This window comes from Thrips palmi, unplaced genomic scaffold (assembly GCF_012932325.1).
Source record: "Thrips palmi isolate BJ-2018 unplaced genomic scaffold, TpBJ-2018v1 HiC_scaffold_1, whole genome shotgun sequence".
Lineage (NCBI taxonomy): Eukaryota > Metazoa > Arthropoda > Insecta > Thysanoptera > Thripidae > Thrips > Thrips palmi.
This window is the reverse complement of record NW_023144620.1, coordinates 1557112-1698715: the sequence shown is the minus strand read 5'-3', so window position 1 is coordinate 1698715 and position 141604 is coordinate 1557112. Positions and strand designations below refer to the sequence as shown.

At 46.1% G+C, this 141604-nt stretch overlaps 8 protein-coding genes across 41 annotated transcripts; 4 read left to right on the top strand and 4 right to left on the bottom strand.

Moving 5' to 3' along the window:
- Positions 1 to 33183: 33183 nt before the first annotated feature.
- Positions 33184 to 37983, bottom strand: LOC117643060 (CLIP domain-containing serine protease 14D-like; the record flags this gene model as incomplete). The annotated part of the gene is made up of 7 exons (XM_034381713.1): positions 33184 to 33792; positions 33863 to 33964; positions 34051 to 34253; positions 34433 to 34529; positions 34663 to 34912; positions 35576 to 35733; positions 37938 to 37983. Coding segments are annotated over 7 exons (1179 nt in total), but the record flags the coding sequence as incomplete, so codon positions are not given.
- Positions 37984 to 44739: 6756 nt separating this feature from the next.
- Positions 44740 to 51871, top strand: LOC117641836 (zinc finger protein 84-like). 13 transcript variants are annotated; one of them, XM_034379574.1, is made up of 5 exons: positions 44753 to 44770; positions 45972 to 46118; positions 48711 to 48804; positions 49738 to 49822; positions 49908 to 51871. In XM_034379574.1, the coding sequence occupies exon 5, from the start codon at positions 49917 to 49919 to the stop codon at positions 51207 to 51209; it is 1293 nt and encodes a 430-aa protein (XP_034235465.1). In that variant the 5' UTR covers positions 44753 to 44770; positions 45972 to 46118; positions 48711 to 48804; positions 49738 to 49822; positions 49908 to 49916; the 3' UTR covers positions 51210 to 51871. The 13 variants fall into 13 exon arrangements, with proteins under 13 accessions (XP_034235506.1, XP_034235465.1, XP_034235448.1 ...); XM_034379557.1 differs by lacking the exon at positions 44753 to 44770 and adding an exon at positions 44808 to 44824; XM_034379540.1 differs by lacking the exon at positions 44753 to 44770 and adding an exon at positions 45299 to 45445.
- A 585-nt stretch (positions 51872 to 52456) lies between these two features.
- Positions 52457 to 64477, bottom strand: LOC117641137. Of its 9 annotated transcripts, XM_034378258.1 has the most exons (6): positions 64219 to 64477; positions 63939 to 64128; positions 60068 to 60191; positions 56020 to 56233; positions 55167 to 55418; positions 52457 to 54310 (listed from the first exon to the last, which is right to left on the bottom strand). In XM_034378258.1, exons 3-6 carry the CDS (start codon positions 60151 to 60153, stop codon positions 52988 to 52990), a joined length of 1875 nt encoding a protein of 624 aa, XP_034234149.1. In that variant the 5' UTR covers positions 60154 to 60191; positions 63939 to 64128; positions 64219 to 64477; the 3' UTR covers positions 52457 to 52987. The 9 variants fall into 9 exon arrangements, with proteins under 9 accessions (XP_034234149.1, XP_034234158.1, XP_034234169.1 ...); XM_034378267.1 differs by lacking the exon at positions 63939 to 64128; XM_034378278.1 differs by lacking the exon at positions 63939 to 64128 and having other exon boundaries at positions 64225 to 64477.
- An 8940-nt stretch (positions 64478 to 73417) lies between these two features.
- Positions 73418 to 92705, bottom strand: LOC117645168. The gene is made up of 10 exons (XM_034385156.1): positions 92687 to 92705; positions 91903 to 92025; positions 84012 to 84167; positions 82628 to 82783; positions 81332 to 81487; positions 80764 to 80868; positions 80159 to 80341; positions 79491 to 79711; positions 75262 to 75424; positions 73418 to 74174 (listed from the first exon to the last, which is right to left on the bottom strand). The coding sequence occupies exons 3-10, from the start codon at positions 84159 to 84161 to the stop codon at positions 73671 to 73673; spliced, it is 1638 nt and encodes a 545-aa protein (XP_034241047.1). The 5' UTR covers positions 84162 to 84167; positions 91903 to 92025; positions 92687 to 92705; the 3' UTR covers positions 73418 to 73670.
- Positions 91395 to 98673, top strand: LOC117645121 (ribosomal oxygenase 1-like). Of its 11 annotated transcripts, none has more exons than XM_034385058.1 (11): positions 91395 to 91539; positions 95488 to 95743; positions 95815 to 95863; positions 95935 to 96264; positions 96369 to 96543; positions 96624 to 96880; positions 96954 to 97167; positions 97263 to 97509; positions 97604 to 97724; positions 97789 to 97981; positions 98086 to 98673. In XM_034385058.1, exons 1-11 carry the CDS (start codon positions 91516 to 91518, stop codon positions 98191 to 98193), a joined length of 1974 nt encoding a protein of 657 aa, XP_034240949.1. In that variant the 5' UTR covers positions 91395 to 91515; the 3' UTR covers positions 98194 to 98673. The 11 variants fall into 11 exon arrangements, with proteins under 11 accessions (XP_034240949.1, XP_034241035.1, XP_034240960.1 ...); XM_034385144.1 differs by having other exon boundaries at positions 91513 to 91534; XM_034385069.1 differs by lacking the exon at positions 91395 to 91539 and adding an exon at positions 94326 to 94367.
- Positions 98674 to 99067: 394 nt separating this feature from the next.
- On the top strand, positions 99068 to 106892 carry LOC117645117 (E3 ubiquitin-protein ligase MARCHF6). The gene is made up of 12 exons (XM_034385043.1): positions 99068 to 99383; positions 99826 to 100097; positions 100181 to 100408; positions 100492 to 100728; positions 100822 to 101037; positions 101126 to 101395; positions 101487 to 101762; positions 101848 to 102048; positions 102261 to 102918; positions 103561 to 103946; positions 104036 to 104143; positions 104226 to 106892. The coding sequence occupies exons 2-12, from the start codon at positions 99927 to 99929 to the stop codon at positions 104337 to 104339; spliced, it is 2865 nt and encodes a 954-aa protein (XP_034240934.1). The 5' UTR covers positions 99068 to 99383; positions 99826 to 99926; the 3' UTR covers positions 104340 to 106892.
- A 3066-nt stretch (positions 106893 to 109958) lies between these two features.
- LOC117645176 (zinc finger protein 239-like) lies at positions 109959 to 117727 on the top strand. Of its 4 annotated transcripts, none has more exons than XM_034385169.1 (3): positions 109959 to 110645; positions 113101 to 113156; positions 115886 to 117727. In XM_034385169.1, exon 3 carries the CDS (start codon positions 115977 to 115979, stop codon positions 117075 to 117077), a length of 1101 nt encoding a protein of 366 aa, XP_034241060.1. In that variant the 5' UTR covers positions 109959 to 110645; positions 113101 to 113156; positions 115886 to 115976; the 3' UTR covers positions 117078 to 117727. The 4 variants fall into 4 exon arrangements, with proteins under 4 accessions (XP_034241060.1, XP_034241090.1, XP_034241080.1 ...); XM_034385199.1 differs by lacking the exon at positions 109959 to 110645 and adding an exon at positions 112373 to 112391; XM_034385189.1 differs by lacking the exon at positions 109959 to 110645 and adding an exon at positions 112552 to 112572.
- A 1748-nt stretch (positions 117728 to 119475) lies between these two features.
- On the bottom strand, positions 119476 to 120443 carry LOC117643053. Its single transcript, XM_034381702.1, has 2 exons — positions 120278 to 120443; positions 119476 to 120209 (listed from the first exon to the last, which is right to left on the bottom strand). Exons 1-2 carry the CDS (start codon positions 120441 to 120443, stop codon positions 119476 to 119478), a joined length of 900 nt encoding a protein of 299 aa, XP_034237593.1.
- Positions 120444 to 141604: the final 21161 nt, after the last annotated feature.

Here is a 141604-nt window from a genome sequence, read left to right as displayed (position 1 = left end):
GAGATGAGACAAAAGATCCATCCCAGCCGAGCGCTGAGGGTTCGTGCCTAAATTGCGTTCTACCGGAACCATCGGCTGCAGCACAATAGACTTGAGGTAGGTCGGTGAAGGGATGGTCCCTGCTGCTGCAGGACGATTTGGTGTGTCGAATTGACGCGGGATTGTAAACAAAAAATGATAGGGTCATTGACGCAAGAAAGTTAAAAGGAACGAAAACAATTGATGTCCCATTCGTGATGTGTGATTGATTTTTGACGTGTTGTGCCCGAATAAGTCCACGTATTGAAGCACTGAAAAATACCTAAAAAGTACCTAGGTACTTTTGAGAGTACCGGTAAAGTACCTAGGTACTGGACTTGCTCGAGTACCGAATACAGTACCTAGGTACTAACTTTTCAATTTTACCGGTAGAGTACCTAGGTACAGAACCGACAGTACCTTGCCCACCCCTGCAGTGCGGCCGTCGGTCTGTCTCCCTCGCACCGGTATGGAGCGTCCCATGAGTGCGAGAGAGAGAGAGAGAGAGAGAGAGACGCCATCCTGCGGCGGGCAGTCGGGGGAAGGATTGGCTTCGTGATTCATGGCGAATGAATGCTCCCAATCATTTCCACCCAAAACTGGGGAGCTCGCCTCGCCAGGGCAATCCTAGTTGGACTGCAGAGGGACAGATACACTCTGAAAAGAAAAGGAGAACAATGACTCCTTACTTGAAACTTGACCAGACCGCACTGGTGGCTGGTTATCAAAGGCCTGGCTTCATACTTCGTTACAGAGCAATTGCTCATATTTCGCACATCTTTGTTGTGTGGCTGCGTCGTCCTTCTCTCTCTCCCTCTCCCTCTCCCCCCGCTCTCTCTCTCTCTCTCTCTCTCTCTTCCTCTCTCTCTCTCCCTCTCTCCCTCTCTCCCTCTCTCTCCCTATCTCCCTCTCTCATGAGGAGAGTCCTGTTTTGGAGCCGTTTTTGCCGTGCACTCAGGAGAGAGACAGCGTCGTTAGACTGGGCGTGCGTCCTATCAGAGCCCCTGCGAGACGCAGGGTAGGCTGTCCCGTTACGCTGCCGTGTTCGACGGGCTTGTCTACCTGCAAGGCGCTCTGGTCGCCGAGTCCGACCCGTTTTGGGATTGTGGCCGTCCCCAGAACGTCTGCATACTGAAGATGCTACTCCGGTCCGGTACCCCATCACCCCTTACCTTCCCCTCCTCCCTCTTCCCCCCCCCCCCACTCCCCTTCTTCTTCCCCTCCCCCTCCTCCCTCTTCCCCCCCCCCACTCCTCTTCATCTCCCCCTCTTCCCCTCCCCCTCCTCCCTCTTACCCTCCCCCGTCTACTCCTCCCTCTCACCGCTCACCCCCCTGCAGTGCAGACTGATTCCGAGAGTCGATTTCGTCGCGCTGTCCGTCTCTCGCACTCATGGGACGCCCCTTCTGGGTGCGAGAGAGACAGGGCGTCGAAAACGACGCTCGGATTCGGTCGGCAGGCTCGCTATTCAAATGCGTGCCATCGTTGCATTCCGTCGTACAAATAAGGGCGACTTTGCATTGCAAACGGCGAATCGAATAGCGTGCTGCTCCGGAGAACTGCTTGCTGCCCTGTGCCTTCGCCTCCGGCCCACGCAGTCACTCTCTCTCTCCTCTCTCTCTCTCTCTCCTCTCTCTCTCTCTCTCTCTCTCTCTCTCTCTCTCTCTCTCTCGGACAGGCGAATGAGGAATGGCGTCCTGATTGAATGCACTCGGTGGCGCGGCGGCGCTCTGAACCCGCGAACAGTTCGCCTGAATCGTCACTCCGTCTCTCTGTCTGTCTGTCTCTCTCTCTCTCTCTCTCTCTCTCTCTCTCTCTCTCTCTCTCTCTCTCTCTCTCTCTCTCTCTCGCACCCCAACGGCACCCCCCATGAGTGCGAGAGAGACGGAGCGACGAAAGCGCTGCTCGGCCTGCCGCGCGGCGTCACGACCGCTCCACTTTGAAGTTGGCCGCGCTAAGTGCTGCCAGTGCCGCCACGGCACTATTCGCAGGTCGGTCGGCCCTGTCTCTCACACTCGCAGCGCGCCCCGCGGAGGTGCGACAGAGACAGAGAGGCGAGCGGGAATCAGTCAGGTGCAGGCTGAGGTCCTGCTGCGGCCGGGCCAATCCTGTCACGAGCCCGTCCAGTGACACCCCGCTGCTGCTGCTGCCGTTGTTATTGTTGTTGTTGCTGCCAATAGTCGAGGGCCTGTCTCGCACTGCCCTGCGGATAGTGCGGCGCGTGCACTTATGCGTCGCACGGGCCGCCTCGTGACCCGAAAGGCTTCCTGGATGCAATTTTTAATGCAGCAGTGGTTGAACGAAAGCCGTCATTAGTGGGGTGCAGTGAGGTGGACGGACCCCTATGCGCCGGACCGTTGCGTCACTCTGTGTGTGTGTGTGTGTGTGTGTGTGTGTGTGAAAGAGAGCGATAGGGCTGCAGCATGGGGCGATCGCTTTTCAGGGAAGGCGCGCGCTTTAAGGCGCAAGTCATCAGCCGTAGTTGTTGTCGTCGCGTGCCTTCCCTTCTCTCTCTCTCTCTCTCTCTCTCTCTCTCTCTCTCTCTCTCTCTCTCTCTCTCTCTCTCTCTCTCTCGCTGGCGGCCGCGGCGATGCAGCGATACAGCGGCGGCAGTTGGTCGGGTTCGGCGAATGGATGGCACGGCATTGGGTTACTAGTATTACTATTGGGTGCTGTTGGGCCAAGCCGGCCGGGCCGGAGAAGGTTCCGACAAGGGCTCGGCCGTGTGTTTGTGTGTGTATGCGCGCATTTGCTTTCACTCGTTGTGGTTTTCGTGTGTGTGTGTGTGTGTGTGTGTGTGTGTGTGCGCGCGCGCGCGTCGTGTAGCGCGTGGATTTGGACGGCTTTTATGCACGGGCAGTGCGCACTGCGGATACGTCCTACAGTGCCGGTGCGGCGTGCCAAACGGGATCGCATTGTGTCTACCTCTCTACAGGCTTCGATGAAACTACAAGTCCGGGTGTGGGTCCCGACGACAGGGTCCGTTCGAAAGCGGAAGACAAACAATGCACACTCCGCACTCGGTAATAACTCCGGTAGATACAACATGGCTGTACTGTTTCGGTTCCAACAGCGCTCGTGTAAATTTTGTCAGTATGTCAGAAACATGTTTGGAATGACTAAAAAAAACGCGTAACCTTTTGAGAGTTGATACTCTAAAAACTTCTTCTGATATTGACAGCGTAAGCTTTTACTGCTCAAAATATACTTTGTTTTAACAATCTTCTTTTGTGAGTAAAGCCCAAACTAGTTTGCAAGGTTTTCACAGTTTACACCAAGCGAGTATATTGGGCGTACTTCTGCAGAGGACGTTGAAAGTCGTGTTTTCAATAATCGCATCGCCACCTGGGTCATTCCCTTTGGACCTTTCGTGGAAACGCTAAGTCCTCTTGGTTTATGAGTAGGTTGCAGCAGTCCTGCTTTACACAGGCGATGAGGGGTTTTGAAGTTTATCGGCGGCTCAAGCGTCCTTTTCCCGAGAAAAAAAAATATACTTGAATGTCCTCAACGCAAGACTGGAGTCCAGCTGATCGACGCAGCGCAAGGAAACTTTATCTTTCCATGAATATGACTCGCGTACACTTGCTATGCACCTTGCAAAACAGGAGAGCGAAAAAAGGCCCTTTGTTGTTGTTTGTTATGTGTGTGTCGTGGCGCACGATGGTGGTGCTTGTTGTTTTTTTCCTTTCCTGAATGGAAGTTGGCCGCTTTTTATCGGCGTCTCGATGATGGACGTTGCACACGTGTCGCGCACGGGCCTTATTCGGACGGCAATGCCACCTGAATCCATTGTCTCGAGGGCCCCGCCTCGCCCGCCTCGCCACGCCCCGCCTCGCCCCGCCCGCCTCGCCACGCCCCGCCCCGCCTCGCCACGCCCTCGGCCCGCCCTGGCCCCGCCGCCGTACAGGTGGCCGCGCGCCCGCGTCACTTTGAAAGAAACAGATTAAATAAATCGGCACTGTATTATATTGGCGTTGAGCGGGCGGACACAGGCAAACTGGCGCTGTGAAGTAGAAATTTGTTTTCGTTGTGTTCAAATCAAAGCGGGAGGGAGACTTCCCGAATCCCACTTTACTTTAAAAAAAGATGATTATTTATTTTTGGAATGATTGTCCGCACAGTTCTCTTAAACCACCTTAGCAAATTTTGCATAGTGAACGTAGAACAATTTTTTTAGTTTTCCAACTTACATTTTCGAACGCAGCGCACAACTCAAATGAGCGTGCACTTAAAATTTCCTACAGTGCATTTGGCAGTAGACTATAGTGTACGAAAAATTTGTTCATGCATAATGTGAATTGTTAATATTACGAATCTTTTTCGGCCTTTCTTTGCAAGGCACGAAGAAAACGCTTCATATTACGAAGGGAAATAATGTGTTTGCCCAAAATTCTTCGTATTCTTGTTCGTTTTCTTCGTAAGACTTCTTCGTAAGAGTGTGTTTCCATAAACTTCTTAAGGGGAGGTTCTACTGAAAATCTTACTTTCTTCAAATTGAGTCCCATTATCAATATTCATTGTAAATTTAAAGTATTTCATAGTAAATAGTTAAATTTGAAGTTTGGAGAGCAATACCTAGCCCCCAACCCAGTCGAAGAGGAATTTTCTGCTATTTCCAGTCGTAACTTGAAAAATTCTCCTACGCAAAGTATTTCAACGTAAACTGATGTTCTGGGCATTTTTCACTTCTTTGGTTCATAATTGATAAACCGTGGCATTAGTAAGATACTGGGACCATTACAAAACCATAAGCTGTGTTTTTAAGACAGCATGTCAATAAAATTTCAAGAAAATGTTAAAATTTCTAATATTTGAGTGACTTTTTTTTCTGAAAAGCAACGACAAAATAAATTTGTTGGGTCCCATGTCTTGGTGATGCCACGCTTTATTGCATATGAGCCAAAGAAGTGAAAAATGTCCAGAACATCAGTTTACGTTGAAATGCTTTGCGTAGGAGAATTTTTTAAGATATTGCTACAATAGGCTGAAAAAACCTCTTCGACTGGACTTGGAGGGAGGTATTGGGCTCTAAATTTCATGTTTGACCATTAACTATGTATTACTATACATCTGCAACAAATTTTTACACTGGGTCTCAATTTGAAAAATGCAATATTTTCAGTAGAACCTCCCCTTAAACAGAGTCTCTCTCTGCCGGTCGGCAGTGACAAGTGTGGTTCGAACCAACCGGCTTGACCTCATCTGAGAAGTTTTGGCGCGGCCTGTCCCGCCGAAATGACACGGCCTGTTGCGAATATGGTTTTGTTTTATGGGAGTTTCGGCTTCGGCAGCCTATTGTCACACACACCGCGGACTGGTTCCGAGAGTCGTCGCTCTGTCGTTCTCTCGCACTCATAATGGGGCGTCCCGTGTAGGTGCGCGAGAGACAGAGCGACGAAAACGACTCTCGGAATCAGTCTGCTGGTCCACGGACCAGTCCGAACGCGACGGGCGGCGCGCGATTGAAGGCGGCGAATTTAGCGACTCGGCCTCACGGCACGGCACGGCATGGCACGGCATGGCACGGCACGGCACGGCATAGCACGGCATGGCACGGCACGGCACGGCGTACGGCAACTGGACCTGCTGTTGCATAGGCAAGCAAACCGGTCGATGCTGTCGAAAGGACACCTCTGCCGTCCCGTCCCAGCCGGCAGGCTGAATCAGAGTCGTTTTCAACGGGCCGCCTCTTTCGCACTCTTAGGGCGTCCCGTTAAGGTGCGAGAGAGACAGAACGACGAAAAGGACTCTCGGAATCAGTCAGTCTGCTGCCTGGCCTGCCGTGCTTGCCGGCCGCACGGGCGGTGCCTCGTTTCCTGCATGCTTCACGGAAAGCGCGGCGAGGGCCACAGATTAATTGATTCCCAATCAAGTGTGAATTATTCTTACGGTACTCCAGAAGAATTTCTAGCTTTATGCACCAGCAAGATGGACGGACACCGATGGCTTTATGCTCAAGTTACTTATTTCATTGCAAGCCTTCGAAGTGAGGGCACTGGCCCCCTGCCACACTAAATTGTACTCTGTCCAGCTGTATTTCTAGTGAACGCAGTCAGTGAATAGCTCGCGACATACACTGAGAAAACCTTACAAACTATTTTAGGCCTTACAAAGAAAAGTAGTTTGTATAACAAAGTATTTTGAGCATACATAAGCTAACAAAGAAAATACTTCGTAATTTACGAACTATTTCTTCGTATAACGAAGTATTTTAGTTTGTTATATGTATGCTCAAAATACTTCGTAAGGTTTTAAGAGTGTACCTGTTAGTCTAAGTTGAACGGAGGCATTCAGAAAAGACTCAGTTGAAGCGAGGCGTTTGAGGAAGACTCGGTGGGATACAAACCGTTCAGAAACTGGGTCTTTCTCGAACACACTCTCAGACTCGTGATGATTTTTTGTTTAGTCACGTATTGACGTTTATGTCCATAAATGAGCGTATTAACAGTTTTATTTCTTTTCGGAACATCATCATCAATTTCGTCGATAAAATCTGTCGAGCTTCTCAACGAAATTCTATTAAAGTACACTCACGTCAAAAATGTTGATAAAATGTTAACTGACATTTCGTCAAACGCCTCACTGCGACCAAGTACCGGGGAAATGTCTGTGGATTTCGGGGTACAAAAGTTATGAATTTCAATTGAATTTCGGGTGAAGTTTATTTTACGTCAAAAAATGTTTTTATGTCGCAAAAACTTGCTTTAGGGAAGAATTTTGATAAATTTCAAGTTTTTGGTGAATTTTGGTGTACAAGTTTGGCTGGAATTATTTCCCCTTGACTGTGACCGTGTCCGGTCCTGAAGGCGAACCTCACGACAGCTGAACGCCTCCGAGCAACTGAGACTGCCACACTAAACTTCTTACGGATACAACCTATCTGTATTACGGACATTTTTGTGCAATTGCAATTACAGATAGATTTTGCTTGTAATACGGATGAAATCATCCGTATTACAAAGAGTTTTACGTCCGTACCATACGGATATTTTCGTCTGTATGTTACGGACACGAAAACCTTTGTATTACGGATAAAATCATCCGTATTACAACCAAAATCCATCCGTAATTACGCTTGCACAAAACCGTCCGTATTGCGGATACATGGTGTCCGCAAGGAGTCTTGAGTGTGGACCTGAAACAGAGCACGCGTTTGGCCGTATGCGCGCGGTGACGCGCTCCTTGCGGTCCTGAGGGCGCCGCCCAAGGACCCTTGCGGTCTAGTCTTGTCGGCCCGGAGTGGAGACGGGAGTGGGGCACGGCAAAGGCGGCTGGACTGGCCGGCCGGCCGCAGGACTCGGCCAGAGCGGCCCAGGGAGGCCGGCCACTTAAACGGAAGTGACAGGGGGATAAATTCAACAAGGCGGGCGGAATCGCTCTTTAAGAACACTCGACCGACCCTGACCATGCGGCGGCACCTCGCGCTGTGTGTGTGTGTGTGTGTGTGTGTGTGTGTGTGTGTGTGTGTGTGGTGTGTGTGAGAGAGAGAGAGAGAGAGAGGGGAGAGAGAGAGAGAGAGAGAGAGAGAGAGAGAGAGAAGAGAGTGTGTGTCCAGGCGCCGCAGGCCGTGACCAATAAATCAGGCATTTCGTGGGAGCGCATTGCCTTGCCGCCTGACGTCGCGGACGCCAATAATGTAAGAAACGCTGCGTCTCTGTGCACCCTTCAGCCTCACGCCTTAACGAGGCTCGCCTTTTTTTATGCCGCGGTGAATTGCCGACGGCGCGTGGTCGTTGCGGTCCCTGAGGACGAGGCACTCGCCTGGACAAAGTGGCCGACTTCGCACTGAATGTTATTATGTACAATTTTGCTCGAGACGTGACAATTTGCTAATGCAGATGAACTTTTCCCACGACTTTCATACGAGAACCTTTACATTTTTCACACTTTTTAATTTGCAAAATCACACGGGAAGTTCTTCCGCACAAAAAAAAAACTGTGACGCCTCGTAAAAATTTGTGCAGAAACTATTTAGTCCCTACATTAGCGATGCCGTCCTCCACGGTCGCTCTGTAAAAATTTGTCGTCACCTTATGACAAAGTAGTGAATGACATTCTCATTACTTAAAATGGTAACCGTTGCACTTTCAAATGATGACCGCTATCACTTTCAACTCACGACAGTTGTCACTTTCTAACCGTTTCATCTCAAAATTGCTGAGGTTTTCATGAAAGCTACGTATTGCAAGGGCGTAACATTAATATCATCAATTGTTTTGATGACATTCTCGCAAGGAAAATTAAGGGAGAGTGGGGCACCTCCTGCCACTTTTTGGATTTTGTCTCTGGTTTGCGAAGTTTCTACTTGGTGACGAATATGTGTAGTCAGAAAACTTCATTGGTCCTTAATCTACAATAACCCGTTGATAGAAACTAAAATATGTCACGTTTATGTAGAGTTATCTCCTACTCTAAGCACCTCTGCAATTGGCAGTAGGTGCCCCGGCCCGGGGCACCTACTGCCAGGGACAGGGGCACCTCCTGCCAAGGGGCGGGGCGAGTATTCCCTGGGAGAGTGGATGGTCCTTGAACATAAATTTTGTGGCCAATTGATCATTTTATGGTGATAAAATCATTACTGGTCAGAAAGACGAGCTTCTCGTCGATTTGGAGCTGTTCAAATATATGCTCAGTGGTGCTGCGGTAGAAAGGTCAACCCAAACGTGGTTATTTGAAAATCAAAGCTGTTGCAATGTCAAAACAGGTATTATCCCACTCATATTCACGTTACTTGTTCCCCGATATCATACTGGTGCCCTCAACTAAACATGAACTCAGTCTGGCATGAAATTTTTTTGCCAATTAAGGGATTTGAAGGTGACAGTACCTGCCCCAGCCAAAAGTGGCAGTAGGTGCCCCACGCCATGCATGAGAGAAAATTGGCCTCAACACTTTATCGGTGCAGCGCTGATGTCATCCCAATGTTGCAAAATGCTCTTAAAAATACCAACTATCGGACAGGAAAACCATTTTTTGATACCCGAACATTGGAAGTGACTGTCAGAGGACACATTATAGTCAAAATGTCAGAGAAGTGCTCGAAATCTTATCTTTTAAAGTTTGATTTCACACTAGGGCTACAATTTTAATCTGACCGTAACCACTTTTTGGCATTGAGGTGCATATGGTCATACCTTGATTTAACCAAATTGGCTGCTCAACAGTGCGAGTGGTTTGCCCCCCACAGCACTTTGGCAGGAGGTGCCCCTGGCAGGAGGTGCCCCACTCTCCCTTAGCCCTGAAATGACCATCAAGTGACAACCAAAATTTTCCCATTGCTTCCCAGCGCACTCACTGGGAAAGGCCTCGTCTTTGCGTCCACCCCTTGCCCTCCTCTAGTGTCGTGCCATTGAAAGAAAAAAGAAATGTGAAGCAAAAGTACAACGAGGATTGTAAGAAGCGCGACCAGAATTCTTAACAAAACCTCCTGCCCGTTTACACTTTCACTCGTTGTGCTTTGTAAGCCACAATCCAGTTGTAGTTTAATTGTAAGATTTTTTTGCAGTTGATGCCGCGCTGCTTCTTGGGAAAGAGTGTTGGAGTTGGTATTACTGGTAACAGTGTTTTGTCATAAGGCTGTGCCGATGTTCACTTGTCTGTAGACTGGAACTGTGTAAAGGCTGTGCTGCGTGAAGTGGGATAGAAAATACAGGTTAAGGTATGCACCATGTGCTGTTAAAACTGTGTGATTATTCTACCCTTTTTCCTTTGGATACTACAAACATACCGAACTACATAGCAAGGAGGAATTATTAACAGGTTATGGGCCCAGATCATCGCTTGTGGTAAATATCAAATACAGGTGGTGACAGGCACATTATTTTCTGTTCCAGGTCAGATAGCACAGAGTTGCACGAGCTTGTGATGGATGAGACGAGCAATATTGTGAAGCTGAAGGATGCTTCCACATATCAGTTGTGGAAAATGGAATTGGACATCCTGTTCGCAGCTCAGGGCCTAACTAGCATGGTAAAGGGGACTGAAGCCAAACCTACTACCCCTGTAGGTGAATCTAAATGGAAAACGTCTGACGCTAAGGCCAAGAAGCTAATAATGAACACCATCGATCAGAACATCAAGCAGTACGTATTGACATGTGAAACGTCAAATGATATGATGGAAAAATTATCCAATCTGTTTGTAGTAAGCTCTGATCGACAAAAGTTGTCATTGATGAAAGCCCTGTTCGACTTTAAGTTTGACAGCAGTAAGTCTATGATAGAAAACATAGCGTTGCTACAAAACACCTGTCACCAGCTTAGAGGATTGACTGAGGTAGACGATGATATTATTATTACTAAAATCCTGAATTGTCTGCCGAAGACCTACGACAATTTTCAGTCAGCATGGGACAGTGCCACCAACAAATCTCTTGATGAGCTGATAATGAGATTACAGAACGAAGAGGCTAAAATGAAGAGTGACAAGGAGACTACTAATACTGTGGCTTTCAATACATACTCAAAGAAGAAGAGGGAGGTCAAATGTTACAAGTGCAACAAGTTTGGCCATATTCAAAGATTTTGTGATCAAGATTCTCAAACTAGGAAGTGGAAACCTAACTCTGGTAAACACTCAGATAAACTGCAAAGACCCTCAACAAGTGAGTCAAAGCAACAACAGCCATTCTTCCAAAATAAGGATATGTTTCCACCTTGCTTCATTTGTGGCTTTACTAACCACCATAATAAGGATTGTTATCATAGACATGCCTATTTTAAATGGAAACGTGAGCAGAGTGAACGTGAGGGCAAGGATACTTCACAACAAGGTTTCAAAAGGAAGCATAACGGAAAACCACATTGGATGAATGATAATGAAGGCACCAACAAGAAGGCTAAGAATGATAAGCTAACATTCATGGCTGCATCATCAGATAAACAAGTGAGTAACACAGGGAATAGTAAACCTGTTGTTGTCAAGGAGAATCTGTCAGGGATTCGTAAACCTGAGAGCAAAGGGAATAGTAAACCTGTTGCTGTTAGTGATCCAGGGATTCGTAAACCTGTGAGCGAAGGGAATAGTAAACCTGTTACAGATGTACATGATAGACCAGGGATTTGTAAACCTGGAATTGCTGGTCTAGCCAGTTGTGAATTAGAAGGTCACATTGATAAAACATTCATTGTGGATAGTGGGGCTAATAGTCACATGACTGGAAGTGAGGCGGTATTGAAAAATATGGTACCAATGAACTCATGTGTACAAACTGCTAATAGACGAGGGAGATCTATGACTACTTATGGAGTTGGTGATGTTGAAACTGAGAATATGAAATTAACTGATGTGCAATTTGTTCCAGACTTAAGGAAAAACCTTCTCTCAGTAAGCAAGATTACAAACCACAATGGTTCAGTCTACTTTGACAACGCAGGTGTCAAGATATTAAAATCCTCCATACCCATTGATCCTGAGAATGTCGTCCTGGAGGGCATCAAAACCGATCGTGGATTATTTCAAGTAAATTTGGACTCTGAATTACTTGCCCTATGTGCTAATGCAAATCACTACTGGCATAGGATCATGGGTCATCTGGGATCCAACAACTTAAGAAGACTGCCACACATGAGTAGTGGAGTGGTTTTAACTGAAGATCTAAGTGGACTGGATGACTGCTTGGTATGCTTGGAGGCAAAACAGACAAAATTGCCACATAATTCAGTAAGGAGAAGAGCAAAAAGGCCTCTAGAGATTATTCACAGTGATGTGGTAGGACCAATTAATCCAACAACGTATGATGGAAAGAAATATTTTGTTACGTTCTTATGTGACTTTACTCACTATGGAACTGTCTACATAATTCATCAGAAAAGTGAAGTGTTTGAATGTCTGAGAGAGTATGTAGCTCAAGCATCAAACTTCATTGGACTACCTGTGCACATGCTCAGATGCGACAATGGTGGTGAATATTGTTCTACAAAGTTAAGAGAGTGGTGCAAAGAACAAAGAATTATAATTGACTATACAGTACCACGATGCCCACAGTTAAATGGAAAATCGGAAAGGTTCAATCGCCTCATTCTTGAACGAGCCAGAGCACTGCTCTTTGACTCTGATCTAGGAAGCGAAATGTGGGGAGAAGCAGTTCAGAGTGCTGTGTACATAATCAACCGGAGTCCTACATCTACAGTGGAAAAACTACCTGCAGAGCTATGGTTCGGTGAGCCCCAGAACTTGAGCAATATGAAACTCTTTGGTTCTCTTGTTTCTGCTAAGGAACTCAACCATCTGAAGAAACTAGACAAGAGGAATCATGTTGGATATTTTGTGGGCTATGGACTCAATAGCTACAGGATTTGGGATGCACAAAAACGGAAGATATTCATGGCAAGAGATGTCAAGTTTCTCACTCACCCTGCTGAATCATCTAACATGATTAAGAACCAGCAGTTCTATGTCACTCATGGCGATGAAGATGAGAATGAAGAAAATGAGGAACAAGGATTTATGAGTGATGGAGAAAATTATGAAAGAGAGTCCGATGAAGTCAGCAACCAGGAAGAAAATGAAAATTATGGAGAAGAGTCTGAAGTAGCTAGCAACAATGAGGAGGATGAGAATCTGGATGATAACACAGATTTGCTCAACATGTACCATCTAAGAGATCGTCACAGAATAACAAAGCCTGCTAAGTATGAAGACTTCGTGACATATCTGACTGAGGGAGAACTGACCTATGAGTCGTGCATTGATGATCCCAAATGGAAAGCTGCGATCGAAGAGGAAAAGAAGTCGTTAACTAGAAATGGAGTATGGAGACTCGTGGATGAAAAAGAAGCCATTGGTAAAAATGTTATCACATCGAAATGGGCTCTAACATATAAGTCAGACGGGAATCCAAAGGCCAGACTAGTGGCTCGAGGTTTCCAACAAAATGACGACTTTGATGACACTGAAATTTATAGCCCTGTGGTGGATACTACTAATCTCAGAGCACTGTTTGCACTGGCTGCTCAGAACAATCTTCATATAAAGACTTTTGATGTGAAGACTGCGTTCTTAAATAGCAGTCTGGAAGAAGAAGTTCTTATGAAAGTACCAAAGGGTTACTATCATCCGGGAAAAGTGTGTGTTCTGCAAAAGGCACTTTACGGCCTACGTCAGGCACCTCAAAGATGGTACCACAAGTTGTCATCTTTCTTGCTGGAAAACGAATTTATTCAATTGAAGACGGATAAATGCATCTTCAGAACAAAAGACTGTAAACTCATTCTGGCAGTTCATGTGGATGATGGTATTCTGATGGGCAAAGATGAAAACCTTATGAGTCGTCTCTTCCATGCGTTGAGCCAAAAATTTGAAATGAAGGTGTACCATAATCCAACCAGCTACCTGGGAATTCAAATATCAAGGAGCAGTAAAGGCATATTCCTATCTCAAACTAAATACATCAACGAGATACTAAGAAGGTTTGATATGGCAGATTGCAACCCTATGCCAACTCCTCTTGAGATCTCCAAACATGGGTATTCTCAGCATCAGTATTCATCTCAAGAAATAAGGAATTTCCCATATACTGAAGTAGTTGGCTGTCTGGTGTACCTCTCAACTAAAACCAGACCTGATATAAGTTTCGCTACCAACTATGTAAGCCGCTACAGGGGCAATCCTAAAGGAGAAGACCTGGTGAATGTCAAAAGAATACTTCGTTATCTTCAAGGAACCAAAAATCTAGGACTATTGTTCCCATCCACATCATCTCCTGGCGTGGTGTGTTATACAGACTCTGACTTTGCTGGGTCAGGTCCAGAATTTAAAATGATGAGTACATCTGGCTACGTCATCTATGTAGGAGGTGGACCTGTCGTGTGGCTATCGAAGAAGCAGGATGTAGTTGCCACCTCAGTGTGCGAAGCCGAGTACATTGCTGCGGCAACATGTTGTAAAAATCTTCAGTATCTAAAATCCTTCCTCTATGAATTGATTTGTGAGCAAGTTCCAGCTAGTGTCAAGATTGATAACGCTTGTGCCTTAAGACTGATTAAGACTGGTCAAATGCGTACTGGTACTAAACACATACTTGTGAAATTCTACTTCATTAGTGAAGCTCTACGAAGTGGAATGTTTAGAATCTCACACTGTCCGTCCAAGGACAACATTGCTGATATATTTACTAAACCCTTACTTGTTAATAAATTTAAGTATTTCTGCTCAAAACTTGTTACATCAAATTTGTGATTTGTAATGTTGCTTATACTACTGATATGTTATAGATATGTTATAAAGTTTATTTTTTTTTGTTAAACTATTACAAACACTGTTAAGGAGGTGTGTTGGAGTTGGTATTACTGGTAACAGTGTTTTGTCATAAGGCTGTGCCGATGTTCACTTGTCTGTAGACTGGAACTGTGTAAAGGCTGTGCTGCGTGAAGTGGGATAGAAAATACAGGTTAAGGTATGCACCATGTGCTGTTAAAACTGTGTGATTATTCTACCCTTTTTCCTTTGGATACTACAAACATACCGAACTACATAGCAAGGAGGAATTATTAACAAAGAGCTCACACGACAAACCTAACTGCCTACTAAGTACACACTTACAAATGCATGCTTGCAAGTACACACTTACAAACGCATGCTTGGCCAAGTACACACTTACAAACGCAAGAGCTCTCTTGTTCCTGAATCACTTACCAGTGGATGTCCGTGCAACACTGTCTAGGCTGGCTCAACCAGTCGAACCAAGAAACAAGACTTTAGATGAGTTGAAGACGTTGTTAAAGAACCATTTTAATCCACCTACATTGTCATTGAATGCAGTTAGGAAGTTCCAGAAGCTGTCTCAAGGACCTACAGAAACGGTAACAGACCTCATATTAAATTTAAAGTCTGCATCTAAAGATTGTAATTTTGGTGTGGACTTGGACAGAAATTTGCATACTCAGTTATGTTTGGGGTTGAAATCAGACCGTGCAGTAGATCAAATAGCTCAGAAGGGTTCCTACGACGCACTGATCAACACATTTGATATGGCTTGTAATATAGCATTGCAACAAGAGACTCTGGAAGCTCAACGTTTGGAGAGGAAAAACGACAGGGAAGCACTGGCTCAGGTGAACAAGCTAGCTAAAGGCAAGTTTAAGAAGCAGCTACAACAACCTTCACAACAACCTTCACAACAGCCAAGTACAAGCCATTTCAATAACTACAGAGGTAACACAAGAGGAAACCAACGAGGAGACTTCAATCCAGGCAGTAGAGGAAGAGGCCAACCAAGAGGAAGAGGAGGTACGAATTATAGTGCTTCTACATGGTCGCAGAATAACCATGGACACAACAGAGGAGGATACCAATATCGAGGGAATAATAGAGGAGGGTTTGCGAGGAACCAAAGTCGACAGTGCTGGAGATGTGGGCGTTATGGTTGTAATCCAGATCAGTGTTGGGCAAAAAAACTCTCAGTGTTTCGAATGTGGTCAACATGGACATGCAAAGTATTATCACAGATACCATCATAATGTGAATAATACTCAAGGTCACAATAATGATATTCCAAGGAACCAGAATCAAGAAAGAGTCTCAGAAGAACAAGAAGCAACCAATTTTGTGGACCAGTTTAATGTTGAGACTGTATACATCAACAAGCTAAATATAGCGCATGATGTATATTTTGTGGATCTGACCGTGAATGATGAAGAGTTGTTTGAAGAATTCACCAAAAAGTACGAAGAAGAAAAGAATTTTCCAGAAGAGAACCAAGAAGAGGAGAATATAATTAAACAAGAAGAAATCTTTCAAGAATTGAACCAAGAAGAAAAATTAACTATTCCACAAGAGAAATTGTTTCAAGACGAAATTCAAGAAGAAAAATCCTCAATTGTGGAAGAAAACAGTTTTCAAGAAGAATTCCAAGATAATAAGTCTGCAGAAGAACTTGACCAAGAAGAAAAACAACGAAGAAAGCTCATATTTCCAGAAGAGACAAGAAGTGTTCTCAGAAGATCGAAGTAAATCCATAAAGGGATTTGAAGCACGAATTGTCATCAAGAAAGATCCCAATTTTGTGTGTCATAAAGAGTATGACCTCCCTTATAGTGCAAGAGCTGCAGTATCAGACCAACTACGTCAAGAAGTACAGGAAGGAAGATTGATTCAAGTGGAGAAGGCCGAGGCTGGAGTAGCTTCACCATTATGGCCAATACCGAAATCAGATGGACGATATCGGTTATGTGTGGATTATAAACGCACTCTGAATCCAAATCTAATCATAGACTATTATCCACTTCCTCGACCGGATGACTTGTTTAACAGTTTGACAGGATGTCAACTGTTCACTGTGTTAGATTTGTCAGAAGCTTATTTACAAATCATGGTGGCTGAAGATTGTCGTAAATATCTGGTGATAAGTACTCATTTAGGATACTTCAAACCCACTCGTTTGATGTTTGGCATTGCGAGTGCACCCGCTATTTTTCAACAGTTCATGGACGAACTAACAAGAGATTTGCCTTTTGTAAAAGGTTACTTAGATGATATCATTGTGGGTGCAAAAACTAAACAAGACATGTTGACAACATTACATCGTCTGCTGCAAAGACTCCAAGATGCCAACGCAAGAGTGAAGCTGGAAAAGTGTGTGTGGATACAACAAGAAGCGGAATATCTTGGATTTGTGATAAGTTCAGCAGGTCTAAGAGTATCACCAACAAGAGTGCAACCAATACTAGAAGCTAGAATGCCTGAAGATACGTCAGAGTTAAGAGCTTTTTTGGGCATGGTGAATTTCTACCGAAGATTCATCCCAGATTGCAGCGATATGTTGGCACCCTTGAATGCTTTATTGGCAGAACGTACACCTTGGATATGGACAGAAAAGTGTACTGAAGCAGTAGGGAAATGTAAACAAACTTTGATGGCTAACAATGTTTTAGTGCTCTATGATCCTAACAAGGAGTTAGTGCTGGTATGTGATGCATCTCCAACCGGTGTCGGTTGTGTACTGGCGCACAGAATCGGAGGGCATGAATACCCGATTGCCTTTGCATCAGCTACATTGACAGAAGTGCAGAGAGGTTATGCTCAAATTGACCGAGAAGCATTAGCCATAATATTTGGGTTGATGAAGTTTTACAAATATTTGGCAGGACGTTCTTTTATCTTGATTACAGATAACCTACCATTGAGATGGCTGTTGGCCCCGGATAAAGCTTTACCATTGATGACAGCTGCTCGAGTTCAAAGATGGTCTATGATGCTCCGCTCCTTTGACTACAAGATTGAGTACAGACCTTCAGCTCAAATGGGAGCAGCGGACATGTTATCCAGATTGTCTAGGGGTACAGCTATGGTTGAAACTGTACATACTGTGTTGCCAGCTGTGAGAGAATTGGCTCTGAATGCTGAAATCATTGCTGAAGAAACTCAGAAGGATGAAGAACTAAAAGAAGTCATGAAGATAACTCAAGAAGGTTGGCCGGAGAAATTGGATCAACAGCACAAAGCTTATGGGTTTTTCAAGATGAGGATGTCACTGTCAGTTGAAGGAGGATGTTTGCTACTGGGAGAACGAGTGGTGATTCCAGATTCAGTACGTCCTCAAGTGCTGGAACTGTTACATGAAGGACACCCAGGTGTAGTTCGGATGAAGATGAGAGCTCGAAGTGCAGTATATTGGTCCAAACTAGATGAAGCTATTGAAGAGTATGTGAGAAATTGTGACGCCTGTGTGCAGTACAACTTCAAGCCGGTCTCCACTGAAGTTGGACAATGGCCAAAAACAACTACACCATGGCAGAGATTGCATTTGGATTTTTTCTACTTTACAACTGTCACTGTGTTAATCTTAGTGGATTCGTTTTCCAAATGGCTGGAAGTGTGGCCAGTCCCCAGCACAGGGGCACAACATGTAATTCCAAAGCTAAGATTGGCTTTCAGTTACTTTGGTTTGCCTTTGCAGATTGTGACGGATAATGGACCTCCATTCACGGGTGTGGAATTTTTGGACTTCTGTGCATCCAATGGCATAATTGCGTCCAAATCCCCGCCGTATCATCCGGAGTCAAATGGACAAGCAGAGATTGTTGTCAAGATACCGTAGAACGGGGTAATATGAGACATGAAGGAAAATCGAGACAAAGCGCACTTTTTTCGGTTTTTGTCGTGTTGCTACCTAGCGGTTGTTCAGAAGTCCACCGTGAACTTTTTTTCGTGATCTAGGAGGCCGTGGCAGCTCACGGGAAACGCACGAAGGCTATCAGAGACTCGTCAGGGTTATTTAGAACCAAAGGAAAAACCTCTAAATTTTAACAAGTTTTATAAAGTTAGTAAAAACCTCCCCAAAAACCTCGGTTAGAACTCGGGTTCTCGTCCTAACGAGGTTTTAATCTGTAGGCAATTTTGTCAACATAATCAGGACAAAATTTGGTTCCGTTATGTCTACTCCCGGGCTGCCTGTTCCAGATGGAATACAATTTTGTAACCTTGCAGGGAAAATAGAGACACCTCTTTTCGCTTGAAACATGAGGCCAAACATACTCCACCGTTAATAATTTCAAGTAATAATGATTTTAACACGAATATGTTTTACTATCTGACCGGCATCTATGCTCTTCGTTTAGTATTTTCATGTGACAGGCACAACTCATGACTTTTTATACATTTTTTAGCTCTCTTTAGTGACACCCATTTTTCTACCCTCCAGATTTTATATCGTCTCCATTATAGTTTCCAATCATCTTTAAAATGAATGAAAAGAACTAAATAAGCTCCAAACCCGCCTAAATGATGTAATTATCCATACTTCTTTAACATTCCTTTCTTATGTCTCATATTGCCCCACATTGCAGGGAAATATGGGACGGCATTCCGAGGGTTATTGAAAGGTCCCTGCTGCAGCTAAAAATCTGAAATTTAGTGAGAGTGTAGCCAAAGGGTCAATGAACAAGTCACGAACACCTCAGTACCTCAAATTGAAATTGAAAGGGGAAAATTCACAAAAAACCTCGAAATTTGTCTCATATTACCCCGTTCTACGGTAGCAAAGAAGATTTTGAAGAAGTTAGCCATTTCAAACTCCAGTGAAGATTTGTCCACCAAAGTGGTAAATATGTTGATAAATTATAGGTCAACACCCTCTACAGTTACGGGTTTGTCACCTGCAGAAGAAATGTTGACATTTGTGCCACGGCACAAGTTAACATTGTTGTCGCCGAGATCCCAAGCCAATGCATACAGACCAACGGCTCAAGTATTTTTACCGGGAGAGAGAGTCAAGATCAAAATGTCGAAGGATGTAACTGCCAAGATCGGAAGAATCATAAAGCAGCTAGGAGTGTCTGTATATGTTGTGGACTTGGAAGGGACACCAACTTTGTGTCACTTAAATCAGCTATCAACAAGTGTACCAAATCCCAATGAGATTGTCCCAGAGAAGACACCAAGTTCCTCTGTCAGCACGGAAACGCAACCACAAAATCAAGAGGGTCCTTCACTTCAGACAGTGGGCCCACCTGAAGAGCGTCGTTCAAACCGTGCCAACAAGGGAACACCGGCACCAAGACTAAACCTTAAGATTTTTCATCAGTAGTGTTTGAAAAAGACTTGTTGAAGTAAAGTTGTTGTTAGAAGATGTTTTGGTTTAAAGACTTAATTGTCACTAGTCGAAGTGCCATTGTAATTCTTAATTGTTCTCGATTGTGATTTGTCACTAGTCGAAGTGCCATTGTAATTCTTAATTGATCTCGATGTGATGTGATGTGTAAAATTTAAAAAATGCTACGTTCTAGGATTTTAATAATTTTGTGAGAATTGAAAATGTTAATGCCTAGTTGGCTGAGCGATAGCGAAGCCTGTTACTCCAGTGGGGTTGAAAAATTTTTCCTGTCTGTCTGTCTGTCTGTCTGTCTGTCTGCGTGTGTGTGTACACTACTCCTCCTGAACGGCTCGGCCGATCTGGCTGAGATTTTGCAGGCTTATTAGGTATGTTCTTGGCTCGGCACACGCGAAATTTCACCATCCTAGCTCAACTGGTTCAGTTTTTATAGCCGAAAAACACCTAAAAAACGGCGAAAAATCGAGTTTTCTGCTGGTAGATCACCTCTGTCTTGAAGAAAGGGGGGTCTGGGGGGCGGAGCCCCCCAGCTCCGTCAAGTAAAAAAGTGACAAGGGTCAAGATCGTGTTATCTGTAGATGAAGCAACTCTATCTTGAATTAAGGGGGGTCTGGGGGGCGGAGTTCCCCAGCATGCAACACGTAGGAAGTAACCGACGATGGACAAGCCAATGCCTGCCGAAGGCAGGCTAGCGCCGCAGGCCAAGGTAGGTACGCCAGGCGCGGATTGGAGGAACAGGCCGCGAGACATCGCGAAGCCTGTTACGACAAGACGCGGTCTGGCGTAAACCTACCTTGTAGTTAAATAAATAATTTAGGAACTAGTACTGTTAACTATTGTTGTTGCACCCGGAGGGTATTGTGTATTTTGTATTTGTATGTTCAAGTTGGTACTGGTACACTCTAAAAAAAGTTACAGAATTTTGTATCATTTTTGATGCAGGATTTTGTATCACCTGCATTGGTTACAAATATTTGTATAAGTGATATAGAATTTTGTATCAGATGTGCCGGTTACAGAAAAATGAATCATTTTGGAGCTTGATACAGAAATTTGTTACATGAAGGTTACAATATTATGTTTGTAACATAACTGATACAGAAAATTGTAACTGGATACTAAATTCTGTATCAGAGATAAAAACATATTGTTTTAACGGCGAAATTGAACAGCAGTGCCCATAGAGACAAGTTAAACTTAGGGTTTTCATGTGCTTTTATTTTTTCCCGACTCTGAATAAGAGATTCAGTCTCGTGTATGCTTGGCTGGCAAGGCCTCCGTCCCTTACCACGCGCGCCTCAGGTCACCGGCTACCTGCGCCGCTCCCTCCACGGCGTCCGCACAGCGCAGTTGGTAGCGTGGCGGGCCGCCAACCCAGAGTTTGGGGTTCGATTCCCGACTTCTCAGAGTACCTGGGAAAGTTGTGACTCGAAGGATGGCATAAGGACCTTCAATCAGACCCACGGAGACTACGTTCGAACAAAATTCTCATTTTGAAGCTTGATTTGGAAGAATAACGACTGTTTACAAATTTTGTGACCGTTACGAAATTCTGTAACCAAGTTACAAAGAAAAAAAATGTATCCATCGTGATACAAATTTCTGTAACACATGTTATTGAAAAAGCTGCGTAACCATGTTACAAAATTCTGTACTGATTTTTTTTAGAGTGTAGTCGTCTTTTGTCAAGTTGTGCCTGTCGATTATTTGCAGTTGTGTGTGTCGTCTTTTGTTGACTTTGAAACGTCAGTTCAGTATGGTTCCTGAAGTCCACTGGTGTTGTTCGTTCACCCCTCCGAATTTCCTTCAAGATTTACATGCTAGAAGTATTACCAGAAGATTATAAGTCAAAGACTAAAAGTATTGAGAGACATAATAATAAGTTAAACTGTAAACTAACGACATGGTAATTTCCTCTTTTGCAGGTGAGGGGAACTTGGTGAAAAATGGCGGATGAGGTTTGTAAGGAGAGTCAACCGATTATTCACAGATCTATGGGTAAATCATTTTGAGTAAAGACTATTCAAAGATATTCATTGGTTGTTCAGAGAATCTTCGTAGTGGTGTTACCACCGTAAAATGACGAATGCTATATACAATTTTGCACGAGACATCACAGTTTTTTGTGCACACGAACTTTTCGTACAAATTGCGTACGAAAAACTGCACCAACATCACCATTTTTGTGCAAAGTTGGGTACAAATTTGTACGAAACGTTCTCGTGCACAAAAAACAGTGATTGTGCCCTTGTGTGTGCCCTGAACGAGCTGCACCGGGACCATATTGTGTCTTGGCCCTCAGCAAGCTGCACCAGGACCATCCTGTGTGTAGGCCCTCAGCGAGCTGCACCAGGACCATCCTGTGTGTAGGCCCTCAGCGAGCTGCACCAGGACCATCCTGTGTGTAGGCCCTCAGCATGCAGCACCAGGACCATCCTGTGTGTAGGCCCTCAGCGAGCTGCACCAGGACTATCCTGTGTGTAGGCCCTCGGCGAGCTGCACCAGGACCATCCTGTGTGTAGGCCCTCAGCGAGCTGCACCAGGACCATCCTGTGTGTAGGCCCTCAGCGAGCTGCACCAGGACCATCCTGTGTGTAGGCCCTCAGCGAGCTGCACCAGGACTCCTGTGTGTAGGCCCTCAGCATGCTGCACCAGGACCATCTTGTGTGTGAGCCCTCAGCGAGGTGTCCCGGAACCATCCGTCTCGTACAAAATTTGTACAAAAACATTTAGGGTGTGGGATTTGTACCGATTGGAGCCCAACGCGCTGCCTTGCTGGCTTTGCTGCGTCGGCGCGGCCAAGGGCGGCACTGGGACGCGCTGTGAATTGTGTGGCGCGCGGGCCGCTGGGGCCAGGGTGGCACGCCCCTCGGGTCGGGTGCGTTCATTGTGCACACACCACGACACAATTAAACCCGAAAGTATTCCACTCGATAATTCAGAGAGCAGACAATCCCACAGAGTCTCACACACAGAGTCTCACACACACACAGAGTCTCACACACACAGAGTCTCACACACACACAGAGCCTCACACACACACACACAGGCTCACACACACACGCACGCTCACACACTCAGACTCGGACACTCCCAGCGGCTGTCAATGAACAAGACAGGGCAAACGTTGAAACGGGTCCACTCATCGGCGCCAATTTCGGCAGGAGGGAACACTAACAGGAGCGTGCGGCGTGTTGCCTGCAGCGCGGTGAGCTTTTTCCGCCTTTGCCGACCGTGCCGCAGGGAATCCCAACCTGAATCCACGCGAGCGAGCCGCTGCGAATCCCGATCCGAATCCAGGCGGGGCGGTGCCGCCGCCGGCAGACACATTTGCGGTGGAATTATCGCACTCGGCGTCCACCACGGTTTGCCTGCCCCGAGGGGAGCTTCGGCTGCTCGGCCGCGCTGTGCTGCAGACTAACTCCGAGAGTCGTTTTCGTCGCTCTGCCTCTCTGTCTCACTCGTGGGGCGTCCCGTATAGGCGCGAGAGAGACGGACCGGCGAAAGCGACTCTCGGAGTCAGTCTGTTGGCGGGGAATGTGGCCAGCGAGGCCGAGGCACGCCGCGGCGCGGGATCCTCGCGCTCCTCAGCGGCAGCCGGACCGGGGCAGCTCTTGTGCATCTTTGCATCCTTGTGCATCTTTGCATCCTTGTGGGCATGAACCCAAGGAGGCTCAAGGTCACCAAGACCTCTGTGCGTATTCTCAGCCCACCATTAGTCCCTCGATCAAGGGGTGAGTCACTGGAAAATTTTGTGTACCAGGTGGCCCAGAAACCCCGCGACTAAATCATTGCAGGCTACTTACCTGCAGCCGCGCGTGCGGGCTTGCCTGCGCTCCGGTTTGCGGGCGCCGGGACGCTCTTGAGTGGCCACTCGTCCATGACATGACGCACTGTCCACCGCGGCGCTGTTCTTCGCGGCGGTGTCCGCCACGGCGATGTCCGCGGCGGGCAGCCCCGCGGCCGATAGCCTCGCGGCGGACAGTGCGTCATGTCATAGACGAGTCCTGCAGACCGGAGCGTAGGCAAGCCCGCACGCGCGGCTGCAGGTAAGTAGCCTGCAATGATTTAGTCGCGGGGTTTCTGGGCCACCTGGACTCGTCATGTTGCGGCGGGCAAGCTTGGTGCGAGGGGCATTGACCCACAGGGTCGCACTGGACCGGCCGCTTGGCGAAAGGAAGAACAAAGCCTCGGCGTCTTTTGTGTCCGCTTGAAATCAATAATCACCGGGAAGATAAGATCGCCCTGTGCCGCGGCGCGAGGCGGGCGAGGCGGCGAAACTGACTCAGGCGCGCCGGCGGCGACGGCGGCAAGGGTATCGGATGTACGCGGCGGCCAACGCGGGAGGGATGTGGAAAACAAAAGCACTGCACTCGAGCGCTGGACCTTCACCTGCTAATTTTGGTGGGCAATGTGTGCAGTTCGTTCCGGTATCGGGCGAGGCACAGTGGGACTGGCTGCAGAGTAGACCGGTGGAGGAGATTTGAGCTCTTGAGGCGCTAAACAGGATTCGAAATGCTTCGCAGGTTCAAACCGCGCTAAAACACGCTCTCTTAAGCTTCCAAACTATTTGAGGCTTTACAAATCAAAAGTAGCTTGTTATAACGAAGTATTTTGATCTTTTCTAAACTTTCCAAGAAAATACATCGTTCTATACGAACTGTTCCTTCCTGTAACATACTTAATAGTTTTCAAACATGCGCAAAATACATCGAAAGGTATAAAGCGTGCTGACACAGTTCTCGTTCCCACGAGACGCGCGTTTCCACGCTCGACGCCACTCTTCCACTCTCATTCCAGGAACGTGACATCACGTTGAAAGGCATCACGTTGACAGGCATCACGTTCACGGTAAAAACGGTTCCTGGTTTTCCCAGGAACTCCCTGGAAATCGCCTATGCCTTCACCATTGGCTTCCTGCGAAGACCAGGTTCCGTTTTTACCGTGTTGAAAGGAATGTGACAAAATGCCACGTTCTTTTGAGCACTTTGTCACATTCGTTTGAAGTGAATCAGCCTGCGTATTCCCATTCAAACGAGTATACCCAGATGCTCGACGGAACGTGACATTTTGACCCATTCGTTTCAACGTGGTGTGACGCTCCTGGAATGACAGAGCGTCGTTGTCGATTCCCGGCGCCTCGCCGAAGAGAAGGAAAAGCGCGAAGTGTCGCCCTGCGTCAAAACGACTCATCAGGAGCCATTGCGGCGGGCGGGGCGCCAAGCGGAAGTCACGCGTGTCGTCACCACAGAACGGTCGCAAGCCGGAACGTGACCTGCCTGCACTGCCTGCCAATACGCTAAATGCCGATGGAAATTTCGTCCATTAAGTTGAACTTAAAGAAGACCTTCTGTACTGCTTTATTAATATTGAAGCACAATATGGAAATGTTCCCCTTAGTTTGAGTAGTAAACTGTCAACTGTTCATTGCTTTCGTATGCACACGCTTAAAACCTTACGGAGTAGGTATTGAGCATACACAAGGTAGGTTTACGCCAGACCGCGTCTTGTCGTAACAGGCTTCGCGATGTCTCGCGGCCTGTTCCTCCAATCCGCGCCTGGCGTACCTACCTTGGCCTGCGGCGCTAGCCTGCCTTCGGCAGGCATTGGCTTGTCCATCGTCGGTTACTTCTTACGTGTTGCATGCTGGGGGGCGGAGCCCCTTAATTCTAGATAGAGTTGCTTCATCTACAGATAACACGATCTTGACCCTTGTCACTTTTTTACTTGTCGAGGCTGGGGGGCTCCGCCCCCCAGACCCCCCTTTCTTCAAGACAGAGGTGATCTACCTGCAGAAAACTCGATTTTTCGCCGTTTTTTAGGTGTTTTTCGACTATAAAAACTGAACCAGTTGAGCTAGGATGGTGAAATTTCGCGTGTGCCGAGCTAAGAACATACCTAATAAGCCTGCAAAATCTCAGCCAGATCGGCCGAGCCGTTCAGGAGTAGTAGTGTACACACACAGACAGACAGACGGACAGACAGACAAAACTTTTCAACCGCACTGGAGTAACAGGCTTCGCTATCGCTCAGCCAATAATACAAACTTATTTACTTTGTTGTACGAAGAAATAGTTCGTAAATTACGAAGTATTGTCTTTGTAATCTTGCGTATGCTCAAAATACTTTGTTAAAATAAACCGCTTTTCTTTGTAAAGCCTAAAATATTTTGCAAGGTTTTCTCAGTGCACCATAATTTTGCTTGAAACACAATGCTTTGAAAGGAACGTGATATTTTGTCACATTCGTTTCAACGTGATGTCACACTCCTGGATTGAGAGTGTACGGAACGTCCGCACTTTTTGCCGTCCCCGATGACAGGAGTGAGCAAGGAAAGACGTTCAGTTCTTCTTTCTGAGCCTCCGTACTCTATTCTCCTGTACATTTTCCGTCCCACAGTGCAAAATTTCTTTTACATAGTAAGGTACAAACTGTTTAGTTTGCTGTAGGAAAAATTAGTACGTCGGTAAGCGCTGAGAAAAAAATCCTGCGTACTAACCGCTGCCGGGGCCGGTATTCGAACCTGCGTCTGGACACGCAAGGAAAGCAACGGCTGGACAGGTCCACATACGTTGTGGCGCGTAACGCTGCACGGTGGACCGGAAGCAAGCGGCGTGCAGTGTCGTCGGACCCGCGGTGGGGGCGGGGCGGTCTAGAGGAATCACGCGGGCACAGTTTTTCTCTTGCCGGGGTATTCATCGAGAGGGAATAATGGGAGAAAGGGCAGAGAAAGGACTGTGAGCGAAGGGATCAGTGCGCCGCCGACTGATTCCGAAGGGTCGTCGCTTTGCCTTCCTTGAATCCTTGCAGGACGCCCCGTGACTGCAAGAGAGACAGAGTGACCGAAGGAACTTTCAGGATCGACCGGCAGTTGCACGAATTGCACTGAGAGTGACTGAAAGGCAATCCGAAAACTCTGGCCGACTCTGTAGGGCGACTTTGAGGCTCCGCCGAGACACTTTCTTTCGTTTTACGCATCCCAGAGCAAAAGGCTGCGGCCGTGCCGATCCTGGCGGGCCGATGGCGGTGGCGATACTCCCCGGTTTCTTCACTCACGAAAAGGAGAAAAATTTTCGACGCGTCCTAATGGAATCATCCCAACTGCCACAGCTCGTGTTACCTGATCTCACTCAAACCGATTTTTCGAGCTGAAGCAGTCATTTCATTTTAAATTACCCTGAATAATGTGACCATACAGACAGTGGGAATGCTTTTGAATACGCCAATGACTACCATCTACAAATTCCTTAAATTATTTAATTGATTTACGGATCAGGACTGGACAGTTGGACACCACTGCAGTGGTTCTCTCTTGGCTCGGTCCCGCGTTCAAGTCTCCGCCATAGGCCCTAAGATTGCTAGCTGTGAGTCAAGGTAACGCTGAGCTGAAAATGAAGTAGAATTTTCACCCTTCTATTTGTGGTGTAGGCCGCACCAAGGGCTCCAAGCTGCAGGAAAAGGAAAGAGAAGGGGAGAAGAGTGGAAAGGGGGGGGGAGGGGGGAGGCAGACGGACACAGACGAGCGCGCGGGCCTCATAAACTGGTCCTTCCCCGCGGCCTTCTAGGAGGCATGTCCCCGCAATTTCCATGTCGCCGTCCTCCGGCCGCAAGTCGTCGTCTGCACACATTTTTTTTCGCCAAAGCGGAACCGCTTGCGATTCACGTTCTTCTCTCACTGTCTCCGTCTCTCTCTGCCTCTCGCTGTCTCTCACTGTCTCCGTCTCTCTCTTTGTCTCTGTCCCTCTCTCTCTCTCTCTCTCTCTGTCTCTCTTATTCTGTCTCTCTCTTATTCTGTCTAACTCTCTCTCTCTCTCTCTCTCTCTCTCTCTTTCCCTCTCTCGCTCTCTTTCTGAGACTCTTTCTCTCACGCGCAGTGCTTCGTAGTGAGTGATTCGCTGCACCTCGCCCGCTGCACGCCATTCTATGTAAATACCGGGTGCATGTGCGAGGTGGCGTGGCTTGGCGGTGGCATGGCAGTGGCGTGGCGTGGCGTTGGCAGCCGCGGGGAGATAGCGTCTCGGCTCAATCTCAGCCGGGAGGGCATCGACGGGGCAACGAACGTTTCGGGGCCGCGGCGGCCACGGCGAGAAGTACCCAGTCCCGCGAGTGGCAAAAATCTTAGGCTTGTGAACGCCGACCTGTTTTTCATTGCGTGTGCACCGGAGCTGCCCCACAGAAGCGCAATGATTGCGACATTTTTATAACGGTATCTGAAAGTTGCGCTATTTTTTTGTGTGTCTGAACATTTACTCCGTTTCAGCACCCTTGTATGTCAAATATCCCGAAACGAGGTTCGCATGCCAACGCACCAAGTGGTGCCTCGTACTACTTCTATCCTAATTAAGTGCGTGACATCAATGCCATCCAGTTTCAGACATTTTTGTAAGGAAGGGCAGCCTCCGTTTGTCTTGGGACTGCCGTCCAGATACAATGAAAATTTGACTGTGTATACCTTGCATTGGTGCCTTCAAAAACCCCAAGCACATTGTGATGGGATAGTAATGTCTTTGTCGTACGGCAAGGTTTTGTGCGAGGGGTGACCCACTGTACAATTTTGTGCCCGATCATTGTGAGAATGTGCTGGATTTCTACTGCATTTTCTACACAGTTTGCCTACTTACAGGCGTTTTCACCGCCTGAATGTGGAATGTGCCCATATTTTGCACTATGAATGTGGGCAAGTTGTTCCCCTCTCAGTTTTGTGTGAGCACACTTAATGTTTATGTACGATTTCGTACGAGGTGATGCATTATTTTCAACCTGTGTACCGTCGTGCATAAAATTGTGCGTGAATTTGCATAAATTTATGCATGATACGCATGATATGCAAATTCCTCGTATGCACAAAATCGTGCAAGTTGGACGCAAGGGGAAATTACTCCAGCCAAATTTGTACACCGCGAAATTCATCAAACATGTAAAATTCACTACAATTCATCAAAATTCCACTGAAATTCATCGAAATTTGACTGAAATTCATCGACATTCGACTGAAATTCGTCGGAATTCGACTGAAATTCATTTGATATGTACACCGAAATTCACAGTGATTTCCCCTTGGTTGGACGTACAAAATTCTACCTTAACATATAGTGTGAGTACCAACTTGTTTGTCCGCAGGCCGCGGCCTGGCTCGCCGCCGCCCAGGCCATCATGGTGCCCAGCGGCAAGGTGGGCCCCATCGTGCCGCCCACGCCGCGGCCGCGGCGCACCGTGCCGTCCTCCACGTCGGCGCCCGCCCCGGTCTACGAGGAGCCCGAGGACCCCTCGGCCAACGAGGTCGACGGCGGCCAGCGCTACCAGCCGCCAGTGTACCGGCCGCCCCTGCTCAAGCACCTCCTGCTGCGGTCGCACTCGCTCAAGTTCCGCCAGCTGTACGCCCACGAGCTGCCCAGCTACTTCCAGAAACAGGTACGAGACAATGAAGACGGACTCACACTGTCATTCACTGTGGGAAAAAATCACAGTAAATCCTGTAGTGATTAGTACAGCTGTCACTGTAGTTCAGAGTACAGGATTTACTGTACTTTTTTACAGGATCTACTGTACTTTGTACGGGATTTACTGTTACCACAGGAGTGGAGTACGGAATATCCTGTACCAGGTACAGTAAATGCTGTAACCAGGCACAGTAAATACTGTGTCCTGAACTACAGTAAATCCCGGCAAAAAAATTAACGGGATTTACTGTGGTTTTTTCGCACAGTGTTCCTGCACTGTGAGAAAAAAGTACGGAAAAAGTGCGGAACATGCCTGGTCAATAATTTGCCTGGAACGTCCGTACTTGCCACCTACGGAACGTTCCGTACTTTTTTTCCGTACCCATTTACATGGGTTCATATGGAGCAAGTACGGAACGTTCCTTTCTCCGTACCTCCGTACTATATTTTTCTGTACCAATTCCGTACAAAAGTACGGAATTTTTTTACAGTGGGGACGTCGCGTTGAAACGAATGTGACAAAATGCGAGGGGGCAACGACTTGAAAATTTCGTGTCAGCTGGATTACGGATTACCTCCGGATTACAACAAAAAATTTCCTGGATTACCTTTGGATTAAGTCGGACTACCCCGGACTATCTAAAAATTTTCCGGGATTACCCCGGATTACCTCCAAATTTCAGGTCATCCGATTACGAATTACCAATTCGCTGTCAGCTAAATTACCGAAGTCGTTACCCCCTCAGACAAAATGTCACGTTCCTTTCAGCATTTTGCCACTTTCGTTTGAATGTGAATGAGCTAGTTCATTGCCGATTCACATCCAAACGAATGTGACACTATGCCCAAAAGAACGTGACACTTTGTCACATTCGTTTCAACGCGATGGCACGTTCCTGGCATGAGAGTGAACGCACTAAAAATTGATTGGTCTGACACACAGCGACTTTTACACTTTCACAGTGAATAGGTGTGAATATTTCAATGTTGGGCTTGCTTGTCTGCCCTTGTCCGAATGACTCCAGCCCATGCTGCAGCAGTACGCCGCGGGCCTCGCGCTGTGTGGGCGGTGCGTGGCCCTCATCTGCATAGCAAAGCTGCAGCGAAGCACTGCCACTCGTCATCAGCGTCCATAACCGCGAGGCAGGCAGGCAGGCCCGGTCGGTGGATCGTTCTTGTCCGAGCGGCCCCGGCAGCTCCACGCCCCCCCCCCCTTTCCCCCGGACTCTATTTGTTTAACGGTGGGAGATTAGCATAGAAAAACGCTCACGTAAACATTGTTAAAGAAATGCACCAGCGTCACCATTCAGACAGGGTGAGTTTGAGGATTTGAGACCAATGACGCGAATTATTGCACGTGGTTGTGCAAAATGGACAAGCATTCAATCAAGCAACAGCCAGAATTGTTCCATAAAATTGGGTGTGTGTCCTTGGACGAAAAAAAGCGGGCATTCATCTAATAGACCACGGAATCTGAATTTGGGGTTGTTAAGCGTCTCAGGGAGTGCATATACATCCATCTCGTTATTATTGGCACAGTAAACGCCTGCAAATAAATTAATTCACGTTCCTTGGGCATTTGTGAGTGAGTGATCAATCAGAACGCAGAACAAAAAAAACCGGAGCTATGCTTCCCAGACTTTTTTTCCTGTGTGGATTATCTTTAGCAGGACAGGATCGCTTCATTAATTCCAATTACTTGATTACTTTTGTAAAAAAAATAACACGAAAAGGTTGTAAAGTTGGATGGTCGCAGTGTGGGCCCGCGCAACACGACGTTGGCGTTATGAGTCGTGGCGGCGATGCACCGATAGCGGGCATCGTGTGTCTCGCGCAGTAAAGCTCTAATTGGATCGTCAGCGCGCAGGGGCTGACTCCGAGGGGCGCTCTGTCTCTCTCGCACTCACTGCGCGTTCCGTAGTGGTGCGAGAGAGACAGAGCGAAGATGCACGGTTCGGAAACAGGCCACTCGCGGGGCCGCGGTCTTGCAAGGCGCCCCAGCCAGCAGGGGGTCGCTAACGTAACCATTTCCCCCAATTCAGGGTGGGGCGCTTGGCCGACGAAGTAAAAGTACGCGTATTTTTTAATTAAACGGTAACAGTTCTGTTTTTTAAACGCGGGTCACTAACTCCTGAGGTTTGCGTCCGCACTCCAAACCTGCTGTAGAACTTTGATGCCATTATTGAACATCACTCTACAAACGCAAGTGTCCACACACTTAAAAATGTATGCCTACATGCACACTGTTCTAAAGTGTGTGCCTGCAGGCACACAAAACAATGTGCTTGCGAGGCACATACTTTAGAACAGCGTGCCTGACCGATACTGCTAGGGTCCTGGTCACACAGTTAGACACTGTGTGGTTCCATGCACACTGTTCAAAACAGTGTGCCATGCAAACACTTGCGATTGCAGAGCAGTATTTGCCAAGGACTTTGTTCCAGTGCTTCATCAAACTTAAGGACAATCAAGTGACCAAACATTTTCTCAAACGATCTGCTTCGGAACCTATGGCTTGATTTAAAATATCATCAGGTCAAAATTACGAGGTCTACATACCTCCTTTAGTTCAACATATGGTGGAAGCAGGACACAGGAATCCTTACACGCAGACGACCGGGCAGTGGAGCAGGAGCGGTGCACTCTTTGCTCGCGCAAGGAACCTGCCAGTGTTCTCAAACGGGCGGTCCGGCTCGGCCCATCCCGTCCTGGCGCTGCTTGGCCAGAGCGCCCAGCCCGGCCCGCCACTCTGAGCATGGGCCGGGTGGCGGCCCGGACCGTCCAGAGGAGCGGGCCGTCGCACAACCCGCTCCGATCGGCACCACGCTTGGCTTCGGCTGCGTAGCCGAGCTCGCAACGCGCTGGCTCACTGCGAGCGGCGGTCGGTTCGATCCCAGGCAAGGCAGCGCGCCGCTCGGCAGCCATCCTTGTCTAACCCACTGGCCGCCTTGAGTGCGAGAGAGATGCAAGATGTGCTCGCTCGTCGAGCGCCGATCACACCTCCGCCGCCGGTCCACTGGCCGCCGGCGGCCGGTGACAGAGGCAGCCGAGCCGAAGGCAGCCGAACCCAGCTCGGTGCCTCGGACGTGTCCCGCAAAATTCGGACGGGAGACCGACGGCCCATCATCGTCCACTGCCTAGGCGGTGGGCCGAGCCGGACCGCCCGTTTGAGAACACTGGAACCTGCTCAGCAAAACCAACACACCGCCCTAATGCGCCTTCTGAAGCGAGTGTGTATGAATAGGGCGCCAGGAAGCGCACAAAAGCCAGTATGCGGCTCGCAACAAATACCCGGAAAAAAGGCTGGTCGCGCTGGGAAAGGATATACGCAGTGGGAATACGGTGGGGTGGGGAGGGGGCGAAGACGAGGCAAGGGCTAAATTAGCCGCTTCCATGCAGCGAAGCCACCCATCGCAGACCCTGCAGCTCTTTGTGTGTTTGTGTGTGTGTGTGTTGGTGTGTGTTGGTGTGTGTGTTGGTGTCTTGTGTGTGTGCGCGTGCCTGAGCCGTGCAGTAATTCCTAATTAGGCCCACCGCGTTCACACTAAGCGCGCCAAGTCGCACGGCTCGGAGTGTCCCACATTCGACAAGAGTTTTGTTTATTTACGACCTCTTTTATACACAAGCACATGAACACACAAGATATCCAAAAGCACACAGGTAATTGCGTCAACCAATCAGCTCGCGATAACGACACAGAACACAACATTGCATTGGCCGAAAAATCTAACTTAGTTCGTAACATAAAACCCAATCACATAAAAAACATTTACGGGTACTGCGTAGTATTCTTCTTAAAACCTAAAGCTTACATCCAAAATAAAATTGTCCTGGCAATCAATTGTGATATTAAAAAAAATGGGCACACAGAATATATAAAGTTATAATGAATCACAGAAAAGTTGACGGATAATACCCAGCTGTTGGCAGGGGCACTTATTATTTTTTCAGTCCTGTGCCCTAAAAAGAAAAGAACACTGAAAACGTAATGGTCGGACACATGGCCAAATAATGCCGTGACAAAAAGTTACGCCAAAAATTGGCGTGACACGAAATTCACGACGATAAACGGCATGACATGTGTGTCACGCTGTCATTTGGCGTGAATGACAAGGGGTTTTATGAGAAAAGTCACGCCAAAAAGCGGCATGACAAGAAATTCGCAATAAAAATTGGAGTGAATTTTTGAGTCACGCCGATATATGACATGACTTTTCTGTCATGCCGTTTTTGGGGGTGACACTTTATTCGCGCGCCCCTGCAGCGGCACGAAGTCACGCCGATAGATTTTCAGTGAAGAGTCCTAGGTGTCCCCGCGGTGAAGTGCTCGTGGGCATGGCAGCAACGACTCGTCGCCTTCCTGGAGGCCAAGACCCGCGTCACCACGGGCAAGGGCCCATCCTCGTCCTCGGGGACGCCGCCCCCGGGGTCGATATGCCAGACCAGGGTGTGTGGCCCACTGGCCTAGTCCCTGATGGTGTCGAGGATCCAGGGCATGTAGTGCGCCACCCTGGTGTACACGCCGGGCCAGCCGCGCGTGCCGCAGTTGCGGGGCCCGAAGGCCACGACCCCCGTGCTGAACCAGCGGATGTCGCCGCTCTCGTGCAGGTCGGGGCCCATGAGGGGCCCGCCGCTGTCGCCGTTGCAGGAGTCCCGGCCCTGCGCGCCGCCGGCGCACAGCTGGCCGCCGCTGCTGAGGCGCACCGCCGCCTTCTGGTACACGGGCTGGCAGTCCGCGTTGGACACCACGGGCACGGCCAGCTTGAGCTTCACGTCGCTCTCGGAACCTGCAGGCAGAGGGGCGTTAGTCGTCGGCCGGCATGCACCCTACCCGCAGAGGCACACGCGGATACTTACGCGTCTCCGTCTTGCCCCAGCCCGCCACCCACCGCCTCTTGCCCACGTAGGACTTGGCGGCGACTTCGCTGCTCGCCGGCAGGCAGATTGGCGCGATCCAGTCTGGAAACGGGAAGAGGGAGAGATTAGGCACGCAAACACGGGACGACGTGTCGTCGGGGCGATCCGGGCCGCAGAGAATTCCTTACCAGTGAACTGCACGTCCCTCGAGAGCCTGAGCAGGGCGATGTCGTGGTAGTGGTTAGGGTCATTCTTGGCGTACTCAGGGTGCGGGATGGCGCGCTCGACGGGCACGTCCACGGCGGGGGCGGCGCAGATCTGGCCGCCGAAGAAGTCCGGCCTGCAGTCCGGGCTGGTCTTGGTGTCGTGCTCGCCCAGGCGCACGCTCACGCTGCAGGCGAAGGAAGGCGTCAAGTAAAACGGGAACGCCACGCACCAGCATCAGATGGGGTGGCCGAACGAAGAGCCTCTCGTCGCCGTCTCTCTCGCGTCCCTACGTGACGCCCCACGAGTGCGACAGAAACAGCGTCGAAGGCGCACTTCCCTGGCCGGTCGCGGCGCTGGACTCACAGTCGGATGGCGTCCTCCTGGACGCAGTGGGCCGCCGTGAGCACGTAGCGCTTGGCGATGAGCACGCCGCCGCAGTAGAAGCCGAGCTGGCCGCGGGCTGCAACGGCCAACACAAGGGGTTAGCGCGGGGGTTTCCGGCTTGCACTCCGAACAGTCTCCTCGCCTCTCTGTCTCCGTTGCTCTCGCAGGGCGTTCGGCAAGGGTGCGAGACACGAGGCCGCGGTACTCACGGCTGCGGTACTCCAGCAGCGCCATCCAGGGGAACTCGCCGAGCTCGGTCTTGTTGCCGCCGAAGATAATGTGCTGGTGGAGGTCGATGCCGCACACGTCCGTGGGCAGCAGGCCGGCGTTGGGGTGGCCGTCGTGCGGGCTGGGGCCGCTGGGCGATTTGGGCAAGGGCGTCACGGGGTCCGGCCGGTCGCTCGTCGCCGGCCTCACGGCGGGGCTCGGCGCGCGGTCGTCCGTGTTCTGGCAGCACACCTGCGCGGCCGGAGGGAGGACGGGTTGAAAAACAGAGACAAGGCATCCGACTTGCAGTGGGTCTTCGACGTCCGCCACGGCCACGGCGACTCGACACCCCCCAGCAAAAGTCTGCTATCTGTGCGAGGCTAAAACATAAGCCGCTATCTGCGTGCGGTCTAATTCTAAAGCCGCCATCTGCGCCGGACCAAAATAAAAGCCGCTAACCAACTTTCCGTTTAGGTTAGGGTTGACATAAACATAGCAAATTACTAATTAACCATTCGGACAATGTTTCTGGGCCGTGGCAAAGTTACTCTGACAAACTTTAGTAACAAACAGGTAAAAGTTTGATAGCGATGTCTGTATTAGTTCTTAAACTATATAGAGTCAAAGTCGCGAGGTGGGGAAAGCAGATAGCGGCTTTTATTTTGGTCCGGCGCAGATGGCGGCTTTAGAATCGTTCGCACGCAGATAGCGGCTTATGTTTTAGCCTCGCACAGATAGCAGACTTTTGCTGGGGGGTGTCGCAATGGATTCCTCCTACGGAGAGCAATGCATTGGTGGGGTCACACGTTCGATTCCCGTTTAGCGAGTGTGGAGCTCAAAACGCGTCCGGAGTTTTGACCGTTTTGACCGCCTCCACCGGTTTTCTGGCCCACCCTGCACGGCGTCGCTACTCACCAAAGGGGCGGCGGCCTCGAAGCCGCACTGGCTGTTGCGCAGGAACTGCACGCTCTCGGGGGGCACGGGCTTCTTCCGGAGCAGCGCCACGAGCGGCGGGCAGCGCACCACGGGGATGCAGGAGCCGGGCCTGTCGTCCGGGGTGAAGCAGGAGCTGCCTGCGCACAGGACGTCGACTTGGTCACAATCTTGGCACCTCACAAATCGATGTCCACCGCCCTTTGTCCCCCGATTTTGTGGTCCAAGAACCATCGATTCGACAATCATCGACAGGAAGAGGTCCTTCGGGTCCGTCTTCTCAGAACACACGGTTAGGTTTCCCGCCTCATGCGCATGTAGGTTGGGTTGCCTACTGGGCGAAATAATGCCCGACAGAGCCGCAGAGTCGGTGCGGTCCTGTTTCGGTTGTGTATTTTCCGGGATTCGATAAATCGAGTCAGATTGTGGTTCAAGACGTAAGACTATATTCCAAAACACTGTTCCTGCTGGCTCCACACACACACACCCTTACTCTAAGCGTTCCTCCAGGCGACTGCCCGGCCGCCCGTCACTCGGCTCGGCTGTCGCCCTGTTCGGCTTCCGCGGTCCGCGGCTGATCAGTATAGCGGTAGGGTTTTCTATTAGGGTCAGCAGTTATGCCGCGCGCCGCGCGACGCCGCTTCCCCCAAATCGTCTTGTCTCCCGCAACATCCGCGGCGCACGGAAATGCTGTCGCCCCGACCCTACCACTTAACATTTTGAAAACTGATTAGATGGTAAATTTTTGAATTACATTAACGAAAATACGGATTGATGAGTGGTGTGGAGCCAATATTACAAATACAGAAAAGTACAGAAATAACAAATTCAAAAAGAGAAATCACATACAAACCACAGAAATACAATCATAGCTAGCACTTTTTTTTTCGAAAACCTATTTTTTTTTTCTGAATTCAAATTCATCTATTCAACGCCATAAACCTTTTCAAACCCATTATTTTCCCCAAAGTAACGTGCGGCGTCGAGGGCCCTGGTGCCCGCTTTTCCATTTTGCATAGCAAGGGCCTGTGACGGCCTGCGGCCGCAGATGGGGAATCCCCGCGAATGCCTTATTAGCCGGTCGCGTCATCGCCAAGGCCAAATCACGGAGCTAGCTAAAACGAGCTGCCTCTCCCTCCCTCCTCTCTCTCTCTCTCTCTCTCTCTCTCTCTCTCTCTCTCTCTCTCTCTCTCCTTCTCCGCGCGATTACCATCCAGGGGCTCTCGCGCGCGGAGTATCGGCGCGGCCCATTAATGTCCCCCGGAAAGTCCGATCCGTGGGAAGAGGGAAGGACGCCGTCCGTCCGTACCCCGCGCGCAGGGGTGTGAAGTGGCGTCTCGCGCGCGGAGTAGCGACGGCGGACCAACGCTCATCTGACTGCGCAGGGGTGTGAACTGGCGTCTCGCGCGCGGACAGCGGGTGGAAACTACTTTTCCGAAACGGGCGTGCAGACGTTTTGTTATCCGTTAACATCGGCCGAACCAAGCAAGCTAGGTAAAATCTGCTTACATTTTCGGAATCATCACAAAATTTGACAGGGAATATGGTACTTTATAGATGGCGAAAGCAAAATGATCATAGTTATTTTGAAGCCTAAAAGCAAATGTGTTGCGAAATATGGCCCTGATCCCATGTCTCGCACTGTCGCGGTTTGCTCAAAATGACTGATTTGGAAACGTTAATGTGGGCGAACGGAGCGTGGTATCACAAATCCGAAAACAGATTTGGAATCCTCAAGACTTTTACCATGGTATAGGCTATATGCGTTCTTTTGAATTTTCAGATTTCATCCTGATAACTGTCGCCGAATTTCAGTCGATTACGTGTTTACAACAAACATTTGCGTGGCTCAAGTACCGACCATTTTCGGGGATCGTTGCCGTAAGAAGGAGTAGCTACCTACTCCATCTATATAGCCTATACATTGGCAAAGTTTTTGAGGATTCCAAATCTGGTCTCAGATTTGTGATACGACACCCCGTTCGTTCACATTAACGTTTTCAAGATGGAAATGTTACTCGACGAGACATAGGATTTTTGGTCTTTTTGAAACATTTCTGTTTTTAGGCTTCAAAATAACCATGATAATTTAGGTTTCGCCATCTAGAAAGTATCCTATTCCCTGTCAAATTTTGTGCTGATTCCGAAAATGTAAGCAGATTTGACCTAGCTTGCTTGGTTCGGCCGATGTTAACGGATAACAAAACGTCTGCACGCCCGTTTCGGAAAAGTAGTTTCCACCCGCTGGCGTGGAGTAGCGACGGCGGACCAACGCTCATCTGACTGCGCAGGGGTGTGAACTGGCGTCTCGCGCGCGGAGTAGCGACGGCGGACCAACGCTCACCTGACTGCGCCGCGGCGGGCTGGGCCAGCACTAGCACGAAGGCGGCGTGGACGGCGAGGACGGCGAGGGCGCCCCGCGGGGAGGGCGGCACGGCCATGACAGGAGCGCGGCTGCGCGGCGTTCGGTCTGATCGGGCGGGTGGAGGATGCGACACCGACGGCGAGCGGCCTGGCAATGTGTGTCTGTGCCTCGCGGTGCCTGCACTGCGATCTGTGGGGCAGACGGGCCAGGCCCCCCTCCACCTCAATTCTGGCCTCGCACCGGGCGGTTTTTCCCCAGTTTACTCTGGCCCAACCAGAAGGCCGGATTCGCGGCCAGCGTGCGCATCTCTGACAGAGAGGGTCCCTAGTCGTGGGGCATCCCGGCCCCGTTCCCCGCCTTTCCGCGAACCAGGCTCCTGCCGTTACTCGAACCTCGCGATTCGAAAGTGAGAACAGTGAGTCTATAGTTAGGAATGAAGAGCTAACACTGTTGTTGGCAGGCCAATACTCTATTTGTTTTGATAAAATTGGCAGAAACCTTAAAACTTGCAGTTGTTATTGATCAAAGAGGTCGTGCAACCCCCCAACCAGAACCAGAACCATCCAGACAAAAAAGCGCAACTCAACCTCCTAATAACAAACACGTAGTTTGATTACCGGTTTCAACACTCACATAGTTTGTGCACCGAGACCAACAAACACGTAGTTTCGCGGCCGTTCGGGAGTCGCGAGTAAACACTCACGTAGTTCGGTTCAACAATCACGCAGTTCCATTTTCTACAGTATTATTGCTGTGTAAGTCGTTTGATCACTATTAGGTGGTAAAAAACAGTCATTGTGACCGAATTTAAGCTTGGAAACGTGTTCTGAGGCAGTTTTCAGTAAAAATACAGTCAAAATACAATGTGGCGAACAGCTTCTCAAAGTACTTTCAGAGTGCCCCTACCGACCATACTCTCCACTTTTAGGTTGAAAGTGACTCAAAGCACAAATAATTTAGTTTGTACACCCTCAATGGATGCCCAATGTCCATTTTCAGTCTAAAATAAAACACTCGAACAAACTACGTGTTTGTTAGCCCGCAGCAGAAAACTACGTGCTTGTTGCATCTTCTAGCAAAACTACGTGTTTGTTGACCTCGATGCTCAAAGTACGTGAGTATTGAAACCGGTGATCAAACTACGTGTTTGTTATTAGGAGGTACTCAATTTAACAAAAGAAATACGTACCTCACATTCTGCCGCGTTAATGTGGAAATCAGCGCGATGTGGGTCGCGTGGCGGTGCGGCGCCTGCCTCGCGTTGATGATGTCCACGCCCTTCGCTTCGCGGCCGCGGCGCGGCAGACGAACAGACAGACAGACGGTTGGACAGACACTCATCCTAGGAAATAAAGAGTCGTAACCAAGGCTGATATTCTGGGTGAGGTATTCTTTATCACCCAAATTTGGATAAGAATTATTTTGCTGCTCAAATTTGGATGAAAGTAAAATAGCTGCACCCTTTATTCAAATTTGGGTAAGGAAACCTTCCTAGTTCAAATCCGGTAGATAAAACAATCCTCCCCCAAATTCCTCGCCCAATACATGGTATTGATCAGAACTCTCTCATTCTCAGTGCGCACTAGGAACGAGTCACGGCTAGGACCACATATTTAGGGTCGAAATTATTTTGACACCCAAATTTAGGTTACGGAAATTTGCATCAACCTACCAAGTTGTATTAGCATCTATATTTGGGTCACAAATCGTTCCTCTCCTAAATTTGGTCAATCCAGCACCCTCAACCTCAATTTTATTTCAGCTGTGATTATGACTCCGTCCGACCCTCACCGACAGTCACAGCGTCCACGTCCTCACTGAGAATGAACTATATTTCAGTCGGTCAGTCACTCACACATTCAGACGGGAAGGCAGAACGTCGGACAGACAGACTGGCGACGCGAGATAAATGTCGCTATTGAGCCATAGGCAGAGTGCCGCTCGGGTCGTCCCCTCGCTGCTCGCCCGAGGCGCTTCGTCTAGCGAAAAGCCCTTCGTCCTTGCCGGAACAGCGAGGAGAGTGTCGCGTCGGCGGGGCGAAAAACCGCTTGGACATTTGCTGTTGTTTTTTCTTGTCGCTGCGGTTCCTGACACCGGAGCGTTGCCGCGTTGCTTGATCTGATCTGCCGCCTCCGAATTCCACATGCTGAGGCAATGCTGGCAATGCTGCGGCGGAGGCGCGGCCGTCCGCCGGTCCTGCCGATTACTTAGCGGGTACTGAGTGGGCGGCCCACTGTGGGCCGCGGTGACCAATCAGCACGCGTCATCTCGCTTCCTCGTGTAGCGTTGCACTGTGGTGCACCTTGATGCAGCGCGCCTTGAGCCCAGCCTCAGCAGCATCAGCGCGTGCTCGTGCTTCACCGGGCCTCCCCACAAGGGAGGCTGGAACCCTCTCCCCCACTCCTCCCAAAAAGAACACGACTTCTTAGACTTAAAACAAAATCCCTTTTTAAAGTTACTGTTTTGAAGAAATGCTATGTTTTCATCCTAACTTTTTTTTTTCTCGTATGAAGAAAAATTCTCATCAAAATGTTTGTTTTACAAAACGACAAGAAAAGAAGAGAATAAAATCAAATCTTCGTTCCTGGGTGCGGCTGATAAACCCATAAAATGAACACTGAGAAAACATTACAAACTATTTTAGGCCTTACAAAGAAAAGGAGCTTCTTATAACAAAGTATTTTGAGCATACATAAGCTTACAAAGAAAATACTTTGTAATTAACGAACTATTTCCGCGTATAACGAAGTAAATTAAATTAGTTTGTATCATGTATGCTCAAAAAACTTCGCAAGGTTTTTAGCGTGAACACATCTCATGAACACTTCTCTGTTTCCTCTCGTTTCAGATTATCGGCGATGTGCTGCCCAAGTATGACCGTGGTGCCACCAGAGTCAAGCACTCGGACCAGGTATGGCATGCGTGGAATTCCAAGTTAGTTTCGATTTCACTTTAGTGGAAAGGGGACTCCGCCTCCGCCGTGGCCACAGTGACGGTCAAATCGACGACGAAAAATTAAATTAACAAGCCCCTGTGACACGAGGCGATGTGGACTCCACGTTGTGGAGCGCTACCCTTGGCCGTATCGTGCAGACAGGAGGAAGCTGCTGCACTGTGCGAAAAAACCACAGTAAATCCCGTTAATTTTTTTGCCGGGATTTACTGTAGTTCAGGACACAGTACTGTGCCTGGTTACAGCATTTACTGTACCTGGTACAGGATATTCCGTACTCCACTCCTGTGGTAACAGTAAATCCCGTACAAAGTACAGTAGATCCTGTAAAAAAAGTACAGTAAATCCTGTACTCTGAACTACAGTGACAGCTGTACTAATCACTACAGGATTTACTGTGATTTTTCCCACAGTGTGGGGATAATGGGGTGTCGTGCTCGAAAGACGGAGAAGCGACCCGGCGTGCGTGGGCAGGAATACAAAGTGGAGGCGACTGCCGTCCCGCCGCGGCACGCCGTCCCCAAGGCCAGCAGACGACACAGTGCACCGGCCGGCACTCTTGACATTGGCTGATCCCAAGAACTGTGTCACTCGCACGAAAAAAAAAAAAATACTTCGTTGTTGTGATCTACTTTGTTGGATGGATAGGCATAAGCCTACACTCAAGAAAGTCTACGAAGAAAATGAAGGCATTGTACAATTGCTTCGTGTTAATGTACATACTAAGAAGGATTTTGCTTCGTAATACGAAGCAATTCTTCGTAAAATTTACAATGCCTTTATTTCCTTCGCACTACGATGTTTCTTCTGTGTAGATGCGATCGAAAGACCGGTACCCACAGCTGGTAGCCAAGAACGAACATTTGAAAGAAGACAACTAACGCAACTAACCTAACCTGGAGTTTGTTGTCGTTGTACGTTCGAAAGTACCAGCTTTTGGTTCAGAATGTTGGATTTTCGGTCGCACATATCGAATTCAGCCTTGATCGAATTCAAACAAAGTTGATAACCTCAACAATTTTATTTTTTTTCGTGCGTGTGTCTGTGCAGTGTACGCGCTCGGGATGCCGATAACTTAGAACCCCAGTGTCGCAGTAAAGAAGTGACTGGCAGCCTTCAGTCGAAGCTCTTTTTTTTTCGTCCTCACCCGCGAGGCTAGATTTAGCGACGGTCCCTCAGATGGCGGCTGGTGGTATCTTGCCCGTGTATCGGGCTGCTGAGATGGACAACGAAAGAGCGAGAGGAAAAACGAGATCCTAGATCAGCGATGCAGTGAAGAAACGGATAAGAGACTCCTGCCCCGAATTTATCGTGTGATTGTGAGGCCGCGTTTTGAACCGTCTCGCAGCCTTGGGGCGGGCCTGAACACGGCATGGGTCATTATCCACTTGGCGCGCAGGAGGAAGTGCCGGAGCAGCAGACTGATTCCGTGAGCCGTTTTCGTCGCTCCGCCTCTCTCGCACCTATACTGGACGCACTGGAGGCCCCACGAGTGCGAGAGCGACGAAAACGACTCTCGGAGTCAGTCTGCGCTGGAACATGGCTGGGACGAGTGGTCACACTCCAAAGGAGGGCCTCAGGGTCTTGCCGGATCAGGATCCCGATTCGAGGCAGCTGGAGTGGTTGCAGTCAAAGCAAAGCACATGTCCCTCACCCCTACTCGCGCTCCCACTCGAATAACAAGAAAAGAAGCGATGGGAGTAGGCAGCCCGACTCGCATTTTCGTGTCGCTTTCAAATTTTTGGCCCAGAATGTAGCCAAAGAAAATACCTATCGTCATAGAATTCATGGATACGTCAAGTTGAGGAATGTTTTTGTTTCGTGATACTAAAGTAAAAAGATGTCAAAATCTTAATAACTTTTAAAAATGCTAAAAAATTCGAATAAAGTTCGAGGTGTTCTTGTGCTGACATGGTTATTGAAGTTAGTGGGGGTCACAAGTTAGCTTCGAGTCCTGTTAAGCGGCTCTGGAGCCTGAAAACGCGGCCAGAATTTTCGCCGCCTCCGCGCCGGTCTTCTGGCCCACTGTGGTGCGGGCCGATTGGTACAATTATCCCTACATGCCTCTCTCTCTATTTTCCAGGTCGTGCCGCTTGCCTACTACCGCAGGAAAATGTACTACTCCGGGTACCCGGACTACGACTACTGAGTGCGGCGCTCCAGACGCCGACCGCTGACTTTGCCGCGCGGGGTCCTGCAGTGCCTCGGGACAGCCCTTCTCTCGGTGGTGTGTCCACCGACATCGACGACATCCAACTTTCAACGGGCCGATCACCGAGAGCCTCCCACGCCGCCGACGTTTACACTCTGAAAGTCTTACAGTGGAGATTGCCCATATTATGGTGAAAATTCTCTATGTAATAGGGGTGCACCTGACTTAGCAAGTCACCATTGGCAATTCATTGTTCCTCAGAATTTGTTTGTCGAAATTTTTTGCCTTGGAGAAAATCTTCACCTTAATATGTTGGTGCAACCTTTCACCGTATGTCATTTAGAGTGTACTCTTCAACTACCTTGAAGTTACCAACTTTTATTTTGTTTACCATTGTGACCTGTGAAATAATGACCTGTGAAGTTCTGAAACGGACTGATTACTTACTGTAGAGAGCTTTTGTTTACTACATTCTAGTGTACTTAATAACGTGTAAAAATGACAGATGAATTGATACTTCCAAAAAAGATAGACATACTATATCGTGGTAGTTTTCTGTTTACTTTTAACGAATACCACTGCCTTACGTTACCTTAAGTACTTTATCTGATCAACAAGATCAACAAAGCTTTCACGTTTAAAAAAAATAGTTTGTGACGCTTGCAAACAGAACTCCGTCCAACTACACTGTAAGCTGAAGGTACAAATACGCAGATGTGAGAACTGTTCGCTCCCAGGTTGAGGGGGTGTTACTTGCCATAATGTTTTGCTGCTTTTGTGGCTGTCGAGGATGTTTATTTTTTTACCTTGAGAAAAAAATTGTTTTCTGCAAATTTGGCCCTGAGTGGATTGAAATCGATTAAGATTTGTGTCAAGCTGGTGAACTAAATCAAAAACTAAAAAAATAAATGTCCTTCCGTCATAAAATGAAACTCGACATCATTTGTGTGAACCGCCCAACAATATTTATTGAATGCTGATGGTTTCCAAATGATTCAGAGCAATTGACATGCCATGCTCTGTAAAAATTGTGTAAAAATACAAATAAAATAAACATTTCTACAAAATCAAAAGTGATCCTTTTAACCCCTTTCCTGAACAAAAAGACAAGAGGACAAGTAGATGAGGTGGGTCTAGAACTGCCCCCGATGGACATTGGCGAATCAGGTGCGAGACAGATTTGGTAAAGTTATTGCCGAGTCAGGCGCGGATCCAGAGACTTATTCAAGGAAGGGCAATGTTGCGAGAGTTGCCTACTTGCAGGAGTAACGGGCGTCTTTTTGCCGAATGACGCCCCCCTCCCCCCCTTTCTGTAATCTGTGCCCGTGCCATGTGCCAAGGCGGCCAAAAAACACGATACGGTCTTCTCTCATGGGTATATATACAAGACCGACAGCAAGATTTTCGTCACGTTTACTAAGAATCGTGGTGTTGTGGGCAATTGGGCCTGAATGTTGCGAGAAAGACCATTCCATTCGTGAATGTGTACGGGCTTGAAAAGACATTTGTTTCGATACTCCTCACGGCTGAAGATGGGCAGCCCATTTGACAGCTGCTGGCTGGATTACAAGCTACCTCTCGCTGCCCTGCCAGCCCCGCGACGGCAGGCAACCCCTTCGACACGCCTGTATGGTAGGCAGCCCATCGGCCTCCTTGAGGCGGAGAGAACCCGGGCGGGACGTCGCGGTCGGCCGCTCCGCCGGAAGGGTAGGCAACATCTTAGACTGCCAGCACACTGCCCTATACACTTTGAAAATTTTGGTAGTCTTTTGATGACAATTTCAAGGCTAATTTTCGTGATAAAGATGTCATCAAATCAGTTGATGACGTATCGTAAACCGGGTTAACTTGAGACGAAGGGTAACTTGAGACACTTCTGCTTTTCTACCCTTTTGGAGCTGCCACCAAGCTCGGCACATTCGAAGAGCATGCTATGGCATTTTGGTTACTTTTGTTTTTCTTTCGGCGCAGCGAAAGGGTGCATCCTGCAGCAGTAATTTTGAAAACTTGCAATATCACTCTAAAGCGTTACGCTGGATTCATTTAGAGTCGTCGTAAAAATAAATGCACCAAAAGTCGGATCGCGTCGGCCAAGCAGGCCCATTTCATCTACGATATAGAGCCTGCCGAAAATGCAAGAAGGAAGGAGGCCTCTGATTGGGCGGTGCGATCTGACTTCCCGTATACCATTGTGTTTTCGAGGGACCAAAGATGATGCAGTCCCTGAGATCGTCCGAAAACAATTTTTAGAATCCGGTCTTCAAAGGGACGGCATTACGGCACATAACAGCACTTAAGAATTAAGAATTCCTGTACTTTGCCTACTTTTCCAGGACGGCTTACTACAGATGACACAATTTTTCAGAACTTTCCTGATCAACCGTAAGTGTCAACCGGACCAGCTACATTCGCTTTCTCAAGCGTTCGCACCTCACTAAGTTTGACTCTCAAAAACTACGCGAAAGCCGCCTCCTACCACGAACGTAATCGGCTAGTATCGCCGTCAGCAGATACAGCGCGTGAGTCTACCTCGCCTTGACCGAGGTGCACTTGGTCTCGCGATTAATTCTATTTTATCAACTAACTTCCGGTGTAGGTCGAGCTGCAGTGTCCCGGTTGACCCTTTCAGTCGTCGTCGAGTGAAGAATAAAGGTTATTAAAAAGCCAGGAACCGCTAGGAACGTACCTACTGGTTCCTGGCTTTTTTTAATTACTAAAGATCATCTGACATCTGAAGAGGTATATTAGTAAACTTTACCTTGGGCAAGTTCTCAGTTGAGCAAGCTCTTTTAAACTTTGTCCGTCCAGTAGTTACGGATATCTCGTTTGATGAGTTGGACTGACACGGTACTTCACGGAACGTATACATCATCTTGGCGGAACAGTTACTGCATGCATCCCTTTGCAGTACCACTCATCCGCTGCTGAAAGCTGTAGACCTCTTGTGGAGTGGACAACGGTATTGGCGGAGACGCTGGCGCTCAACACGCTGCAAGCGGGCTGCTGGACGGCCGCACTTTGACGAGACGACATCAGCGACTTCAGTGTTTGTTGGGTGAGTGAGGTGTACTCACAGAGTCAACTATAGGGAACAACTTCCTGAACTTTACCTTTGAATCAGCTCACGGTAAAAGAAACGCCTGGGAATTCCAGGCGGCTCCTGGTAAATGTGCCCTGGACTTGGGAATTTCAGGCTCTGCTTTTTGCCGTTCTGTTGCGCCTTCCAGACTTCTGTCTATTCTGTATTTCAACAATAGTGTAATCCAGCGCAGTCTAGGAAGGTTGAAGGTGGGTCTGAATGTAAGATTCATATGATAAAGGAGGGGAGAAGCGAGAGGGCCTATCTATGGAAGCAGTGTGAGCTTTCAGCGTTAGGGAGTGAGAAGAAAGTACTCTAAAGTGTGTACTAGGGATTTTTCAAAATCTTCGCGTGTCTTGTATTACAATACATTCTCTCGTATACGCATCAGAAAACGCGGTGGAGTTGTATTACAAAGCGATTCTCTAGTAACGGAAAGATGCCTGATTTGTATTACAAAACTTTTCTTCGAAAATCAATTTATAATTGAGTACGTAGTTCAGTACGAAGACGCGACTAACACTGCCAGAAAATGCTGAGGCGCAATTTCTTGCTTAAAGAAAAGTTTTGTGTTTCATAACTACGTTCAAGAGGATTGTTTTATGATACAAATTCACCTTGTTTTCTTGTTACACGAAAGAATGCACTCTAAATGTTGTACAGTAAAGATTCTCCATATTATGGTGAAAATGTTCCATATTATGGTGGTGCAGCTGACTTCGTAACATACCATTAAGAATTCACTGTACCTTACAGTGATTTTGACGAATTTCGTTGGTATTATGGAGAAATTCTCTACCATATTATGTTGGTGCAGCCTTTCACCGTAAGACATTTACTTTGTGCTTCGTTACACAGCAGATGTTCTTGTACTGTACAAATTTTTTTGTGTAACTTGAGTCAGAAATTCCGCCATGTATTTATGGATTCGGGGAGTCTGGGCCTGGGCTGATGTCTGTTCCGTTTAAGTTCAGGCGCAAACACGCTTGAAAACAGAGGGTAGGGGTAACACTTGTAAAATGGAAGCGTAACTCTGTACATAAAGTTGCGCTTAAAGTAATTCTTTGCTTGAGTCAAGCATCAACCCTTGAAAACGTTACGCTTGAAATGTTAAATGCACTGAAAATGCCCTCTTTTTTGTATAGGAGGAATCTTGGCAGATCTTTGTTACCGTCAACGGGGGTAACTTGGGACAGTCTGCCCTGTACAGATTCACTCTACAAAAAATGTCCTGTCAACGCCGTTAATTTATTACCAATGTTTGCTGTTATGCAATTCACGGCGTTTGCTGTGAACTAGTTCACGGCGTTTGCTGTGAACTAGTTCACGGCGTTCACTGTGATCTCGGTTACAGTGTTCACTGTGATCTGGCCACAGTAAACGCCGTGAATTGGAGCCTGATTTGCAGTACTTCGGTGCTTAGCGGCGTCAAACTCACAGTGTTTACTGGGGACCAGATCACAGTGAACACCGCGAACAAGATCACAGTGAATCCCGTGAGCAGATCACAGTAAACGCTGTGAATTGACCTACAGTGAAAACTGGTAATAAATTAACGGCATTTACAGGACATTTTTGGTAGAGTGTTGTTGGTGCTGCCATTCAGCAACGGGGGTTCCTAGCGTCAAACCCGCGGCAGGGTTTTGTTTCAGAGGCCTCAGGGCACGCGTGGAAAGGTAGAGAAGGTGCATAACATCAGAATTAGTATTTGAGAAACGGGAAACTAAATAATAGGGTTTTTGACAGTCGAACATTGACAAGTTGACCCTAGTGCAAGGAGTGAAATGCAGATTTGGCCGATTAGTCTCTCTGGGTTGTTAGATCATACACAGATAATAAAGTTTGCAAAAGGGCGTTGCTTATAGTTTTCCCGTCTTAGGTCCAGACTTCACTTTCTCAAAAATCGAAACTTTACGGGGTACGTAACTTGGGACAGTCTTTTCCTCATGTTTCCAGCAGTCCTAGCCTTCAAGGAGTTGACTGAACCGGTCCCTGGCATAACTTTAACTTCGGATTTTACGCTGGTGATGGAAAGAGATGCCTTGCTCAGCAGTTTTGTCTTCTGGTAATCCATATTTTGAAATTTTCAGAAAATGCCTGGAAAATACCAGTAGAAAAGAGAGTTCCACGTAGAGCCCTAGATATAGCCTAATATCGGTCCTAAAAGAGTTCCTAGGCCTGAATTCTTGGTCTACATGTTGTGACTTAAATTTATTACATCCATTAACATCAATAGATGCATGGGAATGTAGCTAATTACCTACTGTCCCAAGTTACCCCCGCTCATGGGGTAACTTGGGACACTCTTTCGAGACCGCTTGGAAACGATGTAATCGAGGCAAATGAACCAGACAAGCATGAAATCATGGGGAAAGGGTCAAACTTTAACATAGTTAGGATCCAATGGTCTGGGTTGAGAATCTTGCCTCTGGCGTTCGAAAAACGTGAAAAAGTGTCCCAAGTTACCTCCGTTGACGGCACGCTTCATTTCAAGGTCTAACGGATTACGCGAGGATTACGCTTGAAACATAGGGTTATACTTAGTTGACCAGTATTCATTTATTTCAGAGAAGCGGTCAGAAGACTGCCCGTGCCCGTGTTACCTGACGAAATTCATCAATCGACCCAGCCTCTTCACCAACAGAACCACTTGACTTACAAGGTACGCACACTGCAAAAAAAAAAATCCGCAGTTCAGCACGGATACGGTAGTCCGTAGTCCCATCGAGGAGGAATTCACTACCAAAAAGGCTCAACCGACCTTTTTCAAAGAGTACTCATGTAATTGGCTTACGCCAATTACATCTTTACGGACCCTGAATTTTTAATCGAAGTATCAGCACAAATGTTACATTTTGCGCTGAGTTAGCCTAAATGTATCCCAATCTATCTGTTCAGTGCGTGTTGAAACCAAGGGCCTAGTTTCCACAATCGTGCGCTCAAGTGCGCACATTACATAGCTGTGTAGTTTTATGAGCTTCCCGCAAAATTGAGCATGCGTTTTTAAATTCACGAATTTGTGCGTTAATAAACACGAAAATCTGAGTTAATACGCATGAATTCGTGCATTTCACGCGCATCCTCGATTCCATTCAGAAGCTGCGCACGAAAAAAACTACAGATATATAGTAATCAATTGTGCGGGGGTCCGGCCCACTCACCCAGACGTTTTTCACCCGAAACCGAACCGACCAAAAGTCTATTTGCCCCCAGTTAATTCTCCCCCCCCCCTAATATTCACCCCAAGGTCCGTTTGCCATATCTCACCCACGCCAAAATACTTCGCCCTTAAAAGCGAGAAGCATTGCCTGAGAGTGGGGTGTTGTGAAAAGCCGCAGCGCGGGCGGTGCGATGGGGAAGTTCTAGACGACAACAATCAAAAAGCCTTGCCTGCCAAGTAATTTCTCATTCTGTACACTGAGATTCCAAACGCCATGAACGTAGTACGTATGGTGCAGCAATGCACTGAGATATCACACCATACGTGCAATGCCATAGCCATATTGCACCTTACGAGCGATGCGTGTCGAAAATGCCCTATGCTAATGCAATGGTAATTTGAGAATCCGGTTAATCAATCTCTGGTCTGTTGCAGCTCATCCAAGCGCTATCCAGTCGAGCAGCTTGATCTCTCAGTGAGGACTTCGAGCGAACTGCACACGCCGGCCACAATTTCGGAGGTAAGTTTCTGCCGCGTGTTGCATGAGGAAAGAGAATTCATAGCACTTGGGTTTTGAATGCGCTACATGCACTTGTTTGTCTAAGGTCCCGAAAATGGCCCACCGATGCGCCGTGTGCGCCAAGGAGTTCCGTTATAGGTCAGTGCTGACGGCGCATCTCCGCTGCCACACCGGAGAGAAGCCTTTCGAATGTTCGGTCTGCAGCAAGAAGTTTAGTCAAGCTGCACACTTATCAACGCACCTCCGCATCCACACCGGGGACAAGCCTTTCGAATGTTCGGTTTGCGAAAAGAAGTTTAGTCATGCTGGACAGCTCAGAAGCCACATCCGAACTCATACCGGAGAGAAGCCTTTTGAATGTTCGGTGTGCAATAAGAAGTTTAGTCAAACTTCTAACCTCAGAAGTCACCTCAGTACCCACACCGGAGAAAAGCCTTTCGGGTGTTCGGTCTGTGACAAGAGGTTCAGTCATGATGGACACTTAAGACGTCACCTCCGCACCCACACCAGCGAGAAACCTTTTGAATGTTTGGTCTGCAATAAGAAGTTCAGCCAAACTGAACACCTTAGAACGCACATCCGTACCCATATCGGAGAAAAGCCTTTCGAATGTTTGGTCTGCAAGAAGAAGTTTAGAGAAACTGGGAACCTCAGAAGTCACCTCCGTACCCACACCGGAGAAAAGCCTTTCGAGTGTTCGGTCTGCAGCAAGAAGTTTAGACAAGCTGCACACTTATCAACGCACCTCCGCACCCACACCGGGGAGAAGCCATTTGAATGTTCGGTCTGCAATAAGAAGTTTAGGCAAACTGGGGCGCTAAAATCTCACCTCCGCACCCACACCGGAGAAAAGCCTTTCGATTGTTCGGTCTGCAGCAAGAAGTTTAGTCAAGCTGCACACTTAACAAGGCACCTCCGCACCCACACCGGGGACAAGCCTTTCGAATGTGTGGTCTGCAACAAGAAGTTTCTTAAAGGTGGAAACCTAAAATCGCACCTCCGCACCCACACCGGCGAGAAGCCATTTGAATGTTCGGTCTGCAATAAGAAGTTTAGGCAAACTGGGGAGCTAAAATCTCACCTCCGCACCCACACCGGAGAAAAGCCTTTGGATTGTTCGGTCTGCAGCAAGAAGTTTAGTCAAGCTGCACACTTAACAAGGCACCTCCGCACCCACACCGGGGACAAGCCTTTCGAATGTGTGGTCTGCAACAAGAAGTTTCTTCAAGGTGGAAACCTAAAATCGCACCTCCGCACCCACACCGGCGAGAAGCCATTCGAATGTTCGGTCTGCAATAAGAAGTTTAGTCAAGCAGCACACCTCAGAAGTCACTTCCGTACCCACACCGGAGAAAAGCCTGTCGGTCTGCAACGAGAAGTTAAGTAACGCAGGGCACCTTAGACGTCACCTTCGTACCCACAGAGGCGAGAAGCTATTTCAAGAAGCTAAATCGAACCAGACAGCTTAAAAAGCACCTGCGCTCTGACACCGGGGGGGAAGTCCAGTGGTCGATCTCGGTCAAGTCGAATCGCGGAGGCAGTATTTAAAGACACACCTCCATTCACAGCAGGAGTAGCGAGTCAGTGATTCGTTTGTCAAGAGAGGTAATTGATTGTGATTTCTCTTACAGCAGCATGGAAATCATTTTGTGGAAAATCTTGTTTAAACAGATTCTAAAACTACTGAGACTTGTTGAAAACTTTTATGCTCGCGCTTTGCACGTTACTTGGTCTTACTTTACAGTGGGCAGTTTGTCGTGGTTTCGCGAGTGTTGCACTGGTCTAGCTAGAGCGGCACAGGTAAATTTCTCCGCTCTTTGAGTTTTTGCAAACTCATTGCATTTCTCCGCCAGTTTTATCTCTTGTCCTCTTAATTAGAACGCCTAATTGTATTGTTTTGAGTTTGATTTGTTATTTTCAGTTGTTTTGTCACCTTACTGTAAGAACCTTATGGGTGGCATTTTGAGACGCTTGACAAACAAAACTGAGTTTCTGTAAACATTTGTGTATATATTCTACCGCAAAATAAATGTTGACACCCATTGTGAACAGTGGTTTCGATATTTCATTGGCTTACTGCAACCCCAAAGGCACTGATTCATAAGCATTTAGTGGGCTGAGACACATAGTGTGAAGAGAAACGAAAGGAGCACTGAGAATACAAACGCTATGAGTATAGCGTCAATTGGTGCAATGCCTCCCATTTCCCATGCATTAGCATAGGGCCTTTTCGGGAAGCATTGCACCAAAGGTGCAATATGGCTGTGGCATTGCACGTATGGTGCGATATCACAGCGCATTGCACCATACGTGCTATACTCATAGCGTTTGGAATCTCAGTGAGTGTTTCGGTTGAAGTTCTTTTTCATCTCAGACGTCTTAGTCAGAGATCCAGCGTGAGCGTAATTAGGTGGAATGGAGCCATTTAAGTCGCTTATTCAAAAAATGTCATGTTTCCATTGAAGCCTTGGACATGGAATAGAAGCCTTAGATAGTTAACCATCTTACGTTTTTGTCTTGCAAAGACGATTACAAATTCGCAAGCACATTGCAATTTGGTCAATTTTGGGCCCGTCCCGTATATTTTTTGCAAAAACAATTCCGGAGGATCATCTAAACAAGAAAGTGCAACCATTACCGTGTCTTCGTTAATGATTTTATTCAAAGCAAGAACACACAGCAGAAAATACAATGTCATGGTAGCCTGAATTTATTAAAAAGGTATATATCAGCGAATCCGCACCCTGCATTGAATAGTGTCCTCCTAACATGTCAGAAGACTATATTCACGACACAACCCAACAATAAGGAAGAAATTTGACAATGTAAACAGATAACTTTGAACTTACGTCCTTTGACGTATCTTACTCTTAGAAAACAGATACCAGAGGTGAAACTGGGTAACACATGCACCATTCGCTTGAGGTTCGTCTGTGACGAGGTTCCAGCTCAATACAGCTTGACAGTGAGAGAAGGACTTTCTCTCACAATTTAACAAAACTTAAAAAAATTGAACTAGGTGTGCAATAAGCACGCTTCCAAACTACAATTATGATTCATGTGTCGAAAAAACGTTTTCACTGAAGTTTCCCATCACCACGCATTAGAGTCCTCTCTAAATCGAACAATAAAACAAAACCACATCAGATGATAGTAATCACGACTCTACGGAGTGTCATTGTCAGACGAGAAACCGCATGTGCATTTGGGAGGAGATCCATCGGAGTCGAAGGACGCGTCCTTGGCACCACACTTGCACACCTTAGCATCGCCCGAATCGTCGGAGAAGGAGCTTTGAGGTGGAGAGAAGCTCGTTTTATCGATAAGTTTGAAATCCTTGTTCTTCTTCTTGAACGCCCATTCCAGCGAGCGCACTTCGTCTCTCCAGGACTCAAGTTGCTCGTCCTCTTCAAGCTGTTCGGTGTCCAGCTCGAGGAGCTTCAGGTTAGGTGCCATCTCCGGCTTGATTTCGCACACCGTTTCCGGGTACATCCAATGCCCGTGAATGAGGCGCAGTTCTTCAAGGCACGGCAGCGACTTCAGTGTCGCTTCCATCTCCGGGAATTCCCAGACCAACTCCAACGAGAGGCTCTTCAGCTTCTTCAAAGCTCGGAGGGCGCGGAAGAGGGGGAGAACTCTCTTTTCGCTCAGTTGGAAATATTTGAGGCTGAGGCTCTCGACTCGGTCCGCAGTAGAAGGCAACTTGAAGAAGTCAGCGGCAGCCTGGATCTCCGCGTCAGTTCCTTCCCTGTCACTCATGTTGACGCGGTGCACCTCGAGTTTCCTGAGCTTGGCGCAGCCCCGCAGCTGGGCCAGCTGCTTGTAGCAGGGCGTGGACACCTCCTGCAGCTCGCTGCACTGCGCCAGCGCGGCGAAGACATCCTCCCGCTCCCCCTCAGCAACATCCCAAGGAAGCTCGAAAACGCGCAGGCTGGCCGCTTTGGCCAGGACCCGGAGCAGGGGCGCCAGCACCGACTTCTGGCCTTTGTCCTTCGACGAAAAGCTGAGGTGGTAGCCAGTGAGAGTCAGAGAGCGCAGGTGGCACCACTTCTCCGCCTGGAACGGGAAGGCAACGTCCCGCAGGAAGGGGTCCGCCGGCAGGCTCAGCTTCGCGATGTTCGAGTCCTCCACGATGCCCCAGAAGCGCCGGATGTAGTCGTCCCTCGCGAAGTCCCATCTGAGGGGGTTGAGGTGCAGCTCCTCCAGGTGTTCCTTGCAGCGCTGCAGCAGCGCCAGCACGGCCTCCTCGCTGTCCCGGCCGAAGGTCACCAAGAGCTGCTTGATCCTGGCGGGCGCCCTGGGCAGCGTCTCCAGCACCGACTTGGGCAGCGGCTTGTCGCGGTCTCTCAACAGGTGCAGCGAGAGCGACTTGATGGAGGGGGCCGTGGTGAGGGCGGACAGGAACGCCTTCCGCTTGGCCTTCTGGACGATCGTCTGGGACGTGCAGCGCAGCAACTTCAGCTCCTTCCCCTTGCCGCCCGCAGCCACCTGCACAAACAGCCGCTATTCTAAGTTGAACGGCTGACCCGTCCTCTTCGTAACGAGGAAAACTGTGGCTTCCCTCACACTACAATACTATACGTTTTATAATGCATAGCTGTTGAACGGAATAAAGCATGTGTGTCACTGTGGCAAAAGGGTACGGAATATTCTGTTAACTTTTTTGCCAGGGCTCTCCGTAGCCCTCTTATCAATATTCTCCGTAGGCTCTTACAGTATTCTGCGTAGGGCCGCACAGTATTCTCCGTAGGACCGCACAGTCTTCTCCGTAGGACCGCACAGTCTTCTCCGTAGGACCTGGAAGACTGTAAGGTCCTACGGAGATCAGGAAGACTGTAAGGTCCTACGGAGATCTGGAAGACTGTAAGGTCCTACGGAGAAGACTGTGGGAAATACTGTAAGAGCCTACGGAGAATCCTGACAAGGGGGCTACGGAGAATCACCACAAGCTGGTTACAGAATTTTCCGTAGCTTTTGGCCACAGTGGTGAGATGCACGTATTCATGCGCCAAAACACACACTTTCGTGCGTACAAGGAAACGTTAAATCACATTCAAAACTCTACGAAGAATCGCTTCGTAATACGAAGAAAATGAAGGCATTGTAAAATCTACGAAAAACTGCTTCGTAATATGAAGCAAAATCCTTCGTAATACGAAGCATTTCTTCATAATACGAACCAATTTTACAATGCCTTCATTTTCTTCGTAGTTATGAAGTAAATGCTTCGTATGCTTTTAAGAGTGCGAGTCTGCTAGTGCAGGCTTAGAAATCGACGTAATCTTTGAACCACACAGAGCGTTCTTGGAGTTTTGAGTGTCCGCGCTCAGCCACGCCAACCCACCTTGCAGTCGCGGTGAGTACTCCTCAGGTCGGCCAGCTGGCACGCCGTCTCCTTCTGCAGCCTCCGCTGCTCCGCGACCTTCTCCGACAACTGCAGCAGTCGGCTCCGCGCGGCCTCCAGGCCCTGCTGGGCATGCTCCACATCGCCGAGGTCTTGCTGCTGCTGCTCCTGCTCAGGCAGGGCTGCTGATGCGTCCGGTGCTGACGCACGCGGCTTCTTAGCGGGGGGACCGGCATCGGCTGAGGCTGCGTCCTAAAAGAAACCACACGTGGCGAAATCAAGCACACGTTTCGAAAGGAAACTCATGCACAACTACGCACACTTCAGTTACGATCAAATTCGTGCACAAATTTTTGAAAAGCTTGTGCCAGCTTGTGCACAAAATCAACATTGTAATTTAGTGAAATGGCTCTTCACTCTGAATGTTTATGTACTTATATTGTCCGTAACTATTGACATATTTGCACATATCTGTGCTCAACGAAGCTATATTCAATTCCATACATAATTTTGAGACAATATTGTCATATTGTGCTTAAGTAAATTTGTACTCAATGTCGGTTCAAATTTTTACATAGCTAACGTAAGCACAGATATGGCAATGGGTGTCGGCAAAAAGTCTACAGCAATTTAAAGGGCCTGCATGGGAATTCGAGGAAAACGACTTCACAATCCAATCTATGACAACATGTCACACATGTTGAAACGAGAACGAGAATACGGAGTCAGTGATAACACGGTAAACACGGTACCTGGTTTTACATTGAGACAGGTGATTTCCAGGGGGTCCCTGGGAAAGCCAGGAAACGCTTTAATCGTGAATGTTACTCTTTCAAACACACTGTAAACCCACCTCGCAGGAAGCGTGGGCCTCTCGCAGCTCCTCCAGCTCCAGGCACATCTTGGCGTGCTCCGCCTCCATCTCGGCGAGCTTGACGCCCTTCTTGGCCGCGTCCAGGGCCACCTCGGCTCCCTGCTGCTTGATGAGCGCTGCTTCCAGTGCCGTCTCCGTCGATTCGACGCGTCTCTTAGCAGGATGCCCAGAAGACATGCCAGTGGACTGGACGCTGAAAACACCGAACAAATAAATACATTTTTCAACACCCATTTTGAACATTTCAGTACTCCACAAACAAAAGTGTGTAAGGAAAGGTGGGGCACCATGTGACAGAGCTACCAGCGATCAGAATTTGAAACCCTTTAAAATCAGCTTATTGGATCTTTTTCCATTTCACGCCGCGTCTGCTTTTTACCTTTTAAATACATTTTAAGGACATATGCCTTACAGGATGTTCTTCTTAGACGTTGGCTCTATTCTCTGCGTTTGAGCGTTATAGCTATTTCCCTCAAAACCACGTGGCATTAACGTCATTCACTACGGAATTCCACGATTTACATAGTTGAATGTGTTAAGGGGGCTCATACACGTTTAAAGCACTTTGCAAAAAAAAAATTTTTGAAGTAGACGGACTAAGATTTTACAATTTCTGTGTTAAAACCTTTTAGATAATTGAGTAAGCTTCGTTTTGGCTTAAAGGAAAGTGACTTTGGACATTTTTTGGAGATTTAGTCGAAATGTTTAAAATTTTGGTTCTCGTAAGATTTTGTTCGCATACTTGCTCAGATCTGTTGGGAAAAATCAGGAAGACTCATCCCTAGTAGTGTCATAGATTTGACAACAATGGGCTGTATATCTGCAATAGTTTTCAAGAAAAAAAATAAAAACAATTTTTTGTTAAAAAATTTGTTTACTAGCCAGGGGAAGGCCTTCGGCCTCGATGCTGAGCTGGATTCGGCTGGAGATGGATATGCATTTTCATCAGTAGTAAATTTGGATGTGTTTATTTTGAAAATGAGCCTCTTTTCTTTTTGGGGGGGTGATAGCCAGGAAGTATGCTTTTGCGCAAAGGATTGTGATTCGGCAATGGTTGGTTTCTCCTTGAATCGACGGAAGGCTATTTAATAATCTAAAACTAAATGTTCCAACCAATCCTAACCTAACCTAACGGGCTCGTGACAGATCTTACTCTACTCGTGACAGATTTTACCCTACTCTCGACAGATTTTATTCTCAAACTAAATGGTCCAACCAAACCTAACCTAACCTAACGGGCTCGTGACAGATCTTTCTCTACTCGTGACAGATCTTTCCCTACTCTCGACCGATCTTATTCTCAAACTAAATGGTCCAACCAATTCTAACCCAACCTAACGGGCTCGTGACAGATCTTTCTCTACTCGTGACAGATCTTTCCCTACTCTTGACCGATCTTATTCTCAAACTAAATGGCCTATGAAGCTTGGCGTACGACTATGGAGCTTGGACTATTGAGCTTGGCCTATAGAAAATGGACTATGGAGCTTAGACTATGGAGCTTGGACTATGGAGCTTGGACTATGGAGCTTGGACTATGGAGCTTGGACTATGGAGCTTGGACTATAGACTTTGGACTATAGACTTTGGACTATGGAGCTTGGACTATGGAGCTTGGACTATAGAGCTTGGACTATGGAGCTTCGACTATGTATACGCATATGAATATAGTAAAAATAAACAGAGGAAGATACCTCTTGTAAACTAAAGGTATCAGGGGGGGGGTCGGACAAATGAGCTATTCAAAATCCCAAACAGGGTGCTTCGCTTCGCTCAGCAAAAAAATTGTTAAAAAAATTGTTTTTATTTTTTTTCTTGAAAACTATTGCAGATATACAGCCCATTGTAGTCAATTCTATGACACTAATAGGGATGAGTCTCCCTGATTTTTTCCCCACAGATCTGAGCAAGTATGCGAACAAAATCTTACAAGAACCAAAATTTTAAACGTTTCGACTAAATCTCCCAAAAATGCCCAAAGTCACTTTCCTTTAAGCCAAAATGAAGCTTACTCAATTATCTAAAAGGGTTTTAGCACAGAAATTGTAAAATCTTAATCCATCATCATCAAAAGAAAAATTTTTCAAAGTGCTTTTAACATGTATGAGCCCCCTTAAGTGTTAAGTCCATGAGATTTGTACACAAATAAACTTAAACCTTCATTGCTCGGGAACCAAAGATATGATAACTCAATAAAAAGTTGGAAGATTTATTCATTCATAGGGTACGCTATAGGTTCTCTGAATAAGATTTAAACCCTGACAAAAGGCCACTGTCACACGGTGCACTAAGGTAGAGTCGGTACGATGTGACACTGACTTAGGCCCCTTTAACTCGGGATAACTCAGCAACCAAAATAGATAAATGAGAAATCCCAACAAAATTTGAAAGATGCAGAATCATTTTGTTCACATCACTACTTATGGATGTAATGCGATTGGTATTATTGGGTTTACGGGCACTTAAGCAAAAACCGTCACAAGGTGCCCCACCTTCCCTTACGCATCTACACAATGAAGTCATGGGGCTGCAAGTTTGAAGATTCCCTCCAGACCATTCCCTCCAAACGGAACATTCAAGACGATAGAACTAGTATGTGAAAGGTGGTAAATTTACTGCTTTCAAAGGGCGGTACACGGTAAAAACGGAACCTGGTTTTCCCAGGAAGCCAATGAATGGTGAAGGTATAGGCGATTTCCAGGGAGTTCCTGGGAAAACCAGGAACCGTTTTTACCGTGATAATTTTTGAACCGCACTGAGAAAACCTTACAAACTATTTTGGGCCTTACAAAGAAAAGTAGTTTGTATAACAAAGTATTTGAGCATACGTAAGCTTACAAAGAAAATACTTCGTAATTTACGAACTATTTCTTCATATAACAAAGTATTTTAGTTTGTTATATGTATGCTCAAAATACTTCGTAAGGTTTTAAGAGTGCGCTCTTGGAAAGGCGGTGAAGAATGGATGCCGCCCCTAGCAATATTACCGCCCCCAAAAGCGGTAATTTTACTAGCCAGGGGAAGGCCTTCGGCCTCGATGCTGAGCTGGATTCTGCTGGAGATGGATATGCATTTTCATCAGTAGTAAATTTGGATGTGTTTATTTTGAAAATGAGCCTCTTTTCTTTTTGGGGGGGTGATAGCCAGGAAGTATGCTTTTGCGCAAAGGATTGTGATTCGGCAATGGTTGGTTTCTCCTTGAATCGACGGAAGGCTATTTAATAATCTAAAACTAAATGTTCCAACCAATCCTAACCTAACCTAACGGGCTCGTGACAGATCTTACTCTACTCGTGACAGATTTTACCCTACTCTCGACAGATTTTATTCTCAAACTAAATGGTCCAACCAAACCTAACCTAACGGGCTCGTGACAGATCTTTCTCTACTCGTGACAGATCTTTCCCTACTCTCGACCGATCTTATTCTCAAACTAAATGGTCCAACCAATTCTAACCCAACCTAACGGGCTCGTGACAGATCTTTCTCTACTCGTGACAGATCTTTCCCTACTCTTGACCGATCTTATTCTCAAACTAAATGGCCTATGAAGCTTGGCGTACGACTATGGAGCTTGGACTATTGAGCTTGGCCTATAGAAAATGGACTATGGAGCTTAGACTATGGAGCTTGGACTATGGAGCTTGGACTATGGAGCTTGGACTATGGAGCTTGGACTATGGAGCTTGGACTATAGACTTTGGACTATAGACTTTGGACTATGGAGCTTGGACTATGGAGCTTGGACTATGGAGCTTGGACTATAGAGCTTGGACTATGGAGCTTCGACTATGTATACGCATATGAATATAGTAAAAATAAACAGAGGAAGATACCTCTTGTAAACTAAAGGTATCAGGGGGGGGGGGTCGGACAAATGAGCTATTCAAAATCCCAAACAGGGTGCTTCGCTTCGCTCAGCAACCACCCTTGGGTTTTAAGTGTGAAATAACTAGAGAAGCGGTTTGTAACGGAACACGTTCGTCGCGAGCTCTTCCAATCCAGCAGTAACTACACTAATACTTACGACGCCGTCCCCTGCTGCTTGGCCTTGCTGCCGGAGGGCTGGTTTGGCTCGCTGCTCGCCGCGCGCCGCCTGCCACGTCCGGACATGTCGACGCTCGAGTCTTCTCAGTCGCGCCTGGGGTGACCTGAAGCAGAACAGTGGAAGATGTGCCAATCAATCCGGCAAGTGACGTGGAGAAGGTCTGGACCGGAAGTGACGTGGAGAAGGTCTGGACCGGAAGTGACGTGGAGAAGGTCTGGACCGGAAGTGACGTGGAGGCCGTCGGTCAAATAAGTCTTGACGCGTTTAGAGCTTTAAAGTAGCTGACCAGGACTCGAACCCCGCGATTGACGCCCTCGAAACGATAAATTCCTCGTTAGGAGAAAAATCCATGGGTGGGTTCGGTTCGAGTGCCGATTTAAACGTCGGTAATACCGACTCAGAGAGCTCAAAAAGCGTCTGGGATTTCGACCGCCTCCACATATCCTTTCGCCCTTAGAGGCATTTTTTTTAAGAAGTCCGATCGTGGAACACGACCGATGCCGATTTCCTCCATTTTTTGGTCAAAGGTAGTCCTTGTGGGTCTAAGAAAGGCCACAAATTGTTTTGGCCGAAATATGCACCGTTCAGATTCTATGGGCAATTTTCGTTTTCTCTGACAACTTTTCACATAATATGGCCAAAATTGAAAAATCACCTTTCTGAGGCCTCGAAGCACTCGATTGAGCTCAAAATGTGGTATCGTATGTAAAATCACGCGAGGAACATGAATCCGGTGCCCGTTTGTTGAGAGGACAACCCAAACAGATGTTATGACTGTTTTTCAGGTTTTGTAGTGGTTTTTACTTTTCTTGGGGTTTTGGTATTCGGCATCGATTTTCGCCAATCCGATGAGTGGATTTTATAGATAAAGGACCAATCTATCATACTACGAGATAAAAAGTTTGTGTACGCCGCGTGAAAAGCAGTGGCGCTGCAAAAATTGAAAAACCGTCATTTCTGGGTAGTTTTAGATCAGATAAGCCACCTTTCGCGTGACCGTCTCCGCCCCATATTCAGTCTAAATATTGTCCCAAGTGATGTCAGAGTTGGTGTGAAATTTCACCGCTGTAGCTCAAGTAGTTTGGAAATGGCAGCTTTCTAAAGTTTTGCAATCACGTAAGGCATTTACTTTAAGTAGAATTGCGGTAGATGTGAAGACTTGCCACAGATCGGGTAATAAATGAGATAGATGAGTGCGTCAAAGTTCTCTAAGCGTAATTTTGGACGAGGAATCCGATTTTGCCGGTTCGAAGACCCTAGGTGTACACTGGTGAAACAAAGGCATAAAAATTATGCCCTTTAAGGGCGTAAACGATTTACGCCTTTAAAGGGCATAAATCGTTAATGCCTTTGGGAAGGGCATTAAAATTTTGCTTGAAATTCCTATACCATTTACGCCCTTCCCAAGGGCATAAAACGATTTATGCCCTTGCAAGGGCGTAAAAGAGTATTTATGCCCTAAAGGGCGTAATTTTTATGCCTTTGTTTTACCAGTGTACTCTAAAACTACGTTTTCGTGCAAACCACGTAAAAATGGCCTTTTTTCCGACTTCAGAGTTCGCCTAGGGTCTTCGTACCAGCAAAATCGGATTCCCCGTCCAAAATTACGCTTAGAGAACTTTGACGCACTCATCTATCTCATTTATTACCCGATCTGTGACAAGTCTTCACATCTACCGCAATTCTACTTAAAGTAAATGCCTTACGTGATTGCAAAACTTTAGAAAGCTGCCATTTCCAAACTACTTGAGCTACAGCGGTGAAATTTCACACCAACTCTGACATCACTTGGGACAATATTTAGACTGAATATGGGGCGGAGACGGTCACGCGAAAGGTGGCTTATCTGATCTAAAACTACCCAGAAATGACGGTTTTTCAATTTTTGCAGCGCCACTGCTTTTCACGCGGCGTACACAAACTTTTTATCTCGTAGTATGATAGATTGGTCCTTTATCTATAAAATCCACTCATCGGATTGGCGAAAATCGATGCCGAACACCAAAACCCCAAGAAAAGTAAAAACCACTACAAAACCTGAAAAACAGTCATAACATCTGTTTGGGTTGTCCTATCAACAAACGGGCACCGGATTCATGTTCCTCGCGTGATTTTACATAAGATACCACATTTTGAGCTCAATCGAGTGCTTCGAGGCCTCAGAAAGGTGATTTTTCAATTTTGGCCATATTATGTGAAAAGTTGTCAGAGAAAACGAAAATTGCCCATAGAATCTGAACGGTGCATATTTCGGCCAAAACAATTTGTGGCCTTTCTTAGACCCACAAGGACTACCTTTGACCAAAAAATGGAGGAAATCGGCATCGGTCGTGTTCCACGATCGGACTTCTTAAAAAAAATGCCTCTTACTGACCGTTGCGTGGCCGTGCGCGTTGAAATCTTCAACTTCCGGTCTGGATTTTATCCAAGGTAGACCAGGGTAACGTGAGCCAATTTAGTGTCAAAACACGGAGTTTCAAGTGTTGGTAACCCTCCAATGTGTCACATTCGTTTCAATGTGGATTGCAGCTAATTTGTGGCTGGTTCACATCCAAGCGAATGTGACACAATGCTCTGAGGAGCGGGACACTTTGTCACCGACCGTCGATTGAACGTGCTGGCACGTTCCTATAGAATGAGTGTTTTTGAGACCTCTTCAATTGAATTTGGAAGAACGCTGCACAACTAAAGCTTGGCGGATGAGTCTGATACACTCTATTCCAGTCGTTAATTAATTACACGACAGGAAAGGAAAGAAGAGCGCGTCCAGCCCGTCGTAAGGAGAAAGCACAACCTGCAAGATTTGTGGCAATGCAGATGAAGCCCCTCACGGAATTCCAGCGAAACAATGAATTTATCAATCAAGCTAGCAGACTATGCCGCTGAATCAACTTAGATCCCCTGAAAAACAAACGCACCGGAAGTCGGGTCGCGTTAGCCAATCAGAAGCCTCCTTTGCCGACGCGACCAGACTTCCGGTGCATTTGTTTTTTTCGAGGGATTGAAGTGGATCAAATGAAATGGTCTATGATCATCATTTAAATACCATGAGCGAAAGATTTTCATTCAGTAAAACTTCTGGACAAAGTCTTGCGAAAAGTAGCGAGCCACGAAGATTAGACTATCTCGCGTGAAAATTTGATGTGGTTTCCCTTGAAGTTTACTCAAACAGAGGGTTTCAAACGCTAAGACACACTGCAAGAAAAAGTGTAGACAGTGTAACAAAAGTACAACAGAAACTGTACAATAAAGGGACAACAGGTAGTACAACGAGAATTGTACAAACCACAACGAGCCCTGGACGACACAGCACTTGTCATGCCGGTTCCATTGTACTTTGTACAACAATTGTTGTACTTGAAAAGTACACTAAATTCCCGATAAAAAATTTGCCAGAAATTTGTGTAAATTCCTGCAGTGCACTAAGTTCCATTCGTCTCAACTTCAGAGTTCAGCAACGCTGCGATTGAAATCGGCTTTTTAAACAATTCCTTAAACCGGAAGTCAAATAACAAAATAGTACTTCCGGTCCGCGTTTTTGTGTAAAGAAATGAGGTCGCAGCTCAAATGTAAAAGTACGAACCCTGTAACGCAGTACGTGGCCTGATGTACAACCGCTACAGAAGCTAGCGAGGCTCTGAGCAGTTAACTTCTCGCTTTTCCTAGCCTATCAGACGCGCAGCAATGCTGTCCAGATTTCTATACTTCCAATTCACATTCATTTCTGGATGCCACGAAATAGTTATAGTCCTGTTACGTTAAGATAAGATCTACCTGCCTATCCACGAATTGAATCAATTGTTGAAATGGCGTTTCTGCTACGCCAAGACGTTGACTACCGTGAACGTACCTTGAAAATCTCGTTCGAATAAAATATCTCGACGGATGTGGTGCGAAAGACCTGTCACGGAGAACGAACCCAGCTCCTAGCTACTCCGGGGCTGTGAATGACGCCTTCGTGCTTCGTGCTCTCACGAACGCCACTGCCTATTCGCGAGCTCCTCGTCCCTTTCAGAAGCTGAGGCCAAAAATGTCGAAAGCTGCGGAACGTTCAGAACACGTATCAGAGCTTACAGAGCAAGATAGACAGACGTGGGACTGCGCATGCGCATGTCTGGCTTCTGACTTACCCTTACTTTGTCCCGGAAAGTAACATCCGCTTCGTCGTTGCAGTTTTGATCGTAGGAGCAAATCGACGTCGTGAGTTCGTGTTGAAGTTTAATCCTGGACAGCAGGAGACGGTTTACACAGTTGTCTCACGGCAATGCGGTTCCCAGTTCACTCACGACCGAGGTCTACAGCCGCACTGACTCGCTTGCTTTTGCGTCCTGCGCTACGCTCCGTTGTCCGGCTCGTCACCCGATACAAGAATGCTTCATCAGCGTTCTGCCCGAGGGGTTACCCACCCCGGGAATCATGTGTACACTCAGTCCGGGAATCATTCGTAAATCTTTTAAAATTTGATGGAAAATCCTCATAGTTTCAATTTAAAGTCATGGTAATCATGTGATACACACAAAAACATTCAAATACAAAGCAAATTTTCGAAAGTTCTCTCTCTTTCTCGGGGACATGTTCTGGGAATCGCGGGAATCCGGAATCGTGTGTACACTAAAACAACGAGTGGGTAACCCCTCGGTTCTGCCTGTGGGCCCCGCGTGCAGTGCCCAATGCACGCGTAGCCATCTAGGTTGATACGCACACGACTCACTGTCGCCTAATTTTGTATGAGGAATTGCTCTTTGGAAAGCAGATTTGCCTCGAGCCCTACATGCTCCTTGGGCCCTTGAAGGGCCTAATATCACCCATTCCAGGAACGTGACGTCACGTTGAAACAAATTTGAAGAAATGTCACGTTCATTTCAGCGTTGTGTCACATTTGTGTGAATGTGAATCGGCCAAAAATTAGCTCATACACTGTGGCAAAAAGGTACGGAAAATACTGTTAATTTTTTGGCCAGGATTCTCCGTAGCCCTCTTATCAATATTCTCCGTAGGCTCTTACAGCCCAAGGGAAAAAATCCCTAACGTCCCTATAAAGGGATATTTCGCGGCCCCTTGGTATAGGGACGGTCCCCATGGAAGGGCCAGTCCCTATGGATAGGGACAGCCCTTGTCAAAGGGCCGCGAAATATCCCTTTGGTACACTCTAAAAAATAATGGCATTTGTACTGCACCGTCGTATGGTAAAAGTACCAACTTCGGTATGGGAAACGACAATCCTATACGTGATTTGGAAAATTCTTATGCTTTTCGTTCTTTTGCCAATGCGGTGCAGTAACAATCCGAACCGAGTATAGGAATTTAATTTCCTATATTCGTGATCGGTTTTTTGCCACACTTTGTAGTAGAAATTCTATTACTTCAGGCCGTTGTATAGTGCTTTTCCTACAACGAATTAGTAAGAATCCCAAACATTTCTGAAAAATCTTTTTAGGAGAGAGGGGAACAAAATGGATATTCAATATTGATAACAGGCTGCATAAGGACAAAGGCGGCAAAACTGCCCAGAGAAAAGTAAACAAAAGCTCATGTGGTGTCAAACCGTTGTATAGAAATTGGCACTACACGATTGGTTAACACAGTTATTTTGTGTCTTGTTATTAATCGCATATGGTTTTAGATTATTTCGACTTCTTCAGTAAAACTTGAAATGGGTCAGTCTCTGAAAATCGCGGCAACTCTGAGAACTATTTATGTAAATGAGCCATGGTTTTAAATCCTTGCGGAATTTTACGTGATATTATTTATCATGAGACTGAAAGTAAACGTAGCGCTCCAAAGCATTCTGACATCGTCTATTATTATTAGGTTACCTTGTAAAACGTGAACTGTGGGCAAAGGTATGGCCCACTGTCAGCCGCCTGGCGCCAGGTTTCACAAACCTGCCGCTAGGTGGCGCTTGGAGCGCCGTGCCCGTTCACCAATAAGTATTTCCGATTTATGTTACTTAAGTGAATAATTTTTGACAATTATATCATCTGTTGCCTAAGTAAGTGTCAGCCCTAGCCGTTGGCTTCCAGTTTTGAACAAAATATTACACTATAGTAGAGAAAAACGCATTTCCATGTTGCCACTCGCTGTCGACTGCGGTCGGCCATTAGGTTGGGTGCACGCAAGATCTTCTTCGTCTCCAAGCGATCCATCTCGTTTATGAGAGTCTAGGACAGGGTTGAGCTGTTTTTTGAGTTTGAGGTCACATCTGCTGTAGTCCTCACAACTTCATTTTTGACATGCCATCCCGAGAGAAATGGTGCGATGTTCTCCTGAGTGATGTCCAACAATCCACGAAATAAGCATTCCTATACTAGAATAGGAGATTCACCACCTCACGTAACGAAAACATTCCACAATTCGTATGGGATTTTTACCATACGGTGTAGTATTTTCCCCCACACCCTAATATAGTAGAAACCCAACAACACGTATAGGATTTTTGCCATATCGACATATGGTAAAATTACCATGTCCTGTGTTGGGAAAAATCCTATACCGAATAGGTTAAATGCGTCCGATACTTTTATAGGATTTCTACCACAAATTTTTTTAGAGTGTAAGGGACGTGCCGCGGAGTGTTCAAGTGTTGAAAACATCTAACTCTTGAACATCAATGTACAATATAAGAAACGCTTTCTGAGTAAACTTTTGACGCTGATGACAATGGTAGTGTCGCCGACACTCTATCTAAAGCCGTTTACAAGATACCCTTAATGGGTGTGTAGCGGGTTTGCCTACCTAAATCACCCACATTTTGCCTAACTGGCAGGCTGATTTATAGGACCTTGTGGTCTGGAGGGCGGATCCCCAAGTCCATAGGGCTGATCCCCAAGTCCAAAGGGCCGATCCCTAAGCTCATAGGGCCGGTCCCCAAGTCCATAGGGCCGGTCCCTAACTTGATAGGGCCCGGCCATATGGCAGATAGGGCTGAGCCCCTTCCAAGGGGCCAAGCCCTTTCTCGGATAGGGCTTGGCCCCTTCGGAAAGGGACCGTCCCTTTAAAATCATAGGGATTCTCTCCCTTGGGAGTATTCTCCGTAGGACCGCACAGTCTTTTCCGTAGGACCTGGAAGACTGTATAGTCCTACGGAAAACACTGTGCAGTCCTACGGAGAATACTGTGCGGTCCTACGGAAAATACTCTAAGAGCCTACGGTGAATACATAAGGGGGCTACGGAGAATTACCACAAGCTGTTTACAGGATTTTCCGTAGCTTTTTGCCACAGTGTATACATTCGAACGAATGTGACACAATTCTCAAAGGAACGTGACATTTTGTAACATTCGTTTGAACGCGATGTTGAAAGTGTAAGTCCTGGAGTGTAAGTCCCGTTACTTATCAAACATAAAAATTCCTCTCACTGTTCGGGATTATTTTGTGAAATTACGATTAATTGTCTGTTAAATCTGTACCACGAACTGCTCGTAAATTTAAAAAACGATCTGATCATCCATCTTTTTTTCGTCAATTTACAAAAATATTCTTAAACTTACAAACTTAATCCTCAAATTTTGGTCGTTTCAGACATTTTTTTCTTCCTATATAGTAAGGAAACAACGGACGAAAACGCATTTTTTCAGACTTGCTTTTTACAATCATGCTTGTAAATTAACGATTTCACCTGTAAATTTAAGAAGCAGTTTGTAAAATGATGAACAATTTGTCAATTTACAATTTACTTCGTAAAAAAACATGCAGTTCGTGGTACAGATTTAACAGGCAACTAAGGGAAGGTGGGGTACAGTGGGACACCGGGTACATTGGGACACCTTCAATATTTCCAACTTCCGGTTATGTCAGGTTGTCCGGAAAATTGACCAAAATAGAGCGTTATTTGGTTTACTGTTTTCACGACTCGGGGACAGAACTGGGCGTTTTCTGAATGAGAAACGTGGGTTGGAAGTTTGATTCCACGAAAACCGATGAAAAAGTGGCACGTTTTTTGAATTTTGTTTTCTTTTTAGCGTCTGAAATGCACGTCGGATGATCGCACCGCGGTTAGGAATGTGTTCCCTGGTGCAATGGGCGTCAAAAAGGGTCAACGCGCAGAGCTTGGTCTTGAGGTCAAGGACCACAGACCAAGTTGACGTTTTAAAGTGGCTCAGTTCACATTGGGACAGGGTGAGGCTACTGGGCCATGTGGATAGCAAAAATACATGAATCGTACGTATATTGTCTTGTCTCGTCCAAACAAATAAAAGTTATCTTATGCATGTGGTCTCTGAAGTCATTACTTCTGGGTTTTCTCGAGTAGAGAGGTCGAAAAAACACGAAAAATAGTACTATTCCATTGAAAGCAGCGTATCTTCCGAACGCTTGGAACGAGAGATCCGAGTCTGCGCTCATTGTATTCAGCATAGCTTTTTCTACAACTTGGCAGTCCGAAAAAATAAACGCACGACTTAGATCCAGATATTTTTCATTGCTGTCCCAATGTGCCCCGGATCTGTCCCAATGTGCCCCGGTACTGTCCACATTGGGACAAGTGCAGACTCTACGGAAAATATCTCTTCTGCCTAAAAACGTGTCGAAATAATTTTGAATGCTTCAGCATTTGATAGGCTAGATGTCAATGCACAACTTAGGCCTGCCCCGACCATTATAGCTCGAAAGCCCTCTGACGTAGAGCGCCAAGAAAAAATCCGTCCCAATGAGCCCCACCTTCCCTTATTCATAAAAATAAAGCTCGATTTGTAAGAAAACAAGTTTACGCGTGATAAAACGAGAATAGTCGTAAGATAATGGTTTTATCAGTAAAACTACGATCTTTCATCAGTAACATTAAGATTTCATCGTAAAATTTCGAATTTATTCCTAAATTTATGAGTTAAGATTGTCGAAAATATGACAATTGCTCATTTCATGAATCTTGTAGTTATTTTACGAATTATTATTTGTAAAATTACAACACTAATTGTTGGGATTACAGTTGTAAAATAACGACTTCTCTTAACAGTGCTGTTTCATAGATAAAAATATTATGTTGTTGGCTGAGCGAGCGAAGCCCGTTACTCGGATGGGGTTAAAAACCTTTTGCTGTCTGCGTGTGTGTGTGTGTGTGCGTGTGTATGTGCACTACTACTACTGAACGACTCGGCCGACCTGGCTGAGATTTTGCAGGATCCTGATGTCCTGGGCTCGCCACACACCAAAAATTCAGCTTCCTAACTTAATCCATTCGGTAATATTAACAAGAAAACACTTACAAAACGGCAGAAAAAATTCAACTTTTTAGGTACTTTTAAATTTTGATCAAGTTTCATAACGTTTCGTATGTTATTGAGGGTGCTGATGACGAAAATAGAACCCATTCCGACCCACAGTCAAGTCCCGTTAGTCTAGATTTTGATCACCAAATGCTATTTTTTGAGAGGATATCACGACCATTTCTACGGTTTTTCTGCGAAAGCGACTTGCCGAGCAGGCCAGCGCCGCAGGTCAAGGTAGTTGTATGCACCAGGCGTGGATTATCGGAACTGGCGCAGCATACGCGAAGCCTGTTACGACAAGACACGGTCTGGCGTACACCTACCTTGGATACCGTCGAGTCCCCTAAAGTGGGACGATTTTTACGAAAAATCGTCAGTTATTCACAGAATAACGATGACACCGAAAATCGCCGGGGATTTAAGAATCTTCATGTCAAAACACGTCTTTTACCGAAAACAAAAATTTTTTTCAGCCCATGGGGCTCCAGTAGGAACAGCAAGAACCGTGTCCCAATTTAGGAGCCAAAGTCTCCTAAAGTGGGACAAAGTCCCCTAAAGTGGGACACGTTCATTCGTTTTCGCCCAAAAACTGCAGTAGCAAAAAATTTCTTAAAATGTATTATGTCCTAAATTAAATTTGAAGCAAGATTGGTTCTGAAGTCTTTTTCGATATCTCGACTGGTTAAGCTGATATGAGCCTCTTCAATCAATTAGATTTCCTTAGATATATTTAAATTAGAAACAGCCGTAGCGCCTAAACCAATTGAAATACGGCGAAAACCAATAAAACAAAATGGTCTTAAAATTTAATTTCTGACCAAAACCATTTTATAAAATTTTTTGCTCAGGTCATATTTTATAAGTTTCGAAATGCACGGCAAGAAATACATGTTGAAATTTTGAAAATTAAAAACCGTTCACCCGGCAACTTTTTTTCTGAGAAAATTTTTGTTCAAAATATGATTTTACGCAAGATTTGTCTTATGGTCCATAACGATATCTTTGTAGGTTAAGCCAAGAGGAAGCATTTGCTTTCAAACATTGACTAAATTTTGTGCTGACTTAAAGCGTACCGAATAACCGTACTTGCCCGACTGCCTGGGCCTCCAAACCGAGACCTGGCAACCTAATATATACAAGGCAGCGTTTGGAGGACGCTGGAGGTGAATGTAACGCCTCTGAATCGGTCAAAACCTAAAAGAAACGAAGGAAATGCATGTGTCCCACTTTACAGCCCCTCAGAAGATTGCTTCCCACCGTAAAACGAAGCGTCGGAAACAAATTTTCTAAAGTGCATCTTGTTGTAGCGCGTTCTTTTGTCTACATGTCTGAAGTCTAGAATGGTCCGAGCATCAACGGCTCGAAGCCCCGAATCCGCGCTAGACGTCTGAAAAAACTTCTCTTTTTTTCTGCAGCAAATTCCAATTTTCAAGATTTTTTGGGGGAGGGGGTATGAGCGGGATCAAGACACTCTGTGCGGATATGGTCTTGGAGGGGTCCTACCGTCTCAAAAACATTTTTTACCTCGCAAAATATCCACGCGTTGGCCGTTTACGGCCTAAAATAGGAAAAATAGTCAAAATGTCCCACTTTAGGGTTCGTGTTCACATTTAGGGGACTTGACGGTATTATGTGGTGTGTCACGTGGCACACTGCGAGAAAAGATCATGGTAAATCCTGTACTGATTACTCCAGACTTCACCGTACATTCTTTAACAGGCAATACCGTACTTTTTAACCCGGCTATACCGTACTTTAAACACCTATCAAAAACTGCTATAACTTTTTTCAGTCGGTCGACCCTCTTTTTCCAAGATCCTGATGCACGTAACTGCTGAAGTCGGACTCCTCGACCCCCCTTCCGACCACGCGTTGAAAAGGGCTTTACGAGACCTTTCGAAAGGTGCAATAAACTTTTTCAGTCGGTCGACCCCCTTTTTTCAAAATCCTGATGTGGACAATTCTTGGAAGCGGCCTTTGTTGGAACCAGGACCAGATCTGGTCCTTCTTACGGCATGGACTGTACGGAAGAACGGTAACTACTGTTCAAAGACCACGGAATATGTTGTAAAACAAGTACGGTAAATACTGTAGGCTGTACGGTGGATACTGGTTTTCGAAGTACGGTAAAGTTTGGCAAAAAAATTATCCAGGATTTACCATCATTTTTTCTCAGAGTGCAGAGCAGCAGCATGTTGCGAACGGCAAAGGATCAGTTGTGGTCTAGCCTCGCAAGTTCAAGTTCAAGAGGCGGACCCTAGGGGAGGAAAGCGCCTGCAAACTCGCGGTAGGCCAGCCCGCCACGCACCCGAGCCCAACGGGGTGCCTACGTCGAGTTCACCATTACCATTAAGGGCCAGACCATTCATGATGGTATGCCATTTCGGGCCTGACACGTGTTCGCCTGGCGCTGCACTCGAGGGGTGTGCCTCTGACTACAACTATGTACACTAAAAGAAAGGGCATTCATAATTTTACTGCCATTTACCCAAATTGTTGTAAAATAGGAGGGCGATTCCATGCCAAACCAACGAACTCTGGGAAATTCATCTCTTCGATTTGGATGAAACTTCTGTAGGGGTAGGGGTCATTATGAAAAGATCCCATGTCAAAGGGTGTTGCGATTTCTTGCCCCGTTCGGCTGTAAATAACAGCGAAGTTTTCACTTTGGTCAGAATCGTGATATTTTCTTTATTTTTCTCCATACTGAAAGTTTTTAGATTTTTTTCCGACAGTGGTGAAAAGTGTGACAGTGTGAGAAGAGCTGGGCAACACGATGGAAATAGTTTAGAGACGATTGGATGAAGTTTTCATGTCGTTCTCTCTATTTAAGGTAATTGTTTTCTTTTTTATCTTTTTTTTTAAATCGCTGTTTTCAAAGTAGCTCATCTTTGATTTTGATGTGACTTTCCTCACACACTGAAAATCTACCGGCGTGACTTCGTGCTGCTGCAGGGGCGTGAATAAAGTGTCACGCCATTAAACGGCTATGACAGAAAAGTCACGCCAAAAATCGGCGTGACTCAAAAATTCACGCTAATTTTTGGCGTGAATATCTTGTCATGCCGCTTTTTGGCGTGACTTGTCTCGTAAACCGCGTTGTCATTCACGCAAAATGAGGGCGTGACTCACATGTCACGCCGTTTTTCGGCGTAAATTTCATGTCACGCCAATTTTTGGCGTGACTTTTTGTCACGCCATACTTTTGGCCATGTGTCCGACCATTCCGTTTTCAGTGCATGATCCTCTCACACATTAGAAGAAAGTCCTAAAAGAATGTGGTCGGCTCGCCGAAAGTTTCGTTTCTGCATAAGAAAATATGGCCGTTCCCCCCCCTTTTTTTTGTATGCGCGCCTGTGTCCCGAAGCCATGGAAGTGGCGTCGCCGCTCTTTTAACGCAAGGAACGAAGTGTCACTCGTTGATATTTTAGAGCATGAAAACTTCCTTGTTGGCTTTTGTTCATAGGTGCGCACAAAATATTGCGATACTTTGAAATTGGCAGATAATACCCTTGATCTTCCTGTATCGGAAATACACGATCTGCGAATTTAAATGATACTTCCGAAGTTGTCAGTACGATCCAGTTAGGGCAGAAAGTACTAACTACATGTTTATGGAGTTGATATCTTGACTATTGTACCCTTTCCTAAATATGTTATCTTAACTAATCATGGAAATCTGAGCGTGAAATCCCTGGCCTGGCAAATGAATGGAGATGTCAGCAGGAGGCCACAAAAAATGTACTATTCTTAACCTGAACTTTTCTTCCCCAACAAACTTTTATGTAACTGCGGAACATCTCTAGCCAACATCAAGTCTGGCCCAGCAGCACTATTTCACACAGCCTTCAGTGGTTTCTATTGAAACTACCAGTTCTCTATGGAGAACTGAAATCTCATCGTAGTCGGTTAGGGGCCATCTGGGCCGCTTCTACTACCATCAACCAGGACACAAGAATCCGTCTCGTTTCTGGATTAACACGGTAAAAACGTTTCCTGGCTTTCCCAGGACCACTTGGAAATCGCCCATGTCTTCACCATACGCTTCCAGGGCAAAGCAGAAACCTTTTGTACCCTGAACGCATTGTATGAAGAGGGAAGAATTGCACATGAAATAACACATTGCATGTTTTCAATATTTATTCGATTAACTATCAGAAACAGCTTGTAAGATAACTGTATCTTACGGCTTGCAAGATTAAGTGCAGCACTAACAGCTGGTAACAGAATCATAATTATTAACAGCTCTTAAGATTAACCTGACAGCTTGTACGATAAACTGCATACAGCTAGTAAAATAAAAAAATATAAGCTTTCAAGATCAACTGCATTATTGACAGCTTGTGAGTGTAATCAACATCGCCATTTAAAGGACTCAAGGTAAGATGCCGTTGTCGAACTCGGTCATGTCGGTGATCATCTTGTCGTAGTCGGTGACGACCCGCATGTCCCAGGTGAGGCGCGCCGCCGGGAAGGCCGCGGCGAGGCGGGGCCGGGGGTCCAGCTCCAGGGCACTGAGGCGCCGCGGCCCGCCCGGCGCCACGTAGTGGCGCCAGCGCAGCGTGATGGAACGCAGCGCGGTGAGGCGCGGCGCCTGGCGCACCAGCGCCTCCACCTCGCCGTCCAGCGTGCTGTAGTGGGCCTCCACCGTGAGGCTCTCGAGCGAGGCGGGCAGGGCCGACAGGCAGTCGTCGTGCTCTGGGCCCAGGTCGTCGGTGCCGCCATGGCCCAGGTAGTCTTTGTCCGCTTTGCCCAGGTGGCAGCGCATCAGCACGGTCAGCGAGCGGAGGGACGGGTGCTCCGCCAGCAGCGGCAGCCCCGACGAGCAGGGCAGCACGGCGCGGCGCAGCGACACGCACCGGGCCAAGGCACGCGTCACCTGGAGACGAGCGCAGCAGTGGCATCACCAGGACAAAAGACACCCCGTCAAAATGAACTTCCTGCACTGTAAATGATTAGGTAGAATTTCGTACGAGCTACTTGCACGATTTTGTGCATACGTGAAATGCGTAATATCATGCGCGAAACTGAATAAATTTGTGTAAATTGTAGCACAATTTTATGCACGACGGTACACAGGTTTAAAAAGTTGTGCATCACCACGTACAAAATTGTACATAGACATTTAGTGTGTGGGCGAACGCAGCAAGTGTGTGCGCGGCCACACATTTCGAACAGTGTTTACACTAGCGTAGATTTTTATGGTGCATTCGCACAAAATTGAGCAGGCACGTGAAGCGCACGAATTTACGCGTAACAACGTACACTTTCGTGTTTTGTTATGCGCAAATACATGCATTTCAAAACTCATGCACAATTTTGTGACAAGCTTATGCACAAAAAGCTTCATAGTAATTTAGCTTTTTCTAAGGAATGTGCACGCACTCCATCCTACTGATCTTTTTCTTCATAAACAAACAAAAAGCTCAGTATTATAACTGCGCAGCGAATGGTAAAGAGTTCTCAGTAACTTATGACCAATGTCTTCATATTGCGAACGAAGTTCTCTATGACAGATTTGTGTCGTTAAGTGCTGAGAAGTAGCTTAGTATTATGACTGCACGGCATTGCACTCTCATTCCAGGAACGTGACATTACGTTGAAACGAACGTGACAAAATGTCACGTTCGTTTGAGCATTGTGCCACGTTCGTTTAAATGTGAACAAGCTGATTTTTGGCCAATTCACACCCAAACGTGACAAAATGTCACGTTCGTTTGAGCATTGTGCCACGTTCGTTTAAATGTGAACAAGCTGATTTTTGGCCAATTCACACCCAAACGAATGTGACACAATGCTCAAGCGAACGTGATGTCACGTTCCTGGAATGGGAGTATGCTCAGTAGGAGATTGAGAGTGCATGCTTGCACACTAATTTACTAGGGGCCTATGTACTTTTTTGTGCACAGCGCTTGCTCGAAATTTATCAGTTAACTTGCCACGCGATTTGCAGTCGCGCCACCTACCTCGTTTGTCTTTCGTTGCCAGGTGGCCAACTTTTCCAGCTCCACCTCTTCCAGGCTCTTGCAGTGGTTTTCCAGGAGGTGCACGAGCGGCTTCGGGTTCCAGCAGGAGTCGTCACAATCCTTGGGATCGTTGGCTAGCCAAGAAAAGTATTGCCTCACGGTCCTGGGAGCATCAGAAAGGACAACATGGGAACAACTTTCGCAGGTTTATAGAAGCAAGCACTCTTATAGTCCACCCTCATAGTAAAGTGACGTTATGTTGAAAAGAATGTGGCACGACGCCGCGTCGCTTTGAGCATTGTGTCACATTCGTTGAGATGTGAATCAGCGCAAAATGATCGAATTCTCATGTACACTAAGAATTTTTTTTTGTAAATTTACAACAAAACTTCTGCAAATTTTGTGCCACGAACTCGTTGTTTTTGAAAATTACGACACGTTTGTACTTTTACAGGCAGCTTTGTTTTTTGGCGACAAAGAGGGGCACTTTTTTTCGGTCCTAGAAGGCTGTTGCCAAACCTAACCTAACCATGATCATCAAATGAATGAAAAAGTCATCATTTTACGACAGATTGTAAAATTTTGAATCCGTTTGTCTTTGTCAATTTACAGCAAAAGATGTAAAATATTGAAAAGCAGGTCGGTCTGGTGGTTTTGAACCTGTCATGTTTCACTTGCGGCGCACGCTCTTTACCACTGAGCTACAAAGACGTACAGGAATCAAGGTGTCAGCTGTACCATGACACTTGAAGCGCACCTCCGCTTTCTGTTTTCAGACAAACTCCGGTATATGAACAGGAAATCCATTTTTTTTAGAAATTAACAGCATTAGTTGTACTTTGCACTAAACAATAAGATTATATATTATTTTTTCGTAACCGTACGACATGTATTGTACTTTGCAAAAACAAACCATCAAGATAATCCGATTTTAGTTCGTAAATTTACAACATGTGTTGTTCTTTTCAAAAAACATTGTGGTTACCCAATTTCTCCCTATTAATGTACAACAAGTGTTGTACTGTCGAAAGAACAACGAGATCACCTAATTTTTATCGTAGATTTACAACACGTGTTGTATTTTGCTTAAAAACCAGTGAGGTCACCCAATTTTTGGCCCGCCCTTCTATTCAAAAAATGGGGGGAGGGTTTTGGCATTTGCCTTTGTGTCTGTGTTTTTTGTTGTTGTTGTTGTTTTTTTGTTGGCGTCTGTGTAAAAGGGAAAGGAGTTGAGCTAGAGTAACCAGATTTGGAGGGTACTTCAGGAGTACCGTCCAAACAAATAATCCGGGGGTTGCAAATCCCGCCCGGGTCGCACAAGGGCTGCTGCAGGTGCATCAGGGTTTACATGAGCGGGAGGGGGATTTCCGCCATTATTGGTGCTAGCGGGGCACATGGGGGTTATTTTTGGAATGGGGGCGACGAGACAAGATGAATGGACCTGGTCCCGACCCCATCGGCCGCTTTTACCATTGGCCAGACCAGGGATTTTAAAAAAAAGGGGGTCGACCGACTAAAAAAATTATTGCAGATTTCGTTTGGGTCGCAGCAAGCCCTTTTTTCAACGAGGGGTCGGAAAGGGGGTCCAGGACCCCGACTTCGTCTATTAGTCACATCAGGATCTTGAAAAAGGGGGTCGACCGACTAAAAATTTTTTACTTAAGTTTTGGATAGGTCTTGGCAAGACCTCTTAAACGGGGGGTGGGAAAGGGGGGGTCCAGGAGCCCCCCTTCATGAGTTAGGGGAAAAAATGCGACGGACTCGTTTTGCGCTCCTGCTGTGCTTCTATTGCAAGGAGTTGCTGTAGCATGGCAAATATGGGTATTTTCGGAATGAGGGGGAAGAGACAAATGAAATGGGCATATTCTAAGGACAGTTGGAGTAAAAAGTGTAAGGACTATTTCATATTGTGAATAGAAGGGCGGGCCTAAGTCACGATGGTACATCGATAACTTTGCTTTAAACCCCTCACGGTGTGTGTGATGCGAGGGGCCGAAGGCCCGGCCCTTCGACTGGCCAAGTTTGGGGCTGATGCGAGGGGCCCAAGGCCCGAGGGAAAAAGGGCCCCCGGCAGGCAAGCTGGGCCGGCCCCCCTTTGAACCGAGTTGCCGGCGAAGCGAAGCGGAGCTGGCAATTCGGTTCGACGGGAAGGGGGGGCCCTAGCTTTTTAAAGTTAATTTACAACATGTGTTGCACACTAAATTCTTGTGGACTTTTTTGTGCATAGTTATGCATGCGCAGAAACGTCCATATGTTATGTATAATATTATGCATCACTGTGTACATTTTATGCAGGAAGATGCATAAAATGTACACAGTGATGCATAATTTTTACATACCTCATGGACGCTTCTGCGCATGCATAACTATGCATAAAAAATGCGTCCTTATGCATTTAAAAAGTCCATAAGTATGTAGTGTGTGTACTTAGCAAAAAATGGAAAGACCATTCAATTTTTTTCGTAAAACTACAGGGGCTCTTGCAAGCATGAGACAAAACACTTGTAAGCGTGAGACACAGTGATTCGCATTATGTAGTGTGAGACCGTCTCACACTCGGATTTGCAGAGTAATCTTGAGAGCGGCGGTAGGACTCAAAGTTTTCGCTCGCGGTGCTCACTAAATTTGCTCAGTCAAAATATCATATCCGTGTCAGCGAACAGGTTTCTCAGGTTTTTGCCCAGATTATCACAGTTGGAGATACCTGCGCGAAAGCAATACAGTACGTACTGCACTTATGCTACAATAACTTTTTCACGACGTCAATAATGCAATGAAAATGTTGTTTCTTTTGAAATGAGTTCATTATTTCACTTGGAATACTAGCCAGGGGAAGGCCTCCGGCCTCGATGCTGAGCTGGATTCTGATGGAGATGGAAATGCATTTTCATCAGTAGTAAATTTAGATGTGTTTATTTTGAAAATGGGTCTCTTTTCTTTTTGGGGGGTGATAGCCAGGAAGTATGCATTTGCACGAAGGATTGTGATTCGACAATGGTTGGTTTCTCCTTGAATCAAAGGAAGGGTATTTAAAAATCTAAAACTAAATTGTCCAACCAATCCTAACCTAACCTAACGGGCTCGTGACAGATCTTACTCTACTCGTGACAGATCTTTCCCTACTCTCGACAGATCTCATTCTCAAACTAAATGGTCCAACCAATCCTTACCTAACCTAACGGGTTCGTGACAGATCTTACTCTACTCGTGACAGATCTTTCCCTACTCTCGACAGATCTTATTCTCAAACTAAATGGTTCAACCAATCCTAACCAAACCTAACGGGCTAATGACAGATGTTACTCTACTCGCGACAGATCATATCCTACTCGCGACAGATCTTATGCTCAAACTAAATGGCCTATGAAGCTTGGCGTATGGTGCTACGACTATGGAGTTTGGACTATTGAGCTGGGACTGGGCAATATGGACTATGGAGCTTGGACTATGGAGCTTGGACTATGGAGCTTGGACTATGGAGCTTGGACTATGGAGCTTGGACTATGGAGCTTGGACTATGGAGCTTGGACTATGGACCTTGGACTATGGACCTTGGACTATGGACCTTGGACTATGGAGCTTGGACTATGGAGCTTGGACTATAGTGCTTGGACTATAAGGATTGGACTATAAGGATTGGACTATAAGGCTTGGAATATAGAGCTTGGACTATACAGCTTGGACTATACAGCTTGGACTATTGACCTATTGACCTCGGACTACGTATGCATATATGGATATAGGATTAAGATCAATAATAAGATACCTCTAGGAAACTAAAGGTATCCGGGGGGGGGGGACAATTGGGATGTCTAAATTCCCCAACAGGGTGCTTCGCTTCGCTCAGCAAACAGTGTACTTTCAAAATGACCACCATAATATGCTCGGCCATACGTGGGTTATGAACAGTTTAATACGTACTTAAATACATAAAGTCCACGCGCAATGTACGGTGGCGTCTGGCCTTCCCGATCCGATACAGTGACTCAACCGAGGGTGCGTTACTTCGTCCCGTCAGTGTACACCCTTAACTCCAGTCACTGACCTTGACTCAGTCTGGTCTAGTCACTTAAAAAGCCGGCACAAACGCGTAAATTTGCCCCATTTGCAGCATTTTTGTGACGCCTTTCGTAAGATTTGCATTCTAATCATAGTGTAAATTTAGTCCAGTCACCAGTCAGTGTACACCTATTTTTCAAGTGAGGTACCACCCCTCCTACTCAACTTACTTGCCATTGTCGTCTACCTCCGTGAAGTTGTCGTGGTTGCCTCTGGTGACCGTCTTGATGCTCAGGGAGCGCAGCGGCTGCAGCGGCACCGCGGCCACCAGGTGGACGGCGTGGCAGTCCACCGGGCCGAGGTGCAGCGCCGTGAGGTGCGCGGCGAACCGCTTCACCAAGTCCCGCACTTCCTTGGGGGCCGCCCTGTACTCCCAGCGCAGCCCCGCCACCTGCGGAACACCGCTCGGTCACTTACACACCAAAGTCCTCGGGGGTGACCCCACTGTAAAATTTTGTATACGACGCTGTGGGAATGCACTGGAATGTGCAAGATTCACTGCAAGAAACAGTGTGAATAGTACAACAAAAGTACAACAAAAACTGTACAGTGAAAGGACAACAAGGATTGTATAAAGTACAACGAGAATTGCACCACAAACCACAACGAGGCCTGGACCGTACAGCACTCGTCATGCCAGTTCCATTGTACTTTGTACAACAATTGTTGTACTTTGAAAGTACAATAAATTTCCGATAAAAAATTTGCCAGGAATTTGCGTACTTTTGTTGTGGTTTTTTCTTGCAGTGTAAATCTTGCACAATCTAGCACATTTCCCGGAATCACTGTACACCAAAATTTGATAGTGGGTCAAAAACTCGTTCGGGCCCGTCCTCACCTCAGCGGCCGTGTCCAAGAGGGCGGCGCGCAGTCGCCGGGGCAGGTCCCTGGGCAGGGTCACGCAGCGCAGATAGGGCGCGATGCGCAACACCCCCAGGCAACTCGGATGGTTGGACAGCCGCAGCGAAGCGTTGCACCAGGCCCGCTTGTCAGACACCACCTTCCGCCACGCGGGGCTAACCTGCAACCCAATCGTCACGATGGGAAAACATCTCCCAAAAACAAGACTGAAAACTCAGAGGTGAGAAATTAAGCTAGTCTATGAGGTGGAAAAAGAAAAACTTTCTTTGCGAGCGGTGACAATTTTGATCCTCATCCCTTTTACAACATATAGGTTCGTATAGATTGGTAATGGAGCAAACAATACCAAAATTCGGTGAGAATTTTAACTTTCACCACAAGATGGTAAGAAATGTTTCTTGCCAAAATTTTGATTTCAATTCTCACCCTACAATTTCCAGAGTAAAATTTGAATTGAACAAAAGCCAAAATTTAACAAACACAAGATGATGTAGGATTTACACAGACTACTGAATGTCCGCATGCGAAGGATGTAGAAACCTTCCAATGCAGAACACTGACTCAGATTCTGACGGCAATTACCTGGTGCAATGCAAACAGGTCAGTGCTTCGCAGGTACGAGCAAATCTGCAGCAACTCCTCGTGTCGGAGCACATTCAGCGGGTCCACCGCGGTAAGGTCCTCCACCTGCAACATCAACATTGCCCTGTCAATGGTGAATCGCATTGTCACACTGTGACAAAATACTACAGAAAATTCTATTAACAGCTTGTGGTAAGTCTCCGTTAGCCCGCTTTATCTCCGTATGACCTTACAGTATTCTCCGTAGGACCTTACAGTATTCTCCGCGGGACTTACAGTCTTCCAGGTACTACGGAGAACACTGTAAGAGCCTACGGAGAAGGTCCTACGGAGAATCTTGGCAAAAAAATTAACAGAATTTTCCGTACCTTTTTGCCACAGTGCCTTTGACGGCTCTTTTCAGACCAAAAACTAGTAACACCCGACCCTGCACTATCCTCTGTAGGCATTTTATCACACCAAATGACTACGTAGTTTTTTGTGTGCATACTTCGCACAAGATTGTGCACGCGTTTTAAAATGCACGTGTGTGTGTGTGTGGGGGGGGGGGGCTGTAGGCTATACTCACAAGTGGTGATTTGCAGCTGGTCTTGTGGAACTTGTAGTCCGACTTCTGGTGCTCTCTACTGCAGTAGAAGACGAGCTGGCACTTTCCACACTTCTTCAAAACGTCGCCTCGAGCGCCGCACACAGCGCATCTTGCAGCAACGGCAGCCATCACAGGCTAGAATAAATAAGAACCGGTAAGGCAGAATTCTCCACAGGCAGAGGTGAGAATGTTCTCACACGTTACATAGTGGAAAAAATCATGTCCAAATCTGGTCAAATTTCTATTCTCAACATAAGATGATAAGAAATGTGTCTCGCCAAAATTTGGTCAGAATTCTCACTAATTAACAGGCGGGAACACAGAGAGAGGGCGGGGCGTTGTTGTCACGTAAAATAGGCTTAACATGCTTCACTCCAAGAAAAAGTGTAGATAGTACAACAAAAGTACAACAAAAACTAACTGTACAATAAAAGTACAACAGGGATTGTAGAATGTACAACGAGAATTGTACAAACCACAACGAGCCCTGGACTGGCCAGCACTCGTCATGCCGGTTCCGTTGTACTTGAAAAGTACACTAAATTCCTGATAAAAAATTTTCCAGAAATTTGTGTACTTTTGCTGTGGTTATTTTCTGCAGTGTTCCGCTCCAGGCAGCCATCGCTGCTCCACCAGCCGTTCAGATCAGAGAGATGCGCACCCACGCGCACCGTGGAGTCCAACGTGCTCTACTGGGTTGGCCGGGCGCCGGGACGGTAGGCAACCAAACGTGCACCACTAGGCACGCCGCCGGGGCGGTAGGCAACTCAACGAGCACCTCTGGGTCTGCAGGGCGCCGGGAAGGCAGGCAACCAATCAAACGCATGCCCCACTGAGTTGACCGGGCGAGCCCTGACCTGAGCTCCATTTGAGCCCCGCTCCAAAAAAAGTTGAAATTTGACCCAAAATCTTCAAATGGATACTTTTTGGTGTGGGGTTCAAGTAGGCCTCAGGACGGGGCTCAATCCGGGCTCAGGTCGGGGCTCTGGCCATCGGGGCTCGAGTCAGGGCGTCGCACAGCCCGCTCCGATCGGTACCATGCTTGGCTCCGGCTGCGTAGCCGAGCTCGCAACGCGCTGGCTCGCTGCGAGCGGCGGTCGATTCGACGCCAGGCAAGGCAGCGAGCCGCTCGGAAGCCGTCCTTGTCTTACCCATAGAGTGCGTTTGAGTGCGAGAGAGATGCAACACTGAAAACGTTATGGTCGGACACATGGCCAAATTATGGCGTGACAAAAAGTCACGCCAAAAACTGGCGTGGCTGTAGGCTATACTCACAAGTGGTGATTTGCAGCTGGTCTTGTGGAACTTGTAGTCCAACTTCTGGTGCTCTCTACTGCAGTAGAAGACGAGCTGGCACTTTCCACACTTCTTCAAAACGTCGCCTCGAGCGCCGCACACAGCGCATCTTGCAGCAACGGCAGCCATCACAGGCTAGAATAAATAAGAACCGGTAAGGCAGAATTCTCCACAGGCAGAGGTGAGAATGTTCTCACACGTAACATAGGATAGTGGAAAACTTCATGCAGAAATCTGGGGAGAATTTCGATTCTCATCAAGGCGGGAACGCAGAGAGAGGGCGGGGCGTTGTTGTCACGTAGGCTTAACATGCTTCCGCTCCAGGCAGCCATCGCTGCTCCACCAGCCGTTCAGATTCAGAGAGCTGCGCACCCACGCGCACCGGGGAGTCCAACGTGCTCTACTGGGTTGGCCGGGCGCCGGGACGGTAGGCAACCAAACGTGCACCACTGGGCACGCCGGGACGGTAGGCAACTCAACGAGCACCTCTGGGTCCACAGGGCGCCGGGAAGGGAGGAAACCAATCAAACGCATGCCCCACTGTGTTGACCGGGTGAGCCCCGACCTGAGCTCCATTTGAGCCCCGCTCCAAAAATAGTTGAAATTTGACCCAAAATCTTCAAATGGGAACTTTTTGGTGTAGGGTTCAAGTAGGCCTCAGGTCGGGGCTCAATCCGGGCTCAGGTCGGGGGCAGGGTCGACATGAGCCCCCCCGATTGAGCCCCGATGACGACCTGAGCCCCGGCCAGAGCCCCGTTTGAGCCCGACTTGAGCCCCGACCTGAGCCCCGTTTGAGCCCCACTTGAGCCCCACGCCAAAAAAATCTTCCATTTTTGAACTTTTTAGTGAAGATTTTGCATCATATTGCAACTTTTTGGCGCGGGGCTCAAATGGGGCTCAAACGGGGCTCAGGTCGGGGCTCAAAACGGGCTCAGGTCGGGGCTCCGGCCATCGGGGCTCAGTCGGGGCTCAAGTCGCGGCTCGAGTCGGGCTCGGCCGGGGCTCCGGCCGGGGCTCAGGTCATCGGGGCTCAATCGGGATGGGGCTCATGTCGACCCTGCCAGGTCGGGGCTCTGGCCATCGGGGCTCGAGTCAGGGCATCGCACAACCCGCTCCTACCGGTACCATGCTTGGCTCCGGCTGCGCAGCCGAGCTCGCAACGCGCTGGCTCGCTGCGAGCGGCGGTCGATTCGACGCCAGGCAAGGCAGCGAGCCGCTCGGAAGCCGTCCTTGTCTTACCCATTGAGTGCGTTTGAGTGCGAGAGAGATGCAACACTGAAAACGTAATGGTCGGACACATGGCCAAATTATGGCGTGACAAAAAGTCACGCCAAAAACTGGCGTGGCTGTAGGCTATACTCACAAGTGGTGATTTGCAGCTGGTCTTGTGGAACTTGTAGTCCAACTTCTGGTGCTCTCTACTGCAGTAGAAGACGAGCTGGCACTTTCCACACTTCTTCAAAACGTCGCCTCGAGCGCCGCACACAGCGCATCTTGCAGCAACGGCAGCCATCACAGGCTAGAATAAATAAGAACCGGTAAGGCAGAATTCTCCACAGGCAGAGGTGAGAATGTTCTCACACGTTACATAGGATAGTGGAAAACTTCATGCAGAAATCTGGGGAGAATTTCGATTCTCATCAAGGCCAGGGGGTGGCAACAGCCTAGTGCGCGCGTGAAGCTATGCGCGCCGCTCGGGCCGGCAAGGAGCGGCCGGGCGGCTGGGCCGCGCGGCCGAACCAAATTAAACAGAACTTTGTCAAAACTGCATCGAACTGAGTAAACGAGGTCATTTTTAGATTCTACGCAAAATTTCCTATCCGTGAGTGACAATGGAATGGACTTTTGGATATGTGAAACAGTTCTAAAATCAATTTGAAAACCAAATTTACGGCACCAGACAGCCGACTTGAAGTTTCCCTTTCACTAAAAAAGCTATTTCCGTTCGTTTTAGGTCCATACATTCAGCGAGCCGATTGTTGGCCACTATTTTCCGGGTTGCGTGGTACACTTGGAACGCCAATACGACTTCTGTAGCAGAAATGCCGATCCAAAAACTAATTTCCATTTTTGGTCCAAAATTGTATTTTGCAACTTTGGAGGTTAAAAGCACAGTTTGAAATAGGTTTCTCAGCATTGTCAACCTCACTAAGCAACCCAGAATTCAATTCTCTATCGCCCTGCTGTGTTGAATTTGCAAAAGGAGGTCAAACTTCTAATTGAAACAAAAAGGGCCCGAAGCGCTGCAAAACCGCCAAAACAGTTCAAGTATTTTTTGGAGCTTAATGTGTGAAAACTATTTCTCAGATTGTAAATCCAACAACACCACCTTGTAGGCCAGTCAATTCTACAGCTCCATTGTAAGTTTCATCGCAATCGGAGACCAAGAGTAAAGACAGCTATAATAATTGTAAATCCCATCAGTTTGGTTGATTGGTCGAGCGGGCGCAAGTATGAGAAATCGCTGCGGCAGATTTTTGCAGCTAACTTTAAAAAATATTCTGCCGCCTTCACTCTTGGTCTCCGATTGCGATGAAACTTACAATGGAGCTGTAGAATTGACTGGCCTACAAGGTGGTGTTGTTGGATTTACAATCTGAGAAATAGTTTTCACACATTAAGCTCCACAAAATACTTGAACTGTTTTGGCGGTTTTGCAGCGCTTCGGGCCTTTTCGTTTCAATTAGAAGTTTGACCTCCTTTTGCAAATTCAACACAGCAGGGCGATAGAGAATTGAATTCTGGGTTGCTTAGTGAGGTTGACAATGCTGAGAAACCTATTTCAAACTGTGCTTTTAACCTCCAAAGTTGCAAAATACAATTTTAGACCAAAAATGGAAATTAGTTTTTGGATCGGCATTTCTGCTACAGAAGTCGTATTGGCGTTCCAAGTGTACCACGCAACCCGGAAAATAGTGGCCAACAATCGGCTCGCTGTATGTATGGACCTAAAACGAACGGAAATAGCTTTTTTAGTGAAAGGGAAACTTCAAGTCGGCTGTCTGGTGCCGTAAATTTGGTTTTCAAATTGATTTTAGAACTGTTTCACATATCCAAAAGTCCATTCCATTGTCACTCACGGATAGGAAATTTTGCGTAGAATCTAAAAATGACCTCGTTTACTCAGTTCGATGCAGTTTTGACAAAGTTCTGTTTAATTTGGTTCGGCCGCGCGGCCCAGCCGCCCGGCCGCTCCTTGCCGGCCCGAGCGGCGCGCATAGCTTCACGCGCGCACTAGGCTGTTGCCACCCCCTGTCAAGGCCGGAACGCAGAGAGAGGGCGGGGCGTTGTTGTCACGTAGGCTTAACATGCTTCCGCTCCAGGCAGCCATCGCTGCTCCGCCAGCCGTTCAAGTTCGGAGAGCTGCGCACCCACGCGCACCGTGGAGTCTAACGTGCTCTACTGGGTTTGCCGGGCGCCGGGACGGTAGGCAACCAAACGTGCACCACTGGGCACGCCGGGGCGGTAGGCAACTCAACGAGCACCTCTGGGTCCACAGGGCGCCGGGAAGGGAGGCGACCAATCAAACGCATGTCCCACTGAGTTGACCGGGCGAGCCCCGACCTGAGCTCCATTTGAGCCCCGCTCCAAAAAAGTTGAAATTTAACCCAAAATCTTCAAAAAGAAAAAGTTCAAAAATGGAAACTTTTAGGCGTGGAGTTCAAGTAGGGCTCAGGTCGGGGCTCTGGCCATCGGGACTCATGTCGGGGCGTCGCACAACCCGCTCCGATCGGTACCATGCTTGGCTCCGGCTGCGTAGCCGAGCTCGCAACGAGTAATCCCATTTAAGAAAAGACACTTCGTGGTACGACCCCCTCCGATCGTCCTTATTTTTTGTGGGCATGTTATCAACCTAAAAAGACGACAAAAGCCAAAATATTATGTCCGGCAAAAATTTATTGGCTGAGTTATAGCCCAGCAAAGTTACACAAACATGAATTTGGGTATTTTGCCTCATGCGATCAATGTTTGCACCAAGTGGCTGCGACAGGCGCCCTGTTACGTAAAATTGTCCAAGGAACAAGATTTTGCCCACAGATCGGACCTGCGGCCAATATTTCTTGACAATATGGCCTAAAAACCACTAAAAGTTGACTAAAACAGCACATTTGTCTCGGGATTTTCGGGATATCATAATTTTGTTGGCCCTCGAGTGCCTTGAATCGATAGAAAAAATCGTTCTGAATCCAATGAGCACCCGCCTACCTTTGTATCTCCAGCCGTTTAGAAGTAATGGCGCTCCAAAGCTTGATTTTTGGGAAATTTCGCGTCGTCTAAGCGCTAATGCATAGCCAAAAACGCGAATTTTCCCAATGGGATTACTCAACGCGCTGGCTCGCTGCGAGCGGCGGTCGGTTCGATGCCAGGCAAGGCAGCGAGCCGCTCGGAAGCCGTCCTTGTCTTACCCATTAGCCACCTTGAGTGCGAGAGAGATGCAAGATGTGCTCGCTCGTCGAGCGCTGTGATCACACCTCCGCCGCCAGAGCCGAGGCAGCCGAACCCAGCCAAACCCAGCTCGTTGCCTCGGAAGGGGAGACCCACGGCCCATCATCGTCCGTCTCTCTCGCACAGCCTAGGTAGAGCCGGCCGCGCTGGCGGCTTACGCGCTAAGTGATCTTCATCATGACCACGATGAACCAAAAATGATTGCCTTCCTTTCGGGCGCGTCACTATCACTGCAAAGCCGGTGGTAAGTTTAATTGCCACAAATTTGGCAAGCCGTTTTGAATGCCAAAAATTGGCAAGCTTAGCCTGGGAATACCCCACAGCTTGCCAAAATGCGGCAAGCTTGTGAAGATTTCTGACCATAGCTTGCCAAATTTTGGCATTCAAAACGGCTTGCTAAATTTCTGGCAAGTAAACTTACCACTGGCTTTGCAGTGATTGCTGGACCACAAACGATGGAACGCCCCCACTGGACAAAGGTTTAGGTGACGAGCGCAGACATGTCACCTGACGCTGCCGCGCTGCTCGCGGCTGCCGCCTCCCCGCTTATCACCGCCGGATGCCGCGTCGCCCGGTCTGTTTACATCGTAACCGAACGCCACACCGGCCGGCAAACTAACGGATAACGATGCAAACTTTTTCGCGGGCCAGAAGACGGGTGGAGGCGGCAAAAATCCCAGACGGTTTTTGAGCTCCAGAGTGCGACTCGAATCGAAATGGCCCCACCAATGGATTGCCCTCTGAACTAGGGATGGATTGTTGAGGTCACACGTTCTGGAGCTCAAAGCTCTCCTCCAGTGGGGTTGAAAAGTTTTTCATATCTGTCTGTCTGTGTCTGTGTGTGTGTCTGTGTACACTACCCCTCCTGAACGGCTCGACTGAAACCTACTTTAGTGACGGTCGCGACATTGACATTGACGGCGTGGCGCCACGCGGACCTACCAGCTGTTCGGGGCGGTGCGGCGTACGCGGCTAAGTCCCACAGAGGGCAGAGTCTCGGGCAGGGCCTCCGTTGGCTGGAGAGGTGTTGAACTGCTGCTGCTCCTCGCCGATGTGGTGCCAGCCCATTGGTCGGTGGTGGTTTAAATACGGTTTCTGCAGCCATTTTCGAACTCAACTCCTGTGTGTTCAAGTTGTGCATCCTAAAATTCGAATGCACTCCTTGGGATAAGGTCACCACTGCAGTTTCGAGCGCTATTTAAGAGGCGTTGTTCGCCGGGTAGTTATGGGCAGTGCGGCTTGAGCATGCCTCCAGAAGAGTTCGTCGCGCCTGCGGTGTCGGAGCTGTCAGAAGCTGACCTCGACCCCACTGCACAGTGGAGCGAAACGCCAAAAAATGCGACATCGTGCGACATAAAATTAATTTCCGATCTGTCAGCTTTTTTCACGGCATATGGTCATTTCATGATGTTATCTAGTAAAAGAAATGATTTCCTAGTATTGGCTAGGCTTGTAGAGCTAAAAATCGCGAAAAACATAAAAAATTTGTACCAAAATCTGCCATTTTTTACACGTCTTTTGCCCGTAAAACTGACATTTTTTCGATTCTGCAACTTTTCTTAACAGATTCTGAAAGCTAAGGACAAGGCCTACAACTTTTGTTTTGGTCGCAACGCTGTAGCGAGGTCGGCCATTCGACTTTTTTGGCCTCAAAGGTTTTTCTTTTAATAAATTTCATTGGAAAATTATTCCTATTTTGACAAGTTTAGGTACTTCTGGGCCCCTGCAGTCCGCTTTACATCCCAACCAGTTTCAATTCATCCAATCGAGTTTATAAGAACCGGAAATACATGTAACGAGGCAACACAGACCTCAAGGGCTCAAAAATACCTAAATTTGTCAAAATTTCTTTTACTAGATTACATCATGAAATGACCATATGCCGTGAAAAAAGCTGACAGATCGGAAAATAATTCTATGTCGCACGATGTCGCATTTTTTGGCGTTTCGCTCCACTGTGCACTGTGCCAGACGACACTCCCGTGCTGGAGTTCGAGTTAGTGCCGCCTTTGGCGACCGGCAGTCCTCGGCGCGTCCGCGTGCGCGATCCCACGTCTCCTTGGAAGCAAGACTTCGCGGTCTTGGTATCGTCTTTCCACGCAACGACCACACCAAACGCACCAAACGTGGTCTAGACCACACCAACTGATGCGGTCAAAATGGCACCCATTTGACCACGCCAGTTGGTGCGGTCTAGACCACGTTTGGTTTTTCAGTATTCATTTTATTCGTACTACGATGCGATTCTTCGTAGAGGTGGTTTTCCCAGGAAGCCTATGGTAGAGACATAGGCGATTTCCAGGGAGTTCCTGGGAAAACCAGGAACCGTTTTCACCGTGTGTGGGAGTGGGCATGGCGCGGGACAGTGAACACCGGGTCGGCCCGTTCCATTGGTGGTCCTTCCCTCCGCGGGCACGGCCATCGTCCATGCTTCGGCGTGCTGGCGTGCACCCGGCCTCCCTCGCCACGCCGCGAAGAAAACTGATTCCGAGAGCCGTCGTTTTCGTCGCTGTCTCTCTCGCACTCATAGGGCGTCCCGCAGTGTAGGTGCGAGAGAGAGAGAGAGAGAGAGAGAGAGAGAGAGAGAGAGAGAGAGAGAGAGAGAGAGAGAGGAGAAAGAGAGAGAGAGAGTCCAGAACGATTCTCGGAATCAGTCTCCTACACAGCTGGTGTCTTGACGGCCTGGCCACCGGAAATCCACGGGTATGGCCTGAGCCCGCGCACGGCGGCGGCAAGCACTGCGTGACTCACGCACTGCACTGCAACTGCATACCCGGCCAGGTCGTCTGTCTCACACCCACAGTGAATCCGGTGCATGGAGCCAAGCCGCTTTTGTTTACATTAGGCCTGGCGAGCGCTACGGCCTGTGCCTCGCAACTCCAGTCACATCAAAGCACAGCAGAGCCACCGCCATGGCGGCTGTTATCGTCTCCCCCCCCCCTCACGTCACCCGGCCCTTCACGGAAAAAAAGAATATTGTAGCAACAAACTTGGGATAGCACAACAAACTTTGTTAGGCGTACTATCAATTTAATGTCAGAACGAAAACTTTTTGCTCTCTCGGCATATAAATCGTGAAGAGTGCAAACCTTTGACTTTTTCCATTTTTAAGTTATTTAGTTCTCCTAATATCGTTCGTTGTCGGAACGAAATGTTCTTTACGCCTAACAACTTTTTTTAGCTGTCCCAAAATCAACATACATTTTCGTTGCCGAATCAATTTCTTTTTTTTTTCGTGTTCTAGGCGCAAGTACACTGAAAACGTAATGGTCGGACACATGGCCAAATTATGGCGTGACTGAAAGTCTCGCCAAAAATTGGCGTGACACGAAATTCACGCCGAAAAACGGCGTGACATGTGAGTCACGCCCTCATTTGGCGTGAATGACAACGGGTTTACTGTGACAAGTCACGCCAAAAAGCGGCATGACAAGAAATTCACGCCAAAAATTGGCGTGAATTTTTCAGTCACGCCGATTTTTGGCGTGACTTTTCTGTCATGCCGTTTAATGGCGTGACACTTCATTCACGCCCCTGCAGCGGCACGAAGTCACGCCGATAGATTTTCAGTGATACGTACGGATGGAATCGATTTCATCTGCGAAACGCTGAGGTACATCAAACACGGGTGGCCAGAGCCCGCGTAACATTCCGCTGACCAGACAACGAAGATTCCAAGTTTTCGCGGTTGAGAGCATGGCATCTGTCGCCTTGGTCACCATGCAGTGGCCCTTCGCCCGCGAGAACTCAGAGCACTTTGTTTTCTGGTCAGATCACAAACACAAAATACAAAGAGCACATTCCCATAGCAAAAGCAGTAAATCCGTATGCAGTAAATTGGGGTAATTAATTGTGTTCAGATAAGAAAATTTGCGTAACGTCATGCTGTGGAAGGGGTTGAGCGGTCTAGACCGTCGCAACGCTGCGTTCCGTACGGGGAGAGAAAGGGGGGGGGGGGGGAAGGTCATATAAGATAGGTCTGCGCAACCGAGATGCATGCTGGGAGACCGGACAGCTAATCCCTCCCGAATCCGTCGCCGGCTGCAGCGGAGGACCGCCTACCTGCCTGCCAGCCTGCCTGCCGGCTTGCCCGGTCTCCCCGCATGCATCTCGGGGGGGGGTTAAAGTGTCCCAAAACCTGCGTAACGCACGCAATTGGGGGGGGGATAAAGTGTCAAAACCTGCGTAACGCACGCAATTTGGGGGGAAAAGGGGGGATGGGGGGGAGAAAGTGTCAAAACCTGCGTAACGCACGCAATTTGGGGGGAGGGGGGCGAGAGCGTCCTGCTTGGACCGTGACCGGAAGGCGACTGACGGCGTCCGTCCTTGCCCTTTGAGCCCCGCGTTTAAATTCCCGTCAACCGTCAAGAACCCTTCCTCGCACGTCGATAGGCCGCGCGTTTGAGACCAACCAATGGAATATGCTTCGCTCACAGAGACGTAAGGTAAGGGGTACTTCGCCTCCTGATAAAATAATCATAACTGCCAGACACATACCAGACAATCTTAATTGTCAGAGCTATCCTCACTGCACAAAAGCACTGCACAAAGTCCGTTACGCTTACATACTTCATAAAGTCAGCTTTCTGAACGCCTTGTTAAAAAGTTTCATGCTTAGTGTTTAAGAGATGTCGCGATTGTTGCAATGTTGTAGTGAAGATAGTTTCCTGAACACTTTCAGATACCTCTACAGTTACGCAGGACAGTTCTCAATCTGCACTGACGTTAGGATTTTCTTGGCTCTGATCTGGCAGCTACGATCATTCTATTGGGGGGCGTCGACTTTGGTCTACTGAACAGATGCTTACCTCTTCGGTTTGATCCGGAAGCTGTCCAAAGCAACGCTTCTCACGGGTGGAGTCCGAACGCAGCTCGCTGGTCACAGCACAGAGATGCGGCACCGACAGGTCACAGCACAGAGACGTCACCAGCTACTGAAGCACAGACAGGTCACAGCACGAATGGGGCACAGAGCGGTCACAGTTCACACGACAACCCACGGCACGAGCGAACGCTTAGACGACGAAGCACGCAGCGCGACGCAACGTGGAGCTATACGCATGTACTCCCAGTAGGACCGCCGAGGGCGCACTGACTGACTGGAACTGGACTGGATTGGTTGGGAGGGGGGAGGGGGTTGGGGATGGTCCCAGGACCCAGACCGTTGCGGCGGCGGGGCGGGGACGGGGGCGGCGGGCGGGTGGGGGTGACTGCTAGCCGCTGCTAGCCGAGCCGGCCCCCAGCGCGGATCCAGATCACTCTCCCTTGAACGCACGCTGTGCAATGCAAACATGTCATTTTGATAGAGCCGGGCTCGAAGCCGACACTGAGAATGAGTGTCAGCACCATCACCCTTCAAATGGGTGGTACAACTTCGCTGCCCAATTTTAGATGGCGAAAAATTCATTGGCGCAACAAACAGCTGGATTTTTGGAATTTTCTGATAAAGTTTATCGCCATCCTGGACAAACGGCTGGCAGGAACTTGACCAATTTAGGTTTCCAGGTGGGCCGCTACCCAACCCTGAAGTCAAAAGTCCCGGACACCAAGTAGGTTTGTGGCCAGAGCTCCTTTGGGCTTGAAAAAAATTACCACTTCCTCTTCCGCCTGAACGGCGACCTAGTGGCACGTCCTCGTATCTCAGAAAGTACTGAGCGTAGAACGAAACTGACTTCGGCGTTGGGTATTGCCGCGGGTATTGCTGAGACCCGGAGGCCTCTACGCCACATAGGGGTCATCGTGGTGGCCCCGGAAGGACGTCATCGGGGACCTCACGGCGTGGCCGACAACGTTACCCAAATTTGGGCGATGATTTTTTGCCTGCCCAAAATTTAGTCACCGCTGACTCGTCACCCAAATTTGAGCGACGATGCGCGCGCCACCCAATGAAAGGGTGATTGTGGTGACTCGTTCATTCTCAGTGGAAAGGCATACGATCGACGTGTATTCGGCGTGTATTACGACATTGAAATGCTGAAATTTGGCACATTTGACCTTAAAATGGTGTTGCACTCACTGGCCAAGTTGCCAATCTCGCAAAGTGCGTAAACGGCTTCGCTTCACGCGCTCCCTTGGCCGACCCCACCCCCCTGTCAAATCGCATCTAGAGTTTGAGCCACCGGGGGTAACGGCTCTTTGATTTCGTGTCAGCGCCGGATTACTCAGATAACCTGTGATTTTCACTGAAAATTCGCCAATATTGACCCGTATTACAATCCACGCTGTCAGCCGGATTACCGGTGTTGTTACCCCCACACCCTCCGCGCCGGCGGTGTTGTTGTTCTGGACACGATGTAGGAACGCTCCTACATGGCGTTCTGGCCCACTGTGCCGGCCAGGGGCCGCGGGAACGGCAAGAAGCTGTATATTGGGCATTCCCTTTCGATGTTTGGATCTGCATGACGTTGCAGGCGCAACGTGGCAGCTGCGCCAGTGCACTGGACTGATTCCAAAAGTCGTTTGCGTCGCTCGTCGATCTCTCTCACACTCATGGGGCGCTCCGTGTAGGTGTGAGAGAGACAGCGCGACGTAAACGACTCTCGGAATCAGTCTGCTGCCCTCTCCAGTTACGAGCGCGGGTCACTTGACGCCGCCGCCGCGCTCCTCGCGGCCGCCCTTCCCCTCTTATCACCGCATGCCGCGCCACCCGGCATGCAATCGGTTGGGGAAATAATGAGACACCGAAACCTTGTTTATCGCCGTTTTGAAGGAAAGACTTTTCGGTACTAAGAGGAGGCTAAAGTAAGGCCCGCCGAGCGCGCTAAAATTACCTACCCTACCCTACCTACCCTAGAATTACGGCGCATCGTTACAGGCATCGACGTGAAAATTGGAGACGCGTTACAGAACAAGATTACCTAAAGGGTGGCGGTCGCCAAATTTCCATATCTTGCGCACAGCCGCTCTGGCTGTGGCTCAACTTCATTCAAAATTTCTAAGCTAGAAATTTAACGCATCAGATATTCGGGAGAAAATCTGACCTGACTGGCGGCAAGGATGACTCTTTAGGAACGCACGTGCAAAGTTTCAGATTTTTTGGTCAAGGCGTTTGCGAGAAAACAAAATTTACGTATCGGTCTACATTGCCTCCCGAGTCGGGGCGCTCCGGCCAGCGCGCTCGGCGGGGCTCACTTTAGACTCCTCGTAAGGCCGTTTTTTTTGGATCGCCAAAACAGGTACTGAAAGTATCACCATTGGATTTACAGTTTTGGATAACTTCATCGCTTTAGAATATCGACGATTTCATCAAAAGTCAATGAAATTTTCTTTTAAGGTATTGGCTAAGTTACCGGTAAGGAAGGAAATTCACAGTTCACAATTCACAGTTCACAGATAGAGTGAGGGGTGAGGCGGGGAGTCTTCACAGTTCACAACTCACAGCTCCCCGCCTCACCCCTCACCCTATCTGTGAACTGTGAATTGTGAACTGTGAATTTCCTTAACTTGATATAGCCATAGCATGAGCGTGACACCAATGTCATTTACAAGTTAGATGTCATTCGAGGACGAAAAATTAAGCCTGGAAACATTTACTAAGTATCAATTTAAATTTTCAGTGCGTCTGAAACCGAGATATTTTCTACCTTGACTGAGAGTTTTTTTTTCTGCCTTGAATGACTGTAGCTTGCGGGCGTTCGAAGACTCGCGCTTCAAAGCAGGTTGGCCAACGTGCGGAAGTCCGCAAGATCCGAGCTTAGCCTGGGAAAGCCTGCAAAATCTGCGGACGTTTTTTTATACAGTGAACAATTACTTTGACGCACACTCATTCAAGGCTTTGGCAGATATCAGTTGTCAAGACACTTTTGTTTTCCAGGACTGGTAGTTCTAAAGGCCCGAAAGAAGGAAAAGTTATTCATATTGCAATTGCAATTGAGTGAGGGTTGTTTATGTTGTGGAGTTGTCTTGGAGAGCTCTGATCAATTTGACAAGTATGCTTTCGTGGCAGTGATTGATTCTCCTTGACCTGTGTTTCAATCTTCGCTCCGTGTGTTGCCCAGCTTCTAATTTTAAATCGCTTTATTGGGAACTCTTCTTACATGTAGTTTTCCGCAGCCCGAAAAGCACCGTTCGTGTTTCGGGAGGTGCCGGCAATTTTCATGCTTGCTCTAGTCTTTGCGGGATGTAGCTCATCATGTTTTCCGGCGAGAAGATCAAAGTCTTCAGTTTTCCTTTGAGCTTACATTTCGGATCAAGGCACGCCGAAATGCGTGCTGCTGCGGCGCTCCCATCTCCCCGCAGCTACACCTGTTCAGGCTGCAGAACTTCGAACTGCATCTGTTTGCGCTGTTTGAAGTCCAGTAGCAATCCCTCTATTCATTCTTGAGAATGGAAGCCAACCGGGAAAACTGTAATGTACCTCTGACTTACCATTGGCATTTTTAACCTGTCAACAGAAAATGGTTGCTGTTTCGGAGATGTCAGCCTATGAAGTGTATCAGCGTAATAATGCTGATAAGAGGCAAGAGAATGCTACTAGGCTCAAGGAGAAAAGGAAGAGAAAGATTGTGAAACGAAAGCAGTTCAAGCTGAACGCATTGGCTGCCAGTGAGTTACTTGAAGCTGCTTCAGAACATTCGAAGAGAAGCTCTGTGCAAGATTCTGAACCAACCACACTCGGTGAAAAGGAACCAATGGTCACTATTGTTGAAGGTATGGCGTAGCCTTCATTTGAGCTTTGCAATGATCTTATTCGTTCATGATCGGTACATCTTTGTTTTCAGCCCCCAATAAGACTAAGTTGAACAATGGTTCTGTACAGGAGAGAAAAAAGTGAGTACCCACAATCATGGGGAGTGTGTTTCAATTTTGACTCTTTACTAATTTTTATGTTTATCCTTTAGGAAAAACAAATCTGAAGATACTCTGAATAGTGTGCAAGTCAGTAAGAAGTCAAACAAGAAAACTACTTTGGCTATAAAAGATTCTCTCACTGATGTGCCGTCAGCAGCTAAGAAAGATTCTCGTGCAGATTTGTCCTCAAGTGCCAAGGGAAACGGGCATCCAACTGTGTCATCTAAGGCTAAGAAACAATCTTCTTCTACAGTCCAGTCAGGTTCCAAAGTTTCAGAATCTGAATCAATATCTTTGTCAGATTCTGAAAGCAGTGTACATATTGCTGAAAATTTCTTCTCATGGTTAATGGATCCCATTAGCAAAGAGGATTTCTTCAGGTACTTTCTTTTTATTTTTGATCATATTTTTAAATTTCTTTTTCCTTCCCTCCTGTCTGTATTCTGATTGATTAATTAGTGCCCCTTGGGTTTATTGCATTCAGTCTTTATTGGGAGAAGAGACCTGTCCATATTTGTCGAGAAGAAAATCGTGACTATTATGGTGGTCTTTTGTCAACAACTGGCATTGATGATATGCTGCGCAAGAATAATATCCTGTACGGGAAAAATATTGACATCACATCATACAGCAATCAAAAAAGGGAAACTCTGAATTCGGTGAGACCTAATTTACTGTTACATTACGGGCCTTTCTCAATCCTTCTATTGTCTCCTCTTAATTTTCATCTTTATTATAGACTGGACGTGCCCATGCTGCAGTTGTGTGGGACTACTATCGCAATGGTTGTAGCATACGTCTGCTGAACCCTCAGACTTATCACCCTCAACTGAGAGAGCTGAATGCAAGGCTTCAGGAAGTGTTTGGTTCTTTTGTTGGAAGCAATGCTTACCTCACTCCCCCCAACTCTCAAGGATTTGCACCGCACTATGATGACATAGAGGCATTTGTTCTACAAATTGAAGGCAGCAAAATGTGGCGTGTATATGCTCCAAGGTTTGATTAATTTCTTCTGCATCTTACTTGAATCTGGGCCCTTGCGGAACCTGATCTTTGAACTTCTTTCAAGGAATGCAAGTGAAAGATTGCCTAGAACTTCTAGCCCTAGTTTTACTCAAGAAGAGATTGGTGAACCACTTCTTGAAGTCTACTTAAAAGCAGGGGATATTTTATATTTCCCTCGGGGATTTATTCATCAGGCAAATACTGTGCCAGGCGAGCATTCCCTGCATGTGACTATATCAGCATATCAGAGAAATTCCTGGGCAGACTTGCTCGAGAAGGTTGGTTAAAATGGTCAACCCCCAATGAATGTCATTTGAACAATCTCTTGGTGAATATTTAGTATTGTACTGATGTATGTGCATGTACCCTTTAGCTTGTCCCAGCAGCTTTATCTTGCGCTATTAATGAAGATGAAGACTTTAGAAAGGGCTTGCCTCTTGATGCAATGAACCACTTAGGAGCAGTTCATTCTGATTCAGAATCACCCGAAAGAGAGGCTCTTATGAAGAAATTAAAGCGACTGTTCAACAAGCTCTTTGACTACGCCCCTGTAGATGCAGCTTCTGATCAGCTAGCAAAGGACTACATTCATGGAGCACTCCCACCATGCTTGTCATCAGGTATGGTGTTGTTTGAGACCACTCACTTTTTTTTTTCTTCTTCTCCCTGAAGTTTGCCTAGCCTAGTCTCACTTTTGTCTCTTTTCTTTCTTAGCCGAAAAGAAATGTTCAGTGCTGGGAAACAGTGATAGAATGTGGGAAAATGGCCAGTGCCAAGGAGCTGTCATATTATCACTTGAGACGCCTCTCAGAATCACTCGTGCCAATGTCTTGAGGTAAGTTTGCCCTCAGTTTTTTAAAGTTGCTCTTCATAACTTATTGTTTGTTTTGTCTTTATAGATTGGTCTCTGAAGAAGAACCTGATTGTGTGAAACTGTATCATTCTATTGAAAACTCATTGGAATATCATGGGGAAGAAATTCAGTGGATTGAAATTCCTGTTCATTTTGCTCCTGCAGTAGAACATTTAATTATTTCATACCCAAAATTCACCCCAATTAATGACCTGCCTCTTGAAAATGATGCAGATAAGGTATGAAAATTTATTTATTTTTGAAGCTTTACAGTAGTGATGCTCTGATCGAATTAGTTTTGATAGGTGTTATTTACGTGTCTCCACTTACTCTCTCCTAACAGATTCAATTAGCTACCGAATTGTGGGAACGTGCCCTTGTTCTTACTCAAAAACCCCTTTCTGTGGTTATTGACAATGGTGTTGACGTTGACGACGATGATGACAAATGAATTAATGATTGACAGATTTACCTGGATTTGCCCTCAGAAATTTTTCACTGTAATCTTTTTTTCCTTTTTTCTTTTTCTTTTCTTTTATTTCTTTTGGGAGGGGGCGGGGGATTGATGAGGGGGACTTTCATGTATGACATGTGAAGATTCCTCATGCGACAGAAATGTTCTGTTTGTACATGTTTCTTGGGAATAGACCATGAAACGCAATTGTTACCCATCCTCTTCCAGCTTGTACAAGAACTTAGTTTGTAATGTTTTGGGCTGTGATTTTTACATAAACACAATCATTTTGTATCTTTTGATATTTTGTGTCAATTAGCATGCGCCTATTTTCTATTAGTTGAGGCATGGAGATGTATTTTGTCGTTGTTTTTAAATCATGCCAACTGTTTCCGCTTTTCTTTACATACTTTGACTCAGGATGATTGTTGTCACATGAAAGCAATTAAAAAGGTCAACGTTAATTTATCTCTTTACTCATCCTGTATGGGTCTTGCCTTTATTTACAAACCTGCACAAGTGAATGTCTTGAAGTCTCTATGGAAGTTGCATTATTCATACCACTGGCAGTACTTAGCGTGTGCAGACATGACAAGGCATGTTGTTTTGAATCGCTTGGAATCAAAATTAATGGAAACACGGTTTAGGTATTACAAGATCAATGTGACAGCTTACCTACTGTCAGTGCAGGTGACATGTCAAACGAATTTCGGTACGGTCTTAATTCCGTGGCAGTCAAGAAGTTTTTTGGCAGGCCATCCTTATTCAAAAAGCCCGCCAGTGGAATGACAAGGTACCAAACTGCGCCAAACTCATGCAGTTTTATGTAGTTTACTCAACTGGCAGCAGACGTCATGCGGAGTTCTGTTATTTTAATCGAGTTGCACTTTTATTTTTATTTTTAAACTTGGTCTATGCACAACTTTGTTCGACGTTCGCACTTCTTTCAGTGCACTGTCGGCTAGGTTGGTACACCGCAAACAACAATAACATTGCAGGGTAGTCGGGGTCTTCTTGTTGTTCTTGTTTGCTAAAGGAAAACAATTGAGCAGTTCTGTTCTGCAGTCGGTCGGGTCAACTGACGACATTTTACCAAGTGCTGTGTCTGTTTTCGGACATATTTTTTTGACACTTCTCACGTTTGCGATTCATCTTCACTCTGAAACCTACAGGGAATTGCTTGCGTTGTAAGTTAACTGATAAAACGTCTGGCTTTCTCGTCATGACATAACATAGTGGTTTACATTGCATATCACATCATCACAATTTTCCAGATATCATTTCCGCTCCACTTTTTTGGCGTTTTCAACTCTTGTGTCTGGCTGTTATGCCCGAAATTTACAGTTTCAACGCTGTGTTGTCGAATGTCTGATGCCAATCATGACTTATACTGTCAACTATTTTGTGTAATTGTTGAGGTTAACTTTCTGAATGGCTTCCTATGTCCTTTTAATTTAATGATTTGTTTCAAACTCTTGCTTTGCTTCAATCTGTGATAAAAAAAAGAAATAAATTTATCATTGACACTGGTACATGTTATGTGTTATTCTGCTAAGATTGCTCATAGTTCACACTGGTTGAAAACTTTGCCTTATGCTAATGTGTATTTCCTGTTTTTTAAATTGGCAGTGCGACTTCAGCAAACATTATCCACCATCATTGAGGAAAATAGTGGAGGGCCACCAGTGTCCGCACTGGTGGCAGACACTAGTCAACGACCTAGTTTAGACATGTCATCAAATTCTGATATGATTGATGATACCCAAGGACTTGACATTTGTCGAGTCTGCCGGTCCGAAGGCCTTCCAGACCGACCTCTTTTCCATCCATGTATTTGCACTGGAAGTATAAAATGGATCCACCAAGAATGTCTAATACAGTGGATGAGGTACAGCAGAAAGGTATGTATCTGCAAATATGTAAAAGATCTGCTTACTGTTTCATTGTTTACTTTGCAGTAATACATCATGTCTTGTGTTTTCAGGAATACTGTGAACTATGCAGTTACAGATTTTCCTTTACACCAATCTATTCACCTGATATGCCTCGACGACTTCCACTTCGAGATGTTATTAGCGGTTTACTTACAAGTGTTGCTACAGCAGTGCACTATTGGTTACACACAACCTTAGTTGTTTTGGCTTGGATTGGAGTTGTGCCTATAGCAGCATGTCGCATATATCGTGTATTATTCAGTGGATCTATTCAATCTGTGAGTGTAACACAAATTTGGCCTTTGAAATTTTGAATTATGATTGTTTCCAATGAGGTATCATTTTATATCTTTATTCATAGGTTTTAGAACTTTTATCTGTCGAAAATGTGGCTCTGGATATGCTACATGGAGGCATTGTAGTCACATGTACTCTGCTAGCTTTCATTGGTTTGGTGTGGCTGCGAGAACAAATTTTACATGGGGGCGCCTTGGATTGGGTGGAAAATCAAGGTATTGCTCAAGACGTTCATGATGAGCCTGTTGGTCAGGTAATCCTTCACCCCAACAACAACAATCAGCACCCATTGAATTGGCAGGTTGGTACATCTCTTGTCAGTGCTTCAACTAACATGTAACTTTAAGAAAAAAAAGTTCTTGTTTATAATTTTTTTTATGTTGTTGTCTTTTAGGATGTAGCAGAGGCTGCGCAGGGGGGCGATGTACCTGGGGTCAATGCTGCTGATGCTGCCCCTGATGTGGACGCTGAGGGAGACGTTGGTGTTGGCGACCCAGTCGCACCGCCAGGGGAAGCAGCGGCAGATGAAGCTAATTGGAATCCTATTGAGTGGGACCGGGCTGCTGAAGATCTGACTTGGGAAAGACTTCTTGGCCTTGATGGATCTTTGGTAAAGTTTTACTTTTGACTGGTCCCATTTCTACCACATCTAAATAATCCGGATATGGTATTAACGTATTAACATTTAATGTTTTCAGGTATTTTTGGAACATGTTTTTTGGGTAGTCTCATTGAACACGTTGTTCATTTTACTCTTTGCATACATTCCTTATCATGTTGGCCATGGAGCAGTTGTGTTACTTGGGCTGCATGAGTATGCAATGGCTGCCCATTTTGAAGGCCTTGTCACCACTCTTTGTGGATACTGTGCTATTGGAATGATATTTGTTATCCTTCAAGGCTTAGCTTCTTTGTTTGGGCTTATAAGAACTAAGCGTTTTTTGAGATTGTGCTATATTGTTGTGAAGGTATGTAATCAAAGCCGTTTGTTTCCATATTGCAAATTATGATGATAATTGTGATTTTTATTCTAAATGTCTCTTCTTTTTTATTTGGCAGGTTTCGCTTTTGACCGTTGTCGAATTAGGTATCTTGCCTCTGATATGTGGTTGGTGGCTTGATATTTGCTCTCTGTCAATGTTTGATGCCACCCTCAAAGATCGAGAGGCCAGCTTCCGCCTTGCACCAGGAACAGATTTATTTATTCACTGGCTTGTGGGCATGGTATATGTGTACTACTTTGCTTCCTTCATCCTTTTGCTGCGTGAAGTACTGCGCCCTGGTGTTCTTTGGTTCCTCCGGAACTTAAATGACCCAGACTTCAGTCCCATTCAGGTAAGTGTGGGAGATTTATTTGCTTGGAATGAAAACCTTAGGTGTACTACACTTCATACAATATATCATTCTTGTCCTGTCTTAGGAAATGATTCATCTGCCAATTCTACGCCATATACGTCGCCTTGTAGCGTCTGTTGTTATTTTTGGAATGGCTGTGCTGCTCATGCTGTGGGTTCCTGTGCGCATTTTGCGTTGGACGTGGCCCACTTTCTTACCATACACTGTGGCTTTGCACTCAGACACACAGGTCAATGAATTATCTCTTGAACTGTTACTTCTCCAGGTAAGCGCAAAACTACTTGACAGCTTGTTCCTGGGCAAGATTTGAAGTACTGCAATTCATGCCTTACCAAATTTTATTTCCACAGTAAAAATCAACTTTGGAATGGCATGAGTTCTTACTTATCAAGTCTTGTCGAGGAACCACCTGTCCGATTTCTACTCTGTATCCCGAAATTCCCCCAACTGACCGTGTCGGCGTTGTGTTTCCCTCAGGTGATCTTGCCCGCGTTGCTGGAGCAGTCCCACTCGCGCATTTGGCTCAAGTGGCTGGTGGGGCTGTGGTGCCGCTTCATGGCGTGGTCCCTGGACCTGCACAGCTACCTGCTGGGCGACGAGGAGCCGCCGGCGCAGCAGGCAGCGGCCGGGGACGCTGCGGCCGACGCCGACGGAGTCCCGGACCCCGCGGGCGGTGCCGCCGACGGCCCCGGCGACGTCCACGCCGGCCACGTCCACGTCCACGCCGCCGAGCCCGTCGCGGCGCCGCCGGACGAGGCCGTGCAGGGCGGCGGCATCGGCCTGGGGGGCATGGGCGGCATGGGGGGCGGCGGGCTGGGGGCGGCGCATCTGGCGCTCTTCCAGCCACACGCCCCCACCGGGTACCGGCCCTTCAAGCGGCCCAGCCTGTTCTGGGTGCGCCTGGTGGCGCTGGTGCTGGCCATGTGCGTGTCGCTGGTGCTGGCCAGCCTCATCGCCCTCACCGTGCCCGTGTGGGTGGGCCGGCGCGTCATGAACCTCTGCCTCGTGGGCACGGCCGCCACCACGGGCTCGTCGTCGGGCCGCATCCACGAGCTGTACACGGCGGCCTGCGGGATGTACTTGTGCTGGCTCGGCGCCAGGGCCTTCGCCCTCATGCTCAGCTGGCTGCCGCAAGGTAGGCCCTACTGCATGTCCGTCCGGTCCTGTGAGCCCTCTTGGCTGGCCGGCCCCAAGCCAGTGGCGTGCGCAGGGATTTTGATAAGAGGGGAGTGGTTCAAGCCATGCTGTTTGCTGACTTTCAGGCTAACCTGCCCAATTTGCCTACCTTCCTGGCGGCTGTCTAGTGCTCATAAAAAGAGGGTTCCATGACTACTACTCCCCCCCCCTCACTCGGAGCATGCCACTGCCACAAGCGCGGATCCAGTGGGGGGATTTGGGAAGCAATCGAACCCCCTTGGTTTCTAGATAGCCGCCTGAAAGGCAGGCCAAAAGCCACAGTTTAGCCCTGTTAGAAAGCAGTAATGTTTCTCCCTCAAGCTGGCTCTGGATGCGCCACTGGCTGAGCTGGTCTGGCTGCTGTCATGTCCAGCCGGCTAATAGACGGACGGTTGAAAGAGAGAGAGACGCATAGTGTCTCGTGCTAGAGCGAGCTGGACAGTGCTAGGTTCAGCTTAGTTTCAGCCGGTGGCTGGCTGCTCACCAGCCACCGGTCCAGCCAGCCAAGAAGCCTCAAAAGTCCAGACACTGTATTTGTCTTCGTCTTGTGCTTGCCTTTTAGTACTGTTGATCTCACGTGTGTCATCTTCATGCTTTCCAGGTCGGGCCGCCATGATTGCCAGAGTGAAGCAGTGGTTCGTGTGGAGTGTGCGCGCCGCAGTGGCCTTCTCTGTCCTGCTGGGTCTGGTCCCGCTGCTCTTCGGCCTCCTGCTCGAGCTGGTCGTTGTGGTGCCGCTGAGAGTCTCTCTGGAACAGAGTGCAGTGCTCTTCATGTGGCAAGACTGGGCCCTGGGTGTGCTGTACACGAAAATCGCCTGCGCTATTGCAATGATGGGACCAGACTGGTTCTTTAGGCGAACAATTGAAAGGGCGTACAGAGACGGAATCAGAAACATGGATCTTCGATTTATTTTAAATGACTTGGCAGCGCCACTTGTATTCTTCTTTGGACTGGCGTTATCAATTCCATATGCTACAGCACATGGGGTAGGATTTCGTCATCTCATTTTTTTAACAATTGATTTCTCATTCTTGCATTTTTTTATACCCAATTCTACATTGCTTGTCTTTTGCAGATTGTGCCTCTATTTGTGCAATCACCACATCTAAAAAATCTGATTTCAAGAAGAATCTACCCATTTGTTCTTCTTGTAGGACTTGTAGCTGCATTTGTATGTTTCCAAGTAAGTTTGTGGCATTTTCAATAAAATGGCCTTGTAATAATGTTTTATGAACATTAATTATGAAATCATTTAAAATTTTTAGATTCGCCAGTTCCGGAAGCTGTACAATCACATCAAAGACAGCAAGTACTTAGTAGGCCGGAGACTTGTAAACTATGACCCAAGAAGACACAAATCTACGTCAACAAGGGATTAATTGTGGTGCATAATGTAGACATTATTCCAGCATCAAAAGTATTATTGCTGGAACCCTTCACCTGGTCTATTTACCTCATTTAAATTTATTGAGTAACTCTTTGTCATATCGTTACGATTATTCATACTATACAATGTACCTCAGCCTCAGTGAATGTTTCTGATTATTTTTATTTTTTTCTGTTTGCTTCTTTTTTGATGTTATAACTGCATTAGAACAAACCTTCTTTCTTCTGTTCAGCTCTCAAACAGTGAGTTTTGATCCTTGCACCTGTCCAGTCAGTATTAAGTAAATGCTTAGCATTTCTTCAAAAACGAAAATTTTAACAGTTGATATTTGACAATAGTTATGAATTTTTCCTGCCACTTTGATAGTTTGAATTTAATTGTAGTGAATCTCATTAAACTTTCAACAACTTTTGTTTTCATTGTTGAATGTTTGCAGTTCTGTGACAATGTTCTATAGCCTGCTAAATTTAAAACTTTGGGTTTGAAATAAATTTTGTTTGAAAACAAGTCACTGATGTTGCAGGACTTATGATTATGTTCAAGGTCAGATTTTCTGCTAGTGTACTCATTTTTAAAATTATGTATTTATTTTTATACTTCATGCTTTACTTGTTTCTCATACAGGAATACTATAAATTTCTTATCATTGACAAATGGTGAGCTCAAAGCATCACATACTTTCCTATTCAGTCCGTCTCCTTCATGTTTCCAAACCTTGTCAGCTGTCTAGATGGATAACCAATTATTTTTTAAAGCACTGTGTTCAAGTCTTGTAATTATTGAAGGTAAGGATTTTGTCAGAGCCATTACGAGTGAGACTGATCGTGTACATACTATCAACTTAGAAAATGAAATGGCCTGAGCTTGTTAACATACATAGTATGGATGTGGAAGAACAGACAGAAGATAATTTTCCTGTCATTGCCTGTAACTTGTAGAGAAATGGTTAGGAGGTTCATGAGGGTTCAGAAAATACGAATATTGCGAGTTGCATTTAAGTTACTCCCTTCAAATTCTTTATGATTTACCCACAGTGAGAGGGTGTTGCTCAGTGATAAGCTTCCCTTTGGCACCAATCACCAAAATATGAATTTTCTGTCACATAGCTGGTACTCCATCAGCATGTATTTTGATGTGCTTCACAAATAAACTTGAATGTTGTCAATTCTTGGTAATGTTAATCTGAATGTTTGGAGTCTTCAATTGATCTGTGTGTCTGTGCAAGGTCCAAAAGACATGTTGTGGTGCTATTTCAAACTATCCTCTTAAACTTACTTCATTCTGAATCTGTAAAGTGGAGGGATTAATTAGACTTTCTTATACGCCAACGTTTGTTTTTCCGCTTTCATTAAAGGGACACTTGTTTTCTTATAATCTGTCTCGTGAACTTTGTGCCACAGAATACATGTATGTGATATTATTAGATGCTTGCATCTTACATGTAGTGTTTTCTGATTTGGACTTTTTCATTGTAGCCTTCTCCCTTTTTTTTCTTCTTACTTTTTAAGTAGATTGTGGTGATTGTTAAAAACATTTTATCAATGAACCTTTATGAACTAGTTTGATACAAAAATAATGCAAATTCACTTTTCTAGATTAAATTTATGAATCTATGTCCTTGTTTTTGTTACATGATTCTTGAAATAATTGACTATGTGTCAATAATTTCTAGCTTTATTTCTGTAATGTCTACTTGAGTAGGTACAGATGCTGAGACTGTTCATTTCATGCTGTGATAAGGAAATGTCAAAATAAGATGCTGGGTTTAGATGCAGTTTCGGTTTTCTTTAGCAGCTTCTAATAGCTATTCGTTTCACTTGTAACTTTACTTCATTTTGTAAGAATGTTTACAGTTGGTGTATTTCCTTTCAGACCCATGTACCACTAAGTATGCACTCCTATTCAAAGGCCATTGAGGTGCAAGTGAACAAACGTAACAAATGACGAATGAATGATAAGTACTTACAGTGAGAGCATTTTTCTCCTTGTTACCTTATTTCTTGGGGCCAATCCATCTGTGCATCGATCAGCCGTTCAAATAAATAAACTTTCATTACAGATAATAGAGCTGCCATGAAAACCATATCCAGAGAGAGTAATTATTATTATTATTCTTGCTTCTAAATTGAATGTGTTATGTAAATTATAAATGTTCCCAAACTACATATTTGTTATTGTTCACAAAATCTTCCTAGTGAAGTCTTGTGGGTACGTGGTTATGAATGAATTTGTGATTTAATTATCCTAGTTTTTAAGTGCAGAGGGAATAATATTTGAAGTGTTCTGATAGTCATGTACAATTTGCTGTAGTCATTCATGTTATTCCTTCTTCAATGATTGTTTGTAAAGATTTCTTTCACCTTTTTCTTGAGTTTTTTTGGAACAATGAGTAGGCTCTAAGCCAAGCACCGACATTTTAAGTTTTATTTGTCATTGTGACTATTTATGTAAATACCAATATGATGATAATTTTGCTTCCTTGTGGTACTTCTTCCGTACTTCATGGAAACATTTCTATTATTCAATAAACAGCTCTGTTACAATACATTGTGGGGTCTTAGTTAAAAACCTTCGCAACTGCCGTTTTTGTGTTGGAGCAGAAGAGTCCCTTTTGTTGTAACGTTGGGTGGTAGAAAGAAGGCACATGTGGACTGGCTGACAGTATAATTCGGACTAACTGGCAAATACAGAAGTAGACGCAAGGAGGCTCCAATAGTCAAAGGCAAAGGGGAACGTAAACAGCGCTAGTGGCAAGAGCAGGGACTACATACAGGGGATGGAGTATTGACACAGTAGTACATAGTGAGGTATACATCACTCCTCCCCCTTTAAAAGCTACGAACAACTAGGGGTACAAAGCTGTAACAATTCATGGAACGGAATACAAGACTTGACATAGGTAACTGGTACGACCAATTAGAACACTGAACAAATACAGTTTACCAAAGGCATAAAATTAAACGGCAAGGAAAACCGACAAGTTTGATGAAAAGTGTGACAAAATTTGATGGAAAGAAAATCCAACAAGAAATGCGCACAGAGAATACAAAGTACAGTGTTACATTAAGCGCAAACAAAAAATTACCTGAAACATGACAATTTGTTAGTACTACAGCATTACGACTTTGGCAAATAACCGAAGGACAGCATACATTGATAACACTTCACAGGAAGCGGGAAGAGAAAGACCGAAAGCCAACACAAAATTTCTCTTAAGAGATTCAGGAAGAGAAAACACAAAGTGGGACTTCTGTATCTGGGGGTCGGGGCGGGATGTAGAAAGGTGGTAGTAGACTCGAGTCGACGTCATCGACGGCGAGGCGTCGACTCGTCGCCGACGGCGTCCTGGAGCTAGAGGGGTGGGGCGGTGGTGTAGAAGGGTGGTCGTAGACTCGTCATCGACGGCGTCCTGGAGCAGAGCGTTGACTCGTCATCGACGGCGTCCTGGAGCTGAGCGTAGACTCGTCATCGACGGCGGCCTGGAGCTGGTGGCCCCGTAAACAAAACTAGTACATGTCTGGAATCCGACGTCTTTCGGACGTCCCGAAGAAGTCGGTTTTGGGAGCTCTTCGGGACCTCCCTAAACGTACTACAAATGAAGCTCTCTCGTACGTCGCGCGGGGACCTAGTGTGTGGTGCCAGAGTTCGCCGCCAGAGCGCGCCCTGGTCGCTCGTCCCAAAGTAGTCGGTTCTTGGAGCACTTCGGGACGTCCGAAACGGTAGGTCTATGTGAGGTCTTTGGGAGGTCCCCCACCACACCCGTCGCAGCGTCCTGCGGCCATGTAGTTCCGAGTGTGTCCGCTAGAGCGCGCCTCGGGCCCACGCGATGCTCACCTGTTGTGCAGATGACAGTCGGCGCACTTTGGCGCGCACTGTGCTTGTGGCGTCGGATCCTTACTTCTATTTATTTTTCTGTTAACTATAGTAAATTCATTTCTCCAAAGAAAAAAAAACCACGCACGAAGATGTTCAGTTCTCAGGTGCACCAATAAGAAGAATACTTCAAAGCCTGGTGCAGGCTTATTTCGTGTTTCAATCCAAATCAGAAAGTGCCGGTGTAAGTTAACCTACAATATTCTGTTACTTTGATACTCTTATTGTCAAAGTGCTTATTTTGTTCGTCATCTGATTTTATGCTTGAGAAATAGGCTCTTTGCGGAAACCTTGACCCACTGGAGTCGCCCAAGATTCTGGAACGATAACCTGAACCACTATGCAATTACATGTGGAACAAGAACTGACTCCTGTGCTTCAGTGTCAAATTAAGTGAATTTCCTGCGACAGAGCAAAGTAAGCATGACACCTTGGAATCAGTGCTAATTGAATTTCTTTCAGTCATTTTGGCTTATTTTTTAATCAAGGGGTGTTACAGTTATGGTTGCTGTGTTTTCTTTTCAGTCCAACTGAGATTCCTCTTTTAAATATTTTGTTTTTGAGTCCTGTCCACCATTTTTGTCTCCATATTTTCTGTTGTTCGTGACAAGTCCTATCGTTTGATTTTTAATTTAAAAAGGTCAGTGAATAAATACATTTTTCCTAACAGTTTATCTGTGTCATATTCACATTCCTATACGCATTCACATTCATATCCGGAACAGTGGCGCACCCTAGCGGCAGGCCATCGAACTACGACACAGGTGCGCGCTCTAGCGGTCACCTTCGGAACTACATGGCCGCAGGGCGCTGCGACGGGTGGTGGGGGACCTCCGAAAGACCTCTCACAGACCTACCGTTTCCGACGTCCCGAAGTGCTCCCGAAAGAGACGTCCTGAAATGTAGCACGGCAGTACTTCTTTCGGATGCCTTTTTTGTTTCATAAGGTACTCCTTCCGTACTACATTTTGGGATGTACAGAGCTCCGAAATGGTAGTACGACAGTACTACTTTTGATAGTAGTTTTGTTTACGGGGGAAGGGTGGTCGTAGACTCGGCATCGACGGCGTCCTGGAGCTGGGCGTCGACTCGTCATCGACGGGGTCCTGGAGCAGGGCGTAGACTCGGGCGTAGACTCGTCATCGACGGCGTCCTGGAGCTGGGCGTCGACTCGTCATCGACGGGGTCCTGGAGCCTGGAGCAGGGCGTAGACTCGGGCGTAGACTCGTCATCGACGGCGTCCTGGAGCTAGGGGGGGGTATAGAAGGGTGGTCGTAGACTCGTCATCGACGGCGTCCTGGAGCTGGGCGTCGACTCGTCGTCGACGGCGTCCTGGAGCAGGGCGTAGACTCGTCATCGACGGCGTCCTGGAGCTGGGCGTCGACTCGTCGTCGACGGCGTCCTGGAGCTGGTGGGGCGGGGCGGGGGTGTAGAAGGGTGGTCGTAGACTCAGCATCGACGGCGTCCTGGAGCAGGGCGTCGACTCGTCATCGACGGCGTCCTAGAGCTAGAGGGGTGGGGCGGGGGTGTAGAGGGATGGTGGTAGACTCGTCATCGACGGCGTCCTGGAGCTGGGCGTCGACTCGTCATCGACGGGGTCCTGGAGCAGGGCGTAGACTCGTCATCGACGGGGTCCTGGAGCTAGAGGGGGGGGGGGTATAGAAGGGTGGTCATAGACTCGTCATCGACGGCGTCCTGGAGCTGGGTGTCGACTCGTCGTCGACGGCGTCCTGGAGCTGGGCGTAGACTCGTCGTCGACGGCGTCCTGGAGCAGCGCATCGACTCGTCGTCGACGTGAAGGAGGGTCGTCGTGCAGGGTGTGCGGGGCGTGCTGGGTCGCCGGTGGAACGTGTGACCCCACCAATAGATTGCTCCCAGAAGGGGACATCTGTTGATGGGGTCTCACGCTCAGTTCAAAACCCATTTAGCGCGTCCCTGCGGAGCTCAAGACACGTCAAGAATTTTGGCCCCCTCCACCAGACTTCTGACCCCACTGTACGACGGCTGCTGCCGGCTACCTGACCACACTGACGCGGTGCGAGTCGATGAGTATTAAACAGTCGGGCCCCGGATTCTTGAGACCGTTGCGTGTGACACGCTGCTCCACCTTGTGGAAGGAGTCTGCCAGCAGCCGCCCGCGCGCTCCCCCCGGCCGCGGCCCTGTACAGGGAGTAATTGTACCTGGTCCGGGGTCCTGACACTACCTTCGGCTCGACCCGGGCGACTCTTCAGGGCCGTGCTCCGGGTCTTCCCATCATCACGTGACGTCCGCGCTGCCTGGCCCAGCGTCCAGCGCGACAGAGCCTGCAGGCACTGGCTTGCAATTCTTCTTCGGTTGTATCAACCCATTTCTTCCCGGGCTCCTCGCCGTCTTCAACGCCTGCCGACTGTTCAAACTCCTTCGTAACTCATCACTGTTACGCAGGTGAGTTCACCCAAGAGAGCAGGCAAGAAGCGCAGTCTCTTCCACTCTCTGTTGCACAAAGAGGGTACCCGATATGGAGAAGGCGTTCGTTGGCATCTAAGTTACGCTCTGGCCTGACAAGACGAGGGGGTAACGACTGGTAAATTTCGTGTCAGCCGGATTACGGATTACCCCGGATTATCCCCAAATAACCTCCGGATTACAGCAAAGATATTCCTGGATTACCTTTAGATTTAGCAGGATTACCCCGGATTACCGCAAAATTTCGGGTCATCCGGATTACGGATTACCAACTTGCTGTCAGCCGGATCCCCGAAGTCGTTACCCCCTCGTGACAAGATCATTCTTGTCGTCGGCGAGTGACACACTAACTTCTTTTGTTCAAATTCCGAGCTGCACTCTCATTCCAGGAACGTGACGTCACGTTGAAACGAACGTGACACTATGCTCAAACGAACGTGACAAGATGTTACGTTCGTTTGAGCACGCTTATCATCTTACGTTGGTTTTCGTGCGTAATACGATGATTTTCCATCGTAAGGTACGACCAATTTCCAACCTGCATAATACGCACGAATGTCAACGTAAGGTACGCAGGATTTTCAACGTAATACGCATGTTTTCAACGTATTACGCACGTTGTCAACGTAAGGTACGTTGATTGCGATTGTAGTACGATGACATTTCAGCGTAATACGCATGTTTTGATTTCAGCGTATGTTACGTTCGCGTTACCATCGTAAGATGATAAGTGTGAGCATTGTATCACGTTACGATGTGAGCAAGCTGATTTTTGGACGACTCCCAAACAAATGTGACACAATACTCAAACGAACGTGACATTTTTGACACGTTCTTTTCAACGTGACGTCATCCCAAGGGACAGAAAATTGTCACATTGACGTCAAGTGACTTGAATTTGACCAATTTTTGTCAAGCTCAGATACAGTGACCTCAAGTGATGTCAATTTGACCTGGTACAATCCTATGCAAAACAACTTGAATTACAAGATAAAGTCCAAATTGTTTCAAGTATTTGGTTTAGAGTTAAAGGAACTCAAATGTTGAACAATTTAATAGCTGAGAGAAGATTTAGTCACGACCTCTGTTTGATGTCATCTACGAACGCATTAAGGTTGTGTTATTTTAAGCAAATGGCGCGGCAAAATCATCCGTTCAATTTTTTTCTGAACATTCAAACTTTGTCCTGCGTGTTAAGATCGCATTTATAATACCTTGATCCGAAAAGTATCTGTATTTTGGTAACTCGCTTAGTACTCATATTATCTGAATATCTAAAATTTTGCACATTTTCAAACTTGGGTTGTCTGACAAGAATTTCCAGGCAAATCATTAAGTTTCACGCTCACTCTAAAAAAATATTTATACATTACAGGCCCATACAGGCCTCAAGAATTTCAAACGACCTGCATCTTAGAATACGAGTCACAAATGTGGGGCTACATCGTGGAAGCTCCATCAAGGCTTTGAAGCGTTTGAGCCACGGGCGAAAACATTTCTTACGCCGCCCTCAAAGTAGCGCCTAGCTGGGAGAACAGTGTGGCAAGGTAGAGATAGGCACAGCCACCATGTAGCTTCGTGGCGTAGTGGTAAAGAGCGCGCCTACGGAGCCAAGGAGTCGGGTTCGAATCCCGGCTACGGCGCAGCGGCGTTCGCCATTTGACAGAGAAAGCATACAGTAGGTGATATTCACCAAGTCAGGTTTCATCGGAAGGGAGAGTTGGAGTAGGTTGCTAGTCCAAACAAATAATTTTAACACCACTTGACACAATGACATCAATTGACATCAACTTGATGTCAAAATTAACTCAGTCTGATGGTCCAGTATGATGTCATTTTGACGAACATAAATTTGACCTGAGTTTGACATCATGTGACGTCAAAGTGACAATTTTCTGTCCCTTGGGTACGTTCCTAGAATGAGAGTGTGGGCCTCGCGCAATTTTGTTCAAATGTGAACGCGATTTTGTACGAATTTTAGCGATTGCGCGTGCAAAATGTGAACGAAAAAAGTTTCCGCATGATTACGCTAGAGATACCGCGTTCATAATTGTACACCTTCACTTAAAGCGAACGTTAACAATCTCTAAACCGCAGATGGTGTCTAAGTGCATTTGATCAAATGTTGTCTGATGCGGCACTCTTTTAAAAGCATAATTGGCCATTTCAAGGAATGCCTGAACCGGAAGTTCAAGACCGAAGGAAGAACTAAAATAGCTGCGCATGCTCTTTAGTGGTTTTGGTTTGAACTTTTGTTCTTTGATTTCCAGTTTCGAGACCCGTTTTAAATATCTTATTACCCGCTCTTCGAAATTCTTTTTGGCCAAAAGTGAAGTAATCATGTTAGTCATCATTATGTCTTCCTGGAACCGGGCTAGCGACCAGCAGGTTTTGTCAAATGAGTTAAATAATTACTTGCATTTCCTCGTTCTAGGCGATTCAACAACGCTGCAGATTCTGATCACCGCACGGTCCCCTGCCACTAACCAAGTAAGTGCGCACCGACAAGTTAGTTTATTTTCTTTGGACGAGTTTCTTCGTTTGGTAAGGTTGACACTTAATTACAGGTTTTTTTGTGTGTAAGCTTTGCTTAAAATTAAGCATGTGTTTCGATATTCTCTAATAGGGTACTTTCGTAGATCCTGAACCGGAAGCAAGCAGACCAGCAGACGCCAAATTGGCCGGAAACTAACGTCTCTTCGGATCTAAAACTATAGCCGAGCTGTACAAATATTGCTCGCCAAACACATATGCACTGCAAACAAGTATCAGACGACTGTTTATGTTCAAGTGTGGCTGATACGTTTGACTAACGTCTCTTTCCCAAGTCAAGTTTGTATCTACTTCCGCCAACATGGCGTCTGTGTGCTTCCGGTTCAGGGATCTACGAAAGTACCCTGTTCTATGCGCAATAACGCACACTTTCGTGCTTAGGTACGCATAAATTCGTGCATTTCAAAACTCATGCTCAAGCTTTGCCAAACTTATGCACCAAAAGGCCATAGTAATTTGGTTGTAGCTCTATCATTTCGATGTGGATCTGAGCCTCTAAAGGATAGTTGAATGAGCTGGATGGTTGACAACCGAGCGCCATTTGGTAAACCGGATCAAGATAGGCCTAAAGCGTGGCCAAGGGGTCATATTTCTCTTATCCATTATTTATCTCCTTCCGAAGTCGCACTGAAACCTAATGGGTCGTACATTAGTTACGTAACGTACTATTGGGCACTTCTTAACCCCCTTGCCGGCCCCCATGCAAATGCCAGAACCCTACAACCCCTCTCCAATAGCGTAACATTTCTTAATTAACCCTCATTTACTGTTAGCACTTCTCAAATGTGCTCTTATATTTTATGCATTTGGGAAAGCGTTACGCTGCCGCCCCCCCCCCTCACCGTAGCGTTACGCTGGGCCAGACCCGACCCCCCTCCCCCGCACCACTGTTACGCTGACCAGATAGCCCTCATCCCCTCTCGGTGCCCAACGTCGTTAATTGGGGGACCTAAAAGGTTGCCACTCTGCAAAAGTTTCGGCGTTTTTACTTATGCTTTCACTGATATTTCTAGTGTGATAAGTTTCGACAATTCGCCCCGATAAAAAGGCTAGTGTGATTCCTTCAAATTATCGCATCTGTGGCGGCAATAAAAACAACTTTAGCACTAAAACTGCAATAAGTCTCTTAGGTTTTGGCCGGTCTGGGCGCAGATTATCACAGTTTTGGTGTGATGATAAAATGATAACTACGTTAGCGATAAATGCGCTAATGCAATACAATAATTATTGCACATAATGCAATAACTTTTTCATGGCGCTACGAATGCAATAAAAATGTTATTGCTTTTCAAATTAGTTCATTATTACACTTAGAAAGTCAGTGTTGATGCATATCCATTTGGGCGATTCCATGCCAAACCAACGATCTCTTGAAAATTCATATCTTCGATTTTGATAAAACTTTTTTAGGGGTAGGGGTCGTTATGAAAAGATCCCATGTCAAAGGGTTTTGCGATATCTCACCCCGTTTGGCTGTAATACCTTACTTAGCAAAGTTTTCACTTTGGTCAAAATCATGATATTTTCTTTACTTGTCTCCGTACTTACTGAAAGTTTTTCGATTTTTTCCGACAGTGGTTCTTCATGTAAAAAGAGCTGGGGAACACAATGGAAATAGTTTCGAAACGATTGGGTGAAGTTTTGATGTCGGTTCTTCCATTTAACGTAATTATTTCCGAAAAATCGAGGTTTCCAAAATAGCTCGTCTTCGATTTCGATGTGACTTACCTCACATGATCCTCTCACATATTTCAGTATGAGAGAAACTAGGGTAAATTTTCAAAATTGTCCAAAATGACTTTTCTATATATCAATGGATTCGTCTCGACAAGACAAAATTTATATCCTCACGGGTCATAAGCTTGGACGCAAACTCAGACAGTTGGTTCGAGAATTCAAGAAAACGCCCAAAATGATACATATTTTCTTGTGCAGAATAAAAAACTTACGGTTGGCCGACCAAATCCTTTTAGGATTTTCTTTAAACATGTGAGAGGATCATGTGAGGTAAGTCACATCGAAATCGAAGATGAGCTATTTTGAAAACCTCGATTTTTCGGAAAAAAATTACGTTAAATGGAAAAACCGACATCAAAACTTCACCCAATCGTCTCCAAACTGTTTCTATCGTGTTCCCCAGCTCTTTTTACGTAAAGAACCACTGTCGGAAAAAATCGAAAAACTTTCAGTAAGTATGGAGACAAATAAAGAAAATATCATGATTCTGACCAAAGTGAAAACTTCGCTAAGGTATTACAGCCAAACGAGGTGAGATATCCCAAAATTCTTTGACATGGGATCTTTTCATAATGACCTTTACCACTAAAAAAAGTTTCATCAAAATCGAAGAGATGAATTTCCAAGAGTTCGTTGGTTTGGCATGGAATCGCCCATTTACCCTCCTCCACCCACCACGTTTATTTGTTACGTTGTGGTATTACTTGCCAACAGTTTTCTTTTGTTTCACCCCTTAACAGACTAAATTTTTTGCTTTCTCTCTCCCGTTATTGTACAAGTTAGAGTCTAAATCGCGAAAGATTTCTGATCTTTCTGTTTTGCCGCGCCTTGGCTCTCAGTTGACTTATGGACGTAGCGTCTTATTTCTTGAATAGTAGTTTTGTGTACATCCCAAGTGGGTCACATGGGCAACCTGTTGTCTGTTTCAGTTGCTTACGTGTTCTGCATGCTGTCCATCTTCAAGGAACACAAGCCGGCCGCATTGAAAATTTTTTAGCCGATCTCCAAATTCACGTTGTCATGGCCCGTCCGGAAGAAACGTCTTTCAGATGCACAGTCTGCAATTCGTATTTCAGCCGCAGGAGTAGTCTCTTGGCCCACCTCGAAACGCACATTGAAGAGATGCAATCGGAGTGCACGGTTTGCGACCGGACGTCCAATTCAGGAAGTGCTCTCGCTACCGACTTCGGTACCCATTCAGCTATAGCTTCCGTTTGCTCAGTTTTTAACAAAGAGATCGGTAACGAACAGAATCTCAAGGCGCATCTTAAAACATGCCACAGGAGCAAGCTACTCCACAGCAAGGATTGTAAAATGGCGTTCAGTACAGGACGTGGACTTGCAAGCCATCATAAGTCCCGTCCTGCGGATAAGCTTTCCGAGTGTACTGTTTGCAACAAAGAGTTCCGCAAACGTTATCTGACCACTCATCTTCGAACCCACACAGGTGAGAAGCCATACGAGTGCTCATTTTGTGGTAAGGCATTTTCACACGATCACAGTCTGAGGATTCATGTTGCAACCCATAAAGAGGAAAAGCCGTTTGAGTGCACGATTTGCAATAAGAAGTTACGTTCCAGTTTCGCTCTCAGACTTCATTTAAGGACCCACACTGGAGTAAGGCCTTTCGAGTGCACAGTCTGCAAGAGGAGCTTTAGACAACGTCCTCATCTTGTAGCTCACCTCAGAACTCATACAGGGGAGAGGCCATACGGGTGCACCTTTTGCAACAAGAAGTTCAGTGACAAACGGAATGTCGAAGTTCATGAAAGAATTCACACGGGTGAAAAGCCCTACGAGTGCTCAGTTTGCTACAAGAAATTTAATCAGCATCCTCATCTCACCGCGCACCTTAGGTGCCATAAAGGAGAGAGGCCCTTCGAATGTTTGGTTTGCCACAAGAAGTTTCGTCAGGTGAGTGAATTTAAAATTCACGTTAGGATACATACTGGCGAGAAACCTTTCGAGTGCACAATCTGCAACATGAAATTTACTCACGGTAGCGCTCTCAAAGTCCACCTTCGAAAGCACTCACAAGAGGGCCACTTTAAGTGCGCTGTTTGCAACGTAAAATTTAGACTCAAAATCGGTCTGAAACGCCATCTTCGAGCTCACAAGTGAAAGAAGACTCTGGAGTGCATCGTTTGCAGTATAATGTTTTCTGGTGAAGTCAGTCTCAGAAGTCATCGGAAGAACGGATAGGATGTATCATTTAAAAACTTGACCTAAAAGAAACGGACGTTTGTTGTGGTTGCTTCAAATATCGGTTCAATTTTAGGCATAGTCAGACCCTTCTTTAACTAAATTGAATCATTTCAGGACTAAGTTTTGTGCAGAGTAACTAATCGGAGTAATCCCTTCGGGGAGTCTTCCTAGGCTTGGATACTGTTGAACTAACATTATGTTTCCTAGATTACATGTAAACCAAAAGCATCGCTTTAGACATTGTTTTTTGAGTAATTTCTTTTTATTAGCCTTTTGCGTTTGAAACAATCTGAACTTTTTTGTAGTATCGTTATAAGTGCAATCTTAGACATTTTATAAGCCACTTCTGTAATTCCAATAAATCATTTCAAGACAAGATTTACTAACAAATCGTTAGTTTGGCTATATTGATATTGGTTTGTACGATTAAGGGGAAGAGAGTTATGTATATTTAGACATTTTTATGTATTAAAATCGAAGTATTGAGAGCCATTGGCTTTTTCAGAGTATCGCCCTCTTTTCTTTATACATCCTTTGATTAGCAATAAAGTACTAAACTACTGGAATTGACGTTTTTTATTACATTACCAGCATTTGTTGGATGATCATACTTTATTTAAATACCGCGAACGAAACGGGGTAACTTCGGACACTTTTGAGAGTTTTTTTTTTTTTTTTGAAATTGTGAGAGTTGTGGTGTTGTCATGGACTTAAGGGTTAGAATTTTGAATTTCGGATCTGGCCACACCAGGGCAGCTCAAAATATCATAAGGCACAGGAGCCCTCAGCAAGGCTGTGAACATTAAGTTTGGAGACTTTTCACATCTCGAATTAATGCCCACAAGCTGAGTAGTCTTTATGAAAATTTTTGAATGCTTGATTAACTCAACCTGTTGGAAGAGAGACAAAATGATACATTGTACAACATCTTACACTTCAGAAGCAATAGTTGTATTTACAAGTAACAAAATATTTATTGTTACATAACTTACATCTTCAGGTGTTTCTGAGAAACAAGGCATCGTGTCAATCTTATGTCGCAAAGACTGAAGGAGCGCAGAGTCTCTTTTGAGCAAAATCAACTAAGACGGACCACTTCTTCCGGCGACCCTCTCCGATTTGCCTGATTTTTTGTAGGCTTAATAACTAACTAAAGGAGAGTCTAAAGCCAAAATATTAGGTCCGGCAAAAATTTATTGCCCGAGATATGGCCAACTTTAGTTTAACTTTTGGAGAAAAAACACGAATTTGGGTATTTTGGACGGGTAGTAAAGTACTACCGAATCTTTAATTTTCGTCCTAGAAACTCGCGGAACCTTTACATATTGCTCATTTTGGGTGCCGAACCCGATTAGGCCCGGAAAACGCCGCGATTCCAACTTCCGAATTTCGTCCAAAATGTTGCGTTTTAGTGGGGACTTAGACGTGGATAGTGGACAGTGGACATTTCAGGGTGCGACGTTGCCAGCCTGCTTTTGTTTATTTACTTCCTCGTCTTGTCACCCACCACAAATGGTGCTCATCTCGTGTTTTAGCCATTTCTAACTCACTATGCAAGAAATGCAGCTGGAGCAGCTTCAGGAAAGAACGCAATAAGTTCAAAATGATGATATTGTTATTGGTGAGCGGCAACGTCGCACTGAACCAGCGCCTTATAACCGGGAACAGACTCTCCTGAAACGTCCACTATCCACTATCCACTAAGGGCTAAGCGGATACGGGGTTAGGGGGCGTCATGTTGACAAACAACCGAGCGTCGGCACCGCGCGCCCAGCGCCATCTAGCCGCCATTGCCAGTACCACGTCCGGAGACCACAGTGTACACCTGTCAAAATGCCGAAATGTCCAGTGTTCCTACTGTGGAAAGATGTTTTGAATGATCTGGGGGATGTTTGTCATTGGGGACCGATGAAAGTGGACTACAGACGTGCATTTTGGAGTGACTTGCACTACCGCGACCGGGTACTGGTTGCTTCATTCTGCTACCAGAATGGCAGTAACCTGTCCGCTGCACTGTCCTTTTTTCGCCAAAGGGGGCAGCCAGACACTCACATCAACAAAATGATTGAACTGTATTCCTACTGGAATGACCCAGAGCAAGGATACGAACGAAGAAAGAAGTACTGGGCCTATGATATGTATCTGGGATGCTTTGCGGACTTAAATGGACAGCCGAGACCAGGACAAGAACAGTACATCATTCAATAGAAGGGCAATTTATTTGTTGGTGAGTACCCCTTACCCCCAAAGAGTCACCCTTCTATTTAGCATAAGAGAACAAGAAAAAAATTATGTAATCAGTACATATAGCTTCTTAGCAAGGATACTTCTCCTTGATTTGTTGGATCATATTATACCGCTTGGAGTAAGCATCAGGGCCATACTTCTCAATCCACATGAACTCGTCCACGTATTCAAAGAAAAACTTGCTGTTCATGACATTTTTGGTCCTGCAGTGCTTCTTGAGTTTGTTCCAATGGCCTTCAATTAAGTTCGTGCACACGCCAGTGGGGCTCTTGAAATTTTTGCTGTGATTAACAGTTTCATGCTTGTAGCCAACTCTTGACAGGCCATTGTAAGCCTTCCAGCAGTCAGTCCAAATGGTGGTCCCTGGCTTCACATGACGTTGGATCTCAGGGATCATAGTAGCACTGTCACGCTTTTCAACGTATAGGATGACACTTTGACGAGTTTGCTCATCTATCATACCGAGCACCCAAGTTGTCTTTACTCTTTTGCCTCTGATGTACTTTCTTTTCGCCACAACACTCTCATCTATTTGGACAGTATTGCCTTCACCACCTAATGTTTGTGTTTCCAGTGTCAGCAGCTTCCAGGAGCAGATGTCCCGGAAGTAGCGAAAGTATTGAATTATTGTCACTTTGCTAAAATTAGTTAGGTTTCTTGCAACCTTAACACTGGTGTGTGAGGCCCACAGCCAGAGAAGTACAAAGAAGTCTTCGAATTCAATTTTTGTTGTATCAAAGAACGTCCCATCCGTCACATTCTTAAATTTTTTGCATTTTTTACAATAAAAGGCATAGCCACCTAACAAAAAAAGCCTTGATTAAAGACTGGTCAATATTGTCACTATCGTAATTGTCATGTCTAAATACCTTTGTAGTCCTTGTTTTTGTTTAGAGTTCTTTGGGTCCTGCACTTCGAACACCTATTTAGTTTAAGGAGAAGGCCCTCCGCCTCCAGCATTTCTATTACTTCCTTTGGACTGAGTTTACTAAATAAGGCATATACATCCTTAAGGGACGTAACTTCAGCAAGCATTGTAATTTAAGTGAGGGAAGGCCGCAGTGCTGTATTTGACCTTTTGACAGGTGTAGACAGTGTGGTGTGGTCGTGGTACTGGCAATGGCGGCTAGATGGCGCTGGGCGCGCGGTGCCGACGCTCGGTTGTTTGTCAACATGACGCCCCCTAACCTTCCCACGTCTAAGTCCCCACTAAAACGCAACATTTTGGACGAAATTCGGAAGTTGGAATCGCGGCGTTTTCCGGGCCTAATCGGGTTCGGCACTCAAAATGAGCAATATGTAAAGGTTCCGCGAGTTTCTAGGACGAAAATTAAAGATTAGGTAGTACTTTACCATACCCTTTTGGACTAATTTTACATTTTTCATAGTAGAGGGCTAAAATTTGGTCACTGTATGTAAAATTGGCCAAGGAATAAGAATATGACCTCAGAATTGACCTCCGACGAACACCTGTAGAGTAAACCCCCCAAAACACCCTAAAAACACCTAAAAAAACAGTTTTTTCTTGGGGTTTCTGGGAAAAATATGTAGAAAAATATTTCTGATGATCTTATCTTGTAGAAAATGACGCGATGAATCGAATGAGACCACGCGCAGATTTTTATGTCAAACCGTTTAGGAGATATAGCGGTTCAAAGTATGCAAATTTTGCCATTTATTTTTTTAAAAATGCAGGATTTGAGCATTGTTTGACGTTCTCTGCCTTCTTGGTGTGTGTGGGTGATTGTATCTTGTGGAAAAAGACGCGCTGAATCGAACGAGACCACGCACAGAGTTGTATCTCGAACCGTTTAGGAGATATTACGGTTTAAAGTATGGGCACGGTAGTCCGCCCGCCCACCAGGCGTGTTTGGCGAGCCTGCCTTGTCGGGCGTTGTCGGGTGTTTGGAGGAGCTCTCCCGTGCCCGTTCTTTAAACCGTTATATCTCCTAAACGGTTTGAGATACAACTCTGTGCGTGGTCTCGTTCGATTCAGCGCGTCTTTGTCCACAAGATACAATCACCCACACACACCAAGAAGGCAGAGAACGTCAAACAATGCTCAAATCCTGCATTTTTAAAAAAATAAATGGCAAAATTTGCATACTTTGAACCGCTATATCTCCTAAACGGTTTGACATAAAAATCTGCGCGTGGTCTCATTCGATTCATCGCGTCATTTTCTACAAGATAAGATCATCAGAAATATTTTTCTACATATTTTTCCCAGAAACCCCAAGAAAAAACTGTTTTTTTAGGTGTTTTTAGGGTGTTTTGGGGGGTTTACTCTACAGGTGTTCGTCGGAGGTCAAATCTGAGGTCATATTCTTGTTCCTTGGCCAATTTTACAAAAAGTGACCAAATTTTAGCCCTCTACTATGAAAAGTGTAAAATTAGTCCAAAATACCCAAATTTGTGTTTTTTCTCCAAAAGTTAAACTAAGGTTGGCCATATCTCGGGCAATAAATTTTTGCCGGACCTAATATTTTGGCTTTAGACTCTCCTTTAGTTAGTTATTAAGCCTACAAAAAATCAGGCAAATCGGAAAGGGTCGCCGGAAGAAGTGGCCCGTCTTAGTTGATTTTGCTCTTTGGGATGAGTTTTAGAGCGAACCTCTGATGGTTTTGAAATAAGATTGCCTGAAAATTATTTAAGAAGTAAAACAAAGTTCGATTGAAATTTAACATAGAAGAATAGGTGAGGACACACTTACTTGGGCCTCCAGAAGCAAGAGACGCAGCAATTTGCCTCAGATGGTCCTCCCTCGCTGAGTCTTGCAGCTGCCGTTTGACTTGGCGCAAAGCTTGGAATCGAGTTGGTCAATAAAACTGCGCCCTCGTGGCCAGCCGCCACCACCACCTTCCCTTCAGTCACTCTTAATCGACCCAATGCAGCAGCAGTCCCTAAAAAAAGATAATGAAATAAACTGAAAGCACACTCTTAAGATTTAGTTATAATTTTAAACTTAAGACAGGAAGGCCTATTCATTAACTATTTACAACCTAGATTTCTGTTTTTTCTTCACTATCTCAATAAATTTACAGTCCTGTTCAAATCAACAAAAACAAAGTATATGACACAGCAACAGGTGACTAACCCCTGTGCGATCATACGTTGAAGGTGGTACTGACTCATGGTGTAAACAAATTTCTAGAAACAAAATTTACGAAACAACTCTGCTTGATAACTTACCAACCCGTAGGATTTCGCCCTTGCTTGCTTTCTGCCATGACGGCTTCTTAACAGTCAGGGGTCGGAAACGGCCTGGGGAGCCCCTGAGCCCATGCGCCCCACCGCTGCCGACGCGCCGCGCGCGGCGGAGCGCTCTGCACGGCGGTACTAAAATCGACAGAACTTTGTCAAAACTTCATCAAATCGATCAAACGAGGTCATTTTTGGATTCTGCACAAAATTTCCTATCGATTTCAAACAATGGTTTAGCGTTTCAAGTGTTGAAAACACGTTATTTTTCAATTATAAGTCAATTTTACCGGCAACCGACAGCCGACTTGATATTTCTCATTAGCTTAAAAAGTGATTTCTGTTTGTTTTAGGTCCATACATGCAGCGAGCCGATTGTTGGCCATAGTTTACCCTGTGGCGTGGTGTGTTTGGAATGTTGATACGACCTCAGGGGCGACCACAGTGATCCAAAACGTAACTTGGACATTTGGTACAAAATTGGTTTTTGCAACTTTGGAGGTTAAAAGCACAGCTTGTAAAAGCGCGTTTGTCATGTTCTATACGCCTAAGCCACCCAGAATTTTATTCTCTATCGCCCTGTGGTAAGGGTTGTGCGAAAGGAGATCAAACTTCAGATATCTCGCGAAAGTTCCGAAACACTACGAAAACGCCGTAACAGTACAAGCAAACGGGGGAGCTTAATGTAAACAAACTATAGCTCGGATTGAAAATCTGACACCACCACGTTGTAGCGCGGACAATTTTACAAGCCATAGTCTAAGCTCATCGCAATCGGACCATCGGTTTGAACGTAGCGAGCAAATCTCTTAACCCCTGTTCAGTGCGCCGCCACAGTAATTTCTCATACTGCCGCCGCTTGACCAAACCCGACGTTAAATCTGTCTTTAAGAATATATACTGCTGTTTTCAAACCGATGGTCCGATTGCGATGAGCTTAGACTATGGCTTGTAAAATTGTCCGCGCTACAACGTGGTGGTGTCAGATTTTCAATCCGAGCTATAGTTTGTTTACATTAAGCTCCCCCGTTTGCTTGTACTGTTACGGCGTTTTCGTAGTGTTTCGGAACTTTCGCGAGATATCTGAAGTTTGATCTCCTTTCGCAAAACCCTTACCACAGGGCGATAGAGAATAAAATTCTGGGTGGCTTAGGCGTATAGAACATGACAAACGCGCTTTTACAAGCTGTGCTTTTAACCTCCAAAGTTGCAAAAACCAATTTTGTACCAAATGTCCAAGTTACGTTTTGGATCACTGTGGTCGCCCCTGAGGTCGTATCAACATTCCAAACACACCACGCCACAGGGTAAACTATGGCCAACAATCGGCTCGCTGCATGTATGGACCTAAAACAAACAGAAATCACTTTTTAAGCTAATGAGAAATATCAAGTCGGCTGTCGGTTGCCGGTAAAATTGACTTATAATTGAAAAATAACGTGTTTTCAACACTTGAAACGCTAAACCATTGTTTGTAATCGATAGGAAATTTTGTGTAGAATCCAAAAATGACCTCGTTTGATCGATTTGATGAAGTTTTGACAAAGTTCTGTCGATTTTAGTACCGCCGTGCAGAGCGCTCCGCCGCGCGCGGCGCGTCGGCAGCGGTGGGGCGCATGGGCTACGGGCTCCCCAGGCCGTTTCCGACCCCTGTTAACAGTGCACACCGCACCGGCTGTGAACTGCTCCAAGCCCTCTCCCGTCATCTCCTTACGATTCACTGTAAAAAAAAATTCTGAAATTTCAGACAAAATTTGACTGAAGTTAATTAACAGTAAGGGGTTCTGAAATTTCAGACCATTTCGGCGGTCTGAAAATTTAGAATAGGGTGGTCTCAAAGTTAAGAATTGGGTGGTCTGAAAATTAAGATAAAGGTGGTCTGAATTATTAGACACGGCCAGTCTGAAGAAAATTCAGACAAAAACACAAAATTGTAACGTTGAACCTTCACTCCATTGCGAGAGAAGTCTTTGATAGAACTTGCGCGTAACTTATCGGCCGATCTCTTTACTCGGAAACTCCGAATATCTTGGTATTCGAACCATCGAATCCTCGCTCGTCGGCTTTGCGGGTTATCCATTACACCACGGGACCGCTCTGAGAGCACGGCTGCAGGATGCCGATGACTCCAAGCGCGCTCGCTGGACGCTGGGAGGCCACAAATAAACAAACAAAGCGCGTGTTGCGGGAGTTAAACTGCGGACAATTTGGGCTGTTCGTTAATATTTAAAATTCTGTATCGAGCGCTCAAATATTGCGGTTAAATTTGGTCAAATGAGGCAACCAGTCTGACATTTCAGAACAATACGTCTCCCGTTTCAGACCCATGGTCTGAAAATACACAACCAGTTTGAAATTTAAGATCAATCGGTCTTCCTTTTCAGGAGAATAGTCTGAAAAGGCGATTCAGACTACATGGTCTTGTACTTAGTCTGAATTTTCAGTCACCCCTGTCAGACTTTTTGTCTGGATGGTCTGAATTTGCTTTTAAGACTGCGAAAGTCTTAAAATTCATCCGAGGATTCTTCTTTTGAATACTTCTGGTCTTAATTCAGAAATCAGACCACCAGGTCTTACAAAATTGGTCTGAATTTTAAGATTTTTTTTAACAGTGTTAAAGAGGTCGACCGCGGATGGGTCCTCTGTATAAACTAAGGCAAATTTGCCAGCCATCGCTACATGAACGAAAAATTAAGAATTACTTAAGAAGTGGTACCAATAAGTTAAAAAATATGGTCGATAAATTTGGTTAGGAAAACTGCTAAACATTGCGTCACGAACATGGAACGGAATGGAAACCGGAAAAGGAATAAGCAAATGGAATTCAAGTTGGCCAACTTACCCGATGGGCGCTATGAAGAAAAAATGTCCTGACGAGCTTTGCGGAACGCACTGACGGTTTCGTTTCACCAGATTAAACTTTCAGGCGCTTCTTTAAAGCCTGTCGATTGCGTGCGGGCGGCGCGGCATCATTGTTGCCATGGAAATGTTTCGCTGGCTAACCCAGTGTTGGCAGCTCTGCTTGTGTTCAAAAGATTTCCGGCATGTTGGGGAAGACGGCTGAGAGTGAAGGCGAGGCGACGGTGTGGCTGAAATCTGAGGTAGAGGGTGAATAGCGTGGTTTGAGATAAATTTGGGACTGTTTCGGCCATTTACTGTGTATACCATCGCCAACAAGTTTTCCCAAACCTCGTCCAGAGCGTTTTGCTCTGAGTCGCGTGCCATGAATGAAGAAGGCGGTCCTCCTCTGAGCAAAAGGGCCAAGAAAAGGCTTCGAGATTACGCCGAATCGTCCTCGTAAGTAAACTGCTGACAGAGTCAGGACAGGTCTTCCCTTATTCCTTCAATATCAGTATTTTTATTACTTTTCCTCATAAATTTGTCCCTTGAACGTTTGTTCCCCGTGGTGCTTTTCTTGTGTGGGCACGTTTTGACAAACTAACCTCAAAATTTTGCATTCTTTACAGCTGTAATCGTCGCGGAAATCCATTTCCCAAGCCATATAACGCGCGTCTGACAGCTTCAGCAACACCCCCGTTAGCCCCCTTCGTGGCTACTCTTGATCCATGTAAGTTTTATTGAAGTATTTTGTTTGTCATTTGCCAAATTTTTATGGTTGATTCGGTGAGTGTTTGTCACTTAAACAAGCTTTGTAAGTACGGTCTTTTGCTTATTTATAGACAACCCAAGCAGACTGCCATGCTCAAATGACCTTCAGCTGAGTCAAAAGTCCACAAATGTTTCTTTACCAAATTTGGTGGAGGATGTTCAAACGCATGTCGAAGTTTCAGCAAAAGCTCCAATCACACCAGGTATTTATGGTAAATCTAACTGATGTAATTTAGAATAGTCTCAGAATTTATCGTTTATGCTAATTAATCATTTTTTTTGTGAATGTGCCACAGTTCATGCATCATCATCATCATTTGAGCTTCCAAACGCTTCATTTGGATTGGAGTCATCTAGACAAAACCCTTTACCGCCTTTTCCTGCAGGTATAATATTTTTGTTTGAACAATCATTATTGGCCTAGAATATTTACCATGTACATCTCAGGTTAATTGTGATATTTTTTTGTTAGTGTCTTCTACTTTCCAAGCACCACTACTTTTGGCAAATATTGAGATTCCCAGCTTGAGACCCCAGCAGCTTTCTGGTAATAATTATATTTATATTTGATGGAATGATGTGTTTATTACCTGACATTCTTTTAATATTTAATTGATGTTGTTTTATTTCAGGTCTAATTGTAACTGCAGAACAACTCCTTTCAAAACCACCACCGTCATCAGAGTGTTTTATCCCAGAAGTCAGCATTGACGAAGTTTGCCATCAAGAGGAGGCAGAAACTTCAAGTAATGGAGACCATTCAACATCTTCAAATGTACCTCCCAAGCCTGATCTACTGCACGAGTGTCTGGTGGCTATTTTAACATTTGCTCAGTCAGCTCGGTTGAGTGGTCAAGATTTTTCAAAACTTTTAGAACTGTTGGATCTTCTGTTTCTTCTTCTGCATCCAAAACCAAATAACCTTCCAAAAACCAGTCACCAGTTTTTTAAATGCTTTGAAAGTGATGACAGTGAACTTCAAATTTATTATTACTGCACGGTTTGCTGGAAGCAAAGAAGTAAGTCAAGCGACATTTGCCCTGATTGCAAAGATCCCCACAGAAAAGTTGCTTATTTTTTGATTTGTCCCATAATTCCTCAGTTACAAAAGATTTACAGCAGACCTGGGTTCAGGGAACGCATAAAATATAAGCATGTTAGGCAAAAGCAATGTGCTGACAATATTGAAGACCTTTATGATGGGACTGTGTACAAAGAGGCCGAAAAATCTGTGTTAAAAGACAGAGATGAAGATGTTACTTTGCAATGGTACACTGATGGAATTTCTCTGTATGAAGTCAGCACTTACTCTCTTTGGCCTTTTGTCTTCGTAATCAATGAGCTTCCACCTGAAGAACGTTACAAGCCAGAAAATATTATAATTGGTGGATTGTGGGGTTGTAATGATAAACCACATCCAAACATGTTTCTGTTACCAATTTATCATGAATTAGCCAAGGCCTCTAAGGGTTTTAATGTCAAATTCCATGAGTCTGTTGAAGAATGTAGAGTTGCTGCACATCTGATAAGTGGCACATGTGATTCACCAGCTAGGGCTGCTTTTATGAACATGAAATGCCATGCAGGCTTTGAAAGTTGTCCACGATGTTACATTAAAGGGGAAAAATCTGCAAGAACAAGTAAAGTCACTGTGTTTCCTCATGAAGAAGAGTTGCAGCCTCGAACTGAAGAGGATTATTTAGAATGTGTTGCAAAGAGTGTGAATGAAAAGGAAGGTTATAGAGGTGTATATGGGCCATCGATTCTTTCCCATTTGACTTGCACAGATTTTATTTCTTCAGTGAGCATCGACGCCATGCACTGTGCTTACCTTGGGGTTACCAAGCAGTTGCTCAAGCTGTGGTTTGACCCGCATTACAGTTCAGAAGACTTCTCCATGTCTCAACAAGTGCCAAGTGTTAATTTAAGATTGTTTAGCTTAAAACTCCCTCATTTTGTTCAGAGGGCTCCTGTTGGTGTCGACAATTTGCCTTATTGGAAAGCCTCTCTTTTAAGAAACTTCATCTTGTATTTTTGTTTACCAGTGATGCAAGGTCTAATGAAAGTGGAATATTATGAACATGTGTCCTTGTTTGTTGAGGGCCTTTCTCTCTTGAATAGTGGCAGTATTTCTGACACTGTCAGACTTTCTGACACTGGGGGGCTCCGCCCCCCAGACCCCCCTTCATTCTAGATCCCTTGTAACTTTTTAACTACCGTAAACCGGGGTAACTTGAGACAATAATTCACGTTTTTTGAACCGTGTGTCCACAAAACTTCTCTCACCAACCCGAATCCCAACTATGTTTTATTTCACATGATAACATTCGGTTTGGACCCCACGAATTTTTTGGGGGTCTCCTAAAATGAGAGTAATGGGCTGGGCCTCTAAAGTTGTCTCAAGTTACCCCGTTATATGGGGTAACTTGAGACACCTAATTTTTACTTTGCTTTTTCACGGAAGTGGGGTTTTTGCCAGTCCATACTGATTTTCTGAGACATTTAACTCATTTGCAATGAAAAGTACTACTTGTGGAATATATTAGAAGATTTTTGACCCTTATATTAAGATTTTTTCATCAAGGTTACATTTGGTAATTTGAGGGATAACGGCACTTCAAAAGCGCAACGATTCTCCCATTTCACATCCAACTCTGCCAACTAAGTACAGCGATTCTCTCATTTCACATCCAACCGTGACACCTGTTAAGACATTTTTCTTTATTTCTACGGACACAAGTCCATTCCTGCAAAGATTTATAGTCTTAGTCAATTTTCAAAATTTACTCAAAATCCTTAAACTATTTTTACAGTTGTTTTTCTTCAAAAAATCGACGGTTCTTGGGCTATAAGTTGTCCCATTTCAATGACATTTAGCTCGTTGGAAAGGTAATTAAATTCCTCATGTTTTGAGACTTCAAGATTCACTATATCTCATCTGGTCCGTGTGTCGTTGAGAAAACACTCCAACTTTAAGCTGCATATCCACTTGGGACCCTCTACACTGTCTAAAGAAGTGATTCCCGATCAAATGCGGCTTAGTTTTGATCTTAGAACGGAGAAGTCCGTTACTTTAAACCAACCTGCAGTACAAGGAGGTGCCAGTGTCAAGTTACGCCACTCAACTTCCGTCAAATTCAATGAAATTTGGTGTCTCAAGTTACCCCGCACAGTTACGATTTTCTATAAAAGTCAGTATTACCCGATGAATGATGGGTTTCCCTCAAAACCAATGCTGCATTTAGAATGTTGAAATAATAGGGTTGAAAGGTACTACAGTCATTTGGGTCTCAGCAAGACGTGTTTCGAGTACCAAGGGAGACTTGTAACACTTCTCTAAAATTGTTAAATTTACTATAATTGAAAAATCGTTCTAGATCTGACCAGCTTGGTCCCAACCCGCCGTTCACACGCTTAATCGTCTTTCCAAACAAGTATGAAAAAAAGTGCTAGGGCAGTTTTGACCTCCGAATGTGCCGAGCCAGGTGGCAGCTCCAAAAAGGTGGAAAAGCAGAAGTGTCTCAAGTTACCCTTGCTGTCTCAAGTTACCCCGGTTTACGGTAGTCGGGGCTGGGGGGCCCCGCCCCCGAGACCCCCCTTCTTCAAGACAGAAGTGATCTGCCTGCAGAAAACTCAATTTTTCGCCGTTTTTCAGGTGTTTTTCGGCTATAAAAACTGAACCAGATGAGCTAGGATAGTGAAATTTCGCGTGTGCTGAGCCAAGAACATGCCCAAAAAGTGTGCAAAATCTCACCGAGACCGGCCGAGCCGTTCAGGAGGAGTAGTGCGACACACACACAGACAGACAGGAAAAACTTTTCAACCCCAATGGAGTAACAGGCTTCGCTATCGCTCAGCCAATTAAGGGGGGTCTGGGGGCGGAGCCCCCCAGCGTGCAACAAGTTAGAAGTAACCGATGATGGAGAAGCCATTGCCTGCCGAAGGCAGGCTAGCGCCGCAGGCCAAGGGAAGTCGCCAGGCGCGGATTGGAGGAACAGGCAGCGAGACATCGCGAAGCCTGTTACGGCAAGGCGCGGTCTGGCGTAAACCTACCTTGTTAGGTGTGTTCTTGGATCGGCACACGCGAAATTTCACTATCCTAGCTCAACTGGTTCAGTTTTTATAGCCGAAAAACACCTAAAAAATCTCATTCAACGAACGTTAATGAAAGCAGATGATACTCGTTTGGTTTTCTTATACGGGGTACACACTAAATGCTTATGGACTTTATCGGACTTTATGTCCATACCTATGGCCGTATTTGTGCATACTGAAGTTACGTACAAATTTGTAAATAAATTAGGTACAATGTTTTACATACTTAAGCACAATATGGAAATATTGTTCCTAATTTATGTACAAATTTGTACATAAGTTCTGTATGTACAAAAACGGCCATAGCTATGGACAATAAAGTACATAAGACATTTAGTGTGTAGTATGCGGGCTCATTCCAAAGATAGTATTTAAAATTGTGTATGAAACAAAATACATAGACCCGAGCGAGCTGGCCGGTGCAGGTACTTTGGTACTGGCCGCGCCGAGCTGTGGCTTGCACCGCCCGCCGCCGAGCCCGAGCGCCCCAGGCCGGGCCGAATCGGGAGGCATTGTTGCGCGTGGCAGGCGGGGAGGGATTGTCAATGCGAGGAGAGGGTGCCATTGTTTACGGCCGGTGCCGCTGGCGCTGTACCGCGGAGGGATTGTCGAATTCCGCGCAGGCTGCGCCCCACCGCCAGCCGGCCACACTGAGATTCAAAACGCTATGAGTATAGCACGTATGGTGCGATGCACCTGAGATATCGCACCATACGTGCGATGCGATAGCCATATTGCACCTTACGTGCGATGCACCCCGAAAATGCCCTATGCTAATACATGGGAATGGGGAGGCATTGCACTTCATGTGCGATGCTTTTGCATCGCACCAATTGACGCTATACTCATAGCGTTTGGATTCTCAGTACAGACACACCAGCCCGCCCCGGCCGCCAGCCCCTATTATTGGCTGAGCGATAGCGAAGCCTGTTACTTCAGTGGGGTTGAAAAGTTTTGTCTGTCTGTCTGTCTGTGTGTGTGTGTGTGTGTGTCCGCACTACTCCTCCTGAACGGCTCGGCCGATCTCGGTGAGATTTAGCACACTTTTTGGGCATGTCCTTGGCTCGGCACACGCGAAATTTCACTTTCCTAGCTCAACTAGTTCAGTTTTTACAGCCGAAAAACACCTAAAAAACGGCGAAAAATCAAGTTTTCTGCAGGCAGACCACTTCTGTCTTGAAGAAGGGGGGGTCTGGGGGGCGGAGCCCCCCAGCCTCGACAAGTTAAAAAGTTACAAGGGATCTAGAACGAAGGGGGGTCTTGGGGGCGGAGCCCCCCAGCATGTACCAAGTTAGAAGTAACCGACGATGGACAAGCTATTGCCTGCCGAAGGTGTTGTTATATCAGGTATTTTGGGTGAAGGAGAAACTCAGACTTTGGATGCACTTTGATTTTAATTTTACTTTGCTCAGACACAACCAGTACAGTACATGTCCAGTAAGACAGTGAGTGCAGGAAGCGGAAACTAACCACTTCTCCAGCAGTTACATAGTTGCCACATACACTTATCAGAGTACATAGTTGCCACTTACACTATGAGAGTTTTCTTCTCCATGTATGAGAAATTGCTCATATCCCAACACCCCTCCTCAATTTCTGCATACATGCACAGCAACAAAAAAAAACCTTTTATTTTATTTATTTACTGGAACAATTACACATTCCTATGCCTTCTCTATGCTTGGAGAAAGATTCATAGATCAACCCCTTAGTCATAATGTCGGCCTTTTGGTCCGCGGTAGGCATGTATTGAACATTGATTATTTTGTTTTTACAGAGATCCTTCACAAAGTTATATTTGATGTCGATGTGCTTAAGTCGCTTCACGTCCCAGTTGTGAAGTGCACTAATGCAAGGCTGGTTATCTTCATACACAGGAATAGACCTCATCATAGGAATACCCAACTCAGACAATAGCGACTTCACCCACAGCAGTTCAGCCACTCCAGTCGCCAGGGCCACAAACTCAGCCTCAGTTGACGAAAGCGCCACTGATGTCTGCTTTCGAGTCCCCCACACCACAGGGTCTCCAAACATTGTAATTACAAACCCTGAAACAGATTTTCAACCCGGTTCATTTGCAAAGTCTGCATCTGCATATAATTCTAACGGTTTTTCTGAAATGCCTCTGTACCAGAGACCCCACAGTTTCGTTCCCTGGAGATATCGAAAAATTCTTTTAACGCCACTCCAGTGATCCTCGGTGGCAGTGGTTTGATATTGGCTAAAAATATTTACAGCTGTACATATGTCTGGCCTGGTTGACATACAGGCATACATCAGACTCCCTATTGCACTCCTGTATGGCTTACTGTCAACAATACACTCTTTGTCTCCAACTGACAAGCAAGGATTAGTTACTAACGGTGTATTTACAGGGGCAACTCGGTCCATCTTGAACTTACTCAGTAGCTTTTGAATGTAATTTTCTTGGCTCAAAAACATTCCATCTGCAGTTCTATGAATTTTAATTCCTAAAAAGTAAGATACACAACCCAGATCTCTCATTTTGAAAGCACTCATTAAATCTCCCTTAATTCTATTTAGACTATCAATACAATTGCTGGAAATCAAGATATCATCAACATACAAAATCAGATAAATAATTACATTGTTTTGTCTTAATATATACATACACTGGTCTGCCTGACACTGAAGGAAACCAAGCGAGTTCAAACATTTGTTGAATTTGGCGTTCCACTCCATTGGTGCCTGTTTGAGTCCATAAAGGGTTTTATTTAATTTGCACACAGTGTCTCCTTCCACATTCAGTCCCTCTGGAGCCCACATGTAGATTTCTTCCCTTAGGTCTCCATTCAGAAAGGCACATTTGACGTCCAGTTGGCTGACATGCATATTGTTCCTATTTGCTAGACACAAAAATACTCGAACAGTAGACAGATGGGCTACAGGGGCATAAATTTCAGTGTAGTCTATCCCAGGTCTTTGAGAACAACCTCTTATAACAAGGCGTGCTTTGTACCTATTTACATTACCTAATGAGTCCTGCTTAATTGTAAAAACCCACTTGCAGCTGATGGGAACTTTACCCAAAGGAAGTTTAACCAAAGTCCAAGTTTTATTTTCTTCTAGTGCTTGTAGTTCTTCCTGCACTGCTCCCAGCCAAACCGCCTTGTCCCCCCTAGTCTGAATATCGCTGAAACTCTCTGGAACATCCCCAAGCGTGCCACTTTCTTCAGAACTAATAAAACAATAATCATCTTCCTCTTCTCCCTCTGGATCAAACTCACGGTCAACAGCTACTGCCACCTTTGCTAAAGTTGCAAAATCCTCTAAGTACCTTGGCCTTATCCTTACCCTGGTGCTCCGTCTCGCCTCACCTTCCTGGTCGTTCTGTGGTTCATCAAATTCTTCAAGCTCGAGAAAAGGTTCATTAGCATCCCCTCCTGGTTCTGGCAACGCATTTATTGGTGGTTCTTCTCCCTCCTCTTCATTTTCTAAATTGATATCCAAATCCCCCTCACCTGTTACAGGATGATACACCCAATCGTCTTCTTCCACAAACTTACTCCTGGACTCATCGAAGATAACGTCTCTTGCAGTTATCACTCTTCTATCTTCAATGGACCATAACTTATATCCATTATCACAATATCCTAGCATCAAACACTTCTTACTTCTTGAATCAAACTTACCCTTTAGCTGCTCTTTTGTCTTGCATACAAAAGCGACACACCCAAACACCTTTAATTTTGACAGATCTGGTTTCCTACCATACCACAGCTCAGCTGGCACCTTGTCTTGATCCAGAGCCCGGGTGGGTGTTCTATTCAGTAAATAAGTTGCAGTTTGAATAGCTTCTATCCAAAAGCTTTTACGAAGGCTACACCCCAACAGCATACACCTAGCCTTCTCTAACAGAGTTCTATTTAACCGTCCACAACGCCATTGTTCTCTGGGTGACCTGGGACAGTCAGCTCAAACTCAATCCCCTTTTCTGCAAAGAAATCTTTTATTGCCTCATTCACATACTCCGAGCCATTGTCGCATCTGAACTTACATATCTTGCGAGGAAATCTCACCGTCACTGCTGCTTCATAATGTTTTATAAACCCAAGAATCTCTGACATAGTTTTAGTCTTAAGACCATAAACCACTGTAATATGAGTGAAATCATCTATGAGAGTAAAAATATACTTAACACCATTGTACGCTGTAGGTCCAATAGGACCACATAAATCACTATGGACTCTCTCGAGTGGCCTGGTGGTCCTTGGGCGGGTTCCTGGAAAGGGTTTTCTGGTCTGCTTGCCTTCAACACATACATCACACAAACTATTAATATTATTACATTCAAATTTATCAATGCCGTCAACAATCTTTTGCACTAAATTTAAATTTTGCTTCCCTAGATGACCAAGGCGCTTGTGCCAAATCTCTGCAGTCCCTGCAAGTAAAGATGTATCTGGAAGACCTAGCACATTTAGGGTTAGGTTGTACAGATTGGCACTTATTTCACCCCTAGCCACCAGAGATCCATTCAGAGAAATGTAACTTGCACCGTTAAAGAATGTGACTTTGTATCCCTTCTTATCTAGAGTGGAAACTGACAATAAGTTATGAGAGAGATTGGGTACAATCAAAGCTTCATTGAACATTGATGTTAAATTTAGAAACAACCCCATTAACCGTCACAGCACACTTAACTTTCCCCTTTTTATGTGAATACAGGCAAACCTTGGACCTAGCCACTCGAATCATAACAGGTACACTTAACCTCTCGACCTCCGAGACTGGGGCATCTGGCTTGATTAAATGTCGTGAGGCACCTGAATCCAAAACGAAAATAATCTTAGGACCAATTTCATTATTAAGTGAGAGCATTGCTTCGTCTGACACATTTTCAATCGTAATGATTTCGGATACCTCTGTTGGAACACCACTGTCATCACAGAAACTGTAAACAACCTCCTCGTCGTCTGCTCCGACCGTGGCCATGTTGTTGCCGGAGTCGGCCACCACAGCGCTGCCTCCGCCACGGCCCCCTTGGAAGCCACGGCCTCCTTGAAAACCACGGCTGCGTTGACTCCCCCGAGCCGCGCTAGAGAGCCTGGATTATGAGAGAGTCGTCAACCGTTCTCGACGCTCATTGGCTGAGCTCCGATGGAGCTAGAGCAGCGGATAAAATGCTGCCTGAGGTGCGCATAACCGACCCGACGCGACGTAGTGGCGATCGGAACAGCCAAAAGTCAAGCCTTGGCAGTCATGGTAAAGCAATGCATTCAAAAAGCGCTGCACATCATTTCTCGATAATTGCGACCTAACCTTACCAGTGTCCATGCACAGGCTGCAGAATGGCCTGCAGCTCCGGCTCCATCGGAACTCAGCCAATCAGCGTTGGCCCCCCACCACCTCGGTTGACGACTCTCTCCCACTCCAGGCTCTCTAAGCCGCGCCACTGGCTACATTACACTCCGTTCCACACTTGTGCACCAGCCCCGGGCCCGGGAGGGACCCCCCCCGTAGCGAGGCTACTATGGCAAATAACGACCCGGAGCATTGGAAGCGATTACGAGAAGGCGGGGGCCTGCTTAGGGGTATTCCCTGTTTTCCGTTGGCCCTTTGCCTTAGCGGCATAGCGTCAGTAGCCTTTTGCCTATTTCTAGCGTTTCCCCTACTTCAGTATTTAGCCGATATGCAAGATGGAAAACATCTCGCCGGTGAGTACTAGCCCGTGAATTTCAATTTATTGGCGTTTGACTTGTATTCCGATCGTTTGGTGAGGTGCCTCCAATCTACCGAGTCCGTCCAGCAGCCTAGCCAAGTTTCTCACTTCTTTTTGCCATCCATTTTTATCTTTGAAAGCCTTAGCCTTTTCTATAAAAATATTCCATCTCAAAATAGTAAAATTTGGTTGTAGGAAGCGTAACTAATGGACTGCCTGGCACGCCCAGAATGTAGCCTATGGGGGCCACCTGCTCTGAACGACAGCTTGATAAGCTCTTATTAATGCGGATACTTTTCACCTTTCACAGATACCTCTTGTCGGCAAACATTCAAATATACCAATACGCGCAGTTTTGGTGTCTAAAGTGAATCTACCAAACAACAGGACACCTCTAATTCCATTAAATGTCAATGCCATCAATAAACCTGCCTCAGTCTTGGTCTCCAAAGTGCCACCAAACTACAATAGGACATCTTTACCTGTATCAAATGTCAACGCAATATGCAGCAATAGAACTCCGATCTTACATGTCACTGCCAGCAAACCTGCAGCTTCAGTATCAAAAGTGCCGGTACCAATTAAGACGCCTTTTTCTCCTGCAAATGTCAGTGGAAGCAATAAGCACTGTATTGGTAAGTTTTGCACTCGTCATTGAAAACTCAGCTATACTCCACTAAAGGGGCTATAGCTAAAGGACTGCCTGGCCCGACCAGATTCAGTTGGGGGGAGGGGGCAATCTCTTCTAGACAGTGGCTATGATTCTTTATAATGCGGGTTATTTTATACCTTTTACCGTTTACAGATACCCAGTGTCAGGACACCTTTATTTGCATTAAATGTCAATGCCAGAAAACCTCCAGTCTTTATCTCTAAAGTGCCAATACCAAGCTACAATAGGACATCGTTACCTGAATCAAATGTCAATGCAATAAGTATCAATGAAGCTGCTGTCTTACATTTGTCAGAATCAAATGTCACTGCCAGTAAACCAGCAGCTTTGGTATCTAAAGTGCCGTTTTCAACCTACAATAGGACACCTTTATCTCCTGCAAATGTCATTGGAAACAACAAGCCTACTATATTGGTAAGTTTTGCACTGTGGTCACTCAGCCTACTCCTGCAAGGGGTGGTATCCCCATGTATTGTTTAATCCAGAACCCTAATGACTGGATCTTAATTTTTTTTATGACCTATTATTTCTTATTTATTATGTCTTGCTTTTTTTTTAAGTTTCTAAAACCTGATGGTAGACAGGTTCATTTGGACCATGAGAAAAGCAAGAATAGCTCTATACCGTCTCTACCTCAGGGACTGAACAGTCCACCATCTGCACTTCACACATCTCACTGTGGAAAGGTGGCTTATGAGATTGAGACTGGCACTGTGCCTCCTCTACCTAAGGGTTAAGGGTTGCCCTCAGCACTACAAGCACCCCATGGGAGTGAGCAGGTATGCAGAGACACAATGTCTCATTCTTTTTGATTTCTGTTTGTTTGTGTTACTTATGACTGCAATTTTAATTCAAACAGGTAAAAAAAAAGTCCTTGTCCTTGAAGAAAAATCATGTAAATTTGAATTCACCTTCTGCCAAGGTAAATTTTCAAGTTGTCTTAAGTTTATTGTATTGGCAGATATGCAGTCTAAACAATTTTGACTTCTTTCCTTTCAGATTTTAAAAGCTCTTCAAGCTCCAAAATCCTTATCAAGTGACATTTCTACCTCACCCAGCTCTCAGAGTATAGATGCCCTGTTTCCTCCCTGCAACAGCACCAGTGTTCATACGGTACTTTGATCATACATCATTACTTAGACTCCTGGCTGAATTTTAAATTTTTAATCAACATATTTTTCCATTTAGACCTTTGAAGCTCTTCCAACCAGTACACCAGTGAGCAAAGTTCCGTCATCAAGCAACACTGTTGTACTACCTGTCGCTGCCTCTAATCTACTACAACAGCCAAGTGAAAATAACAAATCTTTACAATGCTTGTTGAATGTAAGATTCAGTTACAATTTCTTTTACATTTAATAACTTTTTTTTATGATTATGATTAATATTGGTGTTTATTGATTTTTTAGGCACGAAGTAGCCTTATAGTATCCCCCAGGATTCAGCCTCGCTGGGATTTGATCGCGTGGCCCCTTATGCAAGTCGAAACCTCTCTGTACGATTTTGATGAGATTTTGCAGACTGGTAGAATTCTGAGACGTGATTTCAATTCTGGAATATGGTTGAAATCTTAGCGATAAATTTTGAGAAAATTGCCGTCAAAATCACTGTTTCCATAGCAAAGCTCGACTCGTCAACGAATAGGGAAGAGAGAGGGGGGAGCCGAGCCAAACCCAACCAAAAGCATGGCTCCTTTTCGCTTGTGTACAGGTTACCCCAAAAACGGTCGCTGCTTTGAAAAAGGACGTTCGAATAAAAAACTTTCCGCGACCGTGATAGAACAGATGTAACAATAGCACAAGAGGGTTTTTTGGACGCAGTCTTTTCATTGGCACTGCCTGATGAAAATTTTTAATGGGAATGTCTTTGCTCATGCGCGGAACATTTGTTTGATGTTTCTTTTCATTCAGTTAGCACGATGACCACATCGCTCCACCTCGCGACTTTCAGTGCTCATGTTCCTCGAACAAGACTCACCTGCGATTTGAAACCATCCCTACTGAGTTTATAAAGTTTGTCAAACCAACCGTCGTGGTGTTATTACGTTGTGAATGAGAACTATTACACATAATTGAAGAAAACATGACTAGAGAACCGCCTTTTGAAACAAGCCAAACAATTCAACGTCAGCAACAATGGCGGGGCAGTTTTAATGCGCGACTACTCGTGTTTTCGGCTTCGCTATTTTCGCAAGGGCGCAGTTGCCGAGAAGATTGTTGCCAACCCGCGAAAGTTAATTTACTGCCTCCTTTCCCCCACGAAAATTTTGATAATGATTGACTTCAAAGATGTTCCAGTGTGGAATACATTAGCATTGGAATTTTTCGAATTTTACGGCATTTTGATTTGATTTCTTTTTGTTGCCAAGTTTAAATTTTGACGAGTGGCACATCGACCACATTGGTACCCTTGCCATTCGTACCTAAACCACCCCCTATCCCTTTTACACAACTTTTTTCCTTTCTCCACACTCCTACACAATAACTATATTGACTTCGTGACTCCTAGGATTTCTTGAAATCGTATTTTTTCTGCTAGGAATCACTTTCCCCCAACTACTCTCACAAAGTGCTTTCAGTGACACCTATGCACGTTTATTATTGCAATGAGACTCAGATGTATGAGGCAATAATCAGAGTTAACATCTTAACAAAAGAAGATGCCTTGCAATGGTTAGCTGACTATCAGGACTGTTCGTTCACAGATTGGAGAGTTCGTAGGACATTTGAAGAAAACTCACCAAAAATAATATTTAAGGAATGTTACTGTTGTCACAGTCTAAATAGTTTTAAGCTTTATACAAAAAGGCCATTTTTAATTTAATTTCTTCTTTCAAAAAATTTATCTAGAAAGCATTTAGATGCCACAATAACACATTGGCTCAGGATCGGCCTGGTACAAAACAAGCTCACAAGAAACACACTGAGTGTCAAGCATTCCTGACATTAACAATCAAAAACCCTGCAATGAAAAGGTAAATAGTAATGACAGTTTTGAACAGCACATTATAATTGAGAAAATAATATTAATTCCCCTGACCATTTTTTTTTAGAAGTAAGGACAAACACCTCAAGACACATCCAATGGAGATTATTATACAGCACTGTCATAATCATCCTCTAGAAGCTGTTGAAAGTTTGTGCCATCGAAGACCTAAACCTGAAGTGGAGAGGAAGTTCCATGATATGTTTAGCAATAACCATTCACCATCGTCAGCTTTGAAAACTCACCTTTATGATATTCGTGTAAAACATCCTGAAAATTGGTTTGAAATCATGGCTGATACAGCTGAATGCCCTTCTCAGCGTTGGTGTTATTATCAGTATTACAAGCAATTCCAGAAGGCTTATGGTGCTCCTGATGGTGAAGCAATGCTTAGTAGTCTTAGTGAAGCTATTGAGAAATACAATAATGAATGTGGATCCACTTGTGCAGCTATGAAAACGCTAGGCAATGATTTGATAGTAGCACTTTGTTGCCCTCTCATGAAAAGAGTGCATGAAAAGTTAAAATCCTCTGGAGAAATGGGATTCTTAGACAGTGGTGGTTGCATGGACCGTCAGAATACAAGAATCTTTACATTTTTGGCCCCAAGTGTTGCAGGTGCACTTCCTACGGGAATAATCATGACCAGCTCTGAGTCAGAAATGGTCATCTTGGAGGCCATTAATTTACTGAAAACAATTGTTCCCGACAAGTCCTTTTATGGCAACAGTATGCCCAAGATTATTATGACTGACGATTCTTCGAGTGAGAGAAATGCTTTAAGAAGAGCTTTCCCTGGTGTTATCCTTCTCTTATGCTTGTTTCATGTTTTACAAGCATTTTGGCGATATGTGTGGGACAGCAAGCACAAAGTTCCAGCTGATCACAAAGTTGAAGTGTTTTTTCTCTTCAAAAGTTGGTGCTACATTGATGACAGAGACAAATTTGAACAGGTATACCAAGATATTCTTATCCATCCAAAGATCAAGACAAATGAATACCTTGTCAAACAAATAACTGGTTATTATCAGAGGAAGGAAGAATGGGCACTGTGCTTCCGTACTGATTTGTTGTTACGAGGGAATAACACCAATAACTACTCAGAGAGAACCATTAAAGGCTATAAGGATGATGTGTTGGAAAGAGTGAAGGCTTACAGTCAAGTGCAGCTCTTTGACTTCTTCACCTCCCGCTTACCTGCTTACTTTGAACTCCGGATTGCAGCTGTGCTCAACAACAGGAAGACAAACTATACCCAATCGAAGCACTTCATCGATCCCAAAAAGCTGGTCCCCCTTGAATGCATCAAGAGCAAGGAGTTCGAGGGGCTCTACTGTGTGAGCAACCAGAAAAGTGGCGGAAAGTACTATGTGGACATGGAGCTGGAGGTGTGTTCATGTCCGGTAGGATTCAATGGGGCTCCATGCAAGCATCAGATGGCGGTCGTCAAGGAATTCGACGTATCATCCACCCAATTTCTACCTTTCCATGACGAACAGGCCAAGTTGGTGTTGCATTCCATCATGACAAACACCGCTCCAAAACCTGGCTGGTATGCCCCTCTGAAGATGGGATCTAGGAGCACAGCCAGTGCTGATCCTGGTGTGTATTTTTTTTTACAATCCATACCCTCAATGAAAGAACTTTTGTCTCATACACAACCTTTATTTTGTCTTTTACAGTAGTGGAAGCCACTGATATTGACTGTGAGACCTTGTCATCTCATGCATCAGAACACTCTAATATTGTTGGTAAGTAATTATTTTTAATCAATTTATTTGTTCATTGCCATTTTTTGTCCCCTCGTTGAGTTATCATATTTCTTTCTAGTGTCTGAGACTGATGCCGCTGAGACAGCAAATCAAGACATAGACCAAGCTTTAGCCAAATGGGACACAATCCATAGCTATGTGGTTGATTGTTTGAAGAAAAGACCTGATACCTTCC

Coding starts and splice junctions, on each gene's coding strand:
- LOC117645168 (XM_034385156.1), bottom strand. CDS start 84,161: ATGGCTGCCGTTGCTGCAAGATGCGCTGTGTGCGGCGCTCGAGGCGAC. Junction 80,869..81,331: donor CCAGCTGCAAATCACCACTT/GTGAGTATAGCC, acceptor TTGATGTTGCAG/GTGGAGGACCTTACCGCGGT. Junction 79,712..80,158: donor TCTTGGACACGGCCGCTGAG/GTGAGGACGGGC, acceptor GGTGTTCCGCAG/GTGGCGGGGCTGCGCTGGGA.
- LOC117645176 (XM_034385169.1), top strand. CDS start 115,977: ATGGCCCGTCCGGAAGAAACGTCTTTCAGATGCACAGTCTGCAATTCG.
- LOC117643053 (XM_034381702.1), bottom strand. CDS start 120,443: ATGCTTGCTGAAGTTACGTCCCTTAAGGATGTATATGCCTTATTTAGT. Junction 120,210..120,277: donor CAAAAACAAGGACTACAAAG/GTATTTAGACAT, acceptor TTTTTTTGTTAG/GTGGCTATGCCTTTTATTGT.
- LOC117641137 (XM_034378258.1), bottom strand. CDS start 60,153: ATGTCCGGACGTGGCAGGCGGCGCGCGGCGAGCAGCGAGCCAAACCAG. Junction 56,234..60,067: donor AAGCAGCAGGGGACGGCGTC/GTAAGTATTAGT, acceptor CGGTGTTTTCAG/CGTCCAGTCCACTGGCATGT. Junction 55,419..56,019: donor AGGCCCACGCTTCCTGCGAG/GTGGGTTTACAG, acceptor GGTTTCTTTTAG/GACGCAGCCTCAGCCGATGC.
- LOC117641836 (XM_034379615.1), top strand. CDS start 49,917: ATGGCCCACCGATGCGCCGTGTGCGCCAAGGAGTTCCGTTATAGGTCA.
- LOC117645117 (XM_034385043.1), top strand. CDS start 99,927: ATGTCATCAAATTCTGATATGATTGATGATACCCAAGGACTTGACATT. Junction 100,409..100,491: donor TCAGTGGATCTATTCAATCT/GTGAGTGTAACA, acceptor CTTTATTCATAG/GTTTTAGAACTTTTATCTGT. Junction 104,144..104,225: donor CTGCATTTGTATGTTTCCAA/GTAAGTTTGTGG, acceptor TAAAATTTTTAG/ATTCGCCAGTTCCGGAAGCT.
- LOC117645121 (XM_034385058.1), top strand. CDS start 91,516: ATGCTTCGCTCACAGAGACGTAAG. Junction 96,265..96,368: donor AGCAAAGAGGATTTCTTCAG/GTACTTTCTTTT, acceptor TATTGCATTCAG/TCTTTATTGGGAGAAGAGAC. Junction 96,881..96,953: donor TGGCGTGTATATGCTCCAAG/GTTTGATTAATT, acceptor ACTTCTTTCAAG/GAATGCAAGTGAAAGATTGC.